Raw genomic sequence first — 144179 nt, 5'->3', positions numbered from 1 at the left:
GGGGCCCATTATGCATGGAGTATTATATGGGGCTTATTATCTATTGAACAATATATGGGGCTCATTATGTATGGAGTATTATATGGGGCTTATTATCTATTGAACAATATATGGGGCTCATTATGTATGGAGTAATATATGGGGCTCATTATCTATTGAACAATATATGGGGCCCATTATGCATGGAGTATTATATGGGGCTTATTATCTATTGAACAATATATGGGGCTCATTATGTATGGAGTATTATATGGGGCTTATTATCTATTGAACAATATAAGGGGCTCATTATGTATGGAGTATTATATGGGGCTCATTATCTATTGAACAATATATGGGGCCCATTATGTATGGAGTAATATATGGGGATCATTATGTATGGAGTAATATATGGGGATCATTATCTATTGAACAATATATGGGGCTCATTATGTATGGAGTATTATATGGGGCTTATTATCTACTGAACAATATATGGGGCTCATTATGTATGGAGTATTATATGGGGCTCATTATCTATTGAACAATATATGGGACTCATTATGTATGGAGTATTATATGGGGCTCATTATCTATTGAACAATATATGGGGCCCATTATGTATGGAGTATTATATAGGGCCCATTATCTATGGAGCATTATATGGGGCCTATTCTTTATGGAGCAATATATTGGGCCCACTATTTATGGAGCAATATATAGGGCCCATACTGTATGGAGCAATATATGGGGCCCATACTGTATGGAGCAATATTTGGGCTCCATTATTCTGTATGGAGCATTATATGGTACCCATTATGTATGGAGCAATATATAGGGCTCATTTTACTTTATGGAGTAATATATGGGGTCCATTATACTGAATGGAGCAATATATGGGGATCATACTGTATGGAGCATTATATGCGGTCCATTATTCTGTATGGAGCAATATATGGTGCCCATAGTACTGGATGCAGGACCATGTGGTGTCCATAATACTGTATGGAGGACCATGTGGTGTCCATAATACTGTATGGAGGACCATGTGGTGCCCATAATACTGTATGGAGGACCATGTGGTGCCCATAATACTGTATAGAGGACCATGTGGTGCCCATAATACTGTATGGAGGACCATGTGGTGCCCATAATACTGTGTGGAGGACCATGTGGTGCCCATAATACTGTATATGGAGGACCATGTGGTGCCCATAATACTGTATATGGAGGACCACGTGGTGCCCATAATACTGTATATGGAGGACCACGTGGTGCCCATAATACTGTATGGAGGACCACGTGGTGCCCATAATACTGTATAGAGGACCATGTGGTGCCCATAATACTGTATGGAGGACCATGTGGTGCCCATAATACTGTATGGAGGACCATGTGGTGCCCATAATACTGTATATGGAGGACCATGTGGTGCCCATAATACTGTATATGGAGGACCACGTGGTGCCCATAATACTGTATATGGAGGACCACGTGGTGCCCATAATACTGTATATGGAGGACTATGTGGGGCCCATAATACTGTATATGGAGGACCACGTGGGGCCCATAATACTGTATATGGAGGACCACGTGGTGCCCATAATATTGTATATGGAGGACCACGTGGGGCCCATAATACTGTATATGGAGGACTACGTGGGGCCCATAATACTGTATAGAGGACTATATTGTCTGGTCTGAACTGTGCGCTGGGAGGATTCGCCGGTTTCTGAGCTGTTGTAAACTTTACAATAGATATCACTCATGTAATGTGAGAAGTAAGTGAAATCTTTAGCATTGTACTATACCTATATTTCTGTGCATCATGAATCGTGGTAGGTGTGAAAGGGGCCCACTGAGACTTTTGCCCGGGGCCCATGAAATCCTGGAGCCGGCCCTGGTTGTGGCATCTATTTCTTTTTGTACTGTATGCATGAGTTTTAATGGCGAATTTCTTTCAAAAAACAGTGGGATAAACAGTCATGTGAACTTGTCCCTTAACTTACATTGGTCTGTGAGGTGATCTGAAAGCAGAAAATCCAATGCTGACTTCTAGAACATTTGGGGTAACTTTCCCGCATTGGTCTCTACATAATCTGTGAATTCAGGGAACTGCTAGATCTGCAGCAGATAAAAGAGGGATTATATCAAAATGCCATCATGCAGACCAGCAAGTGACACATCGCTGGCATAAGGTCCTCTGCCCCGACTTGTTGCTTTTAGATTACATAGCAAAAACCTGATGACAGTTTCCCTGTAATAAAATCCCAGAGCTTCTCCCATGGGAAATCCAGCGGGTGGCAGATACTGGCCTGGAATCCTGCAGATACACAGCACTGCCGTCGCCTATACACTGCATTGTGAAAGGATTTGGCCCCCTTGAACTTTTCTACCTTTTGCCACATTTCTGGCTTCAAACATAAAGATATAAAATTCTATTTTTTGGGGAAAGAATCAACAACAAGTGGGACACAATCGTGAAGTGGAATGAAATTTATTTGCTATTTTAAACTTTTTTAACAAATTAAAAACTGAAAAGTGGGGCGTGCAATATTATTCGGCCCCCTTGAGTTAATACTTTGTAGCGCCACCTTTTGCTGCGATTACAGCTGCAATCGCTTGGGGTATGTCTCTATCAGTTTTGCACATCGAGTGGCTGAAATTCTTGCCCATACTTCCTTGCAAAACAGCTCGAGCTCATTGGGGTTGGATGGAGGGCGTTTGTGAACAGCAGTTTTCAGCTCTTTCCACAGATTCTCGATTGGATTCAGGTCAGGACTTTGACTTGGCCATTCTAACACCTGCATATGTTTATTTTTGAACCATTCCATTGTAGATTTTGCTTTATGTTTGGGATCATTGTCTTGTTGGAAGATAAATCTCCGTCCCAGTCTCAGGTCTTTTGCAGACTCCAACAAGTTTTCTTCCAGAATGGTCCTGTATTTGGCTCCATCCATCTTCCCATCAATTTTAACCATCTTCTCTGTCCCTGCTGAAGAAAAGCAGGCCCAAACCATGATGCTGCCACCACCATGTTCGACAGTGAGGATGGTGTTTTGAGGGTGATAAGCTGTGTTGCTTTTACGCCAAACATATCGTTTTGCATTGTGGCCAAAAAGTTCGATTTTGGTTTCATCTGACCAGAGCACCTTATTCCACATGTTTGGTGTGTCTCCCAGATGGCTTGTGGCAAACTTCAAACGAGACTTTTTATGGATATCTTTGAGAAATGGCTTTCTTCTTGCCATTCTTCCGTAAAACCCAGATTTGTGCAGTGTACAACTGATTGTTGTCCTATGGACAGACTAACCCACCTCAGCTCTAGATCTCTGCAGTTCATTCAGAGTGATCATGGGCCTTTTAGCTGCATCTCTGATCAGTCTTCTCCTTGTTGGAGATGAAAGTTTAGAGCAGTGTTTCCCATACTCCAGTCCTCACAGACCCCACAGGTCATGTTTTCAGGATTTACATAGTATTGCACAGGTGAGAGAATTCCTGATGCCTTGATGATACTTCCATCACCTATGCAATACTAATGAAATCCTGAAAACACGACCTGTGGGGGTCCGTGAGGACTGGAGTTTGGGAAACACTGGTTTAGAGGGACGGCCGGGTCTTGGTAGATTTGCATTGGTCTGATACTCCTTCCATTTCAATATGATCGCTTGCACAGTGCTCCTTGAGATGTTTAAAACTTGGGAAATCTTTTTGTATCCAAATTCGGCTTTGAATTTCGCCACAACAGTATCTCGGACCTGCCTGGTGTGTTCCTTGGTCTTCATGGTGCTCTCTGCACTTGAAACAGAACCCTGAGACTATCACACAGCAGGTGCATTTATACAGAGACTTGATTACACACAGGTGGATTCTAGTTATCGTTACCAGTCATTTAGGACAACATTGGATCAGTGGATTCTAGTTATCGTTACCAGTCATTTAGGACAACATTGGATCATTCAGAGATCCTCACTGAACTTCTGGAGTGAGTTTGCTGCACTGAAAGTAAAGGGGCCGAATAATATTGCACGCCCCACTTTTCATTTTTTATTTTTAAGTTTAAAATATCCAATAAATTTCATTCCCACTTGTTGATTCTTCCCCAAAAAATGTGAATTTTATATCTTTATGTTTGAAGCCAGAAATGTGGCAAAAGGTGGAAAAGTTCAAGGGGGCCAAATCCTTTCACAATGCACTGTATCTACCACTCGCTGACCTCCCTCTGTGAGAAGCTGATGGTTATTAATGATGGAATACAATGTTTTATTATAGCGGTGAGTGCCGCATTCACTTCTTACACTCATTCATGTGGATTTGTCTGATTAGTGACCTGCACCAGCTTATTTCATGGGGCTGCTCAGAGTATAAAAATTTACCAAAAAGGTGTGTTCTGTTTATTTTCTTTTGGTTTCCATTTTTTTTTACTTTTCTTCTTTTTTTTCTTTACGTGGATCTGTAAAAAATAAATAAATAAAAAATAAAATATAGTCAACCTCTGGTATGCTCTACTACCATGAGATCCCCATAATAAAGGCAGAATTTAATAAAGGGTTACACATTTATCCAAGACATTGAAAGTTATGGTTAAAAAGGTAAAAAGACTTTTCTTTTTTTGCAGCAAAATTGGCTACAATTGCCCAGACAGGTTATATTTGCCCACAGCGTCGGACTGGGGAGACTGGGGCCCACCCTACAGCTAGATGCAGATACCTGTTAGCCGTTATCCCCGTTATAGTGGGACCTCGACTGTAAAACACAGGCGGCTCCTACACAGCTACTGTGCGCACAGCACAACTGGGATGGACAATTACGGTAGTTTGCATTAAAGGGCTTCTTTGGTGAAAACAAGTTATCACCGATCCATGGGCTCCTCAGGATTGGTGATAACTTAATGATCGTTTGGGTCCGACCATTGGAAACTGCACTGATCAGAATTGGGAAGTTTTATCCCTGACAGGACACTTTTATCCCCATTTTAAAATGCAGCGGCAGGTGGGATGTCTGACCGCAGATTCATTCATTCTCTTTGGGGCTTCCAGAAAAAAACAAGAGCAGCGCTCGCAGCCATTGAGGAAATCAATGGATCAGTGGTGAAGTCGTACATGCTGCTCCAGTCTAATGGGGAGAAAAGCTCCACATTCTACTAATCGGTGTGGGTCCCAGCAGTCAGACCCCCACCAATCAATACCTTATCACTTATCCTTTGGAAAGGTGATTACTTGTTTTCACAGTAGAATTCCTGTAAGTGCATCTTGTTCCAAGTATTTAATCACAAATCTAAATAAAGATTATTCTCCTAATATCAGAGAGAACAATTGACTGCTGTACACAACACACTCCACTTTTTCAAGACCAATAATACCACATTCAAGGGAGAACTAAAGTGACACTGTGACCAGACCACATATTACCAGCATAAAGCGACCGAATAATCCCACGTAGAAGGGAGAAATACAGCCACACCGTGACCAGACCACATATTACCACCACATAGTGACCGAATAATACCACATATTGTATAAGGGACAAATATTGCCACACCATGATCAGACCAGATTTTAGCAGCATATAGCGACCAAATTATTCCACATAGAAGGGAGAACTACCGTCACACCGTGAGCAGACCACATATGACCACCACATAGTGACCGAACAATACCACATATTGTATAAGGGACAAATATCGCCACACCATGACCAGACCAGATTTTAGCAGCATATAGCGACCAAATTATTCCACATAGAAGGGAGAACTACCGTCACACCGTGAGCAGACCACATATGACCACCACATAGTGACCGAACAATACCTCATACTGTAAAAGGGAGAAATATCGCCACACCATGACCAGACCAGATATTACCAACATATAGCGACCAAATAATTCCACATACAAAGGAGAAATACCACCACACCATGTCCACACCACATAGTGACCAAATAATAACACATACAGGGATAAATACCACACCATGACCGGACCAGATATTACAACATAGTGACCGAATATTACAATACTGATCATTAATGAAATGTCCTCGGATGCACATTCAGTTGAAACCAGTGGGCCCCCTCTACGTCCTGCTCAGGGTCCTGCCAAGGACCCTGGCCCACCGGATAATCGTCCAGTGTCCCGGTGCTCCAGTCAGACCCTGTTTGCCCACCAAACTCATCCATTTAAATGTCTGATTTTAGAGTTTGCATTGTGCTCCTTTTCTTAGCTTATAAAAACATAATAATTATAGTCTATGGACCTTTTCTGATGCTGATGGTTCACAAAAGAAATTTGAGACATGTTTGATTGTAATCTGATTTGCAGATAAAACTGGCCCATTCAAATGATTGGATTGCCAAAAAAAGATCCATTTGCATCCTTGTTCTGTATGTTTTTCACTGACTAATGTTAGAAGTTTGTAAATCTTCATCACTTTTTTTCTCTCATCAATAGGTGGCAGAAAATGTCATTTTACAACATGAGGAGAGAAAACTTCATTCCATCACTTTACCTGATGGGCCCATGCAGGTTCGGACTGGCCTGGTGTGATAAATTCCCGGGGGGCCCCGATGAGAGAGTGAGCGAATTGGTAGCGGGGGCTCTTAAAAAGTGCGGACCCTTTAAAAGCGCAGCCGAAGGAAATGTAGCGTCGCGTGCGGCGCTCCTACTATTCAGTGGTGACAGCGGGTGACGCGCATAGTCACATGACAGGAGGACGTGTTCTTGGTGGGCGGTGACACGCACCGCGCTCTGCTTTCCCGCTGGTGGCTGGCAGTTGTGTGGTGTCAGGTGACACGCTGACGTCACGCTCTCCTCTCCCTGCTCCCCTGCCGGTTTTTGATACGCCGACGCCGCGCTCTGCTCTCCAGTCCCGGCTCCTGCTCCCTTGGAATTGGCCTTGTAACACCGGCTCCCGTCCGGGTATGTAACACCGCACCAGCACCGCGCACCGCCCTCTTCTCTCCTGCTCTCTTGGCCTTTTAAGCCGGCTCCTGGGCTGAGTATGCGGTGACCTGCACTCTGCTCTCTCACCATCACCCTGGAAACAAGGCTGCCGGCCCCGGCTACAGCTCTCCCTGCTTCAACTTCAAGTCAAGTGCAATAGCCACATTTTTCTGGGTGAGTGTTCCCAGCATTGGTCATCATCCATATATGGAGGGGTCGCAGGCTGGTCACATGGGGACATGGATGGAGACATGGGGCTGAAGGGGGGGCTGGATGGACCCGTGGAGACATGTATGGAGACATGGGGCTAAAGGGGGGGGTCTGGCTGGACCCGTGGCGACATGGATGGAGACATGGGGCTGAAGGGGGGGCTGGTTGGACCCGTGGGGACATGGATGGAGACATGGGGCTGAAGGGGGGGCTGGTTGCACCCGTGGGGACATGGATGGAGACATGGGGCTGAAGGGGGGGCTGGCTGGACCCATGGGGACATGGGGCTGAAGGGGGGGCTGGCTGGACCCATGGGGACATGGGGCTGAAGGGGGGGCTGGCTGGACCCATGGGGACATGGGGCTGAAGGGGGGGCTGGCTGGACCCATGGGGACATGGGGCTGAAGGGGGGGCTGGCTGGACCCATGGGGACATGGGGCTGAAGGGGAGGCTGGCTGGACCCATGGGGACATGGGGCTGAAGGGGGGGCTGGCTGGACCCATGGGGACATGGGGCTGAAGGGGGGGCTGGCTGGACCCATGGGGACATGGGGCTGAAGGGGGGGCTGGCTGGACCCATGGGGACAGACATGGGGCTGAAGGGGGGGCTGGCTGGACCCATGGGGACATGGATGGAGACATGGGGCTGAAGGGGGGGCTGGCTGGACCCATGGGGACATGGATGGAGACATGGGGCTGAAGGGGGGGCTGGCTGGACCCATGGGGACATGGATGGAGACATGGGGCTGAAGGGGGGGCTGGCTGGAACCATGGGGACATGGATGGAGACATGGGGCTGAAGGGGGGGCTGGCTGGACCCATGGGGACATGGATGGAGACATGGGGCTGAAGGGGGGGCTGGCTGGACCCATGGGGACATGGATGGAGACATGGGGCTGAAGGGGGGGCTGGCTGGACCCATGGGGACATGGATGGAGACATGGGGCTGAAGGGGGGGCTGGCTGGACCCATGGGGACATGGATGGAGACATGGGGCTGAAGGGGGGGCTGGCTGGACCCATGGGGACATGGATGGAGACATGGGGCTGAAGGGGGGGCTGGCTGGACCCATGGGGACATGGATGGAGACATGGGGCTGAAGGGGGGGCTGGCTGGACCCATGGGGACATGGATGGAGACATGGGGCTGAAGGGGGGGCTGGCTGGACCCATGGGGACATGGATGGAGACATGGGGCTGAAGGGGGGGCTGGCTGGACCCATGGGGCCATGGATGGAGACATGGGGCTGAAGGGGGGGCTGGCTGGACCCATGGGGCCATGGATGGAGACATGGGGCTGAAGGGGGGGCTGGCTGGACCCATGGGGCCATGGATGGAGACATGGGGCTGAAGGGGGGGCTGGCTGGACCCATGGGGCCATGGATGGAGACATGGGGCTGAAGGGGGGGCTGGCTGGACCCATGGGGCCATGGATGGAGACATGGGGCTGAAGGGGGGGCTGGCTGGACCCATGGGGCCATGGATGGAGACATGGGGCTGAAGGGGGGGCTGGCTGGACCCATGGGGCCATGGATGGAGACATGGGGCTGAAGGGGGGGCTGGCTGGACCCATGGGGCCATGGATGGAGACATGGGGCTGAAGGGGGGGCTGGCTGGACCCATGGGGCCATGGATGGAGACATGGGGCTGAAGGGGGGGCTGGCTGGACCCATGGGGCCATGGATGGAGACATGGGGCTGAAGGGGGGGCTGGCTGGACCCGTGGGGCCATGGATGGAGACATGGGGCTGAAGGGGGGGCTGGCTGGACCCGTGGGGCCATGGATGGAGACATGGGGCTGAAGGGGGGGCTGGCTGGACCCGTGGGGCCATGGATGGAGACATGGGGCTGAAGGGGGGGCTGGCTGGACCCGTGGGGACATGGATGGAGACATGGGGCTGAAGGGGGGGCTGGCTGGACGCGTGGGGACATGGATGGAGACATGGGGCTGAAGGGGGGGCTGGCTGGACGCGTGGGGACATGGATGGAGGCACGGGGCTGAAGGGGGGGCTGGCTGGACGCATGGGGAGACTTATGGATGGAGGCACGGGGCTGAAGAGGGGGCTGGCTGGACGCATGGGGAGACACATGGAGGTGAAGGTGGCCAAGTTGGGGACCTGGATGGACACATGGAGGTGAAGGGCGGCAAGCTGGACACATGGGGACCTGGATAGATATATGGGGTGGGGTGGGATGCATATATGGGGGGGACAGGGTGGACACATGGAGGCCCGGATGGATATATGGGAGGGGCAGGCTGGACACATGGAGACCAGAATGGATATATGGGTGGGGGGGGGTCAGGATGGATAGATGGGTGGCCTCGCTGGACAAGGGACTTTATTACTGTTTAGTGGCCAGATTGAGGAACTTTATTAGTTTATGATGGCGAGTGGGGAACATTATTACTTTAAAGTCCAATTAGGGACATTATTACTTCTGTAATATAATTTACTTTTTAGGAAACTGTTTTCCATAAGAGGGGACAAAAGGGGGGTCCTGTTACTGTGCAGGGCGCCACTATGTCGCTTTATTTCTTCAACTGGTGTAGTGTAGAAGCCTGGGGAAAAGTGGGAATGTGCTCTAAAAGAGATCAGTTATTGATAACTGTGTGTTATTTTCTGCAGAGATGATTCCTCGCTGGAAGAAGTGATGGCGGACTGTGCCAGATGAAGAAAAGCGAAGATGAAGAACTTCACCTAGAGACATCACTGGTGAGTCAGTGTATTACTGTACACTTACACTATATAGTATATTCAGAGCTCCTGTGTATGTCACTGGTGACCAGTGTATTACCTATACACTATATACAGAGCTCCTGTGTATAATGTCATCGGTAATCACTGTATTACCTGTACACTATATACAGAGCTCCTGTGTATAATGTCACCGGTGATCACTGTATTACCTGTACACTATATACAGAGCTCCTGTGTATAATGTCACCGGTGATCACTGTATTACCTGTACACTGACACTATATACAGAGCTCATATGTATAGTGACAGTGTTGTTAGTATTGTGGTTTGTATTCCTGATCAGTATTGTAGTATTTGGTCACTATGTGGTGGTAATATGTGGTCTGGTCATGGTGTGGCGATATTTGTCCCTTTTGTATGTGGTATTATTGGTGTTATTATAGTGGATTATGTTGTGTATGGCGGTCATTTGTTCTCGCTGAGATTAACTAGGAAAAGATTTTTTTCCATGAGGCCACGGCTTCACTATCAGTATTTGGTCAGTATTGTTTCTCAGTAGTGAGAGGCAAAAGCAGGAGTGGGTGATAAATCCAGAATTGGTGACTTGTTTCTATTATTCTCTTTCTCTGATTGTTCCTCACCTGGTTTTGGCTCCCACTCCTGAGAATAATCCTGACTGAATACTGATAGTGTGGCTGTGGCCTTAGAGATGAAATACTTGGAGCAGAGCGTCAGAGATGCACTTACAGGGGTTCTCCGGTGAAAACAAGTCATCATCTCTCCACAGGATAAGTGATAACTTATTGATTGGTGGAGGTCTGACTACTGGGACCTGCACCGATCGGCAGAATGTGGAGCTTTTCTCCCCATTAGACTGGAGCTCATGTGCGACTCGACCACTGATCCATTCATTCCCTCAGAGGCTGCGAGCGCTGCTCTTGTTTTTTTCTGGAAGCCCCAAAGAGAATGAATGAATCTGCGGTCAGACATCCCACCTGCCGCTGCATTTTAAAATGGGGATAAAAGTGTCCTGTCAGGGATAAAACTTCCCAATTCTGATCAGTGCAGTTTCCAATGGTCGGACCCAAACGATCATTAAGTTATCACCAATCCTGAGGAGCCCATGGATCGGTGATAACTTGTTTTCACCAAAGAAGCCCTTTTTTGGAAGCCCCCAAGAGAACGAATGAGGCTGTGGTCATACGTCCCACCTGTCGCTGCATTGTAAAATGGGGATAAGTGTCCTGTCAGGGATAAAACTTCCCCATTCTTCCAATCAATAAGTGATCACCTATCCTGTGTAGCCCATGAATCTGTGATCACTTGTTTTAACCACAGAAGCTCTTTCATGCAAACTCCAGAAATTGTCCGTCCCTGTTCTAGTCTGTGCACAGTAGATGTGAGGAGCCGCCGGTCACTGCTCCACTATAACAGGGAGAGCAGAGAAAAGAGATCTGCATATTGCTGTAGGTGGCCCCTAGAGTCAATGTCCCCTGTGGCCCCAGACGCCCCAGTCCGACCCTGCTGACATCTGATTAAGGCCTAAGGCCCCGTTCACATGTCAGGTTTTAATCAGTGTTTTTTTTCTCATTTTCATCTGATTTTGGTCAGTGTGGCAGTTTTTCTCCTCAGTGGGGCATATTTTTTTATATGTAAAGTAAAAAGCTAAAGGTTTCCTAGCCTCGCTTGCCCGGCCTATAGACCCTGGAGAACAAGCAGTACAGGCAACATGGTTGGTTCTGGCCATTTTTCTGACAGACTCATTGACTTCAATAGATGATCTTTATCTACAAATCGGATGAAAATCGGACCGGTCTCAGTTCTGATTTACAGATCAATCGTCCACAAAAAATAGAGCTGTAAACCTGTCCCCGGTCTATAACGGAGCATATTCTACCTGTTAGAGAAATAACCAGACGTGAAAAGAGCCATGTGCTATTCTTACAGGGAAGGGGCCACCATTTTATGTTTTGTATTAATAATTATTGATTATGTAATCAATTATTTTTAATACAAAATTAAATGTCCGACTTTATTAGTTTTTTAGTTATTTATGCTGACATTGGCCACTGGGGGCTGCCATTTTTATTTGGGGGGGGGTGTAAAAAGTGCTCTTACACACCTCATTTACAGCAGCCCTGGCCATAAGAGACAGTAGTCTGTCACCGACCCCATCTCTAACATTAGAGGCCGCTCCTCCTGCCTCTAGCTGTGACCTGGGCACGCCCCCTTGGCTGTTCAGGTCGCAGCCGTGGGAGGAGATTGCAGCCATCTTTGTGGAGCCTGCAGTGTAAGCTGTACATTCCCCCTGTCGTCGCACGCACTGCTCAGTCAGAGCGTGCCATGACAGGAGCTGCCGGGGAGGAAATGCCTGGGAGTGGAGGCCCCGAGTGAGTATCTGCGGCGGCTCCGTGCGGTGATCTCAGCTTCTCTGCTGTTATCACTGCCGACATCTTCAGGCAACACAGACACAGCGCTGCGTGGGAACGTGGAAGGTGAGTAGAAGCGTTTATTGTTTTTTTTTTTTCTCCTTTGCATTGAATATATGGGGGCATAAACCCACCAGGATGGAGGAGGAGTCATAAACCCACCAGGATGGAGGAGGAGTCATAAACCCACCAGGATGGAGGAGGAATCATATACCCACCAGGATGGAGGGGGGGCATATATCCACCAGGATGGATGGAGGGGGGCATATACCCACCATGATGGATGTAGGGGGGGGGCACATACCCACTAGGATGGATGGAGGGGGGGCATATACCCACCAGTATGGAGGGGGGGATATACCCACCAGGATGGATGGATGGAGGGGGGCATATACTGACCGGGATGGATGGAGGGGCATATACACTTACCCAGGATGGATGGATGGAGGGGTATATACACCTACCCAGGATGGATGGATGGAGGGGCATATACACCTACCCAGGATGGATGGATGGAAGGGTATATACACCTACCCAGGATGGATGGATGGAGGGGCATTTACACCTACCCAGGATGGATGGATGGATGGAAAGGCATTTACACCTACCCAGGATGGATGGATGGGCATTTACACCTACCCAGGATGGATGGAGGGGCATATACACTTACCCAGGAAAGATGGAGGGGCAGATACTCCTACCCAGGATGGATGGAGGGGCATATACACCTATCCAGGATGGATGGATGGAGGGGCATTTACACCTACCCAGGATGGATGGAAGGAGGGGCATTTACACCTACCCAGGATGGATGGATGGAGGGGCATTTACACCTACCATGGATGGAAGGATGGAGGGGCATTTACACCTACCCAGGATGGATAGATGGATGGAGGGGCATTTACACCTACCCAGGAGGGATGGATGGATGGAGGGGCATTTACACCTAGCCAGGATGGATGGATGGAGGGGCATATACAGTATAGACCAAAAGTTTGGACACACCTTCTCATTTAAAGATTTTTCTGTATTTTCATGACTATGAAAATTGTACATTCACACTGAAGGCATCAAAACTATGAATTAACACATGTGGAATTATATACTTTACAAAAAAGTGTGAAACAACTGAAAATATGTCTTATATTCTAGGTTCTTCAAAGTAGCCACCTTTTGCTTTGATGACTGCTTTGCACACTCTTGGCATTCTCTTGATGAACTTCAAGAGGTAGTCACCAGAAATGGTCTTCACTTCACAGGTGTGCCCTGTCAGGTTTAATAAGTGGGATTTCCTGCCTTATAAATGGGGTTGGGACCATCAGTTGTGTTGTGCAGAAGTCAGGTGGATACACAGCTGACAGTCCTACTGAATAGACTGTTAGAATTTGTATTATGGCAAGAAAAAAGCAGCTATGTAAAGAAAAACGAGTGGCCATCATTACTTTAAGAACTGAAGGTCAGTCAGTCCAAAAAATTGGGCAAACTTTGAAAGTGTCCCCAAGTGCAGTTGCAAAAACCATCAAGCGCTACAAAGAAACTGGCTCACATGAGGACCGCCCAAGGAAAGGAAGACCAAGAGTCACCTCTGCTTCTGAGGATAAGTTTATCCCAGTCACCAGCCTCAGAAATCGCAGTTTAACAGCAGCTCAGATTAGAGACCAGGTCAATGCCACACAGAGTTCTAGCAGCAGACACATCTCTTCAACAACTGTTAAAAGGATACTTTGTGCAGCAGGCCTTCATGGTAAAATAGCTGCTAGGAAACCACTGCTAAGGACAGGAAACAAGCAGAAGAGACTTGTTTGGGCTAAAGAACACAAGGAATGGACATTAGACCAGTGGAAATCTGTGCTTTGGTCTGATGAGTCCAAATTTGAGATCTTTGGTTCCAACCACCGTGTCTTTGTGCGTCGCAGAAAAGGTGAACGGATGGACTCTACATGCCTGGTTCCCACCGTGAAGCATGGAAGAGGAGGTGTGATGGTGTGGGGGTGCTTTGCTGGTGAGACTGTTGGGCATTTATTCAAAATTGAAGGCATACTGAACCAGCATGGCTACCACAGCATCTGGCAGTGGCATGCTATTCCATCCGGTTTGCGTTTAGTTGGACCATCATTTATTTTTCAACAGGACAACAGGCTGTGTTAGGGCTATTTGACCAAGAAGGAGAGTGATGGGGTGCTACGCCAGATGACCTGGCCTCCACAGTCATCAGACCTGAACCCAATCCAGATTGTTTGGGGTGAGCTGGACCGCAGAGTGAAGGCAAAAGGGCCAACAAGTGCTAAGCATCTCTGGGAACTCCTTCAAGATTGTTGGAAGACCATTTCCGGTGACTACCTCTTGAAGCTCATCAATAGAATGCCAAGAGTGTGCAAAGCAGTCATCAAAGCAAAAGGTGGCTACTTTGAAGAACCTAGAATATAAGACATATTTTCAGTTGTTTCACACTTTTTTGTAAAGTATATAATTCCACATGTGTTAATTCATAGTTTTGATGCCTTCAGTATGAATGTACAATTTTCATAGTCATGAAAATACAGAAAAATCTTTAAATGAGAAGGTGTGTCCAAACTTTTGGTCTGTACTGTACACCTACCCAGGATTGATGGAGGGGCATCTACACCTGCCCAGGATGGATGGATGGAGAGGCATCTACGCCTACTCAGAATGGATGGATGGATGTAGGGGCATATACATCTACCCAGGATGGATGGATGGAGGGGCATATACATCTACCCAGGATGGATGGATGGAGGGGCATTTACACCTACCCAGGATGGATGGATGGAGGGGCATTTACACCTACCCAGGATGGATGGATGGAGGGGCATTTACACCTACCCAGGATGGATGGATGGAGGGGCATTTACACCTACCCAGGATGGATGGATGGAGGGGCATTTACAACTACCCAGGATGGATGGATGGGCATTTACACCTAGCCAGGATGGATGGATGAAGGGGCATATACATTTACCCAGGATGGATGGATGGAGGGGCATATACACCTACCCAGGATTGATGGAGGGGCATCTACACCTGCCCAGGATGGATGGATGGAGGGGCATCTACGCCTACTCAGAATGGATGGATCGATGGAGGGGCATATACATCTACCCAGGATGGATGGATGGGGGGGCATATAAACCTACCCAGCATGGATGGATGGAGGGGCAGATACTCCTACCCAGGATGGATGGATGGAGGGGCATATACACCTACCCAGGATGGATGGCGGGGCACATACACCTACCCAGGATGAATGGAGGGGCATATACACCTACCCAGGATGGATGGATGGAGGGGCATATACTTCTGCCCGGCATGGATGGAGGGGCATCAACACCTACCCAGGATAAATGGAGGGGCATATACACCTACCCACAATGGATGGAGAGGCATCTACACCTACCCAGGATGGATGGAGGGGCATCTACACCTGCCCAGGATGGATGGAGGGGCATCTACGCCTACCTAGAATGGATGGATCGATGGAGGGGCTTATACATCTACCCAGGATGGATGGATTGGGGGGCATATAAACCTACCCAGCATGCATGGATGGATGGAGGGGCATATACACCTACCCAGGATGGATGGAGGGGCATATGCACCTACCCAGGATGGATGGATGGAGGGGCATACACACCTACCCAGGAAAGATGGAGGGGCAGATACTCCTACCCAGGATGGATGGATGGAGGGGCATATACACCTACCCATGATGGATGACGGGGCACATACACCTATCCAGGATGAATGGAGGGGCATATACACCTACCCAGGATAGATGGAGGGGCATATACTTCTGCCCTGGATGGATGGAGGGGCATTAACAGTTACCCAGGATGAATGGAGGGGCATATACACCTACCCAGAATGGATGGAGAGGCATCTACACCTACCTAGGATGGATGAATGGAGGGGCATCTACACCTGCCCAGGATGGATGGATGGAGGGGCATCTACGCCTACCCAGAATGGATGGATCGATGGAGGGGCATATACATCTAGCCTGGATGGGTGGGCATATAAACCTACCCAGCATGGATGGATGGATGGAGGGGCATATACACCTACCCAGGATGGATGGATGGAAGGGCATATATACCTACCCAGAATGGATGGATGGAGGGGCATATACACCTAACCAGGATGGGGACCATATACCATATACGAAGATGTGGCCATATACAAGTATGGGGAGGGCATATACTGTGGGGCATATATGGGACCATTACGCTGTAGAGCACTATATGGGGCCATTACGCCTTTGGCTCACCATATGCGGCCATTACGCCTTTGGCTCACCATATGTGGCCATTACGCCTTTGGCTCACCATATGTGGCCATTACGCTGTGGCTCACCATATGGGGCCATTACGCTGTGGCTCACCATATAGGTCCATTACGCTGTGGGGCACCATATGGGGCCACTGAAGTTCTCCACCGAGGGGGTTAAAAACTCCTATTACAGTTACTGATGATTACTGCATGGCTCCTGTCACACAATTATGTTATAGCCTATTGACTTTGTACTTATATATAAAGATGATAATCATAGTGTCTTTTCAGCAGGGACAGATGTTACAGACTTTGCAGTAACTAATAAAAATGATGCCTTAAAACATTCTCTCATTATTCTGGCATTTAGCAAATATTAAAAATTATGGTAATCCTAATTGACCTAAAACGGGAAAGATTTATTCTGATTTCATGTCAGATATTGAGAAAAACATGCAGATGTGTCTATTTATACAGTGTATGGAAACTTCTGATTTCAACTCTGTGTGTGTGTGTATATATATATATATATATATATATATATATATATATATATATATATACATACTAGCTATTGAACCCGTTCTACGCCCGGGTGGTGAGCATTTTTATTGGTATATCGTCTCCCATGCTGGTATGTGCTGCCCCCATCCTGTACCCACCATCCAATCCCGGTATGCGTGGCACCCCTCACCCCCAATCCTGGTATGCATGGCACCCCTCACCCCCAATCCTGGTATGCGTGGCACCCCTCACCCCCAATCCTGGTATGTGTGGCACCCCTCATCCCTATCCTGGTGTGTATGATATCCCTCATCCTGGTATGCCTGGCACCCTATCCCTCACTCCCAATCCCGGTATGCGTGGCACCCCTCACCCCCAATCCCGGTATGCATGGCACCCCTCATCCCGGTATGCGTGGCACCCCTCACCCCCAATCCCGGTATGCGTGGCACCCTCACCCCCAATCCCGGTATGCGTGGCACCCCTCATCCTTATCCTGGTGTGTGTGGTATCCCTCATCCTGGTATGCATGGTACCCCATCCCTCATCCCTATCCCGGTGTGTATGGTATCCCTCATCCTGGTATGCATGGCACCCCATCCCTCATCCCCAATCCCGGTATGCGTGGCACCCCTCATCCCCAATCCCGGTATGCCTGGCACCCCTCACCCCCAGTCCCGGTATGCCTGGCACCCCTCACCCCCAGTCCCGGTATGCGTGGCACCCCTCACCCCCAGTCCCGGTATGCGTGGCACTCCTCACCCCCAGTCCCGGTATGCGTGGCACCCCTCATCCCCAATCCCATTAAGCTTGGCACCCCTCATCCCGGTATGCATGGCACCCCTCATCCCTATCCTGGTATGTTTGGCACCCCTCATCACTATCCTGGTGTGTATGGTATCCCTCATCCTGGTATGCATGGTGCCCCATCCCTCATCCCGGTATGCATGGCACTCCATCCCTCATCCCCAATCCCGGTATGCGTGGCACCCCTCATCCCCAATCCCGGTATGTGTGGTACCCCTCACCCCCAATCCCGGCATGCGTGGCACCCCTCACCCCCAATCCCGGTATGCGTGGCACTCCTCACCCCCAATCCCGGTATGCTTGGCACCCCTCACCATCAATCCTGGTATGCGTGTTACCCCTAACCCCCCAATCCTGGTATGCGTGTTACCCCTAACCCCCCAATCCTGGTATGCGTGTTACCCCTAACCCCCCAATCCTGTTATGCGTGGTACCCCTCACCCCCAATCCCGGTATGCGTGGCACTCCTCACCCCCAATCCCGGTATGCGTGACACTCCTCACCCCCAATCCCGGTATGCGTGGCACCCCTCACCCCCAATCCCGGTATGCGTGGCACCCCTCACCCCCAATCCCGTTATGCTTGGCACCCCTCATCCCGGTATGTGTGGCACCCCTCATCCCTATCCTGGTATGTATGGCACCCATCATCACTATCCTGGTGTGTATGGTATCCCTCATCCTGGTATGCATGGTACCCCATCCCTCATCCCGGTATGCATGGCATTCCATCCCTCATCCCCAATCCCGGTATGCGTGGCACCCCTCATCCCCAATCCCGGTATGCGTGGCACCCCTCATCCCCAATCCCGGCATGCGTGGCACCCCTCACCCCCAATACCGGCATGCGTGGCACCCCTCATCCCCAATCCTTGTATGCGTGGCAACCCTCATCCCCAATCCCGGTATGCGTGGCACCCCTCATCCCCAATCCCGGTATGCATGGCACCCCTCAATCCCGGTATGGGTGGCACCCCTCACCCTCAATCCTGGTATGCATGGTCCCCTCACCCCCCAATCCTGGTATGCGTGTTACCCCTCACCCCCCCCAATCCTGGTATGCGTGGTACCCCTCACCCCCCAATCCTGGTATGCGTGGTACCCCTCACCCCCCAATCCTGGTATGCGTGGTACCCCTCACCCCCCAATCCTGGTATGCGTGGTACCCCTCACCCCCCAATCCTGATATATACATGGTCCCCTCACCCCACAATCCTTTTATGTGTGGCCCCCTCATCCCTTTCACACTGTACACAAAAAAAAACAAAAAAAAAAAAGTTACACTCACCTTTGTAATAAAGGTAACCAAAAAATTAGAGAAATATTACAAAAATACTGGTACATACTGAGACAAGATCCCCTTCTACGGGATGTACTACCAGAGAGACCAGGCATCACCTTTAGAAGGGGTAAAACACTCAGAAACATTATAGCACCTAGTCGCTTGAAAAAATCTGTAGTGAAAAGCTCTGGAAAAAAACAAACGTCTCTCCAATCTAAAACTACTAATCCTATAATAAAAAAGACAACCAATACACTCAATGGCACTTTTAAATGCAACCAGAAAAAGTGCCAATGCTGCCAAACAATAACCCATGGCCATCAATCTATCACCTCCAATAGTACAGGAGAAACCTTTCCCATAAAACATCACCTGACTTGCACTAGCAGCTATGTTATATATGTAATTACATGTAGTTGCGGAATGCAATATGGTGGCCGGACGACACAGATGGTCAGATCACGTTTAAACGCACACCGACATAATGCAAAAATTGGGCTACTATCACATAGCCTATCGAGACATCTCTTACTAAATCATAATAAGAGCTTTGAGATAAGTTTGACTCCTGTCGAAGAAATTCCGCAGAATATATCAAACAGAATCCATCTACTGAACAAGAAAGAGGCTTTCTGGATGTACAGATTGCGCTCTCTACATCCGGACGGCCTCAATGATAGACTGGAGAACATATAGAACATCGAATTAGATCAGGGCAGCGTTGCTGACCAATAGAAATATATAGAAAGAATGGAATATATGGTAACCCAGGCTAGATATTTTTTATGATATATTCTTGGGTTTGCCCATAAACCCCTGACTAGTGAAGCCAGCATCATGAGGACATCCACAGCATAGAAGTAAATACCAATGAGAGAAACACAATAGACCCTGGAGTGTGGACTACACGAGTTCAATCCCAATAGAAAAAACTAACTTATCTAAAAAGTTCCCACAGCAATTAAAGATATAGAACTCACAATATGATTAGATTAATGTAATATGATTATTCTTTTTATTTTTTAATTATTTTTTTTTTGTGTTGTGTTTTCTCTCATAAGAAAAGTTTTTCTAGTAAAAGAAGTATAATATAATAGTCCTAATATGATCATTGAATATATGCTGTATGTGTGGATAATGCCATAGATTTACATTTTTTTATACATCCACTCATGCTGTACACTAGTGTTGAGCCACCCCCGTAGTGTTCGAGTTCGGTTCGGTTCGTCGAACACCCGTGTGTTCGTCGAACACCTTCGAACACCGTTAAAACCAATGGCAGGCAAACAAAAACACATAGAAACACATAGAAAACACCTTCAAAGGTGTCCAAAAGCTGACAAACTGCTCAGAAGACACAACTAACACATGGAAAAGTGACAAGTACATATAGTCATGTGAAAAGAAAAGAGGTGGAGGAGTAAAAGGAGGGGGAGACACAGATATAGGCATGTCATGCCCTTCTAAAATCCAAAAAGTGAGAAGCCGACACGGCCAGTCCGTTCCTGCCTGTGCCACCTCCGTGTCGCCGGGTTTGTGCCAGAGCCGCGGTGGACCCTGACGGCCAGCCCCCCTATCCCAATACTGGTGCCTGTCCGCCGGTGGGTCGAGGCCCCCCACGGTGGGGGGGGAGTAACATCTGCAGAAGAAAGACCATCTTCCAGCCAAACTAAGATGTCGACTTCTTTTCGTGGACAATGTGATACGATCCCATTCTTACGGACACGCCCATCGCTACAAATTCTAGATGAGGCACAAAAACAGCAGGTGCTTCAACGGATATCAAGTGCTCCTTCAAGTGGGCTCTCCATCACCTCAATTTCAACATCACAAATACTCCAGTCCTCAGAGGTGTCACCCCAATCGCACTTGCTTCCTCACAGCTCCCAAGTCTCCAGCTGCCCGTCTGAGTATGGGATAACACAGATGGCTGAGTCTGCCCAGCTGTTTACTCATACTATAGCCTGGGAAACGGAGGTCTGCTCCAGAGCTTCTGTTAATCCAGATGAGGAAATGATCTGATCCGATGCCCAGAATCTTTATAAGTTGGATCCAGGACCAGATGAAGAAGGTTCTGAGCATAATGTAGACCCTTGTTCCCAAACTGTAACTCCTGTTGGTGGAGACAATGATGAAGACGATGATGAGACTCAAATACCTGATTGGAGCGACAACTTGACTTTTCGGTCAGGGCAGGAAGAGGTTGGCTCTGAGGGCGACGGGTGTGATAACACACAGGGTGATGATGACGAGGTTGGAGATCCCACTTACTGTCAACCCACAGTCAGACAGTCGATGAGGTCAGCAGAGGAGGTGGAGGAGGATGTGACTAGCCCTGGGGATGGGGATGACTCGGTACCCGGACATTTGCCTGGCCTTGGGGATGTCGCGGTGGTCGGCTCCCTGGCCCGTACCCTGGGGTCTCTCTTTAAAAGGGTGGATAATTGTTAATTTTATAAGAGTTCATGACGCCACCTGTGGTATCTGGTGACAAGCACCAGCGCTGCAGCAGTCCACTGAGGCCGGTGACAAGGCAGCTCGATGGTATAGCTCCCCACAGGTGGAGCTAGGTCTCAGGGCAGCGTATGCAGGGGGAATGCAGGACAGGCGAGACCCAGCTGGATCAGAGCAAGAACGGGAACGGACACGGTAGTCACTTCAGTACCTTTTACTGGTGGAAATTCAGGCACATCCCGGAGCACTGTAGGGTGAAGGGTGCATATCAGGATCCTCCCCAATGAGCGGGTGTAGGGCCTCCTGTTTCTTGCCTCTGCGCAGTAAGTTTCTGACCTGCCTGGAGCTAGGCCTAACTTTGTCTCTGTCCTGCGCTGGCTGACCTTGTGGTAGGGCCTTCTCTTGGAGTTCACGCTCCCAGTATGCGGGGCCTAAGCGTCTCCTGGCTCTGTTACATATCAGCACCTTAGCGATCCTGGGACTTGTAGTTCTCCAGGGATTCCGGTTATGCCTTACTGGGTCATAGAGATACCGGTAAGCTCGGATCCTGTGTCCGGTAAATGCTTCGGGGTGAGCTGGTTAAGCTCCTCTGCCCCTTATGTACTAACTCGCCACTCGCCTTCGGCCTACTCGGGCCCTCACTAGGCTATACACACTAACGGCAGCTTGCCGCGCTTCATTGATCTTACGGCACCGGCACACCTTAAGCTCTATCTGGGCTCGCTGAATCTAGCAAGCAGGAGCTTCGTGCTCCACTGCTGAACTATTAACTGCGTTCTCTAGACTAGACTGAGCTCCACTGCAGACTGACCTCTCTTAGGCTTCTCTACTGCAGGAACTCTTCAGAGGAACTGAACTGCCTAGCTCCACCTTCCCTATTTATATCCCTAACGGGCTCCCTCTGCTGGACTGAGGTGGAAGGTGGAGATGTGTGAATGTGACTCGCCCCCTGGGCCGTGGGGCACGCGGATCCGGGCGATAGGGAGATGCTGGGAGTAGTAGTGGCGGCCCGGTCCCGCGGCTCAGGGTGGTCAGACCAATGGTAGTCTGCTACTGTACTTTAGATAATGTCCGACTACGCCACCCGTGGATTGCGGTTATTAGGAACCGCCGCTGCAAGGCAGTCCGCTGGGGCTGATGATGGGTGCAGCTGAGGTGATGTGACTCCCCACGGGAAGAGTGCAGCCCCAGGGCAGTGTAGTGGATGGTGGGAGTGATGGTAGTGCGAGTCCCGGTGCTGATAGTGCTGGAGGCGCGAAGGAGCACACAGACAACAAGTTAAAGTCCAGGGTCTTTACTCACAGTTCGTTTGTTCCGGGTCACTTCTGTCAGCAGTGACCGCCCGAGCCGTGCTGCGTCCACCAGGTGAGGGGCTCGGTCAACTCCCAGGCAGCTCAGGAGCATGGCACAGGACCCCCTTTAATCCTTTCTCTGGCCTGCCTTACCAGTGACCCACTTTTGTCCAGCTGCCGCGGACTTGTGCGGTTAAACGTGGGCCCCGTCCTCCGCTGTCCTATATGGTGCCTTCCTAGCAGGTTTGATGAGGTGTCGCACCAATAGATGATCACGACGACCGGTCTTTGGCTGAGGGTTGTTTCTCCTCCACCAACTTGGGATCCGGTACCCTTAATCTGCCTGACCCTGCACCCTGGATTCTCGTGGGTTCTTAGGGTCCCTTCCACCTTCTTGTTCCTGAGCCCTTCTGTTTCTCTGTCTCTCCTTCTTTGCAGTTCCTGTTCTGTTCCTTTCTGTTCCTTTCTCTTGGAGCTGAGATGAGCCAGAATCTCAGCTCCCCTTCACCTCCTCCTCGGCCTCTCACTAGGCCCTCCTGGAGTAGAGCTCCTACAGAGCCTCTACTCCCTGTCTTCTCCTCTGGCTGAACTGACCCAGAACTAAGATGGTGCCCACCTTTTATACCTCCCTCTAGCCATGAGCCCAGGTGACCAGCAACCAATGGGCTCCTTCCTACACTCAGGAACCGCCCCCTATCTGCCCCTACAGTACTGGGTGTTCCACCCCTCCCTCCCCACTCCAGCAGGGACATGGTCGGTCGTGCCTGCACTTATGTCTAGTGGGAGCACCGTTGAGCTGTCCCTCGGAAATGGGGTGTGTGTGCTGCATGCAGCTAACTGAGCCCTGGTCCACACTCCATCCTTACCCGGGAGTGGAATACCACACCTCTGGCAGAGGTGCAATACCCCTGTAGCGGCCGAGCCCTCGGGGCGCTACATTCCCCCCCGGTAAACCACAGCACGTCCTCGGGCTGGAAAAGAGCAAAAACAGATAATTACAGGACATGCAAAAACTTTTTCAATAACTTTTCACATCAGAAAACAGGTAACATGGTTCAATTCCCTTTATGGGAAACACTCCTCTTCTCTTGCCACTACCACAAAACACTTTGCTAATGCCTCTGGAACTCTTTTGTCACTTATCATATAAAACGGTCTCAAAATTATGTAAAACATTTTCTAGCAGCATATAAAACTTTCTCATGTAACACATTTTTAAGTAAAGCACATTCTTGGATTCTTGGCTGCGGTGCAACTTGCAACCAGGTAAAGGTGCAACAGTCCAGTAAATCTTGAGGTAGACATTGCGGTTTTTGTATAAAACCAGTAGGGGGCGCTTTAGGAAGCGCAACTATATACAAAGGGTTGACCGCTCTCAGTCCTCGGCCAGTTTTGGGAAGGGAATGGCTGCTCACAGTCCTCAGCCTGATAGGGGATGAGGGGCACACAGGTAGCAGTTCAATATTTGTCCCAACGGGGACCACACTTTCAAGACGGGAACAGTCCCAAAAACAGTTCTGATACCCTGACGGGTAACTATGTACACGGGTACTTTGCTACTTACTAGTAGCGGTGTCCTCCATATGCTCCTTCTTCCTCCTCATATGGTTCTTCAGACCCGTCCGGGTCCTCTTGGCTCTCCTCATAGCCGCGGTATTGTAGCTCCTCCTCGGTGAGCCGATGAACATGTAGGGCGTATGGTCCTTTTGCACCCACGTGGCGGGTAAAGGCGACCACATCACCAGGGTACAGGTCACGGCCACGATGCCCCTCAGGTAGATGACTCTCCACGTCCCTGCGGGTCACAAAGACCATCGCCTGCGGTTTCTGGGCCCCTGATGAAGCCCCAGCCGTTCTCCATGTGGAACTTGACTACGGTCCCGGTGATTCGGGGACCACGGGCTGCTTGGGGGTCTTGGCGGGCCTTGCGCTTTTGTTCAGCACTCTGGACTTGGAGCCGTTCCTCCCTGACGCGCCTCTCTCGTTGCTCCCGCTCAAAGGTCGCCAGTTGCTGGTGACAGGCCTCCAGACGACGGACCGCGTCTGTCCGGGTCTCTTGAGAGAACCCCATCAAGTTCTCGCCGGTGGAGTCCCACGCAAATTGGACGTCTTCTAGTGGGGGTAGGGTGACCTCGACGGGTTCAGGAGCCGGTATCAGAGGCTCGCGCGGGGGCTGGGCCTTCCATGGATGATTGCCGGTCACTTCAGCCAGCCACTCCAGCGGCAGTCCATCCGGACCGGTGTGATGGGCAAACAGGTCCACGCCCAGCGATGGTATAGTGGGGGGACCTGATCTGGGAGCAGCGCCCGGGGGCACTCGGCCTTGCGACCAGGCCGGGGGTCTTGTGGCTGCGCTAGGTGGCAGTCCCATCCGGGACAGGGGCGCAGACTTGGCGATGGCGCCCGGGTCATAAAATGTGGGCACCACATTTTAAAAAAGACATAGACAAACTGGAGCAAGTTCAGAGAAGAGCGACCAGAATGGTGACTGGTCTGCAAACCATGTCCTATGAGGAACGGTTGCAGGATTTGGGAATGTTTAGCTTGCAAAAAAGAAGACTGAGAGGAGACTTAATAGCTGTCTACAAATATGTCAAGGGCTGTCACATTGTAGAAGGATCATCTTTATTCTCATTTGCACAAGGAAAGACTAGAAGCAATGGGATGAAACTAAATGGGAGGAGACACAGATTAGATATTAGAAAAAACTTTTTGACAGTGAGGGTGATCAATGAGTGGAACAGGCTACCACGAGAGGTGGTGAGTTCCCCTTCAATGGACGTCTTCAAACAGAGGCTGGACAGACATCTGTTTGAGATGATTTAGTGAATCCTGCTTTGAGCAGGGGGTTGGACCAGATGACCCAGGAGGTCCCTTCCAACTCTACATTCTATGATTCTATGATCCAGGCCTTGCGACCGGGCCGATGATGCTTCCTGCTTTACGGCACCCGGGGTCAAGGGGCATGGCGCTGGGCGGGGCGTGGCCGCGGCGCTCGCCGCTTGAGGCCTAGCCGGGAGCAGTGGCGGCGCGGCAACAGGTGCGGTGAGTGGGGCCTCTGGTGCTGCGACGGGAGGCTGGGGCAGGCTTGCGGGTGCTGGGCTTGGGGTGGTGACGTCCCCTTCACTTGCCTCAGTCCTCGTGGCTCCCTCTGCGGCGTCGCCTCCGGTCCTCTCTCCTCCTGCGCCGTCCTCCGAGGCAGGCAAACCGCGGGGTGCGGCTGAAGCCTGTCGCTGGTGGGTCTCGGCCTGCCGGGCCAGTTCCTCTCTCCACTCGGTGAGTGCACTCCGCTGCGCCCGGACCATCCTCCGCTCTAGGTCCTCCAGTGCAGCTTGCGCACGCTCCGGATCTCTGGGGAGCTGCGCCAGGACTTCTGCTAGGCTGCAGAACGGTTCGGCCTGCAGCAGGCTTCGGGCCAGGAGGCTGGTGCTGCTCAGGGCGTCCATTCCCGGGTGCGGTCTGTCTGGACTGATCCAGACCACTCCCTGCCCCGCAGTTTTCTTTCCTATCCGCCCCCATGGGGGGTGGTCCTGGGGCATTCTGCTGACAATCACTCTCAGGGGCAGCCCCCCCACGTTGACGGACATTTCCACAGCAGTGCTCATGGTTGTTGGGGGCGGGCTTCCTCTTTGGCGCCATTCTGGGACCCGGCCCACGATGGGAGGCGGCCTCCTGTGGTCTTTTGGCGCGCACATTATGGCGCTCGTTCTTCTGGGGCGGGCGCCATCTTTAGTACCGTGAAACAATCTCTTTTCAGGCGCGCAGTACCCGTGGTTAGCGGGCACGAAATCCTGCCGACTACGCCAAAGCTGACTCGCCCCCTGGGCCGTGGGGCACGCGGATCCGGGCGATAGGGAGATGCTGGGAGTAGTAGTGGCGGCCCAGTCCCGCGGCTCAGGGTGGTCAGACCAATGGTAGTCTGCTACTGTACTTTAGATAATGTCCGACTACGCCACCCGTGGATTGCGGTTATTAGGAACCGCCACTGCAAGGCAGTCCGCTGGGGCTGATGATGGGTGCAGCTGAGGTGATGTGACTCCCCACGGGAAGAGTGCAGCCCCAGGGCAGTGTAGTGGATGGTGGGAGTGATGGTAGTGCGAGTCCCGGTGCTGATAGTGCTGGAGGCGCGAAGGAGCACACAGACAACAAGTTACAGTCCAGGGTCTTTACTCACAGTTCGTTTGTTCCGGGTCACTTCTGTCAGCAGTGACCGCCCGAGCCGTGCTGCGTCCACCAGGTGAGGGGCTTGGTCAACTCCCAGGCAGCTCAGGAGCATGGCACAGGACCCCCTTTAATCCTTTCTCTGGCCTGCCTCACCAGTGACCCACTTTTGTCCAGCTGCCGCGGACTTGTGCGGTTAAACGTGGGCCCCGTCCTCCGCTGTCCTATATGGTGCCTTCCTAGCAGGTTTGATGAGGTGTCGCACCAATAGATGATCACGACGACCGGTCTTTGGCTGAGGGTTGTTTCTCCTCCACCAACTTGGGATCCGGTACCCTTAATCTGCCTGACCCTGCACCCTGGATTCTCGTGGGTTCTTAGGGTCCCTTCCACCTTCTTGTTCCTGAGCCCTTCTGTTTCTCTGTCTCTCCTTCTTTGCAGTTCCTGTTCTGTTCCTTTCTGTTCCTTTCTCTTGGAGCTGAGATGAGCCAGAATCTCAGCTCCCCTTCACCTCCTCCTCGGCCTCTCACTAGGCCCTCCTGGAGTAGAGCTCCTACAGAGCCTCTACTCCCTGTCTTCTCCTCTGGCTGAACTGACCCAGAACTAAGATGGTGCCCACCTTTTATACCTCCCTCTAGCCATGAGCCCAGGTGACCAGCAACCAATGGGCTCCTTCCTACACTCAGGAACCGCCTACTATCTGCCCCTACAGCACTGGGTGTTCCACCCCTCCCTCCCCACTCCAGCAGGGACATGGTCGGTCGTGCCTGCACTTATGTCTAGTGGGAGCACCGTTGAGCTGTCCCTCGGAAATGGGGTGTGTGTGCTGCATGCAGCTAACTGAGCCCTGGTCCACACTCCATCCTTACCCGGGAGTGGAATACCACACCTCTGGCAGAGGTGCAATACCCCTGTAGCGGCCGAGCCCTCGGGGCTCTACAAATGTTTATGGGGGCCTCATGTGGAGGATTCCATCAATGCACTCTTGTAGGATCTGTGATACCAAGCGCAGCGGGGCATCACAGATGCTATTGACGACGAGGTTAGGTTGCGCCTTCCTGAACAGAGACGGAGTACTGGAAGCACGTCAACAACTGCATCCTCAACCACAACTCTGCCTCTGACCACAAGTCGTAGTGGCTCTTCAGGTCACATGGGCTCTAAGCCTTGCATAGCCTGGGCATTTATTCAGATCGATAAGGATGACCCAACTCGTGTTATCTGTAATATTTGTCAGCAAAAGCTAAGTAGAGGCCAAAAAATCCATAGTTTGAGTACTTCATGCATGTACCGTCACATGGATATGAAGCATAAGTTGCAGTGGGAAGCTCACTGTGCTACAATGCGGCCTAGCCGGCTGGGCCAACCACCGTCTGCCCCATCTTGTGCATCCGCAGCCTCTTCATCCTCTGTGACTGGGGGGACAGCAGTCACACATGTTTTTGGACGCAGACCTGCCACCTCTTTACCCGCAACAGCCAGTGTGATTGGCAGGTCGTCAGTTCATTGGGAAGTGGAAACACCTGCTAGTGTTGAGCGCTCTCCGACATCGAGAGCACCACCTTTGGATCAAGGCAACCTAACATGTCCGCCTGCATCTTCCTCACAGATCGGCAGTTGCCGGGGACACCCTACTCAACACCGTCTAAGCACAACAGCCAGCCCTCGGTCCCTCAGATGTGGAAAAGTAAAAGACCATTTCCTCCTAGCCATGAGAAAGCTAAGAGGTTGAATTTCACCATCTGCAAGCTGTTGGCTACAGAAATGCTGCCTTTCCACCTGGAGGACACAGAGGATTTTCAAGACCTTATGTCCGTCACAGTGCCCCAGTACCAGATGCCCAGTCGGCACTACTTCTCAAAGAAAGGTGTGCCTGCACTCCACTAGCATGTCGCACACAACATCACCGCTTCTTTGAGAAACTCTGTGTGTGACAGGGTGCACTTCACCACAGACACTTGGACGAGAAGGCATGGACAGGGGCGTTACATGTCGCTGACTGGGCACTGGGTAACTATGGTGACAGCAGGACAAGGGGCTGCTGTCCAAGTCTTACCGTCCCCACGAGTTGTGTGTTAATCCTCTTTATCTCGAACTTCCTCCACTGCTTCTGCCTCCTCAACCTCCTCTCGGTCCTCCACCTGCACCCAAAGCCTGTCTGGTAATGCCACCTGCTTTCTAACTGCGCAGAAGGAATCCTGCACACCTCCTTACTATGCTGGCAGCTGGGCTCAACGCATCAGTGTTTACTTTGAAATGTCTGGGAAATGTGAGTCACACAGCTGAGGAGTTTTGGTCAGCTCTGGAGACCCAGTTTCATGAAAGGTTGTCTCCACTGGACCTGCAACCAGGGAAGGCCATGTGCGACAATGCTGCAAACCTGGGTGCGGCCCTTCGCAGGGGCAATGTCACACACGTGCCTTGTATGGCTCACGTGTTGAACCTGGTTGTCCAGCAATTTTTAGCCCATTATCCCGGACTAGATGGCCTTCTGCAGAGTGCACGGTCGCTGTGTGCTCACTTCCGCCGTTCGCATCCCGCAGTTCAACGACTTACATCTCTACAGAAGTCGTTGGGCCTGCCAGTTCACCGGCTGAAATGCGATGTGCCGACACGGTGGAATTCAACTCTGCACATGTTGCAGCGACTGTGGCAGCACCGACAAGCCCTGGTGCAATACGTTCTGACGTATAGCCTGGGCCAACGAGATCCAGAGGTGGGGCAAATCACGCTGGAGGAGTGGTCTCAGATCAGGGACCTATGCACCCTTCTGCACAGTCTTGAAATGGCGACGAAGATGTTTAGTGCTGACGATGCCATTATCAGCATGACTATTACGGTGATTTACATGCTGGAGCACATGTTAAACAGAATTCGGAGTCAGGTGGTGGGACAAGAGGAGGTGGAGGAAGTAGAGGAGGAGTCGTATGCGGAAGGGATAACATCTCCAAGGTCCAGACGGTTGGCAGCACCAAGGCGGCAGGCATGGGAGGGTGGGGGAGAGGGATTAACCAGGGCGCATGGTAGCAGCCAAACTGTTGAGGAAGGTGCAGGAGCCGAGGAAGAAGTGGAGGACGAACTGGCAATGGGCATGGAAGACTCATCAGATGAGGGAGACCTTGATCACATTTCTGTTGTGCGAGGTTGGAGGGAGAGGGCAGAGGAAGGAAGCATGATTCTTACCTCGCTACCAACACAACAAGGACTTGGTCCTTCTGGGTGCGCAAGACACATGAGTGCCTTCTTGCTGCACTACCTGCAACATGACCCCCGGATTGTCAGAATTCGAAGTAATCCCGACTACTGGGTTGCCACACTCTTAGATCCCCGGTACAAAAGTATATTTGCCGAAATAATTCCTGCCATAAAAAGGTATTGACGAATGCAGGAGTATCTGTTGCAGAATCTTACATGTGCTTTTCCACAAAACACCAGTGGTGCACGTAGTGAATCTCACAGTTCTAACTTGCCAACGGTGGGACTGTCGAGTCTTCATCACTCAAACAGTAACAGTAACACAGTATCTGCTGGTAACAGCAATTTTGTGGAATCGTTTCACCACTTTTTTAGACCATCCTTTGCAAGGCCACAGGAGACAAGAAGTCTGACACATAGTCAATGCCTAGAGAGGATGGTACAGGAGAATCTCCAAGTGAACATCGAAGCCATGACTGTGTCACTGGACCCTTGCTCATTTTGGTATTCCAATCTTGAAAAATCGCCGGAGCTCGCCACTCACGCCTTGGAGATCTTGTCATGCCATGCAGCCAGCGTTCTCTCTGAACGTGTGTTCAGCGCTGCTGGTGGTGTGCTGACAGATAAGCGCACGCGGCTGTCCACTGAGAATGTAGACAGACTCACGTTCATAAAGATGATCAAATCATGGATTCGCAAGGACATTTCTACCCCTGTGTCATCCTTGGGAGACTAAAAGCTTGGGGATTTGGTAAAATCACCTCACCAACCGTTTTAAGCAACAGTGGGGCAATTGATGCCACTTAACCCTAGAACGCATGACCATAAAAATCTACACTTTCACATACCTGGGGCCCTTTAGGCCCGTGTGCAAATAACATGGAATAACTCAAACTCAAATGACAAACAACTATATACATGAAGAATACCTAGAGTTTCAAAATTCTAACTAAAGCAATCTTGCAGAAAATAGAAAACAATTAACTGGGCGGGCCTGCAAGGCCACAGGTATGCGTTCTAGGGTTAAGTGGTGTCTGTGCCACAATTTTGGGAGTCCCCTTGCTGTGTCTTACGTGACGTTGGCATCGTCAATTCCAGGTGGGTTGGGTCGCACCCCCCCTTTTAACTGTAAGAAACTACATACACTATGGCTTGGGGTAACACAGATGGTTGAGTCTGAAGAGCTGTTTACTCAGAGGTCTGCTCCAAATCTTCAGTGTCTGCTAGTCAGCGTAGAATTTTTAACTGTATCTAGCCTAGGCAATACTTTGGGCATAGTAGCCCAGCTGCGAAGCAAGCTGCACCGCCTGTGTATCTAATAAGAATTTTTAAATTAATCTAGCCTAGGCAGACTGTGGGGACCCCCAACCAAACCCAGATGCTCAGCCCCCCTACCGCCCCCCTTTTATGGACAACCCAATAATGTAACTCTTACAACTGGATAGGTGAGGATCGGTCACAGCTTTATTAACTCTTTATACTCATTCCATTAGAAAGGCATTTTATTTCTAAAATAATTCAGCTTGTTGCAGCATGCCCTGGGTCCCCACTCCGGCAAGTTGGCCAACAAGTGTAACTCTCCAACATGTCCTTTCTATTTCCAGGCCACGGAGGATCCAGCGTACTCGTATGCAGGACTCTGACCCCCACCCATCACTCTTAACGCTTGTTCCACTCTGTCCTGGAGTCCTGACAGGAATATGTCCAGTCCAATATCTATTAAGTGAACACCGTCGGGCCGTATGAGGCCTGCTTTATCTCCTTCCAGTTGTCGGTGTCGTATCACTACACCGCCTCTGTCTCTTCTAAATTTTGCCATCCGAATATTTATTACCCGCCTTGTCCATTCGATGGCCGTGATGTCTCGCGCACCTTGCCATACCGCTATCGGCACAATCTCTGACCATACTATAGCTAATTTTGTGAAAAATTCTCTGAAGCGCTCAGTGTCTAGTTTCATTATTGCCATTAGTTATGCGCTCTTGTGATGACCTAGGTTGTTTCCCCCGGCCTGTATAACTAAGATGACCGGACCTCTTGCCTCTCTCCCTACCTTGATTACCTCCATTAGTACCTGTGGCCATAGCAGGCCTCTAATACCTCTCCAGTTGAAATATGTGTTATGAAACTCTAATTTCCTCCCGCCTGGGCGGACTTTCGCCCTTTTTTGTGCCCAATATATATACGAGTGGCCTATCACTCACACTGTTGGCTTATCGTCACCTGTAAAAGAAACAAACCACGTTAGGATAACAAGTCCGGTCTTATGTATCTCGCCAAACACGTGGATCGCCATCTCCCTATCCTCTGAACTTCCGTTTCTGACAGTCCTGCTCTTGCTGCTTCCGTGGCCGCACCTATGCGGAATGAGTGTGTCCCGTAATCTTTGGGGTGGTTCCCTGCCGATGTTATGCATTTATTAAATATAGCTTGGAACAGGTATCTTGATAATGGCGTTCCATCAATGTGTGATACGAAGAAATTACTTTGTGATCTGATGGTTAGATATGTTTTTACTATTGTTACCCGACTCAGTGTACCGTTTGTGGGTTGTAGAAGTACCCAAGTACCCCTGCCCGCTGGAACCGTTTTCGATTGGTGTATGCGTACACGTATTGCATTATTGGCTATGACTACTTCCTGGTGTAATAAGCGTCCACTGGTGGTAATTTTGGATTGAGGGACTAATTCGCTTATACATAGCGCCCCGAAGAAGGCGATCACAAATGCAGTAGACATTAGTGTTGCTTCAAATTGTGAGTGTCATGTTAATGGTGTTAGGGATAAGATGTGAGAAATCAGTTTTAGTGACACGGGACGGGACGTCTACATTCCTGACTTGGCTGACCCGTTTTCCACCCTTTTATGGATTGTCTGATGATGAATCTTTGTCACATCTCCCCAATTCAGTAGTTGGAAGTGAAATGCTACTCCGGTCCGCCACCGCTGCGCTGACGCCCCTGATATGCCCCTCATCATTAGCTGGTGGAGAAATTCTATGGTGACTTGTGATCTGGCTTGTTCACATTGGTCAACCCGTCTGCCTGCTACTAGTCGTGTCCACTCTTCCCATGCCTTACCGTATGCTTGCCACGTTGACGGGGCAACTGACGCTCTGATTAATGGCATCAACTATTCGCCACTAGATCCCATAGGGAGGGTGGGCAACTGTTGCCCGATGGGTGGGCGTTGTGGAAGAGCTCTGTGAAAATCTGCCAATTGAATTGTTATAAAGCGTTAGCAGCAGCTTTATACCCCTCAACATAGTGGCTAGCGCGGACCCATACATTGTGTTTTAGGCACAGGAATACTAGCCTGCGTAGTAGGCCTAGCACTGGGAGAGACGATGATGCCATCTTATTAATGCAGTGCGCTAGGCTGGTGTTTTGTGTTATTAAGCGTATATTTTTGTTAGCCAGGCGCGCGCCCCATATTTCTATTGCTACCACTATTGGGAAAAATTATTTTCAGGGCTAGATGCAGCTAAAAATTATTATTAATTTCAAAGCTGGTGGAGCTTGGTATAGATGGCCTAATACAATGAGACCCACACACTGCTAGAAGGCCAAATATTTTTTCAGAGGTAGATGCAGATAAAAATTATTTTTAATTTGCAACCTGATGGAGGTCAGTATAGATGGACTAATAGAACAAGTCCCACACACTGCTAGAAGGCCAAATATTTTTTCAGAGCTAGATGCAGATAAAAATTATATTCAATTTGCAACCTGATGGAGGTCAGTATAGATGGACTAATAGAACAAGTCCCACACACAGCTAGAAGCCCAAATATTTTTTCAGAGCTAGATGCAGATAAAAATTATATTCAATTTGCAACCTGATGGAGGTCAGTATAGATGGACTAATAGAACAAGTCCCACACACAGCTAGAAGCCCAAATATTTTTTCAGAGGTAGATGCAGATAAAAATTATTTTTAATTTGCAACCTGATGGAGGTCAGTATAGATGGACTAATAGAATGATGCTATGCCCAAAAGATTTTACTTCACTAGGTGCAGTAAAAAAATTGGTATTCTATTCACAGGTGGTATATCTTGCAACACAGATAGGCTACTCCACTGACTAACACACTCTGCAATAGGCCAAAAAGGATTAGCTTTGCTAGATTCAGCCAAATGCTGTGAAAAAAACTTGCACAGCACTGGCACAGACCTGCCTGGCAAAAACTGATAGGAACTGATGTAACCTAGTCCTGAAAAGGACTGCAATTACAATTAGTCTTTACTCCCACAATCTATCTATTTAAGAGCACAGACCTGCCTGATAAAAGTCGTAGGAAATGCTGTAACCTAGTCCTTAAAAGGACTGCAATCACAACTATTCCCTACTCCCAAGCTATCTGTAGATTTGTGCGAAAATTGGCTTGAAATTAACAAGGTATAGCGCACACAGCAACAGCGGTGCCGTCTAACACGCAGCTGCAGCAGTGAGAAAATGGTGGCGACGGGGAAAATGGCTTGGTCTTATAGGGCAAGGACATGTGACATACACTGCCAATCACACATGCCCTTGCTTGTGTGAAAAAAAGCACTTCGCTCCGTGTGTGCGCTGCTGATAGGCTGACAGATTGCACCTCCCCACTGTAAATGCGGGAAAGAGAAAAAAAAATGGAGATCTTCATTGTTCCTGCAGAGATCCATCCCCTGCCCCTCCCCCCACCCCGCTGTACACTCAAACTGCGTATTAACATTAATTTTCATCATTACTGAGAAAAAATCCAGTTATGATTTTGGTGCACGAACAGTTATCGAACATAACCTCGAACAGCCGAATTTTTCTCAAATTGTTCGTGTTCGCCGAACGGCTCGAACACCGCCCAAAACAGCTCGAATTTGAGATTGGCGAACAGTTCGAGTAGAACACCGCTCATCTCTACTGTACACACGCAAATCAATGTTTGTAATGTTTTTCATGTGTGTGTGTTTTTCACCATATATTTTATCATGTACTGCAAATATACCTGTAACAACAAAAGAAACAAGCATACTGAAAACCACCAAGCAGCAATTAAGCTAATGAAGAACCACCAGGTCTTGACCATTTAACCTAATTAATTTATTCAAGTGAACCTATATAGACTATATAACTCTAACAGACTGTAAAGCAATATCTTACCTGAGGAAGGCTATTCTGTACCAATATATAGCCGAAACGCGTTGTTCTATGTATCGTTTTTTTATGATGATTTTTATCTAAGTAAATTTCTGAAGACTTTTAATACCTCCGCCTGGTGCCTGTCTCCTGGGAGCGCTGAACAGACTAGATGAATCCTTTCATTTTCTCCTGACCTTCTCAAGAACAGAGGAATTTTAATTTCATATTTTTTTTAATCAAATCATTCTGAACTTCAATTCCCATAACCCACCCTAAACCCAAATCCCAACACTCCAGAGAACCATTTTCAGAGCAGTTCTAGAATAACGGACTACAGCATTCGTAGAAGGGGAAGAAGATAAAAAAGTGACTAACAAAGGGGTAGCAGCGTTTTAATGTTATCATTTACAGCTTGATGCCTGAGCCGGGGAGTGCACACTTGAAAACTGTTGCAGGCTGCTGTAATCACAGGACACAAGCAAACCGCATGGCATTTCCTATCAGCAGGGAGGAAGTAAAGGGCGACAGCAATGAAAGTCTCCTCCTACTCCGCTCCATATTGAAATGAATAGTGTGCATCCTACAAATGAGATGCATACAGCAAACAATTGATTTTCCATACATAGGTTTTGAGTTGACCACTGGATATACACATGTGTATCACTAATTACCAGAACTGGAAATCGAAAAAAAAGACGAGCAAGTTTGGGGTGAATCCTGCCTTCATTACTGCACAGCCGCTCATAGAGGGATCGGTGCTAGGAACAGCAGGAGTGCCGGCGATGTTCACAGATTTACCTGCTGCGGGACTGAAGGAGTCTGATCACGCTCGGCTCGAAGCTTTTTACCTGGTTTACGATAGGAATAATTGAAAGCTGTGCTTCAAAGGCCAGGAAGAAGTTTGCCACAGTCTGCGCTTGAATACCCTTAAGGGGGGAAAAAAAAGATATATACAAATACTGAAACATCTAAATGCATTAGAACATCAAACCTGGTGAAGCGGTAAATGACTTGTCCTCCAGGGATACAGGCTACTGTCATTCAGTAATTATTTAATAGGAATTTTACATTTTATGTGATCACCACGCTAGAATGTAAATGGAGAAAAACACAACACAACTCCTCATCATATGAAGATATTTTGTGTTATAGAACAGGATTTCTGTGGCACAACAAGACTGATTTACTATGTATGTGTGTCACCCTGGCCTGGATGCCACAAGTGTAATTAAAGCTGTGTCTGAGAGCAAGGGGGAGGTTCTCTAGTCAGGGGAACATTAGCATGCAATGCCTCCTGTCTCAGGCCAGTAGGGGGAGCTGGCTGCCCCTATAAAAGCTGGTACTGGGGGCAGGGTTAGAGAGAATGGATGGCCTGTCTCAGCACTGAGACGTGTCCCAGAGTGGAGCAGGGACAGAAAGTTGATTGCACCTAAGAGGAAGTGTGGCAGTAGGAGAGCCACCAGCCAGAGACGAGAGGCGAAGAGAGCCTGTCTTGGCAAATCAGAGACTGACCTTACCAGACTTTGGTGTCTGAGGCTGGAAGGATTCCACATCCCCCAGCAGAGAACCAGTCCGCAAGGGACTGTATATTCCTTGGCCTAAGAAGCCTGGAGGCCCTGCCACAACCGAAGGGACCAGTAAAGCCGTACAAGGCTGGGAGCAGAAAGGAACCCACGTCGCAGGCCATACAGGCGAGAATACACGGAAAGCTCGGAAACGTGGGCTGTTACCCTATCAGGAGGAGATAGCCAGAAGGAGCGCAGAAAGCACGGTAGGCCTACACCCTCACCCTGACCAGGGCCAATTTCCCCGTTACTCTCAGACATCCAGGTCCCCCTCCTAGCCGGGACTGTTTATGGGTCAATTTACCTGTTCTAGTAAAGACCCTGGACTGCAACCTGTTGTCTGTGTGCTCCTTGCTTCTCCAGCACTATCAGCACTGGGACCCTCACTACCATCACTCCCACCATCCACTATACTGCCCTGGGGCCGCACTCTTCCCGTGGGGAGTCACACTACCCTAGCTGCACACCTCATCAGCCCCAGCGGTCTGCATGCAGCGGCGGTTCCTAATAACCGCAAATCCACGGGTGGCGTAGTCGGACATAAACATCAGCACATAACGGACTACCACTGGCCTGACCACCCTGAGCCACGGAACCGAGTTGCCACTACTACTCCCATCGTTCCCCTACTGCCCGGATCCGAGTGCCCCACGGCCCAGGGGGCGAGTCATATGCACCATAGCCTTCATTTGATGTCACTTACTTAGCACCAACACCTTGCCCCAACTCTGCAATCCCCAATATCAGTCCATGACCTCAATGGGGTCACTATAAAATTATAAAGAGGACTGGTCATGTCTTTATTAGAAAATAGACAAACTTAGGATAGAAACAATATGAACATATACCCTGCTATAAGTAAGTAAAAAGCAATAGGAAATATATATAATATAGGGTACTTAGTAAACATGTTGTTTGATTAAAAAAAAAGCCATCCCACCAGCACCAAGGTGTACCCAGTCAGTTATGTGAAGTATATAATAAAATACACTTTAGTACAATATTAGTATCTTGTCCCTTTAAATGTGCAGCTACTTCTGTCACCATGGTAACTGCATTCATACTCAGCCAATAGGATTGCTCGGTTTGAATTTGAAGAAAAAAAAAAAGTCCTATATCGTCAGTTTGTTCCATCTCATCTGAGTGTGAAGACAGACACCTGCGATCAGCGAGATTATAGGTATAAGACGTGATATAATATAACGGACGGAGCCACATCCCATCACACGCACTCAGCGACCACAACTGACAGGAATCAGCACATTTATCAGAGGAGAAGTCATTATTCCCCAACACATGATAAGTGACAACTTCTAGATCTGCTGGGAACCCAACTAATCCCTGCTAGTACCTCCCCGGACCACCGCTCCATTCATTCTCTATGCAGGAGAAAGCTGAGTACAGCGCCCCCCATAGAGAATGAACGGACCGGCGGCTGAACATTTGCACTTCGCTCACTTCTATCTATAAGTGCTGTTCTGCTGATTGGGTCATAGCGGCCAAACCCACCGATCTAAGAGTCATCACCTATCCAGAGATCAGTGAGAACTTGTTCCAACTAGACATCCCCTTTAATTGAAGAGATCACATATCTAACAGCCAATCCTATTCATTCCCAATCTTCCCTGTGCCCAGTAATGCCCCTGGGTATATCGCCAATATGAGCCAATCACCAAACCCTCTGCTGACTGTTCCCCATGTTTTATAGATTTTGGATCCGTTTCTACAAGAGAAGATATCAGCGGCCTCCATGGGGATGGGTTACTCTGCCAGCGATGGAGCAGGTAGTATCCACCAGCCTGTGATATCTCACCTTCCTCCATATTCTGCTGTTACATGCGTTTCTTCAGCTTTACCCCTTCCCAACAGAACCAATTGATGGTTTTTTCTGTTTTTTCCTTGGCTTTTTCCAAGGGCTATAACTTTTAATGTCTGTCCACATAGTGTGAGGTCTTGTTATTTTGTAGGATGAGCGGTACTTATAAATCCCACCATTCATTTACCACATAGTACTAGAAAACGGGAAAAAAAGTCCAAGTGCAGTAAAAGTGCGAAAAAAAAAGCCTGACCTTGTTTTTCTGGGAAGGATTTTAACGGCGCACATAGTGTGGTGAAAATGACCTGGTAATAGGATCCTACTCCTCAGTGTGATTACAGCAAGACCAAACTTCTCCAAGAGTTTTTCTGAGACCCGTAACATTTTCGTTTTTCGGGTTGATGGAGCTGTGTGGGGGCTTATTTTTTGAAGGGCAAGAGGACTTTATTGATAACATTTTGGGACACATATGACATGGTCATCGCTTCTTACAGGGTTTTCTGTAGTATTGTGGCGAACGAAAAAAATGCAATTTTGTCTTTTTGAATTTTTTTCTGTGTTCACTGATCGTTTGTTTTTTATATTTGGATAGATTGTATTTCTCTGAAAGAGACCATACCACAAATGTGTATATTTTTATTATCTTTATTTTTAGTGGGAGGTGAGTTGAACGTGTGGGGTTTTAATATTTTAGACTTTTTTTTTTTTTTTTAAATTTTCACTGCATTTGTATACATTATCTGATTGCTTGTGCTATATACAGCGATACCACAGTAATGCTCCATATAGCAAAATCACTTTCTTCTTTACAGCCCAAATGAAGCTTTATGATGACAGGCATGGAGGCTTCAGCAGACCCCCGGATGTCATAGCAGTCCGTGTGTGCCCTGTGATCGCGTCACAGGAGCGCCGGTGGGCGCATGGAACGATGCGTCCCAATGTCGGCGCGCTGTTAATGCTGCTGTTAGAGATTGACAGCAGCACTGAACAGGTTAACAGTGGTGGGCAGATCTTCGCTCCACTCGCAGCTCTTAGAGGCAGGTCCTGGTTGTTTGTCACAGCCATTATCTGCCATGTACGGGGCGAGCTGACTCTGCTCCATGCACCCGCTACTGACTTATACCATACACGTACGGCAGATGTTGGTAAGGAGTTAAATCGGTTGTCCTGCTTTGCGGCCATTTGTTTTTTTTACTTTAATGCAAGTATTTGGGGCTAAAATTGATTTCCGTTATTGAGTTTCATTAAAAATGTTGCGTTCTGTAGCATCTGTGCTGCACTGTCTATTCCTGGCTGCAAAATTAGCTAACTGAGAATCTATCAGTGAGCTCCTTCTGACAGTCTTAAGGGAGAGTTTGTAGATCTTTCATCTGTTTTTTTTTCCTGAGTGCCTTTTAGCTGATCTATGCCCAAAGAAAACATGAAACTTGAATGTGCAGGGAAGCAATAAGTCTGTAATAACCAGTGAAAAATGAAATCTAAATGTAAAAAATTACTTTTAGTAGTAAATACATGGACATAAGAAAATACACACTGCAATGTCCTGCATTAGGAGGAACTCAGGGCCCACTGCACCAGCATATTGTCTCACAAGGGGCCTGAGGATCTCATCTCGGTACCTAATGGCAGTCAGGCTACCTCTGGCGAGCACATGGAGGACTGTGCGGCCCTTCAAAGAAATGCCACCCCACACCATTACTGACCCACTGCCAAACCGGTCGTGCTGAAGGATGTTGCAGGCAGCAGATCGCTCTCCACGGCGTCTCCAGACTCTGTCACGTCTGTCACATGTGCTCAGTGTGACCCTGCTTTCATCTGTGAAGAGCACAGGGAGCCAGTGGCGAGTTTGCCAATCCTGGTGTTCTGTGGCAAATGCCAAGCGTCCTGCACAGTGTTGGGCTGTGAGCACAACCCCCATGTGTGGACGTCGGGCCCTCATACCACCCTCATGGAGTCAGTTCTAACAGTTTGTGCAGACACATGCACATTTGTGGCCTGCTGGAGGTCATTTTGCAGGGCTCTGGAAGTGCTCCTCCTGTTGCTTCTTGCACAAAGGCGGAGGTAGCGGTCCTGCTGCTGGGTTGTTTCCCTCCTACGGCCCCCTCCACGTCTCCTGGTGTACTGGCCTGTCTCCTGGTAGTGTCTCCAGCCTCTGGACACTACGCTGACAGATGCAGCAAACCTTCTTGCCACAGCTCTCACTGATGTGCCATCCTGGATGAGCTGCACTACCTGAGCAACTTCTGTGGGTTGTAGAGTCCGTCTCATGCTACCACGTGTGTGAAAGCACAACCAACATTGAAAAGTGACCAAAACATCAGCCAGAAAGCACTGGTACTGAGATGTGGTCTGTGGTCCCCACCTGCAGAACCACTCCTTTATTGAGGGTGTCTTGATAATTGCCAATAATTTCCATCTATTGTCTATTCCATTTGCACAACAGCATGTGAATCATAGAATCATAGAATAGTAGAGTTGGAAGGGACCTCCTGGGTCATCTGGTCCAACCCCCTGCTCAAAGCAGGATTCACTAGATCATCTCAGACAGATGTCTGTCCAGCCTCTGTTTGAAGACGTCCATTGAAGGGGAACTCACCACCTCTCGTGGCAGCCTGTTCCACTCATTGATCATCCTCACTGTCAAAAAGTTTTTTCTAATATCTAATCTGTGTCTCCTCCCATTTAGTTTCATCCCATTGCTTCTAGTCTTTCCTTGTGCAAATGAGAATAAAGATGATCCTTCTACAATGTGACAGCCCTTGACATATTTGTAGACAGCTATTAAGTCTCCTCTCAGTCTTCTTTTTTGCAAGCTAAACATTCCCAAATCCTGCAACCGTTCCTCATAGGACATGGTTTGCAGACCAGTCACCATTCTGGTCGCTCTTCTCTGAACTTGCTCCAGTTTGTCGATGTCTTTTTTAAAATGTGGTGCCCAAAACTGTACACAGTATTCCAGATGAGGTCTGACCAAAGAGGAGTAAAGACCGATAATGACTTCACGTGATCTAGACTGTATGCTTCTGTTAAGAACACCAGAATTGGCACCGAAGAGGAGACCCCACCGAAGAGGAGACCCACCGAAGAGGAGACCCAAGAGGAGACCCACCAAAGAGGAGACCCCACCGAAGAGGAGACCCCACCGAAGAGGAGACCCAAGAGGAGACCCCACCGAAGAGGAGACCCACCGAAGAGGAGACCCAAGAGGAGACCCACCGAAGAGGAGACCCACCAAAGAGGAGACCCCACCGAAGAGGAGACCCAAGAGGAGGCCCACCAAAGAGGAGACCCAAGAGGAGACCCCACCGAAGAGGAGACCCCACCGAAGAGGAGACCCCACCGAAGAGGAGACCCCACCGAAGAGGGGTCTTATTAAACATTGACCTGTCTTTAGATGAAAAGGGAGCTTTTTTTTTTCTTTCTTTCTTTTATTGTATTCCTACTTCTTCCCTGAACATGATTTTTTATTTTTTTTTAAATCTGCCATACTGTTCCAGAGATATGGGCCTTTTTACTTACTGCTAAATTTTATGATCTATATCAAAGGGGGCGTGGCTCACAGGATCCTCAGGGGCGTGTCTTTAGGCTGCTCTGCATAATTATCCTGTGGGCCACGCCCCCTTATAAAGATTACACACAATCAACACTAAATAAAAAGGCCCATATCTCTGCAACCGTATGGTGGATTTAAAAAAATGAAAAAGTGTAATACTCGGGGGAGCAGCGGGAATAAAGTAAGGGCAAACACTGGTCACTTCTGACTTGGTGACATGTCCTCTTTAAAGTAGAATTTTTGTTCTTCTTCAATTCTGGTTATTGTATGTGATAAATTGGGAACATGTCATTTACTTACAGGATTGTGCTGGCGTTATCCTTTACTCTGCTGAATCTGCTACCCAAGTGGCCCTCGATGGTATTCAGTGTCTAGGTAAGGAGAGTCTAACCTGTGCCTTTTGGCCAACACCTAAATCCACCAGCACTACTGATACATATTTATTCTTCAGTTTTGCCCTCGATGTTTCCAGCAGTCCACAACACAAAGCGATCACCATTACGGCTGTGGGGGTTTTTTTTGGGTTTTTTTTGCCTAATGTTTTCAGCCGATTCATCAATTGAGCAAACTCTGTGCCCGAAAAATATAACCTCCATAATTGATTTTATATGATACATTTCTCGCACAAAATTTTGCGCTGTGTTAGAGGAGCATCCAATTTTTTTTTCATTAAAGTCACAAAAAAAAAAAGATTAAAGACGAAAATAAAGAATTCATTGTACTGTGTGCGCCATTTTGAAGAATTATTTTGGTGCAAAAAAAACCCCATCAAGTAATGATCCAAGATGTAAAAAAAAAAAAAAAATGAGAAAATGACTTTAAATTTTAACTGCAAATGAAACTTGCCCTATGTGTCTTCACCTGTATGAAAAGACTGGGATGGCTCTGGGAGCAAGCGCACCACCACCGCTGTGTTTTCATATATAGGCATCTCCAATGTTTAGGAATTCAGTGTTGACAAGCGTTGCGATTTGTGCAAGTAAAGGTGTCAGGTTTAGATTGTTGCCTGTATTCACTTTAAGGGAATCTTTAAGTAGGTTTTTGTTATATAATCGGAGAGCAGCATGGTGGAGGGGCAGAGACCCTGATTCCAGCGATGTGTCATTTTTGATACAAAAACAGTTTTCTCTGCTGCAGAGCTCTAAATGCTTAGCCCTGTATAACCCCTCCCACACCACTGATTGGCAGCTGTGTATAACACCCGCCCACACTACTGATTGGCAGCTGTGTATAACCCCCGCCCACACTACTGATTGGCAGCTGTGTATAACCCCTGCCCACACCACTGATTGGCAGCTGTGTATAACCCCCGCCCACACTACTGATTGGCAGCTGTGTATAACCCCCGCCCACACTACTGATTGGCAGCTGTGTATAACCCCCGCCCACACTACTGATTGGCAGCTGTGTATAACCCCCGCCCACACTACTGATTGGCAGCTGTGTATAACCCCCGCCCACACTACTGATTGGCAGCTGTGTATAACCCCCGCCCACACCACTGATTGGCAGCTGTGTATAACACCCGCCCACACTACTGATTGGCAGCTGTGTATAACCCCCGCCCACACTACTGATTGGCAGCTGTGTATAACCCCCGCCCACACCACTGATTGGCAGCTGTGTATAATCCCCGCCCACACCACTGATTGGCAGCTGTGTATAACCCCCGCCCACACCACTGATTGGCAGCTGTGTATAACCCCCGCCCACACCACTGATTGGCAGCTGTGTATAACCCCTGCCCACACCACTGATTGGCAGCTGTGTATAACCCCCGCCCACACCACTGATTGGCAGCTGTGTATAACCCCCGCCCACACCACTGATTGGCAGCTGTGTATAACCCCCGCCCACACCACTGATTGGCAGCTGTGTATAACCCCTGCCCACACCACTGATTGGCAGCTGTGTATAACCCCCGCCCACACCACTGATTGGCAGCTGTGTATAACCCCTGCCCACACCACTGATTGGCAGCTGTGTATAACCCCCGCCCACACTACTGATTGGCAGCTGTGTATAACCCCCGCCCACACCACTGATTGGCAGCTGTGTATAACCCCCGCCCACACCACTGATTGGCAGCTGTGTATAACCCCCGCCCACACCACTGATTGGCAGCTGTGTATAACCCCCGCCCACAACACTGATTGGCAGCTGTGTATAACCCCCGCCCACAGCACTGATTGGCAGCTGTGTATAACCCCTGCCCACACCACTGATTGGCAGCTGTGTATAACCCCCGCCCACACCACTGATTGGCAGCTGTGTATAACCCCTGCCCACACCACTGATTGGCAGCTGTGTATAACCCCTGCCCACACCACTGATTGGCAGCTGTGTATAACCCCTGCCCACACCACTGATTGGCAGCTGTGTATAACCCCTGCCCACACCACTGATTGGCAGCTGTGTATAACCCCTGCCCACACCACTGATTGGCAGCTGTGTATAACCCCCGCCCACACCACTGATTGGCAGCTGTGTATAACCCCCGCCCACACCACTGATTGGCAGCTGTGTATAACCCCCGCCCACACCACTGATTGGCAGCTGTGTATAACCCCCGCCCACACCACTGATTGGCAGCTGTGTATAACCCCTGCCCACACCACTGATTGGCAGCTGTGTATAACCCCCGCCCACACCACTGATTGGCAGCTGTGTATAACCCCTGCCCACACCACTGATTGGCAGCTGTGTATAACCCCCGCCCACACCACTGATTGGCAGCTGTGTATAACCCCCGCCCACACCACTGATTGGCAGCTGTGTATAACCCCCGCCCACACCACTGATTGGCAGCTGTGTATAACCCCCGCCCACACCACTGATTGGCAGCTGTGTATAACCCCCGCCCACACCACTGATTGGCAGCTGTGTATAACCCCCGCCCACACCACTGATTGGCAGCTGTGTATAACCCCCGCCCACACCACTGATTGGCAGCTGTGTATAACCCCCGCCCACACCACTGATTGGCAGCTGTGTATAACCCCCGCCCACACCACTGATTGGCAGCTGTGTATAACCCCCGCCCACAGCACTGATTGGCAGCTGTGTATAACCCCCGCCCACAGCACTGATTGGCAGCTGTGTATAACCCCCGCCCACACCACTGATTGGCAGCTGTGTATAACCCCCGCCCACAGCACTGATTGGCACCTTCCTGTGTATAACCCCCGCCCACACCACTGATTGGCAGCTGTGTATAACCCCTGCCCACAGCACTGATTGGCAGCTGTGTATAACCCCCGCCCACAGCACTGATTGGCAGCTGTGTATAACCCCCGCCCACAGCACTGATTGGCAGCTGTGTATAACCCCCGCCCACACCACTGATTGGCAGCTGTGTATAACCCCCGCCCACAGCACTGATTGGCACCTTCCTGTGTATAACCCCCGCCCACACCACTGATTGGCAGCTGTGTATAACCCCTGCCCACAGCACTGATTGGCAGCTGTGTATAACCCCCGCCCACAGCACTGATTGGCAGCTGTGTATAACCCCCGCCCACACCACTGATTGGCAGCTGTGTATAACCCCCGCCCACAGCACTGATTGGCAGCTGTGTATAACCCCTGCCCACACCACTGATTGGCAGCTGTGTATAACCCCCGCCCACACCACTGATTGGCAGCTGTGTATAACCCCTGCCCACACCACTGATTGGCAGCTGTGTATAACCCCTGCCCACACCACTGATTGGCAGCTGTGTATAACCCCTGCCCACACCACTGATTGGCAGCTGTGTATAACCCCTGCCCACACCACTGATTGGCAGCTGTGTATAACCCCTGCCCACACCACTGATTGGCAGCTGTGTATAACCCCCGCCCACACCACTGATTGGCAGCTGTGTATAACCCCCGCCCACACCACTGATTGGCAGCTGTGTATAACCCCTGCCCACACCACTGATTGGCAGCTGTGTATAACCCCCGCCCACACCACTGATTGGCAGCTGTGTATAACCCCTGCCCACACCACTGATTGGCAGCTGTGTATAACCCCTGCCCACACCACTGATTGGCAGCTGTGTATAACCCCCGCCCACACCACTGATTGGCAGCTGTGTATAACCCCCGCCCACACCACTGATTGGCAGCTGTGTATAACCCCCGCCCACACCACTGATTGGCAGCTGTGTATAACCCCCGCCCACACCACTGATTGGCAGCTGTGTATAACCCCCGCCCACACCACTGATTGGCAGCTGTGTATAACCCCCGCCCACACCACTGATTGGCAGCTGTGTATAACCCCCGCCCACACCACTGATTGGCAGCTGTGTATAACCCCCGCCCACACCACTGATTGGCAGCTGTGTATAACCCCCGCCCACAGCACTGATTGGCAGCTGTGTATAACCCCCGCCCACAGCACTGATTGGCAGCTGTGTATAACCCCCGCCCACACCACTGATTGGCAGCTGTGTATAACCCCCGCCCACAGCACTGATTGGCACCTTCCTGTGTATAACCCCCGCCCACACCACTGATTGGCAGCTGTGTATAACCCCTGCCCACAGCACTGATTGGCAGCTGTGTATAACCCCCGCCCACAGCACTGATTGGCAGCTGTGTATAACCCCTGCCCACACCACTGATTGGCAGCTGTGTATAACCCCCGCCCACAGCACTGATTGGCAGCTGTGTATAACCCCCGCCCACACCACTGATTGGCAGCTGTGTATAACCCCCGCCCACACCACTGATTGGCACCTTCCTGTGTATAACCCCCGCCCACACCACTGATTGGCAGCTGTGTATAACCCCTGCCCACAGCACTGATTGGCAGCTGTGTATAACCCCCGCCCACAGCACTGATTGGCAGCTGTGTATAACCCCACCCACACTACTGATTGGCACCTTCCTGTGTACACTATATATTGATAGAAAGCTGCTGATCAGACACCTAGTGCTGTAATGATAATATCCTGCTGATTTAAGACTGATTTTATTGATACAGCAGCACACAGCCCTGTAGTAACACATTGCTGGAATCTGGCCGGACATTATTCTGATCTCAGATTACATAGACAATCCTGCTGACAGATTCCCATTAAAAGGTTCTTCCCGTCCTCTGCTCCCCATCCTCTGGCTTCCTGCTTGCTCCTGATGATTGACAGTTCGGACCAGAGGTGCCACCCGTCCTGTGCGCTCTCCAGTGCTGCAATCAGAAGCAGCCTTCCCTCCTGGAGAATCAGAGGACAGAGGCATAATGAAGCCGGCCGGATCCAGAGCGGACAGCACTCCTTCCCTAGGAGACCGACCACCTCTGACAGACTGGCAGAGGTGGCTGGTGACCTAAAAATATCTCTCTTCTCTAGGTCTGAGAGGATTTTTAATAAGAAGTAAATTGAAAAGTTTTTACCGTATTTTGCAATTTTACCCATGAAGACTGAGACCACCCCATGTTCACTGTTCTTTTATAAATGTTTATTTCTCCACAGAGGGCAATGGCTATATAAACGACTACCCGATGGGCCGCTTCCTTCGTGATGCCAAGCTTTATGAAATAGGGGCTGGTACTACCGAGGTTCGGAGACTGGTCATAGGAAGAGCCTTCAATGCTCTGTACAAGTAACCTGCCGACCTTGGAGATCACCGATCATGGCTCTAACTCCGAACTCAATCCGCAAAAATCTCTCTGCACCCGGGTGGATGAGGAGCGATGGGCACTCACTGCCTAAAACACTTACCTCGTAGCTGCGAGCCTCGTGGCCGCACAGACTGGACTGTTAGGAGACCGGACCGGTCCAGTGCTCTGTCTACCGACTCTTTATCAAGTGAATGTGAAGATTCTTATACCGGGGACATGAAACCATGAACCGTATAGTTATATCCAAGAGATGGGGGGCTCTGATCACCCCCACTGATCACTGTTTATGGAGTCTGTGTATTGCTCCAGGAACAAATAAAGCATACGTCAATCATCTGTCATTATTTTCCCCAGTGCTGTCTATAGTGATATCTACAGCCTGTTAAAGGAGTTGTCTGGGACTTAAACATTTAACATTGATGACTTATCCTTAGTATAGGTCATCAATGTCTGATCGGTGGGGGTGCGACACTCTGCACCCCCGCCAATCTGCTGTTCCTGGTGTCAGCGGCCAGGACTGATCAGTTACAGAGCTGCACAGTGGGTGCGACCGGGCACTGCACTCCACCGGGCACTGCACTCCACCTGCTATTGATTTGAATAGGGGGCGGATGTGCAGTACCGGCCGCGGCCACTATACAGGCGCTGTGCAGATCCATAACTGAGCAGTTTTGTGACGCCGCCGACATCAGGAACAGCTGACTGGTGGGAGTCCCGGGTGTCTCACCCCCACCAATCATACATTAGTGACCTGTCACCAATGTAAGTCTTAAAGGGGTTGTCTAAGTGTAACCCACCCTGTAAGAGCAGAGATGCATTACAGAAAGTGGATGCTTCATCTCTTCATTCCTGTCCTGTCTGTCATCCTGCATAGTCCAGTGAAGGCAATGGCAGGAGAAATGCATGCTGGGAGGTGAAAGGAAGTCAGTTCCAGCTCCTATAGTGCTGATGAAATACTGCACATTCAGAGTATGAGAGTTTTTGGACATATTAGACTATATCAGCACCAGTGGCGGTTTTAGCTTATTGTGGTGTATGTGGTCGGCTTCACTCTGCTTTTCTACAGGATTTATGTGAAGGGCTTTAAGAAAATATAAGCTCTTAAGAAAAATTATAGAAAATTTCAGTTAAATTACTTGTAAAAATCACTGATTCTTCTGTGGCAGAATCAGGGGGAGATCTGGAATTTTTACAAAGAATATAACTCAATTTTTTGTTTTTAAGCAAGCGACAGGTTCTCTTTAGCAGTAGTCCTAAATAAAATACACATGGAATAAATGGGGAAAGAGTTGATACGAGGAGTAAAATAATAGAAATATATCCCCCCGGTGGAGGTTTAGTAGATTGCAGGCAGGTGTCACAATGTACTTTAGTGACCCCTGCTGGTAGTGGTGGGGATTTGTTTTCAATTGTATTTTAATTCTATTCTTGCTGCATCTCACAATAAATACTAAGGAGGGAAATTTCCTAAGACAGGCGAGTCACAGTCCAGTCTGATTTGTGCTGGATTTATGAAGAGGGGAACACCATGTAATAAATAAGGTAAAGATTTAGCCGTTCTTGAAGCAAATTGAAATCTCCATCTGCTGTGAGCAGCCATAGAGCTGCTTTATGTGCTGAATTCTGGTATATTATAGAAAGTCTATCAGATGTATAGGCCGCCCCTCAGGCCTAATCACAGACACTTTATAAAAAGAAACAATTGCAAGTTTTAGCACAAGACAGATTTCTAAATAAAACATTTAATAGATCGCCCCTATGGGCATATTATTAAAATCTAAAAGAAAGTTATTCTATCCATTAGCACATATGCTCCTAACATGGGAAATAATCACCACAGAATTGTTTAATATGCAGTAAATGAATAACCTGCCAGACACCCGACGGACTGACCGCGGCAGGGGCAGAAATCACACTTAGGCCACGGCCCCACTATCAGTATTCGGTTAGTATCTTTCCTCTGGAGTGGGAGCCAAAACCAGATGAGGAACAATCAGAGAAAAGGTATAATAGAAACAAGTCACCAATTCTGGATTTATCACCCACTCCTGGTTTTGTCTCCCACTCCTGAGAAAAAATACTGACTGAATACTGATAGTGGGGTCGTGGCCTTAAAAGGGTTATTCCCAAATGGGTATTGTTGGATAGTTCTTGTAAATACAAGTGATTTTTGCAATTTACTGCTTATTAAAATTGTCAGTCGTTCTTGAAATATTAACACTTTATTCTTTTAGTTACAGCTCATTGCTTTGGAGACCGACCACTGCTGCTGGACAGCAGAACATAAGCAGTGCTTACATGCTCTTTTCCATTGAGCTTGTAAGCGCTGTATTGAACCTGTCCCGAAACGCTGAAGCGCACCACAACTTCCTAACCAGTTTCAGCACAAGGTAGACCACAGCGGTGGTCGGTCTCCAAGGCAACAAGCTGTAAACAAAAGAAAAGCGTTAACTCAAGAACGACTGAAAAGTTTAATAAGCAATGAAATGCAAAAGTGCTTGTTTTTACCAACACTATCTGACAGTGCCCATCTATGAAGATGAGGAAAAACCCTTTTAAAGGCCACTGACAAAGGAACAATATTTGCAGCCTGTTTTAATATTTCTCATCTGGAGCCTCCCTCACAGCAGTATATGCCGAATTTGGGGGTCTGTACGTCCATTTCACTGTTGCCTTCACTAGCTCGCAGGTATCTGCACCGAGGTCTCTTCTATAGCGGCCATGTAGTGGTAGATACCAGTTATTTTTCCCTATTACTGTACGTGCTCCTCTCCGTGAGTCACATAGTATTCATGTCCCCGTTGTGCCCTATAGTTGGTAAAATTGCCTTCTAGAAACATGAATGCTACCTGTGGATTCATTGGAAAGTTATCATACCCTGAGTGTCCCTATAGTGTAATAATGCCCTTTAGGTGTCCACTGAACTGCTAATAATGCCCCCCTGAGGATTCCTTTTACAGTTATATTGACACTGTCGCCCACAAAAAATAGGGCCCAAAAATGTAAAATAATTATATATTCACCATAAACCGGATCCTGAGTGATCTGCGTCCTACAACGCAGGCTGCCGTGAGCACTTCTGCCTATCAATGGGTACTGATTGTACAGAAACTCCTCCGTACTCCAGTAGATGTATGTAACATCAAAATCAGATTTAGGCTATGTGCCCACGATGCAGAATAGATGCAGATTTTTCCTGAGCGTTTCTGCCTCTCCCTGGCAGAAAAAAAAACACATGCAGATTTTACATGCGTTTTTTTCTGCCAGGGAGAAGCGTTTTTTAAGCATTTTTGCATGCATTTCCGCATGTAAAAAACGGGTCATGCAACCGCCGACATCAGCGGTCGTGTGACCATCACATGACTAAATGACGTCAGCGCAGGTCCTTTTAGAACACGGCAGGACGCCAATTACAGAGGACACCGCGGAAGAGGTAAGTATAATGTTTTTTTTTTTTTTTACGTTTTAATTCTTTTTTTTTTTACTAATGGTACCCGGGTCGGATGAGAGTCTCCTCTGCTCCAGACCCGGGTACCATCCACGCATTGAACCGCATAACATTCGCATGCATACATGCGGATGTTATGCAGTTCAATGCAAGTCAATGGCGGCAATTACGCACAAGAAATGGACGTGCTGTCGATTTTTCCGCAATGATAATACGCAGCGGAAATTTCTGCAGCATGTGCACAGCACATGCAGATTACCAAGCGTTTTTAATGCACTTTCGTGGTGGAAATGCATTAAATCCGCATCGTGGGCACGCAGCCTAAAACACTTTATGCAATAAAATGAAATTGAATTAAAAAAATAGTTTACTACCTGTTTGCAAATGACAAACTGCACTTTTACTATTTCTAGACGATTTATGAAAAAAATCACGGCCAGACGATATTTATTACGGACACATTGGAAAACCATAATAAATGCTTGTGATTATAAGTGATAAATGTCCACAGCCCATAATCCTGATGTGTAACGTCAGCTGCAGTCACTGTCATCTGTAACATGATGAGAATTACTCACAATAATCTGCAGAAGTTTCTTCAGCTTCAGAAAATGTAATTGTTTCTCCAGAGCGGGCGATAAAGTGCCGTATTGTTCTGTGCTGGAGTTTGTGGTGGGCCGGCGACCCTGGTGCTGGTTATAAGCCCGGTCTATGGACCTCAGCGTTACAGGTCACCTAAACACCTCTACATGGAGCCTGTAACCTGTATTCTCAGGCCGTGTAAGGGACGCCATAATGATAAGGCGCCTGCCTGGTAACAAGTGCAGATTAATGGCCGCTACAGTGAAGAGAATGGCCTGTGGTGAAAGGGTTAATACTGGGGCCCTGCATCAGTAATAGCCCCTGTAGTCACCATGACAACTGTTATGAGGTCATAAACACATGTCATAAAGAAGATTCCGTGAGAGAAGGCCGCGCTGCCACGATCAGCGCCATTACTGATGGACCGAGGACCTGGAGCGCGGCCCCCCACGTAATGTACCCACCTGGGTGTAATATGGAGGTTCTAGCAGGGGGAGGGGTTGTCCGCTTTAGACGCCCCCAGGGTGTATGAAGATAATAGATGGGGGTCCGCAGCAGAGGATAGAGAGACCCTCTACATACAGCCCCTCTCCTCAGGGTGAACATGGATAGACCTATGAATTTCATGGGTGCTGTGGGGAGATGGGTAGAGGGGAGGGGGGATTTATCCTATTAGGGGTCATCCATAACCAACAACCCCTGTAACCAAGTGTCCAACTTCTTGTGACTTGGACCTGGATCTGTAAGGGAGAGTTATAATAATTTCTGTAATGAGTATATCATGTCATCCATGTTGTATATATATATTCACTGTGTCCATTAGTGGAGATTTGAATCCTTAGTTATGTTCTCTATAGTCAGCAGCAAGAATTAATTGTAACTGACTATTATCTGATTCTGCATTGTCTGTATAACCTTGATCACAATGTATTAGGGTCAGACAGCCGCTCAGCTTGTTTGTCTCCTTGTTAACAGGTAAACAGAGTTTTACTTCAGAATTCAGGTGTCGTCTTATCCTCTTGGTAAAAGGTGAAATTCTCCTGTCATCTTGGTCCTTCGAGCCGGAATTCATCATCTCCTCCAACATGAGGTAAGTGCTGATACCGCGCACGAGGAGGGATGGAAATACCCTCTGTGGAACAAGTCCTCCGCCTGAATTGGCGTCAAAAGAGGCCAAGGAGAATTGAGAGTCGACCACATCTGAATTTGGGTAAGAAAAATGGTATTATTATTATTAATTAGGTAATATTATTAGTCCAGTATTAATGGTATTTATAAGTTGCTGCAATTGGGGTTCGTGTGACCCCTGGAAATTGCTGCAATTGGGGTTTGTTTGACCCCTGTAATTGTTGCTATTGGGGTTGTGTGACCCCTGTAAGTTGCTGCAATTGGGGTTTGTGTGACCACTGGAAGTTTGACCCCTGGAAGTTGCTGCAATTGGGGTTTGTGTGACCCATGTAAGTTGCTGCAATTGGGGTTTCTGTGACCCCTGTAAGTTGCTGCAATTGGGGTTTCTGTGACCCCTGTAAATTGCTGCAATTGGGGTTTGTTTGACCCCCTGGAAGTTGCAAATAGTCCATAGTCTATGTGAGAAGACTACAGGAATAAATAACTCTGTGTGCCCATTAAACGATCTACATGGTGAGGGTCTAGGACCAGGGGGCATTGTTAATAATCCGCTGGGCTAACTTGCAATAATACTGATGGTTGTGTGTGTGTATGTATGTATGTATGTATGTATGTATATATATATATATATATATATATATATATATATATATATATATATATATATATATATATACATATATATATATATATATACATATACACATATATATATATACACACATATATATATATATATATATATATATATATATATATATATATATATATAATATAGAAAAAAAGAAAAGAAAAAGAGCAGCACAAGCAAACAACCAACTTGTAAATGGGTGGGTGCCCATCCTCCAGGTAAATAGCAAACCTCCTTACATATAAAAAAAAAAAAATAGCTCCACAGTCACCATCAGGGCGGCGTCAGCACCCGACGCACCCGGGCAAATGCCGGGGCCCTGAGCAGGTAGAGGGGCCCACTGGCGGTCGCGCACCCCGCCGGGCTATGGGCGGAGGAGAGCTGTGCCAGCGCCCGCCCTTCTCCGCCGCTTGCTCAGCGCCCCGGCAGCCGGATACTTACCTCTCCCCGTGCCTCCGCAGATCTGCTGTCTTCCTGCTCTATGCTCTCTGTGACGTCTCAGGTCAGAGGGTGCGGTGACGTCTTTACACCGTGCCCTCCCCTGAGCCGTCACAGGCCGCGCAGAGCGGGAATATACCGGCGAGTCGGCGACGCTGGAGTCCGGAGCTGAGGCATGGGACATTATATGGGGGGGGGGTGACATCCTGCATGGAGCATTATAAAGAGAGGGGGGGGGTGACATCCTGCATGGGGCATTATAAAGAGTGGGGGGTGACATCTTGCATGGGGCATTATACAGAGGGGGGGTGACATCCTGCATGGGGCATTATACAGAGGGGGGGTGACATCCTGCATGGGGCATTATACAGAGGGGGGGTGACATCCTGCATGGGGCATTATAAAGAGGGGAGTGACATCCTGCATGGGACATTATAAAGAGGGGGGTGACATCCTGCATGGGGCATTATAAAGAGAGGGGGGTGACATCCGGCATGGAACATTATAAAGAGAGGGGGGTGACATCTTGTATGGGGCATTATACAGAGGGGGGGTGACATCCTGCATGGGGCATTATACAGAGGGGGGGGTGACATCCTGCATGGGGCATTATACAGAGGGGGGGGTGACATCCTGCATGGGGCATTATAAAGAGGGGGTGACATCCTGCATGGGGCATTATAAAGAGGGGGGTGACATCCTGCATGGGGCATTATAAAGAGAGGGGGGGACAGCCTGCATGGGGCATTATACAGAGGGGGGGGGTGACATCCTGCATGGGGCATTATAAAGAGAGGGGGTGACATCCTGCATGGGGCCTTATACAGAGGGGGGGTGACATCCTGCATGGGGCCTTATAAAGAGGGGGGTACATCCTGCATGGGGCATTATAAAGAGGAGGGGTGACAGCCTGCATGGGGCATTATAAGGGGGGGGGGAACAGCCTGCATGGGGCATTATAAGGGGGGGGGGACAGCCTGCATAGTGCATTATGTGGGGGGAACTGCCTGCATGGAGCATTATAAGGGGGGGGACAGCCTGCATGGAGCATTATTTGGGGGTCAGTATCTTGTATGGAGCGTTATAAGGGGACCAGTATCCTGTATGGAGCGTTTTATGGGGGCCAGTATCCTGTATGGAGCGTTATATGGGGGCCCGTATCCTGTATGGAGCTTTATAAGGGGACCAGTATCCTGTATGGAGCGTTATAAGGGGACCAGTATCCTGTATGGAGCGTTATATGGGGGCCAGTATTCCGTATGAAGCGTTATATGGGGGCCAGTATTCCGTATGGAGCGTTATATGGGGGCCAGTATTCCGTATGGAGCGTTATATGGGGGCCAGTATTCTGTATGGAGCCTTATATGGGGGCCAGTATTCCGTATGGAGCCTTATATGGGGGCCAGTATTCCGTATGGAGCCTTATATGGGGGCCAGTATTCCGTATGGAGCCTTATATGGGGGCCAGTATTCCGTATGGAGCCTTATATGGGGGCCAGTATTCCGTATGGAGCCTTATATGGGGGCCAGTATTCCGTATGGAGCCTTATATGGGGGCCAGTATTCTGTATGGAGCCTTATATGGGGGCCAGTATTCCGTATGGAGCCTTATATGGGGGTCAGTATTCCGTATGGAGCCTTATATGGGGGCCAGTATCCCGTATGGAGCGTTATATGGGCGCCAGTATTCTGTATGGAGCGTTATATGGGGGCCAGTATCCTGTATGGGGCATTTTATGGCGGCCAGTATTCTGTATGGAGCGTTATATGGGGGCCAGTATTCCGTATGGAGCGTTATATGGGGGCCAGTATTCCATATGGGGCCTTATATGGGGGCCAGTATTCCGTATGGAGCCTTATATGGGGGCCAGTATTCCATATGGAGCCTTATATGGGGGCCAGTATTCCGTATGAAGCGTTATATGGGGGCCAGTATTCCGTATGGAGCCTTATATGGGGGCCAGTATTCCGTATGGAGCCTTATATGGGGGCCAGTATTCCGTATGGAGCCTTATATGGGGGCCAGTATTCCGTATGGGGCCTTATATGGGGGCCAGTATTCCGTATGGGGCCTTATATGGGGGCCAGTATTCTGTATGGAGCGTTATATGGGGGCCAGTATTCCGTATGGGGCCTTATATGGGGGCCAGTATTCTGTGTGGAGCGTTATATGGGGGCCAGTATTCCGTATGGGGCCTTATATGGGGGCCAGTATTCTGTATGGAGCGTTATATGGGGGCCAGTATTCCGTATGGGGCCTTATATGGGGGCCAGTATTCCGTATGGGGCCTTATATGGGGGCCAGTATTCTGTATGGAGCGTTATATGGGGGCCAGTATTCCGTATGGGGCCTTATATGGGGGACAGTATTCTGTGTGGAGCGATTCGCCGGTTTCTGAGCTATTGTGGAATTTACAATAGATATCGCTCATGTAATGTAAGAAGTGAAATCTTTGGCATTGTACTATATCTATATTTCTCTGCTGTATCTCTGCATCATGAATCGTGGTATGTGTTAAAGGGGCCACTGAGACTCTTTCGCCCGGGGCCCAGAAAAACATATATATATGCCGGTATTTTGTTGTTATATATTTATGTATTTATGTATACGCCGGTATTTTGTTGTTATATATTTATGTATATATGTATACGCCGGTATTTTGTTGTTATATATTTATGTATATATGTATACGCCGGTATTTTGTTGTTATATATTTATGTATATATGTATACGCTGGTATTTTGTTGTTATATATTTATGTATATATGTATACGCCGGTATTTTGTTGTTATATATTTATGTATATATGTATACGCCGGTATTTTGTTGTTATATATTTATGTATATATGTATACGCCGGTATTTTGTTGTTATATATTTATGTATATATGTATACGCCGGTATTTTGTTGTTATATATTTATGTATTTATGTATACGCCGGTATTTTGTTGTTATATATTTATGTATATATGTATACGCCGGTATTTTGTTGTTATATATTTATGTATATATGCATACGCCGGTATTTTGTTGTTATATATTTATGTATATATGCATACGCCGGTATTTTGTTGTTATATATTTATGTATACGCCGGTATTTTGTTGTTATATATTTATGTATATATGTATATGCCGGTATTTTGTTGTTATATATTTATGTATATATGTATACGCCAGTATTTTGTTGTTATATATATATGTATATATGTATACGCCAGTATTTTGTTGTTATATATTTATGTTTATATGATATGCCAGTATGTTGTTGTTATATATTTATGTATATATGTATACGCCGGTATTTTGTTGTTATATATTTATGTATATATGTATACGCCGGTATTTTGTTGTTATATATATATGTATATATGTATACGCCAGTATTTTGTTGTTATATATTTATGTTTATATGATATGCCAGTATGTTGTTGTTATATATTTATGTATATATGTATACGCCGGTATTTTGTTGTTATATATTTATGTATATATGTATACGCCGGTATTTTGTTGTTATATATTTATGTATATATGTATACGCCGGTATTTTGTTGTTATATATTTATGTATATATGTATACGCCGGTATTTTGTTGTTATATATTTATGTATATATGTATACGCCGGTATTTTGTTGTTATATATTTATGTATATATGTATATGCCGGTATTTTGTTGTTATATATTTATGTACATATGTATATGCCGGTATTTTGTTGTTATATATTTATGTATATATGTATACGCCGGTATTTTGTTGTTATATATTTATGTATATATGTATACGCCGGTATTTTGTTGTTATATATTTATGTATATATGTATATGCCGGTATTTTGTTGTTATATATTTATGTACATATGTATATGCCGGTATTTTGTTGTTATATATTTATGTATATATGTATACGCCGGTATTTTGTTGTTATATATTTATGTATATATGTATACGCTGGTATTTTGTTGTTATATATTTATGTATATATGTATACGCCGGTATTTTGTTGTTATATATTTATGTATATATGTATACGCCGGTATTTTGTTGTTATATATTTATGTATATATGTATATGCCGGTATTTTGTTGTTATATATTTATGTATATGCCGGTATTTTGTTGTTATATATTTATGTATATGCCGGTATTTTGTTGAATTTTGTCTTTTGTCAATCGTGTCATTGTCATTTGTCTTTTAATATCGTAAAATCAAAGACATAAAATGTATGTTTTCTGTAGACACATGAGGCTCCTTGAATGATCTCTAGAGTGAATGTATGAGGATTAGATATAAAATCCTGAGTGTATAAGGGAGTCCAGTTAGGTGCGGTTGACGGTCATTTGTGGACTGAAGACAATTGATAGGTTATTATAACTGTGTAAACACCAAGGTACACGGCACCTGATCCCATGGATGATATTTCTTGTCGTCTTACAGAATACAATCTGTATTGTTCTATGTATACTTCTTATAATAACACAGAGTGACTGAAACCTCCACGTTTCAAAAGTGAACGCAGGGTTAAACCTGTGGCGGTTGAGCGAGACCTCGTCACGATCACTGTGGAGTTAGTAGAGTCCGCGACGGTGGTGTTCTGAATACCTGATTTTAAGAACGGGAACGTCTCTGGATATAAAGAGACGGTGTCGATAGACTTTATCTCAGCACTTCAGGTCTAGGAATACGAGGGAACTTTTGTCTATTGTCTTATCGTTTCTCTTGTCTTAATTCTGTGGGTCACATGTCTTCATGTGCGTGGTTGTCCAAACGCTGATTGTGAAAGTTGTTGTGAATTGTGTGTTTGTATTGTTATCCTCGTCAATTACACTGTGCTGCCATATTCCTCCTTTACAGGCCTTCATTGGACAAAGGTGGGAACACATAGAATATCCAGTAAATAAGCAGAGATCTCCTTCCTGGATTCAGGTGTTGTCCGATCTCACTTGTAGGTGAAATTCTCCTGTCAGAGAGATGGTCGATCCACCTGCGCAATCAGATCAACCAAATTCGTTCTAGCAATCAATATGGTGGAAGATATCGCAGCTGGATCTCTCCAACATCCACTTTATCACATTTATCATCTACATTTGTTATGTCGTTCTCTGTAAATCTGGATAAATGTACAAATTGTAAAACTCTGCAGTTCCACCTGTTATATATCGGCACTAACTCTCTAAGCCCAAGGGAAGGGCAGCCCTCCAGCCATGGTTCCCTAGAGGTTTCCTCCACAGGGGGTTTTCCTCTCCTGAGTGCTGGAGGGTGACTCTTCGTGAGTCGGGGGTTGTGCCATTTTCGGTGCCATGTAAATTTAAATAAAATTCTGACTATTTGACACCTAATTGCAATGCTTTGTGTATTTATTTTGTGTGCTTCTGTCTGATTCATTTTATTTGGGGGTTGGGGTCCATCACATACGGCTGGACATCTGCCGGCCGCACAGGACGTAGTAAGCATATTATGCCCCGGGGGTCGCCCCTGCTCTGATGATGATGATGGAGAAGAGGAGACAAGCATTACAGCACAACTCCTGAACGTGTGCTCTCATCATTGGAATAAAGAATTGTATTACAACATTATTAAAAAGCAGATTACTTGTCTATTCCTGTAGCTCACATTGTTTTCAAAGGAGAAAGCTGCATGCAAGATGGTCTGTGGGAACAGGGGCTACACAAAATCTTCTTTATCCTGATGGGTCATCCCTGCCACCAGATGGGAGCTGCACCCCCGACCTAAGGGGCAGCCTCAAAATAATGCTTCCTTAAAGGGAAACTTTTATGTCTGATAACGCTATAAACCTGAACATATAGGGTTAATCTGCAGGTTAATAGCTTTAGGAAGGTGCCCAACCGCTGGACAGTAAGTGTGGCACCCGAGAGAAAATTAACTTTATTTATCCTAGGAGACGCCATCTTTCAGTCATTCAGACATGGCCCAGAGCAATTATTGTCACCGCTCACAGGACTTGAGAGCAGCAGCTGTAAGCATGCCCCGGCACTGACTGACAGCCGGCTATGCAGTGCAGTCAGTGCCAGGCCGTGCTCACAACCGCCACTCTCAGCAATGTGAGTGATGGCTGTAATGTTGTTTTAGTACCAAATTTGTAATTTTCACAGGGGATAATAGGAGAACACGGACCCCATAATTTGTTACACAATTTCTCCCGAACGTAATGATGACCCCTGTGCGGTCAAAAACTGCAGTGGGAGCAGACGACCGGGCTGGGAGAGGAAAGAGCGCTATTGGATTTTGGACTGGAATAGATTGTGAATGCTGTCTCACATGTGAAGACCCCCTGACATGCCAAAACAGCAGAAACAACCCACAAGTGACGCCATTTTGGAAACTAGACCCCGGAAGGAATTCTTCTAGCTGTGCGCTGAGTATTTTTAACCCACAGATGATTCACAAAACTTTATAACAATTAGATGTGAAAACAAAAAATAAATATTTTCCACTGAAATACTGTGTTAGCCCAAGTTTGCAATTTCCACAAGGGATAATAGGATGAAATGGATCCATATATTGTTATGTAATTCCTCCGAATGCAGTGATCCCCAGGGCCGTATTCACAGGTCATGCTGCCCCAGGCACTGGTCATAAATGCCCCCTGATTACAGGCCATTTATAACAATTATCCGTATGGGAAGGTCATGTCTAGTCAGGCGCAATGCTAATCAGTCAGTAATAACAAAGGAGAACCTGAATAATAAAACTATTGTCTATAACTGATCACTAGTTATAATAATGTAATAATAATTGGCACCAGTTGTACAATTTCCAGAAGTCTGATCCCCCCAGCGAGCAGCCTGGTCCTGGTGGTCAGTGGTGGGGATTGTGTCCTAATCATCTGGTCTTCTGGAGCACATAGTAATAAATGCTGAGACTAAATATTATTCCTATACAGAGACAGAATAATACCGCTATATCACTTCCTAATAACAGCACCACACACCCATACAATGAGTATATAGTCCCATCATATCACCGCCACCTTGCTGGGATTGGAGAACCATCATACATAGACTGAATAATACCACTATGCTGTGACTGAATAACAAGACCAAAGACTGAATAATACCGCCATATTGTTACCAAATAAAAACAATCCTATGGGAATCCATACAATGCAGAAAATGTAACTGAGGGCTCTGTGCACACAACATCTTCTCAGGCGGATTCCTCTGCAGAAACTGCCTGGAAAACCTCCCAACCAATGTCCAAAAGAAAGAACATCTTCATCTCCATGTAAAGCCACTTGCTTTGCTCATGTTCCGACTTCTGAACGTCTTTTAACCACTTCAAATTCCTAAAAACGCCAAGAGACTAAAAGAAGCGACCTGAGCGCTGTCTGGAGTTTGCTGCTGGGAAGACGCTGTTACGTTACAATACAAGTCAGTGTTAGAGCTGAGATTGTGGACTTTCCTCTCTTCCTCCAGACTCTGGATCTTGATTTCCAAATGAAATGCAAAATTTACTTTCATCTGAAAACAACACCTTGGACCAGCGCTGCCATCGGGGCTTTAGTGCCCTTACTAGATTCCTCTTTCATTGCCCCATGCCCCCTTAAAGTATGATGCCAACAAAAGTGCCCCCCAAACACAGTATGATACCCCCATGGTGAATTCCTCCACATACACAGTATAATGATCCCTACTGGACCCCTACCGTACCCCACCAACTCCCAAGTCAAAGTATGGTGACCCCCAACACAGCATGATCCCCCAACTGTGACCACCACACAGCCCCCCATGCTGTATAATGGGCCTATATACATTATAATGACCCCACACCTCTCCACACTCCACATAGTATAATGCACTTGTCATGGTCCTCCACACAGTATAACGCACTCGCCATGGTCCTCCACACAGTATAATGCACTCGCCATGGTCCTCCACACAGTATAATGCACTCGCCATGGTCCTCCACACAGTATAATGCACTCACCATGGTCCTCCACAAAGTATAAGACACTCGTTATGGTCCTGTACACAGTATAATGCAGCCCCCCATAGGGTAAAATGCAGCCCCCAGTCCTCCAGTATTATCAGTACACACTGATTTATAAATAAATACATACTTACCGCTCCTCGCTCCCCGCTGCTTCAGTCTCTGCAGCGCGTCTGTCATCACCTCCGCAGCTGCCAGCTCCACTGTCTGACAGAGCGTGGAGCGTCATCATGCCGCTGCGTCAGACGCAGAGGAGGAATGATGGGAGAGGGAGTGTCACATGACGCTCCATCATTGCTTTCCAACCAGGGCCGGCTCCAGGTTTTCGTGGGGCCCAGGAGAAAGAGTCTCAGTGGCCCTTTTAACACATACCACCATTCAGGATGCACAGATACGGCAGAGAAAAAAAATGTTATATATATATATATATATATATATATATATATATATATATATATATATATTAAAAAATAATGCAGCATGGCTCCATATGGCCAAGATACGTCTTAACAATGAAAATATTGGATCTAGACTGTTTTTTGCTCAGGAACAAGTACTTACAAAAAAACAAAGGTTTTTAGCGCATAAATTGGCTCATATTGTTATAAGGGGGTGTAACTGCCTCTTGCTGATTCTGCACTCCTCCCAGTAACCAGCTGGTGATGTATAAACAGTTCTACTTGCCCTCTAAATGTAGATGTATTTAGCCCAGAAAAAGACGATTGTCCGTTTAGTTGTAGGCTTGTAGCCCGAAAGTGGCATGTAAGGCAGAGTAGTTACCCATCAGGGGGAGGTTACCTTGCCATGGTTGATGGGCACACATGAATTGGCCAATTTATGAGCTAAAAACCTTTATTTTTTGTAAGTACTTGTTAGTGAGCAAAAAAACAGTCTAGATCCAATATTTTCATTGTTAAGACATATCTTGGCCATATGGAGCGCTGCTGCATTATTTTTTAATATATTTTATAGTTAGAGGAGCTGGCACCAGTTCACACTAGGAGGTGCTGGTCAGGTTTATCTGGTTCATAAATATATATATACACTACCGTTCAAAAGTTTGGGGTCATTTAGAAATTTCATTATTTTTGAAAGAAAAGCACATTTTTTTCAATGAAGCTAACATTAAATGAATCAGAAATACACTCTATACATTGTTAATGTGGTAAATGACTATTCTAGCTGCAAACGTCTTGTTTTTATTGCAAGATCTACATAGGTGTATTGAGGCCCATTTCCAACAACCACCACTCCAGTGTTTTAATGGTACATTGTGTTTGCTAACTGTGTAAGAAGGCTAATGGATGTTTAGAAAACCCTAGAAAACCCTTGCAGAAGTATGTTAGCCCAGCTGAAAATGGTTTGGCTGATTTGAGAAGCTATAAAATTGACCTTCCTTTGAGCTAGTTGAGAATCTGGAGCATTACATTTGTTTGTTCTATGAAACTCTCAAAGTGGCCAGAAAAAGAGAACTTTCATGTGAAACTCAACAGTCTATTCTTGTTCTTAGAAATGAAGGCTATTCCATGCGAGAACTTGCCAAGAAACTGAAGATTTCCTACAACAGTGTGTACTACTCCCTTCAGAGGAGAGCACAAACAGGCTCTAACCAGAGTAGAAAGAGTAATGTGAGGCCCCGCTGCACAACTGAGCAACAAGACAAGTACATTAGAGTCTCTAGTTTGAGAAATCGACGCCTCACAGCTCCTCAACTGGCAGCTTCATTAAATAGTACACGCAAAACGCCAGTGTCAACGTCTACAGTGAAGAGGCCACTCCGGGATGCTGGCCTTCAGGGCAAAGTGGCAAAGAAAAAGCCATATCTGAGACTGGCTAATAAAAGGAAAATATTTTTATGGGCAAAAGAACACAGACATTGGACAGAGGAAGATTGGAAAAAAGTTTTATGGACAGACGAATCAAAGTTTGAGGTGTTTGGATCACACAGAAGAACATTTGTGAGAAGCAGAACTACTGAAAAGATGCTGGAAGAGTGCCTGACGCCATCTGTCAAGCATGGTGGAGGTAATGTGATGGTCTGGGGTTGCTGGTAAAGTGGGAGATTTGTACAAGGTAAATGGGATTTTGAGAAAGGAAGGCTATCACTTCATTTTGCAACGCCATGCCATACCCTGTGGACAGCGCTTGATTGGAGCCAATTTCATCCTACAACAGGACAATGACCCAAAGCACACCTCCAAATTATGCATGCAGGGAAGAAGCAGGCAGCTGGTATTCTGTCTGTAATGGAGTGGCCAGCGCAGTCACCAGATCTCAACCCCATTGAGCTGTTGTGGGAGCAGTTTGACCGTATGGTACGCAAAAAGTGCCCATCAAGCCAATCCAACTTGTGGAGGGGCTTCAGGAAGCATGGGGGGAAATTTCTCAAGATTACCTCAGCAAATTAACAGCTAGAATGCCAAAGGTCAGCAATGCTGTAATTGCTGCAAAGGAGCATTCTGTGACGAAAGCAAAGTTTGAAGGAGAAAATTATTCTTTATAATAAAAATCATTATTTCTAACCTTGTCAATGTCTGGACTATATTTTCTAATCATTTTGCAACTCATTTGATAAATTAAAGTATGAGTTTTCATGGAAAACACAACATTGTCTGGGTGACCCCAAACTTTTGGACGGTAGTGTATATATATATATATATCTATAATATAACCGGGGATGCGGGTCTCTGTCCGAAGCCTCGATAGACTGCGCATGCGTGACGCGCAGTCTGGCTCCAGGCAGAAGACCGCATCCAGCCGTTACAGGTAAGAGGAGGTGTATGGCGTCGGAGATCGCTGTATGCGTAGGCACTGAACGCACACTGCGATCTCCGGCGCCATACTTACTTACCTGACCGGGAAGAGCGTTGCCGCGGCGCCTCTCTTCAGCGGAGACCGGGGGCGGAGTGAGACGTCGGATCGGCGCGTGCGCATAGCGCTATCCGGCGCCATTTTACTGAAGACACATTTACAGTGTGTCTTCAGCAAAATGGCGCCGGACAGCGCGGAGCTCTGTCGCCGCACTCCTCCCCCGGCCTCCGGCAGAACAGGACAATTTAACACCATATTTTAGACTTCAGTGCAAGAGGAGACCCAAGAGGAGACCCACCGAAGAGGAGACCCCACCGAAGAGGAGACCCCACCGAAGAGGAGACCCAAGAGGAGACCCACCGAAGAGGAGACCCAAGAGGAGACCCACCGAAGAGGAGACCCCACCGAAGAGGAGACCCACCGAAGAGGAGACCCACCGAAGAGGAGACCCAAGAGGAGACCCACCGAAGAGGAGACCGAAGAGGAGGCCCACCGAAGAGGAGACCCACCGAAGAGGAGGCCCACCGAAGAGGAGACCCACCGAAGAGGAGACCCAAGAGGAGACCCACCGAAGAGGAGACCCACCGAAGAGGAGCCCCACCGAAGAGGAGACCCACCGAAGAGGAGACCCCACCGAAGAGGAGACCCCACCGAAGAGGAGACCCAAGAGGAGACCTACCGAAGAGGAGACCCACCGAAGAGGAGACCCAAGAGGAGACCCACCGAAGAGGAGCCCCACCGAAGAGGAGACCCACCGAAGAGGAGACCGAAGGGGAGACCCACTGAAGAGGAAACCGAAGAGGAGACCGAAGAGGACAGAACTGCACCTTAAGATCCCTAGGGGGAAAGGGATGGCCAAAGGCCAGAAAAGACAACAATCGATCCTACAACAAAAAGGAAGAAGCAGAACCAGAACAAAGTCCGCCATTACATCAACCGGTATTTGAGAGGAAAGAGGAACATCATGTGGACCATCCTGCTGGGACCTCTCTGCCGATAACATCATACGGCAATACCGGCTGGTAAGTATAAATCCACCAAAGTAATAATAGCAGGATAGTAGTAATATAGTGGCAGTATATCAGTATTAGTGTAATTTGAGTAATAATACTAGTGATAATAGTAAGAAAGTAATAAAATAACAGTAGTAATAGTAGTAGGTAGAATAGCAGTGTGATCCAGGGTTCTAGGACTGATCGCCTTTTCTCGGGGTCAAGAAGGAATTTTTCCGCTGTGACACAAATTGGCTGAAGGTGTCCTGAGGTTTTTGCCTTCTTTTGGATCAACACTCTAGGAATAGGGTAGTATTAGTAGCAATAGGAAAGAAGAATAATACCGTAATAAGATAGCGGGTTATTATTATTATTAATAATAAATATAAACTAGTTATATCTATAGAAAGAACAAAGAGTAAATAAAAATAATTATAGACGTAGTTTAATCAATACAGTAATATTAAATAGTTATAGAAAAGTTAGAGTAGTACTTTAATAAGAAAGCAGGACATAAGACAAAATATATAAAAAAAAATATATTAAAAACAACTATAGTAGTACATTTAGTACAGTAATAGTAATTACATAACTAGTAACATAATTAGGTTTGATCCAGGGTTCTAGGACTGATCGCCTTTTCTCGGGGTCAAGAAGGAATTTTTTCCCTGTGACACAAATTGGCTGAAGGTGTCCTGGGGTTTTTGCCTTCTTCTGGATCAACACTGTAGGTATAGGGCAGTATTAGTAGTGATAGGAAAGAAGAGTAATACTATAATAAGATAGCACAATGTTAATAATAACCATATCAAATAGTTAGATTTATAAAAACAAATTAAAATAACTCCAGTAGTACAATAATTAGTGTAATATTTAACTTGTAATAACATTATTAGGTTTGATCCAGGGTCCTAGGACTGATCGCCTTTTCCCGGGGTCAAGAAGGAATTTTTCCCGTGACACAAATTGGCGTTAGGTGTCCTGGGGTTTTTGCCTTCTTCTGGATCAACAGCTTTAGGCATAGGGATTTTAGTAATACCATTATTAGAATCACAAGATTAATAAAAAAAAATAGAATTTAATTTTTTTAATTAGTTTTATAACAGTTACAATTAATTGGATTAATGCAATAATAATAAATAGTAAAAATGGTGGTAATAATAAAAAAACTAGTCCCAGTTACTAAGTTAGTGTAGTGTTAGTGTAGGGACCCATCTGAAGAGGTCGCCTTGACGTTGGCAGATGGGCTCGCACAATTTGCTCAAAATGTGCGCTAAGAACCTCATATTTCTATGTACAGGAGATCTAGCAGTAATTCCATTCAGGAGATAGATATCTGTGTACACACACACTTTGTTATATACTTTTGTGCAGCACACAGGGCAGGTATACAGGTACAGGGTGAGAGTGTTACAGTGATATTATAACTTGGCCTTAAGGATAAAATGCTGACAACTACAGATCCTGGAAACACATCTGAAACTAGACCTTGTTAGTAACTGGTTCCCAGCTAGTGGTGAATATGTACAGGGCAGTCCGGTACCAGGACCCGCTCTATAGGACACATTATCATCAGGCAGGTCCTGTCAGGGCTCTTACAAGATCTGCGGCAGAAGTGTGGCTGTATAACACATTCCTGCTCCTGCCTCAGCCACCGACAGTGGAGCCAACCCTGACCCTGGCAATTTAATCCACTGTATGACACAGTAGGGGGCTTCCACAGCATTTAGGCACTTTAGACAGGAGAGGGAGGCGCGATCATGGTGCCGATGAGTTTCTATGGCAGCCGAGATCTAACAATGGACCCCATGACGGCCATCTAACTGCTCCTATTAGACCCCGGCTGAGCAAAGGTCTATGAGGACGCCGGTGAGACTTTTGTCGCCTGCTCTGCACATATTAGAAATGCCTAGAGCTGATTAGTTTGCCATTTGTAAATCTGATCCAGCAGTGCTGGGCTACCACTGACGTGATCAGGGCTATTGAGCTCCTAGATTGGGCAGAGGAGCTCAGTCTTCAGCAGGAGCTGGCCGAGGAGAGCGGAGCAACTTGCATGGGGCTGCTGCACAAGAAGTAACTCAAAAGGTGGAGATTTACCCAGAGACGTGGTGCCCGGGCTGTGATCTGCTGTGCAGGCTGCATAGACGATGCCTCCTAGGACCCGAACTTCACCCCTAACAGGCACAGCAGAGCTCGGACGGCTGCAAGTGAACGGAGAGCGGCTGATTAGTAACTGCTGCGTCTCCTGCAGCTCAGGTAAGAGCCGTACAGAGCGGGGGCTCAGTAATGATGAATACGGGAAGTGTCCGCCCCTCACATGTCCTATATGCGGCCTCCAGAGGTAAAGTCTCCCCTGTAACCAGCGCCTTCTCCCACCTTCTCTGCTGCCATGCTCCATTGCTTAAAGGGGATGTCTGAAGAAAACAAGTTATCACTTATCCACAGGCTCGGTAATCACTTACTGATTGTGGGGTCTGACCGCTGCGAACCATTGTCTGATCGGGAAGGAGTGGAAAGTCAGGGATCAACTGCAGCTCCATTCATTCTCTATGGGGCTCCAGAAAAGCCGAGCTCAGGGCTTGAATGCCACATAGGGAAGGAATGGAGCGGATCCTGGAGTAATAACATGTCCTCCTCTCCTCAGCTTTCTGTCTGTGTAAGTGGCTCAGCCCTTGTCTCCCCTTCTGCACCGGCTTCTGTACTGGTCCCTGTAGACTTTCTTCTATGAGGAAGAGGAAACCCCTCTGCCCTTCTGCTCTCAGACCTCTGCGGCTTTTCCCCATCGCTCAGTGCAGCCATTATATGTAATAAGGATCATTCTTGTCCGGCTTTCATTCCGCCCAGCTGACAAGATAATAAACATGTGAGGTGGAAGGTTCACAATTATTAGATGTGTTGTGAAAAGTCTCCACAGCAAATTCAGAGAAAACTGCAGGGTGACCGCTTGTGAAACCAGCACAAAATCCAGCGGACAGCGCCTCCCTGCCCCCCGCCGGTCTCTGTATCCTGGCATTCAGCTATTCCATTTGGTGCTTATTCAGGGAGGAAAACAAAAATGTGATGTTCTTACACAGACGCCTGAAGACGCGACGTTCGCTGCTGTGACGCCCAGCTGCGCTTGGTATCACAGATCCTATAAGTGTGCATTGATGGATTCCTCCACAAGACGCCCTCATAAGCATTCACACACCTCCACCTTCCACCTCAGACCACCAGAGGCAGCCCGTTAGGGATATATAAAGGGAAGGTGGAGCCAGGCAGCCCAGAAAGTGATTCAGCAGTTTCCTGCTCAGACACAGAAGGACTCAGTGCAGTCGAGCCAGAGCCTAGCAGTTCCTGCAGAAAGAGTTCAGTACAGTCTGTAGAGTGATTCCAGACTAGAACTCAGCTCAGGATAGAGAGCTAGGAGTGTGCCGACGCTCTGAGAGCGGCGAAGAAGAGCAGTGTCCCGGCTGCAGTGTGTGTTGCCTAGTGAGGGCCCGAGCGGGACCAAAGGTGAGTGGAGAGTGAATACATAGGGGGCAGAGGAGCTTAATTAGCTCACCCCGAAGAATTTACCGGACACCAGGTCTGAAGCTTAGCGGGATCTCTACGACCCAGTAAGACATAACCGGAATCCCTGGAGAACTACAGGTCCCAGGATCGTTAGAGTGCTGATACGTAACAGAGCCGGGAGACACATAGGCCCCGCAAGCTGAGGAGCGTGTACTCCAAGAAACGGCCCTACCACAAGGTCAGCCAGCGCAGGACAGAGACAAAGTTAGGCCTAGCTCCAGGCAGGTCAGAAACTTACTATGCAGAGGCAAGAAACAGGAGGCCCTACACCCGCTCATTGGGGAGGATCCTGATATGCACCCTTCACCCTACAGTGCTCCGGGATGTGCCTGACTTTCCATCAGTAAAAGGTACTGAAGTGACTACCGTGTCCGTCCCCGTTCTTGCTCTGACCCGGCTGGGTCTCGCCTGTCCTGCATTCCCCTTGCATACGCTGCCCAGAGGCCTAGCTCCGCCTGTGGGGAGCTATACCATCGAGCAACCTTATCACCGGCCTCAGTGGACTGCCGCAGCGCTGGTGATTATCATCAGAAACCACAGGTGGCGTCATTAACGTTCATAAAATTAACAAACAACCACCCTTTTAAAGAGTGACCCCAGGGTACGGGCCCGGGAGCCGACCACCGCGACATCCCCAAGGCCAGGCAAAGGCCCGGGTACCGAGTCATCCCCATCCCCTGGGCTGGTCACTGCTTTTCATCATCCATGTTGGGCTGTTGTACGACGTGTGGACTACTCTGCTTGTTGGATTCTTGCATTACCACAAACACTGCCTTTATTTTGTGATTTCTGTGCCGCTTCCCATTTCTATTGGCAGCGTGATATACCAGCACGTGAGGGCTGCCACAATCATGTGTCAATAGGTTATTGATGGAGGCCGTGATACAGAGACTGTCCTGGACCAGGGAGGAGTTGGTACAGAAGCACCTAGAGAGGGGGGTACAGGGGCTTCATTTCAATTTTAAAACTTAGCTGGATTGTGTTTAGGTACAAGAATGGAAAGAAAAATAGAAAAAAAAAATTAAGAGTTTATTATTTGGCAAAATCGTTCATCAGAGGTTTGGCCACTACCAAAAAGTTTTTGATGAACTTACAGTAGCAGCTGGCAAAACCCAAAAAACTTTGTAACACCTTTAAGTCCTGAATATAATAACAATCCAGTACCGTCCGGACTTTTGCCAGATCCATGCAAAAACAGTGAATGATAAGAAATAACCCAAAAAAGGGACCTCTTGATGGAGAACATAAATTATTTGTCAAACCAGAGAAATGTATTATCTTTGAGTATCTGTAAGACCTGCCTGACATGTACCTGATGTGATACGAGGTGAATAAATTAGACTGTGGGGACCCCCAACCAAACCCCGACGCTCAGGCCCCCTACCGCCACCCCTTCCTTAACAATACAATAATGTAACTCTTACAACTGGATGGGTGAGGATAGGTCACAGCTTTATTAACTCTTTAACTCATTCCATTAGAAAGGCATTTTATTTCCAAAAATAATTCCGCTTGTTGCAGCATGCCCTGTGTCTCCACACCGGCAAGTTGGCCAACAAGAGTAACTTTCCAACATGTCCTTTCTATTTCAGGCCAAGGAGGATCCTGCGTACTCGTATGCAGGACTCCGACCCCCACCCATCATCATTAACGCTTGCTCCACTCCGTCCTGGAGTCCTGACAGGAATATGTCCAGTCCAATATCCGTAAAATGAACACCGTCGGGCCGTATGAGGCCAGCTTTATCTCCTTCCAGTTCTCGGTGTCTTATCACTACACCACCTCTTTCCTTTACAAATTTTGCCATCCGAATATTTATTAGCCGCCTTGTCCGTTCGATGGCTGCACTGTCTCGCGCACCTCGCCATACCGTTCTCGGCACAATCTCTAACCATATTATAGTTAGTTTACTAAAAAATGCTCTGAAGCGCTCAGTGTCTAGCTTCATTATTGCCATTAGTTATGCGCTCTTGTAATGACCGAAGTCGTTCCCCCCGGCGTGTATAACTAAGATAACCGGACCTGTTGCTTCTCTCCCTATGTTGATTACCTCCATTAGTACCTGTGGCCATCGCAGGCCTCTAATACCTCTCCAGTTGAAATATGTGTCATGAAACCCCATATTCCTCCCGCCTGGGCGGACTGTCGCCCTTTTTTCTGCCCAGTATATGTACGAGTGTCCTATCACCCACACTGTTGGCTTATCGTCACCTGTAAAAGAAACAAACCACGTTAGGATAACAAGTCCGGTCTTATGTATCTCGCAAAACACACGGATCGCCATCTGCCTATCCTCTGCACTTCCAGACAGTCCTGCTCTAGCTGCTTCCGTGGCCGTGCCTATGCGGAATGAGTGTGTCCCGTAATCTTTGGGGTGGTTCCCTGCTGATGTTAGGCATTTATTAAATATAAATTGGAACTGGTATCTTGATAATGGCGTTCCATCAATGTGTGATAGGAAGAAATTACTTTGTGGCCTGATGGCTGCATATGTTTTTTCTATTGTTACCGGACACAGTGTACTGTTTGTGGGTTTTAGAAGCACCCAAGTGCCCTTGCCCGTTGGGTCTGTTTTGGATTTGCGTATGCGTAGGCGTATTGCATTATTGGCTATGACTACGTCCTGGTGTAATAAGCCTCCACTGGTGGTGATTTTGGATCGAGGGACTAATTCGCTTATGCGTAGTGCCCCGAAAAAGGCGATCACAAATGCAGTAGACAGTAGTGTTGCTTCAAATTGTGAGTGGCATGTTAATGGTGTTAGGGATATGATTTTTGAGAGCAGATTTAGTGACACGGGATGTCTGCACTCCTGACTTGTCTGACCTCTTTTCCACCCTTTTAAGGCTTGACTGATGATGAATCTTTTTGTCACATCTCCCCAATTCAGTAGTTGGAAATGAAATGCTACTCCGGTCCGCCACCGCTGCGCTGACGCCCCTGATATTCCCCTCATTATTAGCTGGTGGAGAAATTCTATGGTTACATCTAGTCTGGCTTGTTCACATTGGTCAACCAGTCTGCCTGCTACTAGTCGTGTCCAGTCTTCCCATGCCTTACCGTATGCTTTCCACATTGACGGGGCGACTGACGCTCTGATTAATGGCATCAGCTGTTCGCCACTAGATCCCATGGGGAGGGTGGGCAACTGGTGCCCGACGGGTGGGCTTTGGGGAGGCGCTCTCTGAAAACCTGCCAATTGAATTGTGATAAAGCGTTAGCAGCAGCGTTAGATCCCCCCTCCACATTGTGGCTAGCGCGGACCCATACATTGTGTTTTAGGCACAGGAATGCTAGCCGGCGTAGTAGGCCTAGCACTGGGAGAAACGATGATGCCATCTTATTAATGCAGTGCGCTAGGCTGGTGTTATTTGTTATGAAGCGTATATTTTTGTTCGCTAGGTACGTGCCCGATATTTCTATGGCTACCACTATTGGGAAAAGTTCCAGGAGTGTCTGTTTTTTTGTTAACCCTTGTTCAGACCAATACGGAGGCCATAAGCCTGTGCACCACTGGTTATCTAGTATCGCTGCATATCCGCCCACTTCTGCTGCCCCGGTGAATAATGTTAGTTCAATGTTGGACTGTTCTGCTGACATAAATAACGTGTGACCATTGAATGATTGTAAGTATGTTTTCCACACCTCTAAGTCCGCCCGAAGCTGCCTGCTGATTCTGATTCTATGACTCGGTTTTAATGCACGTTTTGTTGCAAGGTATAAACGACGAGAAAAAACCCTTCCGACTGGCATCACCTGGCTCGCGAACACGAGGAGGCCTAGTAACACTTGCATCTGTTGTAGTGTTACTTTCCGTACTGTGCAAAATCACTCGAGGTGTAGTGTTTTTTGTATTTTTTCTGTTGGGAGGTGGAATAACCTTGCTGTGGTGTCGATTTCGATGCCTAAGAACGATAGCTTTGTTGTGGGGCCTATGGTTTTTGTAGGGCATAATGGGACTCCGAACCGTCGAGAGATGTTTGTGAATTCGTTAAGAAATGATTGGCATTGATATGAGTCTTTGGGTGCGACGAATAGGAAGTCATCTAGGTAATGTGTGACGGACCTATTGCCGGTTTCATACCTCAACACCCATTCTAGGAAGGAACTGAATAGTTCGATGTAATAACAAGATATTGAACAACCCATTGGGAGGCAAGTGTCGTAGAAGTATTCATCGTCCACTTGGCATCCCAGCAGGTGGTAGCAATCTGGGTGCACCGGTAGTAGGCGAAAGGCGGATTCTATGTCGGATTTAGCGAGCAGCGCTCCGGGCCCCGCATCGCGTACTAACATTACTGCTCTGTCGAACGACGCGTAGGAGACCGAGGCGTCTTCAGACGAAATACCGTCATTTACAGACTCTCCTTTTGGGTAAGATAAATGATGGATAAGCCGGAATGAACCTGGCTCTTTTTTGGGGATTATTCCCAGAGGGGAAACTCTTAGGTTACTGAATGGTGGTGTTGGGAAAGGGCCCGCCACTCTGCCTAGAGCTACTTCTTTTTGTATTTTTTGCCTAAGTATTTCAGGGTGCTCTTTTGCAGATTTAAGGTTATTTGCAAAGGTGGGCGATTTATTAAGTTTGAAAGGGATGAAAAATACCGTATGTGAAACCAAAACGTAACTGTCCCGCTGCGTCTTTCTTAGGATATTGGTCTAGCCAGGGGCCCATCGCGTTTACGCTCACCGGGGTCCTTGGATTCTGACTGTGGGAGTTTAATTGATAATTTGCTTGTGGGACGAGAACATCTTGCCGCGGGGTGGGCTGCACCGCAGGCTGAGCATTCATGTTTGTATCTGCATAAGGCGTAGAAACGACAGTGTCCCTCATTGTACTGCCAGCTGGCCCCTGGTCTACGTACTACCACTGAATTTTGGCCTGCTGTTGTCTGTTGTCCAGTAGCCGTTGTTGGAAAGGGATGGTGTTTCTGTGACAGCATTCATCGCAACCATACGTCTGTAGCTTTTACCCCCCAGCCTAACTGTGGTTGCAGGGCCAACCACCTCCGGAACTCTTCATCGTAGCGCCACCATGCTGAACCGCCGTGGGCTTTGTACGAGTTATACACCCTATCCTGGTATATGAATAGTTCCGAGCAGCGTTCCGGATGCTTTTGGCCCATGATGAACCCAGCACAGAAAACGCCTGTAACCAGTTACTCATCGTCATTGCAACCTTTTGTCTGTTTCTGTCGAATGGTCTGTCGGCTATCCTTTTCTCTTTGTCTATAGTATGTTGGTCAGCGGTTACAAGTGACCAAATGTCGATGCAGTCATTATTCCATATTTTAATTCTGGTTTCCTCGTCTATGTGTGAGCCCAATGGGCTTTTCCCGCAAAAGAATGTGTCCTTGTGTATGCTGGCTAATGGTGGAGTTCTTTTAGTAGAATTATGTATAGCGCCTGGTGGCGCGGATAGTTGTTCGACTATGGCCTTAAGGGCCGCTATTAAGTTGGTGTTACTATTTCCCATTTCAGTTATACTTATATTGCACGCACCCATTCCTGCGGCTGGAGGAGGGACTCCGATGTGTGGAGGGACTCTGACACCTGTCTCGCTCGGGGTGAGCGGCGTGCCTGTGCTCGTAGACCTGCGTGAAATCGTTGTATCGTGCAGACTGTAAGCTCTGGAGGGTGCTATTGTATAGTTTCTGTCCCCGGGAGGACGGGATCGGTGCAAGCGGCTGTTGGGGCTCGACGATGCGCTCGACATCTCTGATGCAGAGGATGGTGAGCGCCACCTTGAGGACTGCGACCTGTGACCCCTCCTGTGGGATGCCGATCTCCGCTTTGCTTGAGATGTCCGCTTCCTTCGCCGGTGACTTGTGTGCGATGGCATAGATCTGTCGTCGGAGGAACTACAGCGAGTTCGCCTAGAGTGAGTACGCCTGGAGTCTCTGTGTCCCTGAGGGTGTATGGGGGGTTCTGCGCAGTTTACATGTGTCCCACCGGGACATGTCGGTGCTATTTGTGGCCAGGGCAATGCTATAGCGGTGTCAAGCGCGTGCGTCGCTGCGCTATTATAGGGGTATATGGGGGAGGCGAGGATGGTCGCTGAAGTGTTTAGGCTCCGTATCGTGTCCATCAGTGGGGTATTGATACTGTGACTGGGCGCTGGATGGGCTGCGGTGATTACAGGGCCGCAATGTCCCCTGGATGTGTAGTGTCACGTGTTCTGTTTTGGGAACTTTTTCTTTTATTTTTAATAGGAGTTTTTCTGTGGGGGATTGTTTGGGGGGGAGGCAGAGCACAGCCCCCGGCAGAGGATTCCTGTCTGGAGCTCTGCTCTGCCACAGCCCCTGCTGTGTGTTGAGGGGGCGGGGAATGGTTACTAAGTGGCCCGCAGCTTCTTCTGTGAGGCTGCGGGGTGCTGTGCCTAAAGCGCTCTGGAGGACGGGAGTGCCTGCTGGACCTCCGCCCTCCAGGGCGCTCCTCGGCAGGATGCGGGACGGGAGTGTTAACAGGGGTGGGGAACAACAGGCTCTATGCTGTCTCCAGCGCCGGCGGCAGGCAGGAGACCTGAATCCCCTCTGTGCCCGCCGCCGACATGGAAGACAGCCCGCACTCATTTATTAGTGCAGTGGAGCCCTGCGCCCGCTGTGAGTGAGGCGCAGGGTCCACTGCCGCACTAGCTTCAGCTTCCTGCTCCGCCCCGCAGCTTTCTGGACTGGGGGGCGTGACCTGCGGGGTCACGTGAGGCGGACATGCGCCCCGCACATGCGCATCGAGCGCTTCCTGCCCTCCAGCTCCGCCTCCCCCAACATGCCTCTTCGGCCTAGTGGAGTCGCGCGCCCGCTTCCGGACCGCCACGTCTGCCCGCTTCCCCGAGTCAGCGCGCGCCTGCAGCACTACCGCAGCCACCTGCCGTCCCGTGCCGGGTTGAGTGGCCCGATGAACACTGTAAAGTTGTGCGGATGCGGCGGTCAGGTGAGGATGGGGATCGGGACCAGGCCGCGGAAGTAATGCAGCCCCCCGTTCCAGATGACCCGACCGCCGTGGAGGGGACCGTTGTATCGTGGGCAATTGGAGTGAGTAGGCCCAAGTGGTGAGGGGACTGGGGAATATGATGTTCCCATAAGGGGTTGAGGGCCAGGGGCAGGGTGATCTGGGGATTTAGAGCTTGGGGCCAGGGGGATGAGCGCTGAGCCCCGACATGAGAGCCTGTAACCAGCGCTCGCCCCCCTGTGCAAACCCAGCCTGGAGGGCCTCAGCAATCTGACCTGATCCTGAAATCTCCATGACATTCGACTCCGGGACCAGCAAAGAAAGGAAGTAACGTGGGATGTCCCGGTGTTTATGTATCCAGGGGACGGCTTGCAGCAGCCGTCCCTTTCGCTTCATTGGATCCTTCCGGGGGCTTCAGGATCACTGGTCAGTAAGGGGCAGAGAAGGGGGGGTCACCAATCGCCACGGCCCAGGGAGGGGCCACCACAGTCAGTGACTCCCTCCTTATTTAGTATGGAGTCTACCATTATGTCATCAAGATGGGTTTGTTGTGATCTACCTGCCAGATGAGTAAAAATGGGAGCATTAGTCAACCCAAATGCCATCACAAGGTTTTCATAGTGCCCCTCAGGAGTATTGAAGGCCGTCTTCCACTCATCTCCTCAATGTGAATGAGATTATAAGCCACCCTGAGGTCTAGTTTAATCAAATTGTAGGAGCCAAATGGTTTTCTAAAGAGGTCTGGGATGAGAGGGAGAGGATATGCATCCCAGACCTTAATCTGATTAAACTCGCAAAAATCAAGGCAGGGGCACAACCCCTAGTTTGTTTGTTTTTTGACAAAGAAAAACCCCACTGCAACGGGAGATGAAGAAAGTCTTATGGCCCTTTGGTAGACTTTCAGTGATCTAGTTTTTCATGGCCTGCCTCTCTGAACCAGAGATATTATATAACCTGTTTTTTTGGTAGCTTGGCCCCAGGAATAATATTGCCGACGCAATCATAAGGATGATGGGGAGGAAGTTCTTGACTCCCCTGTTCAGAAAACACATTCCTAAAATCAGACCCACCGTGGCTATCCGAGTGACCAAGCAGTGTTCTTGGCAATACTCGCTCCATTTTACCACCTCCCGAGTCTGCCAGTCTACGGCTAAGTGCCCACGATGCAGAAATGCTCTGGATTTTTCCTGAGCGTTTCTGCATCTCCCTGGCAGAAAAAAATGCATGCGGATTTTACATGTGTTTTTCCTGCCAGGGACAAGTGTAAGTGAAGTGTTTTTTCACATGCATTTCCGCATGCGGGTTGTCAAGCGCTTTCCAAGCGATTTTAGCATCACTTGGAAAGTGCTTGACAACTTGGTCACACTATATAAATACGTGCAACCAGCATGGATTTATATAGTGTGACCAAGTTAATAGTTGAAGAAAAAAGATTAAAAATGGTAAAAAAAACAAAAAACAAAAACATTTTACTTACCTTGTGATGGCCCCTGGTCTCTTGTACGGCTCACGGTGGTGTGAAAGGACCTTCCATGACGTCATTTAGTCATGTGACAGATCACGCGACCGCTGACGAGCCGTACAAGAGACTGGGCGCAGCGGAGAAAAGACAGGGGGCCATCAGAAGGTAAGAATAATGTATTTTTTTCTTTTCTTTTTTTTTTTTTTTACTACAGGTACCATGGTACCCGGGTCTTGAGGAGAGTCTCTTCTTCTCCAGACCCGGGTACCATCCACACGTTGAATCGCTTAATATCCGCATGTGCACATGTAGTCATGCGGATATTAAGCCATTCAATGGAGGCGAAAACGTTGCGATTACGCAAAATAATTGGTAGTGCTGCGGATTTTTCCGCACTGATAATGCGCAGCGGAAATTTCCGCAGCATGTGCACAGCACATGGGGATTATCATTGGGGAACATTGCAGACCTTCTACCAAGCGTTTAAGCGTTTCTGCAATGGAATTGCCGCTGCGGAAACGCTTAAAAGACGCATAGTGGGCACACAACCTACCACAGGATTGTGCAGCGTAAACCAAGGTAGTCCAAGGACCACAGGAGAGGGCAAGCCCTCTAGCACATAACAGTCAATAAATTTAGAGTGCAAGGCCCCTACCTGCAGATGTAGCACACGAGCGACAAGAGTAAAATACCCCTAGCTCAAGGGTGCAGAGTCAATGGCGATTATGGGTGTTGAGCCAGAAAATTTATGAGGTTTGAGGTCCTGATCGAACCTAGCGTCGATCAAAATAAACCCCGCCCCAATGTCCAGAAAGGCAGAAATTACCACCATACTTTTGCCAAGATGGATCTTGGACGGTAAAAAAAAAAATTGTGACCTACCCACAGAGGAAATAAGTACACCCCCGAGTTGCCAATTCACCCCGCAACTCGCGGGCGCCTTAGTTTTCCGGTGGGTGTTTAGGAATTTAGGAAAGACACACACACACACGTGCAACATCCCCCCAGAATACCCAGAACATGCCCCCACCAGCCCCACAGACCACCCAAAGCAAGCAGCATCCCCCAGAGCCCAGCACTGACCTCCTCCTGAAGCTTCACCGTATCACTTTCTGCATGAATCTCTGGCGTCTGGTGCTAAACTAGAACACGCCCATAATGCAGTCAGGACACGCCCCCGCAAACTACGTCATACCTGGAAGGAGCCCATACATTCTAACGTTTACCAGGGAGGAGGCTGCAGAGCGAGTTGTGGGTGGTGAGGCTGCTGAGTATTGGGGAGACATGGCGGATGACTGCGCACCTCACACTGAGCTCCCGGGGGGGGCAGTCTCAGTCCGGGGGGGGGGCACCCTGGCTTCCTGTGGATGTGGTTAGTCCCCTGCAGCAATGGTCGGTGACGGGTCAGAGCCGGGGATTACAGGGGGCCGCAGCCTCTCACCTGTCAGCAGTTGGACTATAAACCAGGTTTCCAGTCACTGACAGTATGGCTGGAGCTGCGCCCATTATGCACTGTTAGAACTTGGCGATGTCTGCCATGTTTGGAGGTTCCTGGATTCTGTATTTTTCTGCACAGGGTTTGTCCATGAGAAAAAGGAACACAGAGCGCCAGTCCTGGCCCCAGGTTGTGTCTGGTACTACAGCTCCGGTCTAGTGACGTGACAGGTGCTGAGCTGTAATGCCACACACAGCCTGTACCTAGGGGTGGCGCTGTAATCCAACAGCTCTGGCTTTCTACTCTGGGACAACTTCTGTAAGGCTGAATTCACACATCTGTGCTCCACGGAGCGAGCTCAGATCTGACAACCGCTGGGTCACCAGTGCTGATCTGTGATTACCTCCTAGGAATAGATGTGGCACTGATCAGGTCCGGAGAGCCGGGCCGGGTCCTCGGATCCCACCACGGATGTGTGAATTCCTCCTTAAGTTAATATCTTAGTGTTAGAGTTCTCCTTTAGAATTTGTGTTCACATGAGAGTAATTTATTATAGTTTATTGTGTAACTTTCGAAAAACGTATCGATTACTAATCCTGAGTTACAGCCAGTGATAGTCTAGAGCTGCGTTCAGAGATCTGCAGGCTTCTGAGCTGAAATCTCCCAGCAGTCCTTGCTGAGATTACTATTGTTAGCGTTGCAATGTTAAGGCAGGTGCAGATAGCAGTGTTTTCGGTCGGAGTGCGATCTGACAAAACATTGAATCGCACTGTGACCAGTGTTTGTCCAAGGAGAAAAATCGCACATGTGCACGGCCCCATAGACAGTCTGTCCGAGGACAAAAATCACTATGCTTGAGTTTCATCTAATATTCGGATCACGTTCGGCCATGCAAGTTAATGAGTCCTTCGAAAAGATCGCACTGCACTCAGATGACATCTGAGTGCAGTCCCATTTTTCACGGATTGACGGAACGAAGAAGATGGAGAATTTTTTTTGACCTATGTCTTGTATCTTGTTTTGTGTCACTTTATGTACAGTTCTGGCCAAAAGTCTTGTGACTGATACAAATTTTGGTGTTCACTTCAGTGTTTTTAGATCTTTTAGTCAGATGTTTCTGTGGTTACTGTAGTACAATTATCAGCATTTTATAAGTTTTACACTTTTATTGACAAATACATCAAGTTTATGGAAAGATTCAATATTCAGTGTTGACCCTTATTTTTCAAGACTCGTTCCCTTCGCCTTGGCAGCTGGATATCGGCTGCTGGGCCAAATCCTGACTGACGACGGACAATTTTTGTCTAATCAGTGCTAGGAGCTCACTACATACATTTCTGTTTGTCCACCCGCTTTTTGAGGAGTGACCACAATCGAATTGAGATCTGGAGAGTTTACTGGCCATGAACCCAAAATGTCAATGTTACCCAGACACTTAGTTGTCACTTTTGCCTTGTGACATATTCTCCGTCATGCTCATATATGCATTGTTAATCACCAAAAATGCTCCTGCAGTGTTCTTAGGCAAAATTGTGAGTGAGCCCACTCCCTTTTGATGATGGATAACTCCACACATGACTCGTCTCGGGTGCTTTACTGTTGGCATAACACAGGACTCAAAGTAGCACTCAGCTTTTCTTCTCCGGACATTCATTCTTCCATATGTCCCTAACAGTTTGAAGGGGGCCTTCATCAGGGAAATAACTTTACCCCAGTCCTCTGTAATCCAATCACTGTAGTTTACTGCATTTTATAATCCTGTTCTTCATCTTTTTCATGGAGAAAAGTGGTTTCTTTGCTGCCCTACTTGACACCAGCACAGCCTCCAAAATCCTTCTCCTCACGGTGTGTACAGATGCACTGACGCCCGCCTGCTGCCATTCTTGAGCAAGCTCTGCACTGGTGTTGAACCAATTCCATAGCTGAATCCTATGTAGGAAGTGATACAGGGACTTGCTGGACTTTTTTCGGAGTCCTGAAGTCTCCACAGCAAATTAACCTCCCCCTATTAAGTTATTATTTTTTATAGTGCCATTTATTACATGGAGCTTTACATGTGAAAAGGGATATACATAGCAAAAAACAAGTACAATAATCTTGAACAAAAACGAATCACCGACTGGTACAGGAGGAGCGAGGACCCTGCCCGCGAGGGCTTACAGTCTACAATGAATGGGTGAGGATACAGTAGGTGAGGGTAGAGCTGGTCGTGCAGTGGTATGATGGAGCGGTGGTTACTGCAGATTGTAGGCTTGTCAGAAGAAGTGGATCTTCAGCTTCCTTTTGAAGGTTTCCACGGTTGGCAACAGTCTGATATATTGGGGTAGAGAGTTCTAGAGTAGGGGGATGCATGGGAGAAATCTTGCGTGCGATTGTGGGAAGAGGAGATAAGAGGGGAGTAGAGAAGGAGATCTTGTGAGGATTGGAGGTTGCGTGCAGGTAAGTACCAGGACACTAAGTCACAGTTATATGGAGGAGACAGGTTGTGGATGGCTTGGTATGTCATGGTTAGGGTTTTCATCTGGAGTCTCTGGATAATGGGGAGCCAGTGAAGGGATTGACAGAGGGGAGAGGCCAGGGAATAGTGGGGGGGACAGGTGGATTAGTCGGGCAGCAGAGTACAGTTATCTGACAGGAGAAAACAAACTCCTTTGCCATGCTTGCCGATGGGGCGAGGGGTGTGGGAAAGGTGGAATCCAACGTATGAAAGTGCAGCTGGAGAGGCCATGTCAGAGGGGGTGAGTCAGGTACCATTGATGCCAAGGAAGGAAAGTTTGTTAGTAATGAAAAGTTTGTTGCAGACGGAGAGAGCATTCCATAGAGCTCCTGTTAGTGGGATTGGGGAAGCTGGGGATGGGCAATGGGTATAGGGTTAGAAATGTTGCGGAAATTTGATAGATTGTGGATGAGAGGTAGAAGTGACTGTGGGGATGTGGTGAGGAGGGCCATGATTTGGAGAGATATCGCCAGCAGTGAGGAGCAGAAGGAGCGAGCGTGAGGTGGCTGTCTGTGTTTAGAGACAGAGGATTGTATGTTGAGGAACAGATCTGAGGAGGAGGTGAGATGGAGGGAGAGATGACCAGTTCATTACTAGGTGTAGGGATTAGAAGGGTTAGTAGAACGTGTAGGACTATAGGGGTGAGAGTGAAAACAAAGAGAAACATTTTTTACTCTGGCTGTGCAGTTACCTTCAGGTATCTTCTGGTTCATTTCTGGTCTAACTCAGTGCAGCACACTGTAAGGTGGCTGCCAGACAGGTCGTGGATGGGAGGTATGTGTCCCCGAAGTACCAAACTTCGGTGATGTAGGACATGGAGAAGCAGGCTCCAGAACACATAGTGCTGGGAGGGAGTTAATGGGCCCGGATTAAAGGGCCGGGTTTTAAGAGCAGCTGAAAGAGTTGGGGGGAAATAGCTGCTCACTTACCTCCAGTCCAGGTCTTGGAAGGCCTGATTTAAGACAGCTGCGCCTGTCTCAGTGGTGCTGTGTGTTGTGCAAGGTGAGCAAACCTTGCATGTGCTGCTCAGTCTGCTGGAGGCCGAGAAAAGCACTACATTTAAACGGCTGATGCCGTGCTGTATGGACTGGTTATTTTTAGTTTTGTTCTGTTATAGCAGTGTTTCCCAAACCTCATCCTTACGGACCCCCATAGGTCATGTTTTCAGAATCTCCTTAGTATTACACAGGTGAGAGAATTCCTGATGCCTTGATGATACTTCAGTCACCTGTGTAATACTAAGGAGATCCTGAAAATATGACCTGTGGGGTCTGTGAGGATGGGGTTTGGGAAACACTGCGTTATACCTTTTGTGTATCTATTGTATGGTGGCAGAAGGTGCCAAGCCCCCCCCCTGCTTTGGGCAGAGGGGGGGTATGTAAGGTTGCTGCCGGACAGGTCGTGGACGGGAGGTATGTGTCCCCGAAGTGCCAAGCTTTGGTGATGTAGGACCCGGAGAAGCAGGCTACAGCACACATAGTGTAGTGATAGGGTTTTGTGGTTAAGTAATTTCTTTGGGAAAAAATTAATATGCATTTTTTTTTTTTTTAACAATTCATCTGATCATTCTTCATAACAATCTACAGTTAATGCAAATTGACACTATAAAAACTGAAGCAGCAAACTTTATGAAAGCCAGAATGTGTTTCAGTCTCCAAACTTGCCGACTGTGTATTATTGTGTTACCTCTTTTGTATATTATTGTGTCACCTCTTATCTTGTGTATCGCTTCTCTTTTCAGTTTGTTAGCCACATGCTGCCAGGCGAGAGCTTGTGGGCACAATCATGCGGCTGGTGATTCTTGATGACTATGCCCTGGCCAGCGAATGGGCAGCAAAATACCTAAGTAATCGCATCGCCCAGTTCAATCCTGGACCTGACAATTACTTCACACTTGGGCTACCCACAGGTAATGTGCCTTTTATCTATCTTTATCCAGTTTTCCACGAGTTGGTTCCAGCGTTTTAGTTGTGGATTGAACTATTTTTGCACATGTGAATTACGAGAAATCCTCACGAGTAAGTCAGATGTGTACGGCAAAGCTTCATAGAGGAGGGAGACTCCAAGTTCACTGCTGAACATCTGCTCTCTCCATGTTTCGTTGCGATCTACCAGTGTCTCCGTAAGATTTGGCCATTCTCTACTGTTATATGCAAGAGTGTGCCAATTTTCCAAAGAAACAAGGAGACTGAGTAGCTCAACAGCCTCTTGCCACTGATCGGCAAACAAATTTGGAGAAAATAATTGGACAAAGCCTGAAGGACGCGGTAATGCAGGGTTGTGTTCTGGGGGATCGATGAAGACATAAGAAGCATGATCTGTGCTGAACAGTATGGATGGTAATCCAAAGCCTCCATAACCAAGCTTGGCGTGGAAGGCACTCGGGAAATAGGAGTGTGAGTTGGGGGTCTCCCAGTGGTAATACAGTTGGAATCACTGCCTTATTAATACAACGGGGAACTGTTTTTATTTCAATTAACAATTTAAAGGGGTTGTCCGCACCCTACACTGATTTAATCCTAAATCTCTATTTAATTTAATAATCTACCGTATTTTTCAGACTATAAGACGCACTTTTTTCCTCCAAAATTTTGGTGGAAAATGGGGGGTGCATCTTATAGTCCGAATGTTGGGGGGGGGTGTGTATATATATATATATATATATGTGGGGTGTGGGGGTAGCGGTGGAGGAGCGGGGCACAGGAGGCAGCGGCCGCCCGCTGCAGCCTACACTGTCCCCGCTGCTACAGCAAATTAATATTCACTGCTCCCCACGCCCATGGGGCATGGGGAGCACTGAATATTCATGCTCCTTAATAGCAGCACACAGTGTAGCCGCGCTGCGGCTCCTGCTGCTGCCGGAATCGCCTGTGCCCGCTATTAAAGGGCTTGAATATTCAACCTCTCTCCACGCCCATGGGCGTGGGGAGGGGGTGAATATTCATGTCCTTTAATAAGCGGGCACACGCTATAGCCCGGCAGCAGCAGGAGCCGCAGCACGGCTAAGCTGTGTGCCGGCTATGAAGGAGAGTGAAGTCACTGCTCCCCGCACACACAGACCCGGCATGGGAGTGACTTCCGGGAGCTGATCTTTCCATGTCAGCCGCGCATGGCAGTGACGTCATGCGCGGCTGTAAAATAATACTCTTTCTGTATTATTTTTTCTACTGAGGACTTCTCAAAGTATCAATATCACGATATTCTTATAAAAAAATGTATCTATTTATTCTTGGATTGTCCATTAAAAAGAATCAGATTGCAGCAGGTACATACAATAATTAGTTATAAAGTAATTGTCCATTTGTCCATAATTAGCTTAATTGTTGAGATTCACCCATCTTTCCTTGGATCCTGGCTGGTAAATCATGTCTTTATCCAGCACGTGTCCAGGCCTACATGTCAGATACTTCTCAGCATGAAGATTCTGTGTCTTGTGGGGTGGGAAGAGCAAGAGAGCCCCCCCTTTCTATACCATGGGCTTTTATAGCCAGTCGTATGGACACCTGTTCTACATATGGTGGTGAACCAAAAATACACACACAAATAGCGCATGTCAACTAGACACGATGGCTGATGCATAGAACTCAGATTTAAGAAAAATGATTATCGATTATTAATTATTTAACATTCCCCCCTTTTTGAGGATAAAAAGGACTGAAAAATCCTCAAAAGAAGACAGGTTTATCATTAGGATAACAATCATTTTTTCTTTCCTTCTTCCTTGGCAATATCATTAAATTTCCATAATAATAATAATAATAATATCAATATCTGATTATTGTTATATAATGATGTGAATTCATGTTATGGTAAGCCGTGACTAATATTCATTTAATATGTATAATTATACTTCCCTATATCTAAATTGAAGTAATCGCGGGTCCAATCGTCATCATCTGATGTCATCGGGTCTTCGTCTCATCTTCTTCTTGGTTCTTTTATAACACAGTCTTTAGATGAAAACTCCTTTGAAATAAATGACAGCGTGTAGATATTGTACAGTCCATAATTGTATTCATCATTGTGCAGTCCATAAACTGTACACTTTATTAGAAAGATCATGTGTGTCAACTGATAAGAAAACAAAGTCTATGGATGAAATGTAGCTTTAATATCTGTGTGATGTCACCTGGACTGACGTTGGATATTCTGGAATCTTCCCCGTGTCATCTGCACTGGTCTCATGTCACTTTTGGAACAGATGTGACGTCTTTGGTCAGTAAAGCAAGGGTTAACTTGACACTTCCCTGCTTTATATAGCCCCATAACCAGTACTCAGTCCTTTATATACAGGACACATATGCCAGGTATTACCTGTTCACCAGCTTTCATTGAAGCGTTGCAGGTGATAAGAAACCACTGGAACGTGATGAAACTTGAACACAACACAGTTCATATAGGATCATCGTCCTCTGCCGTCCTGGTGATCAGTGGTGTGAATTGTATCTGACACAGTCTATTATCACTCAGCATTCACACCTGTTACCTTCTGAGACTTCCGGATATCGGTTGCGTGTTCTTGTAACCTCTGAGAGTCTCTTTGATTTATAAATATGAAAAGTCATTATTAAGATAGAATTCATAATTGCGATGTCTTGATTGAAGTCTTCATTCCCTAATCTGATACCAAATCTGGCAACTTTCCTAACCTATAATATCACAGCGTACCATAGCAATCAATAATATCCAATTATTATCAAAATATTAAAATAAATTATGTTTGGAATAATAAACAATAATAGATAATAATTCATTATTAATCAAGTTCTTCATGTGATAGAACATTTTTATGTCATAGGTGTAATTGCCTTTTCCAACCCATAGGTGTCAGTGTGTTTTGAAACAACAAGTGTTTATATCTTTATTAAACCAATAATACCAAAGAATGTATACTGCTGAACTAAAATGAATAAATATATGAATGTAAGAATGAATGAATGAATTGTTGTGTTTACTCAGAAAATGTAAACATTTTTCTTATATTAATTCATATCATCATTATATTTAATGAAGCAATATTCTTTGTACTAGACATTACCCCATTAAATATTAATGTGTTTTCTCAGTTGAAATATTGAACTGAATTAAAATCAAAAATTGAAAATTAAAACTGAAAAATGGAAAAATAAGAAAATAAGTAAGAATAAAAATGTAAAAATGAAAATAAAAATAAGGCCTTCATATGTTAATGACAAATGAAGAGTAATTATATTCTCCATAAAAAATACCTTTATATTTCCATTATCTGGATGATTTCATATTTGTCATAACCTTGTATCACCAAAAAATTATTAAACTATGCAACTTTGCATGTAATACCCTTCTTAATTATACCATTGTACCTTATAACTTTTTGACAGTTAGGGTGATTAATGAGTGGAACAGGCTGCCACGAGAGGTGGTGAGTTCCCCTTCAATGGACGTCTTCAAACAGAGGCTGGACAGACATTTGTCTGAGATGATCTAGTGAATCCTGCTTTGAGCAGGGGGTTGGACCAGATGACCCAGGAGGTCCCTTCCAACTCTACCATTCTATGATTCTATGATTCTATTATTGTTTCTTCTTTATTAAAATGTGTGAAAAAATAAGTATTGATCAAAAGTGATTATGTAATCAGGATCAAAAACACATTTTCCCCTTTAATACCAAAAAATATTATTTTATAAAATTTATGTATATATCAGAACCAAATTAAAAATAATTATTCTTCTATGAACATTTTGCATAAATTTCATATCGATGAGTAGCATAGATTTGTCTACAGAGAGGTGTGTACCTATTTAGGTAACCATTAAAAATAATATCATAGTTATTCAAGAATATTATCATGTGGAAAATTATTCTAAATATAAATTTGCTTTGTAAACCATTTTGATGTGTGGTTGCCCTTATCCACTATTAGTTAAATCAAGAAATAATAATTATTAAAGAAATATAGAAGTATATATATATGTAGATAATACCTAATTATGTATTATAATTTTTTTTCAGAATTAAATATATTTTTGTACCTTCACATAAAGAAACATTTTTTTTTTCCAAACATACAAACGTACGAGGCCTCTGTCACATCAATCACACTTAGCAGCTGCTGATTTACTCATCTGTCACCTTCACTCTGACATTCACAGATCTGTTCAACTCAAACATTCCACATATGAAGTTTTAGATATATATATATTTAACCCAAAATTGTTGTATCCCAATTTATTAATGCGCATTGTCATATCAATTAAATATCTTAATATTCTTTGAATATTCCCCAAGTACATATTATATAATATGAGAGTAAGTTGCTGAAATTTCAGATACTTGAAAAAAAAACCTCTTGTTTGGCTATGTGCACACGATGCAGAAATGAAGCAGAACATTTCTGCATCATTTCTCCATCTCCCTGGCAGAAAAAACGCATGCAGAAATGCGTTTTTCCTGCAGAATACATGCGGATCCACATGCAGATTCACATGCGTTTCCGCATGCAGATTGACAAGCGCTTTACTGGTGATTTTAGCATCTCTTGGAAAGTGCTTGACAACTAGGTCACACTATATAAATCCATGCAAACAGCATGGATTTATACAGTGTGACCCTAGAGAGTGTATATACTTACCTCCGATGGCCCGCGCTGTCCTGCTCACTCCGTTCTCCCGGCTGCCGGCAACTTTGAATTGAAAGACCTGCCGACGTCAGCGTCACGTGACCCGTCACATGACTCTGACGTCACCGCAGGTCCTACAACTCACTGCAAGTGCCGGGAAGCAAGCAGGAGCGCTGCGCGGGCCGACAGATGGTAAGTATATATATATTTTTTATTTTATTCTTGTTTTTACAGCTTTTTTAATGGTACCTGGGTGTGGATGAGACTCTCCTCTCCTCCACACCCGGGTACCATCCGCATATTAGAACGCACCAATTACGCAAGTACAGATGCAGTCTTGCGGAATTGGCGCGTTCTAATGCAAGTCAATGGCGGCGAAAACGCCGCGTTTCCGCAAAATTAAATGACATGCTGCGGATTTTTGAGCGCAGCGTTTACGCTGCGGAAAAATCCGCATCATGGGCACAGTACATGCGGATTTCAATTGGGGAACATTGCTTCCCTTCTACCATGCGTTTTTCATGCGTTTCCGCGGCGTTTACGCAACTGCAAAAACGCTGCGGAAACACATGAAATACGCATCGTGTGAACTCAGCCTTATAGATTCTTTTTTCACTGGCTGCCCGGTCTTAAGTTACATCAGCTGAAAATAGAATGAATAGGATCTATACTATTAGCTCAAAGTTCAAAGGCCGCAGCTGTCACACGTCATGCTGTAAAGCTACTTTAATTTGCACGAACACTTCATGCACAGAAAATATTAATTAATTAATGTTACACATAAATCATGCAATTTTCAGCTTCCTGTGTGAATAAAGAAATAAATCCATTTTAGAGTTGTTTGATCAAATCCTGCTTTGGAATGAAAACTCTAAGGAAATATAAGAAAATAAAATTAAATATCAAATTCATACAGAAACAGAATTATTTAAATATCTTATACATATATTGGTTGGTTCTAATGTAATTCAAAATATTGTTACTTAAATTTATATATGAAGTTCTAATTTATTAATTAATATATATATATATTTTATAAACATATATATAAATACAATTATACACAATCTCTACTTAGACAAGTGTATATATATATACATACATGAACTACTACCGTGTTTCCCCGAAAGTAAGGCCCTGTCTTACATTAATTTTACCCCCAAAAGTCCCACCCTGCCTTACTTTCAGGGGAGGCCTTACATTGGGAAAAAAAATGACGACAATTTTTTTTAACAATAAAATTAACATTTATTAACAGTCCGGCAACCCTCCCCATCCTCCCCCCTGCAGCATCCCCATACAGTGGTTCTGCCCCCCACTCTGCCACCACACATACTGACACATACGGTACCGGTACAGCCCCACACGGCACCCACACACATATCGTACCGGTACCGTACACACACTGACACATACAGCCCCATACGGCACCCATACACATACCGTACACATACCGTACACACACACACACACACACAGACACACACACACACACACACAGAGAGAGTTTCGGAACTTACCGTTACTTTCCTTCTGTTTCGATCTCCTCTGCGGTGCCGGGCTGACGATTCGGATGCCGGGGAAGCTGGACCAATCGGAGCGAGCCTGTAGGCGGTGACGTCGCAGCTGATTCGGCCAATCAGCTGCGAGCCGGCTGACTGGCCAATCACAGCTCGGGCTGGTGGCCAGCAGGGACTACGGTACGGAGCCTGTGACGAACAGGCTGATCGGCCAATCAGCCTTACATTCCCCGCCCCCCCCGCCGCTACCCTGCCTTACAATCGGGGGGTGCCCTACATTGGCGGACCCCCCGAAACCCCCCACCCTGCCTTACTTTCGGGGGGGCCTTACTTTCGGGGAAACACGGTAGAAACTATGTAACTACAATTTTACTGTATAAGATTATAAATAAATATTGAGACATTGTAACACTTCTATGCTACATTATAATTACAGTTTTTCCTTAGCCACTCCCTAAACCAAATCTTCTGTCTCTCTCAAATATCTCCAGGAACGCCCTATTTAGGAAAGACATTTTTCTATCCTTCAAAACCTCAGAGAACTGCCTGTCCTTCTGTCCACATTCCATGACGTCACTGTGAGCCGGTCGTCTCACCTGACTCTGTCCATCAGTTTCGGCCATTTTCCTTTTTAGAGAATCACAGTTCTGACTGAGAATTAACTCATTCTGTGAAGAGATGGACCTTTGCACTGGCTGATATGGCTTATAACAGATATGAAATCTCCTGCGTATTTGATAGAGTTCACTATGGGGATGACTCAGTCTAGGAGAGTTTGATATTGGCTTTTGATAAGATTTTACCTTTCCTGGTTTTATAAAATTAACTTGATTTTTTTCCTTTTCACGATTCTCATGTTTCCTAACAGAATCCAGCAACTGCACACATTTGAATAGGGATTCTTTTTGTGACGCTATAACTCTAGATACTGGATCTAGGAATTTGAATTTTTGTACAAAACTTTTTATCATATGTTGTACTTTTCCATTTTTGATGAGAGCTTTGTACAACCGTTCAAATATGGACATGAATGTATATGTACATTCCTTCCTACCAATCCTTAGTTTCTGCAGATCTTCTATGTTGGGAAAATCCTTTGTGACACAATAAATCAAATATCTTAATCTGTCCGAATCATTTTCCCATCCATTAGGAGAGTCATTTTCACAGGGCATTAAATGTAAACGTCTGGACAATGTCACAGGAATCCATATTTTAAATAATTGATTCCTCTCCTCATTGGATAAATCAAACTTATCAGAGAAGCTCTCAAATGTCTCTGAATTTCTACAGGCATGGATTTTGACATCATATTTTGGCATGATTTTGTATAATTTCAGCAAATTTTTCCTCATTTTAATTTGCAGTTGAGCCTGGGTAATTCCTGAATTCTCTGATATTTTTAGTGGCTCTTGTACGTCCGCTCCTCCTACGTCACTCACGTCTCCTCCCACATCACCTAGTATGTCGGTTTCTCGTATGTCAGTCATGTCTCCTCCCATGTCAGGTTTCTGTATGTCCATCTCTTGGTCAGACCCAAGGTCACCTTCAGTTACAGACACGTGTCTTATTTCTTGTTTATTTTCCACATTACAGTCAGAATCAGTATCACCATCTGACATTTCTACACTATTTTTCTGCTTAGAAATCTCTAACACAAGACTATGAAAAAAATCTACCAAATGTAGAATATTTCTCAATTTCTGTTTGTCTCTATTTACCAATTTAGAAGTGAACTGTAAATTCTGCAATTCACATTCTTTGTATAAACTGAGCCACAAAACTTCTATATCATCTCCTACATTAACTTTGAAATTAATATTACTTTGTTTAGCAAAAGAAGAAATTATATCCATATTTTGCTTACCTTAAGATTCCTTAGCTTCTCTTTATCAGCACATCCTGTCTTCAGTTCGTCTGATTCTTTTCCTGTGTGATTCTGTTCCTTGTTAGTACCTCAGTCTATAGATCCTTTCTGCTTCTCGTGACAAATTAGTGAATTTACTGACACGTGAACAACAGCTGTTCAGCTCGTCAGGACTTCCCCCCTTGTTCACGGAAGAAATTCACTTAATTAAAAAAAAAACGAAAAACAGGACTGGCTGGCTCACCATTGTAAAATAATACTATTCTCTGTATTATTTTTCCTACTGAGGACTTCTCAAAGTATCAATATCACGATATTCTTATAAAAAAATGTATCGATTTATTCTTGGATTGTCCATTAAAAAGAATCAGATTGCAGCAGGTACATACAATAATTAGTTATAAAGTAATTGTCCATTTGTCCATAATTAGCTTAATGGTTGAGATTCACCCATCTTTCCTTGGATCCTGGCTGGTAAATCATGTCTTTGTCCAGCACGTGTCCAAGCCTACATGTCATCTGCTTCTCAGCATGAAGATTCTTCTTGTGGGGTGGGCAGAGCAAGAGAGCCCCCCTTTCTGTACCATGGGCTTTTATAGCCAGTCGTATGGCACACCTGTTCTACATATGGTAGTGAACTAAAAATACACACACAAATAGCGCATGTCAACTAGACACGATGGCTGAGGCATAGAACTCAGATTTAAGAAAAATGATTATCGATTATTAATTATTTAACATTCCAAATGAATTTCCATAATTAACCATTTAACAATGATAGGGCAGCTTCAGATGGAATGGCTCCCCACAGGTGGAGCAGGCCTCAGGGCAGTGTAGAATAAATGGAGGTGCGCTGGGCGTTGTAGTGCAGGGAGGCAAATGGCACCGGCGAAAGAAAGGAGCGGAGGCAGCTCAGTGCAGTCATCCAAGATTTACTCACAGTTCTTAGACAGTCCACAGGTGCACTGTACTGGTGCAAGCCTCCCGCGTCGCGCCGCGTTCACCGGGCAGGGGTTCCATCTTTCCTCAGGCAGTTTGGGTGTACCTGGCAGAACCCCACTTTCTTATGTACCTCTCTAGACTGACTTCACGCTGGGTCTTACTCCCTCCTGCCCTGCGCTTCCCACTGTGAATCCTGTTCGGGTGGCTGCGAGGTCCGCCCTGTCCGTCGGAGTTGCACAGACCTGCTTGACCTTACTCGGATTGAAGTGGGGGTTTGGCTCCTGGCTATAGAAGTCAGAAGCCTCAGGTTTTTCCAGCCGAGGCCTGAAGCTGCATGACTGGGCCAGGGGCCGGTCCCCTTCTTGCAGCCTAGATCCTCCTGACACTTGGCAGGTTCGGGGTGTACGGGTGGCGCCTGCACTCGCCGTACTCCCCTAGGATCCCTTCTACAGAACAGAGCTTACTCCCTGCTCCCCTCCTGGGCCTCAGTCCTGGGCCCTTGAAGTGGAGCGGAGCTCCTACAGAGACTCTGCTCCCAGACTGTTCCTCTGAACCACACTCCTCAACTTCCTGCTCTTGTTAAGATGTCTACCTTTTTATATATCTACTGTATGAGTGCTCCCATAAACTACTTCCTTCACCCACACCCACTACTGGTTCCCCCTAACTTTGGGTTCCCCCCACCCCAGCCAGGGTCAGGGCTCAGCAGAAAACTACATTGCGTCTTGCCCCTCCTGCTGGCCTGGGGTAGTGTAGTGTTGGATGTAGGTGTTGGGGTTCCATGCAGCACTCCCTCCTTACCTGAGAGAAGGGAGACACCACACCTCTGGGTGAGGAGCAGTACCTCTGTGGCGACCAAACCCTCAGGGGCGCCACACTACTACATGGATGACTATGGAGATGCATTATACTTTATGGATGACTATGGGGCTGCATTATAGTACATGGATGATTATGGGCTGTGCATTATAATTTATGGATGACTATAGGGTGCATTATGTTTTATGGATGACTATGGGGTGCATTATATTTTATGGATGACTATGGGGGTGCATTATAGTACATGGATGACTATGGGCTGTGCATTATACGTTATGAATGACTATGGATTGTGCAATATCCTTATTGAAAAAAAACACCATCCTTATTGAAAAAATGACCAAGTATGCAATGGACCAGGCAACTGTTAGGTGGATTCATAACTGGCTTAGTGATCGGACTCAAAGGGTGGTTGTAAATGGCTTCACATCCAGCTGGATGAATGTCTCAAGTGGGGTACCACAGGGCTCCGTCCTGGGACCTGTATTGTTCAACATCTTTATCAATGATTTAGATGAAGGAATTGAGGGTAAACTGATTAAATTTGCTGATGACACAAAGCTAGGAGGGATAGCTAATACTAGAGAAGAGAGAGGGAAGATTCAAAAAGACCTAAATAAATTGGAGCAGTGGGCAGCAACCAACAGAATGGTTTTTAACAGGGAAAAATACAAAGTACTACATCTGGGCAATAAAAATGAAAAAAGCATATACAGAATGGGAGGAATAGAGCTAAGCAACAGTACATGTGAAAAAGACTTAGGTATACTAATAGATCATAGACTGAACATGAGTCAACAGTGTGATGCAGCAGCAAAAAAGGCAAATACAATTCTGGGATGTATTAACAGAAGCATACAGTCTAGATCACGTGAAGTCATTATCGGTCTTTACTCCTCTTTGGTCAGACCTCATCTGGAATACTGTGTACAGTTTTGGGCACCACATTTTAAAAAAGACATAGACAAACTGGAGCAAGTTCAGAGAAGAGCGACCAGAATGGTGACTGGTCTGCAAACCATGTCCTATGAGGAACGGTTGCAGGATTTGGGAATGTTTAGCTTGCAAAAAAGAAGACTGAGAGGAGACTTAATAGCTGTCTACAAATATGTCAAGGGCTGTCACATTGTAGAAGGATCATCTTTATTCTCATTTGCACAAGGAAAGACTAGAAGCAATGGGATGAAACTAAATGGGAGGAGACACAGATTAGATATTAGAAAAAACTTTTTGACAGTTAGGGTGATTAATGAGTGGAACAGGCTGCCAGGAGAGGTGTTGAGTTCCCCTTCAATGGACGTCTTCAAACAGAGGCTGGACAGAAATCTGTCTGAGATGATTTAGTGAATCCTGCTTTGAGCAGGGGGTTGGACCAGATGACCCAGGAGGTCCCCTCCAACTCTACCATTCTATGATTCTATGATTCTATATAATTTATGGATGACTATGGGGTGCACTATACTACATGGATGACTATGGGCTGTACATTATACTTTATGGAGGACTAATGGCTGTGTATTATATTATATGAAGGATATGGGCTGTGTATTATACTAATATGGATGACTATGGGCTGTGCAGTGTATTATATGGAGGACTATGGGATGTATTATACAATATAAAGGACTATGAGATGTCCATTATACTTCTTCTTTGGAGCCCCGTGACTTTTATGTACGCCCCTGATGAGCATAGTTTATTTTCTTCTATACATTAAAGAACAGTAGCAGAATGGGGAAAATGTACCAGGATGAGGGATATACTGTATATACCAGAATGGGCCCGGGATAAGGGACATATACCAGAATGGGCGATATAAATACCAGGATGGGGCCAGGATGAGGGACATATATACCAGGATGAGTGATATACAGTATATACCAGGATGGAGGACGCGCATATATATATATATATATATATATATATAATATAATATAATATAATAATTTATTCAAGATAGAAGGGGGACCCGGTCCAGATCTTGCACTTGGGCCCATACGACTCTAGTTACGCCACTGCATGCAGCTATAACCAGTCAGTCAAATGGGTACATACAGTACTGTGCAATATTTTTAAACAGGTATGGAAAACTGCTGCAAAACAACATCAAAGCATCAGGTACACTTGCATACAGTTTTGTGAAGGACCTCAACAAGGAGACTGTTCCCAATATCTTGGCTCACTAAAAAATAACCACAGATCTTCTGTGGATGTAGGCTTGGACAAAAATACTTCTGTCTCTCTATGTAATCCAAGACTGACTTGATGATTTTGAGATCAGTGTTCTGTGGGGGCCATATCATCACTTCCAGGTTCGTTGTTCTTTTTTATACTGTAGATAGTACTTAGTCACATTGGCTTTATGTTTGGAGTCATTGTCCTACTTGTTAGGAATTGTGGTTCTGTGCTCCCACCTGAGAATGGATCAAGTCCAGTGCTACGCTACTCCGGTTTGCAGGGGCCACCATTGTCCTGACTCTGCAGGCGAAGCTACTACGCATGCAGGAAAACCGCCTCAATCTTATGGAGCATCGCGCTCTGGAGTAGTAGGATTTGTGAGGACGCGGGATGCCGTATCTCCCGCTGATATAATGCCCGGTTAACATGGGATGCTGTGTTCCCCTGATTGCCAGGCAACACACGATACTGCGGTGTCTGGCACTAGGCAGTGGTGGGATTGGGTCCAAGCTGCTGTGCAAGTTAGCAGGGAGTGGTTGTCTTGGGATGATTGAGAGGTATTCAACACCTGATCATTAGGCGGGCTATTTAAACCTGTTCCCTGCTCAGTCCTTTGCTGTTTATTACAGTTTCAATGTGCTGTGGTGGTGAGGGGTGCTATCATTATTAGCTGTTATCTTTCCAGTGTTTTGTCTTAGGAGTCCTCTCTTTCCCTTTTAATTTTTACTAGGTGTTCTTATAGAGGTACCCACCTGGTTCTTGACTAGGCACCGGCCGTGTCACCAGACCCCAGCTGGCTGGCGACAGTGGGCCTGGGAAGGCTCTGCCAAAGTCCCCCTTCCATCACTGGGAGCTGAGTGAAAAGTGTTCCCGGTCCTAAAGAGCTCACCTAGCTGGGCAGCTTGCGCCAAGTGCGTCTGTCCCTGCGGATTTGCTGGTTTGGTGCCAGTCTTCCTGGGTCTTTCTGCGTTAGCGCATAACACTGCTGAATAATAAATTTAGAGCCAGTCAGACGCTTAACTGATGGTATTGCATGATGGATAATTATTAGTGTTGAGCGAGTATGTTCTGTTAACCCTTTCGGCGAGTATGCTTGGGCCGAGCACCGAGTAGTTACAGCTGCTCGGTGTTATGTTTAAATCACTCCCGTGTGCATAATTTGCGACTGTTTGACAGCTTTAGTACATGTAAGGAATGTCTATTTATTACACATTCCTCACATGTATTAAAGTTGTCATACTCGCCAAAAGTGTTAACAGGACATACTCGCTCAACACTAATAATTATCTGCTATATTTCTCTGCATTGAAGACACCATTCATGATGACCAAATCCCCAACTCCATTTGTTGAACTGGAGTTCCAAATATGCTAGGTCCCTCTGTAATGGTGTAGAACAGGGGTCCTCAAGCTACGGCCCGCGGGCCACATGCGGCCCGCGGAGGACTTTTATCCGGCCCGCCGGGCTGTGGGCAGAGGAGAGCGGTGTCAGCGCCCGCCCTTCCTCCCGCTTGCTCAGAGCCCCGGCAGCCCGATACTTACCTCTCCCCGTGCCTCCGCAGATCCGCTGTCTTCCTGGTCTGCGCTCCCTGTGACGTCTCAGGTCAGAGGGTGCGGTGACGTCTTTACACCGCGCCCTCCCCTGAGCCGTCACAGGGAGCGCAGTGCGGGACGTCACTGCCGCGACACTGGAGTCCGGACCTGAGCAGCGGCAGCAGGCAAGGAGGGAGGTGAGTATTGGATTTTTTTTTTTAATGTATGGAGGCATGGGACATAATATTAGGGGTGACATCCTGCCTGTGGCATTATATGGGGGGGTGACATCCTGCCTGTGGCATTATATGGGGGGGGGTGACATCCTGAACGGGGCATTATATGGGGGGGGTGACATCCTGAACGGGGCATTATATGGGGGGGGGTGACATGCTGCATGGGGCATTATATGGGGGGGTGACATGCTGCATGGGGCATTATATGGGGGGGTGACATCCTGAATGGGGCATTATATGGGGGGGTGACATCCTGAATGGGGCATTATATGGGGGGGTGACATGCTGCATGGGGCATTATATGGGGGGTGACATCCAGCATGGGGCATTATATGGGGGAGTGACATCCTGAATGGGGCATTATAAAGACAGGGGGGTGATATCTTGCACGGGGCATTATATGGTGGGAGAAAGGGAAATCCTGCATGGGGCATAATAAGGGGGGAACAGCCTGCATAGGGCATTATAAGGGGGAAACAGCCTGCCTATTGAGGACCTATGCTGCCTATTGGGGACATTTACCTGCCTATTGGGGACCTATGCTGCCTATTTGGGACATTTACCTGCCTATTTGGGACATTTACCTGCCTATTGGGGACCTATGTTGCCTATTGGAAACATTTACCTGCCTATTTGGGACATTTACCTGCCTATTGGGGACCTATGCTGGCTATTGGGAACATTTACCTGCCTATTGGGGACCTATGCTGCCTATTGGGTACATTTACCTGCATGTTTGGGACATTTACCTGCCTATTGGGGACCTATGCTGGCTATTGGGAACATTTACCTGCCTATTGGGGACATTTACCTGCCTATTGGGGACCTATGCTGCCTATTGGGTACATTTACCTGCCTGTTTGGGACATTTACCTGCCTATTGGGGACCTATGCTGCCTATTGGAATCATTTACCTGCCTATTTGGGACATTTACCTGCCTATTGGGGACCTATGCTGCCTATTGGGAACATTTACCTGCCTATTGGGGACATTTACCTGCCTATTGGGGACCTATGCTGGCTATTGGGTACATTTACCTGCCTATTGGGGACCTATGCTGCCTATTGGGGATATTTACCTGCCTATTGGGGATATTTACCTGCCTATTGAGGACCTATGCTGCCTATTGGGGACATTTACCTGCCTATTGGGGACCTATGCTGCTTATTGGGGATATTTACCTGCCTATTGGGGACCTATGCTGCCTATTGGGGACATTTACCTGCCTATTGGGGACCTATGCTGCTTATTGGGGATATTTACCTGCCTATTGAGGACCTATGCTGCCTATTGGGGACATTTACATGCCTATTGAGGACCTATGCTGCCTATTGGGCACAGTTACCTACCTATTGAAATACCGGTTGATTTAACTTTACTTGTTCTTCATTTAAATATTGTATTTGTTCCTGTATTGTTTTTTAACTACAAAATAAGATATGTGCAGTGTGCATAGTAATTTGTTCATAGTTTTTTTTAAAACTATATTCCGGCCCTCCAATGGTCTGAGGGACCGTGAACTGGCCCCCTGTTTAAAAAGTTTGAGGACCCCTGGTGTAAAAGATGTCTGAACACCCTCTCTGAAGACTCCTGACTGTATAGTTAGTGTGACCTGTGGTTTTATGTGTTTTATCCTTATGTAGGCTCCAGTTTTCCTCTGTACAGGGGTGGACATGGTTAACTGTAGGGCCAGCCCATAGTTTGGGGAGGAGTAAGTGGGCACCAGGAGTTAGTTCCTGTTTTAATAGAGAGTCTGAGTAGAGCTGCAGAGAAGAAAGGACAACTTCAATCGGATCTAGCCATAATTTTGCGTTTGCGAAGAGCAAATGTGACACCCCAGGGGTCTGGTTGCCACAGTGATAGAGATATTACGTCTGAGAGCAGGTGGGAGGTCTCTTGGTCAGGGATCCTATGCATGCCACACCTCCTGCCCAGTCCTGGGAGGGGAAGAACTTCCCCTATATAAACCTGGGGCTGAGGCAGGGTTAGTGAGTAGAGAAGAAGCAGAGAAAAGAAGCAAATATAGGAAGAAACAACAGGAGCTCTGTGGGAGCAGTGTACAAGGAGTCAGGGGCTGGCAGCTGCAGAGCTCGCCCTGACCGAGAAGATTTCTTACCGGACCCGGAGTCCGAGGCTGTGGGGACTAACTCCTGCCCAGCAGCAGAATCCGTCAGGCAGGGGATTCCAGGTCCTCTGGCCAAGAAACCTGAAGGCACGGTCACACGCATGGGACCAGCACCGCCATCGTGGAGCGGAAGCTACTAGAAGGCCCCGAGTCACCGGCCATACGGGTGAGCACCACACGGCACACTCAGGGACGTGGGCTACTTTTACCCGCCTCTAGCAAGGTAGCCAGAAGAGTACAGTTAGTTTGGGAGGCCTACAACTCCGCCTGGCCAGGGGAGATTCCATCTGCTCAAGGACTGACCAGGCCCCAATCGCTAGCCAGTACTCCAGGAGGGTCTATCTTTGTCACCAGTAAAGACCCTGAACTACACAGTACCGTCTCCGAGTGGTTCCTGCTACCCCCATCATCCACGTCGGCTGCCCTGAGGCCATACCCCTCCCGTTGGGGGTTATACTATCACGCTGCACAATCCTACCACCGGCCTCAGCGGTCTGCCCTGCAGCAGCAGCTCCCTGGCTGCACTCAACGGGTGGCGTAGTCATCTAACATCTACTGCTAAAACATCGCCGCTTAGTCTGACTCCCTGGGCACGGACCGGATCACCGCCACGAGACTACAACCCTCAACAGATCCGGCTCCGGGTAAGCTCCCGCGTGCGCAACGCTGCGCGACACAGGCCCAGGGGCGCGTCAACTTTGGCGTAGTCGGCAGGATCTCGTGCCCGCAACCACCGGGTACTGCGTGCCTGAAAAAGAGACTTTTCAAACTTACCTTCCGGCGCCATCTTCAGCCTTCTTCCCGCCATCGGTGAAGTTTCCCGCCATCCGGCGCCATCTTCTGCCTTCTTCCCGCCATCCGTGGAGTTTTCCCGCCATTGGACGCCATCTTGAGGACGCCGCGCGGGAAGAAGAGGGGGCGTGGACTCCGAAAGCGCGCGAGAACTGAAGCCCCGCCTCACGTCCGGACGTTGCGTAAGGTCCTGGAAGGAGCCCAGCAGACGCCGACGTCACAAGAGCGCGACGGAAGGTCCTCAACCCTGACGATCCACTGCGGAGCCGCGGCCTACGGAAGAGGATCATCGCAAGGTAGGCCACGGTCCACTAGGGGGGAGGAAGATGTCGGATACGGAGGAGAGCTTCACTGCCTCAACCCCTGCCAGCGCTACCGCTGCTGCAGTTATGCCCTTCACCATGCCCTATATCCCGGGAGCAGCTTGGCTACCCCAGTACTCAGGGGAGTCACATACCCTGCATGACTTTAGAGAAAAGCTGGATAGCCTCTTCCAGGTGTACCCCCTCACAGAAGAGCAAAAAGTGAGCATCCTGGTGGCCCAACTAACCGGGGCAGCCAAAAGGGAAGTAAAATCCTGGCCACCTGGGAGGAATACTGTCGCAGGGATACTAACCCGGCTGAAGGACACCTTTGATACCCGCACCTCAGCCGAGATTAAGCTTAGATTCTACGGGTGCAAGCAGCGAGCGCATGAGAGTATAAGGGACTATGCACTAAACCTACAAGAGGCCCTGAGGGCCATTAAGCAGACCGACCCTGATGGAGTGGGAAACGAGGACAGGCTGTTGACCGAACAGTTTATAGAGGGACTATATTGTAATACCCACCGAACCCAGTTGCGGGCAATGGCCTTACAGGATCCCCATCTGGGCTTTGCACAGTTCAAGGACAGAGCCATCCGGGTGCTCCGAGAACCGGCACCGGGTGGCGTTGTGACCCACAGGCGCCCTGCTATCACTTACCACCAGGAGGCGGCGCCCTTGTCGGCGGGGCCTGTGGGAGCTGATGCGCAGGCTTTGGACAATGACCCGGCTCCAGACCTACACCATCAGGTCCAAGAGCTAGCTAAGAGCGTTGCTGCGCTAACCCGAACTGTGCAGTCTTTACAGGCTTCCACCCCAGGGAAGATCCAGCTGGCATCCGGACCGGAGGACATCCCGTGGCGTCGACCAAGGAGGACCCCACCGGCCAGAGGAAGACCCAGTGACCGATACAGCGAGGACGGACGACCCATCTGCCGCTGCTGCAATCAACCCGGACATATGGCAAGGTACTGTTCTTTAAACGGGCACAACCTGGGGTAGAGGGCCAACCCCCAGGAAAAAGATCACCAGGCCCATCGAACTGGCGCGACAGATATGTGGGAGGACGTCCAGTCTTGCCTGTGGTACTGGATGGCATTCCCATGAGTGCCCTACTGGACACCGGGTCACAGGTCACCACCATCCCGTACGTGCTCTTTAAGCAGTACTGGAATGACTCGGATATTACCCGCTACCCTGACGACGACTTGAGTATCATCGCCAGCAATGGCCAGCCCGTGCCACAGATCGGATTTAAAGAGGTGACCATCAAAATCGGAAGAGTCGAACTGGCAGCACAGGGACTGATCATTGTAGATATTGACAAACATGAGAGTCACCCAAAAATAACTCTGGGAACTAATGTAATTGAAAATTGTCTTGCAGAGGTGATTTTCCTTCTACAGCAGGTTGCCAAGAACGCCAGCGCCGGCGAGCAGCGGGTGCTCCAGAAAGAGATCCGGGCACTGATGCGACGGCAACAGGTGGAACTCTCCGGCGGTGAGATTGGTAGTGTAAGAATGTGTGACCCTTTTCCTATTGCCATGCCCCCAAAAAGTGAAATGATGATTTGGTGCCGGGCAGCTATTGGTCTGAGAGGTAGGGATTACCAGGCAATGGTAGAACCAGTTTACTCAGACAGTAGGCCCACCATTTTGACAGCCCGGGGGGTGGTTGATGTACGCCATGGGAGGGTGCCCGTTCGCATAATAAATATCGGGGAGAGGGAAGTGTACCTGCCCCGGTATGCCACGCTAGCCAAATTATATACCATTAACCAAAATTCTATACAATCTGTGGAACCCTTGCCTCCATCTCACCCGGAGGAAGGTAACGGCTCTAAGAAAAACATGGAGGACTGGTGTCAGCAACTACATCTAGGTACTGACTCCACTCCCTCACACCAGAAACAAGGAGTCTATCGGGTGGTTCAAGAGTACGAGAGAGTGTTCAGTAAACACCCGTTAGACTTCGGGCGAGTCAAGGGGGTAGAACACCACATCCCCACGGGAGACCATCCTCCTATAAAAGAGAGGTATCGACCCGTACCCCCTGCCCACTACCAACACGCTAAGGGGATGCTTAGAGACATGAAGGAGGCTGGGGTGATCAGGGATAGCTGTAGCCCCTGGGCAGCTCCACTAGTCTTAGTCCGAAAGAAAGACAACACCATGAGGATGTGTGTAGATTACCGGAAAATCAACCGTATCACACACAAGGATGCGTACCCCTTACCAAGGATAGAGGAGTCATTGGCTGCTTTAAGATCTGCTAACTTCTTCTCTACCTTGGATCTCACTAGCGGGTACTGGCAGGTTCCTGTAGCAGAGGCGGACCGGGAGAAGACTGCATTCACCACCCCGATGGGACTTAGTGAGTTCACCTGCATGCCGTTCGGACTCTGCAACGCACCAGGAACCTTCCAACGATTAATGGAGTGCTGTCTGGGCCACAGAAACTTCGAGACGGTCCTGTTGTACCTGGACGATGTCATCGTATATTCTAAGACTTATGAGGACCACCTGAAACACCTGGCGGAGGTGTTCGAAGCTCTGGCGAGTTACGGCCTAAAGGTGAAACCCTCCAAGTGTCACCTCCTGAAACCAAAGGTGCAGTACCTGGGACACGTGGTGAGCGCTGACGGAGTGGCTCCCGACCCTGATAAGATTACCGCAATTAAGGAATGGCCAAGCCCCTCCAGCGTAAAAGAAGTGCGGCAGTTCCTCGGGTTGGTAGGCTACTACCGAAGGTTTATTCCCGGTTTCACCAGAAAGGCAGCACCTATGCAGGACCTCCTGATAGGCCAGTCCCGGAAGGCCAAGAACCAGAAGCCGCCCTTCAAATGGGAGGAGCTGGAAGAAGAGTCCTTCCGCCAGCTGAAGATGGCCCTCACGGGGGATGAAATCCTGGCGTACCCGGATTATAGCCAGCCCTTTATCCTCTACACCGACGCCAGTAACATCGGGCTAGGAGCCGTACTGCCCCAGATTCAGCAGGGGAAAGAACGAGTAATCGCCTACGCCAGCCGAAAACTGCGACCCACCGAAAGGAACCCCGAGAATTACAGCTCATTTAAGCTAGAGTTCCTGGCCGTGGTATGGGCAGTCACCGAGCGCTTTAAGCATTACCTCGCTTCTTCCCGGTTCACCGTGTACACGGATAACAACCCGTTGACACACCTGGACACGGCAAGACTCGGTGCCCTGGAGCAGAGGTGGATGGCCCGTCTGTCCAACTACGAGTTCACAATCAAATACCGGGCAGGACGCTCCAATACCAACACGGACGCCCTGTCCAGGATGCCCAACCTGCCGGACGGAGGAGAAGATCCGGAGGGACTGGAAGAAGTTGAACTCCCTGCGTTCCACCGTCATGGGACTATCCAGTATTCCCACCGGGTAAGGAGTAAGCAGGCTGCTACGTTGAACCCCTTACCCCACTACAACTGGGCAGAAACGCAAGACAGCGACCCTGCCGTCCGACTGGTGAAGGAGATGCTGACTCGGCCGGAGGCTCGCCTTGAATCAGACGCTCCGGAGGAAGCCAAACAACTATGGGCAGAGAAGAGTCGACTGTTCCTTTACAAAGGGAAGTTGTGCCGCAGAATGGTTAACTCCCGGACGCATGAATTACTCTGGCAAGTAGTGGTGCCACGAAGAGACGCAGCCATGGTGATGGAGGCATACCACGACGGAGCTGGACACTTCGGGTGGAAGAAGCTGGAGTTCCTGCTGCGCGAGCGGTTCCACTGGGTAGGCATGAGGGGAACCATCGAGAAGTGGTGCAGAGACTGTGGCCCGTGCAACCTGAGAAGGAAGGACCGTGCCAGCCAGAAGACTCCCCTGCAGTCCATCGTCACCCGGCAACCGTTGGAACTGGTAGCCTTGGATCATGTAAAGCTGACCCCAAGCAGAAGTGGCTACGTCTACGCGTTAACCATCGTGGATCATTACTCCCGGTTCTTGGTTGTCGTCCCCGTCAAGGACTTAACGGCTCAAACAGCAGCTAGAGCCTTCCAGCAGCACTTCTGCCGTCCACACGGGTACCCGGACCAAGTGCTGACGGACCAGGGACCTGCCTTTGAAGCGGAGGTCTTCCAGGAATTTTGCAATCTGTATGGCTGCCGGAAGATAAGGACGACACCCTACCATCCGCAAACTAATGGACTTTGTGAAAAAATGAACCAGGTGGTAATGGATCTTCTAAAAACGTTGCCTCTGGAAGAACGCAGTCTGTGGCCTGAGAAGTTGCCCGATCTGGTGGACCTATACAACCACATCCCGGTAGGTTCCACCAACTGTACCCCGGCTTACCTAATGAGGGCGAGACCTGGTAAGTTACCTGTTGACCTGGAAATGGGAGTCCTGACACCCGAGGACACTTCACCAGAACCGGAAAGTACAGGAGAGCGTGGAGCGAAGTCTCTGTCAGGCTAGGGAAAGACAAGAGAAAACTTACAACCAATATGCTCCCGCCGTTCCCCTGGTACCCGGAGAGCAGGTCTTAAAGAGGAAAAGACGGCTCCACAAGTTGGACGACCAGTGGGAGAAGGACCCGTACACCGTACTGCCCTCAAGCCACGATAACCCGAAGGTCTGTACCATCAGTAAAGACGGAGGGGAAACCACAGCCATTGTATCCCGGGACCACCTGAAGAAGTGTCCCGAACAACTGAGGAACCCTGAAGAGGAACAAGAAGACCATCGACCCGTAGAGGAAAGGGAAGATATGGTTAGTACTGTGCTCGGGGACTTCCCTCGGTCTTGGACTCAAGTCAATGGTGCAGTTGTGGTACCCGTACTCACCTTCCTCCAACCGTCATCCCAAGCACCTACGGAGCAACGGGTAGAGCTGGAAGAACAGCCGGTCCAGGAGGCAGAAGACCCCACACCCGCAGACCAGGAGGATCAATCCTCTGCTTGCAGTGAGCCTGCCATATCCCTAGTGAGCCAGGGAACTCGTAGACAGCTGCCCAGTTTACCCTTGACAGCTCCTACACCCTGTAGTTCGGGGCCAGACAGTCAGCTCCGTAGGTCCACCAGAGCCACTAGAGGCCAGTTACCCGCACGCTGGAGGATTTAAAGTGTATAAATTGTTTTATTTATGTTTACCTGTGTATTGTTGCTTGTGTATAATTTTGTGTTTCTAGTTATTTTTAGGAGTCCTTGGTGGATCTTCCGGGAATCCTTGTACAATTAGTTGGAGCGTAACCCAGGATGGACTAGAGACTGTTAAGGACTCGGGGCAAGACAGACCCCTACCTGGTTACGTCTCCCTGTTTTGGTGAAATGGACACCTTTGTTTTCTTCAAAACTGCACCCGGTTGCGGACACGCCGTAACCATCTTTATGTGTTTTTCTTATTGTATTATTATTGTTTATACCTTGTTATGTTTTTCTAAAAATATGTTTAGTCCCGGAGTACTAAATTTCACTAGGGGGGAATGTGACACCCCAGGGGTCTGGTTGCCACAGTGATAGAGATATTACGTCTGAGAGCAGGTGGGAGGTCTCTTGGTCAGGGATCCTATGCATGCCACACCTCCTGCCCAGTCCTGGGAGGGGAAGAACTTCCCCTATATAAACCTGGGGCTGAGGCAGGGTTAGTGAGTAGAGAAGAAGCAGAGAAAAGAAGCAAATATAGGAAGAAACAACAGGAGCTCTGTGGGAGCAGTGTACAAGGAGTCAGGGGCTGGCAGCTGCAGAGCTCGCCCTGACTGAGAAGATTTCTTACCGGACCCGGAGTCCGAGGCTGTGGGGACTAACTCCTGCCCAGCAGCAGAATCCGTCAGGCAGGGGATTCCAGGTCCTCTGGCCAAGAAACCTGAAGGCACGGTCACACGCATGGGACCAGCACCGCCATCGTGGAGCGGAAGCTACTAGAAGGCCCCGAGTCACCGGCCATACGGGTGAGCACCACACGGCACACTCAGGGACGTGGGCTACTTTTACCCGCCTCTAGCAAGGTAGCCAGAAGAGTACAGTTAGTTTGGGAGGCCTACAACTCCGCCTGGCCAGGGGAGATCCCATCTGCTCAAGGACTGACCAGGCCCCAATCGCTAGCCAGTACTCCGGGAGGGTCTATCTTTGTCACCAGTAAAGACCCTGAACTACACAGTACCGTCTCCGAGTGGTTCCTGCTACCCCCATCATCCACGTCGGCTGCCCTGAGGCCATACCCCTCCCGTTGGGGGTTATACTATCACGCTGCACAATCCTACCATCGGCCTCAGCGGTCTGCCCTGCAGCAGCAGCTCCCTGGCTGCACTCAACGGGTGGCGTAGTCATCTAACATCTACTGCTAAAACATCGCCGCTTAGTCTGACTCCCTGGGCACGGACCGGATCACCGCCACGAGACTACAACCCTCAACAGATCCGGCTCCGGGTAAGCTCCCGCGTGCGCAACGCTGCGCGACACAGGCCCAGGGGCGCGTCACAGACATACTAGGGAATACATTTCAGCATTCAAGTAACAGTGGCAGCAGTACTCCATACCAAAGGCAAGTTGGGGCACCCACTGAAAAATAAATCATTTTAAAGCTAGTCTCAGTGTTAGCCAGACCTGGAGTTCTTTGTGAAGAAATATGGGATCAGTCAGGCTGGTACAATGGTCACAGCGCAATACATCGACCCATGTAGCCCTGTACTGGGAATATGAAGGCCCTCGGTGGAGCTTGTTGTTCATTTGCAAAGTTCTACACAAGTATTGCGCCACCGTCCTCAACCATCAAATGTGAACCTCTGTCATACTATACAGATGAAAGTTTAAAGCATTATTCCTGCTACCCATTGTACATTTTTTCCAGACCTAGTAAATGAGAGTTTATTTTCGGAAACATGTCTGTCTTCTTCTTTGCGGAGTTAAAGAGTCCCAGTGACTCACCAACTGTGGCAGAACATAGTCTGAAGGTGCCATCAGCTGAATCCGTAATATGTGCACACAACGAGGAACCCCTTGTCTCGTCCCTTACACCTTCACCATACTTCATTGTTGCTTGCAGACCCTCTATATTGTTCCACTCTCCAGCCCTTTGACAAACTAACTGTCTTCTGTGAACGGCAAATATTTCACATTTTTGCTCATTAGTCCATAGCCAAGGCTGACATTTTTCGGCACCCTTGTTTCTATGACTAAGATATTGTTTTTGATTACAATTCTTCCTTGAAGACCACTTCTGGCCAGAACTTTGGATGGGATGGGAGCATTTTTGTGCCAGCTCTGTGCTCAGGCTTGGACTGGCCGACAGGAGAATCCTCCAGTGGACCCCTGTGCAGAGTGGCCACCACCCTTTTATATGAGCAGTACTTGGCACAATAAACTTTACTCACTATGTGCAGACAAAGGTAGCATCTTATTCATTTACCAATCTACCCAGTTCATGGTTATATAAATTTGTGATTGAGGATAATGTCACATTTGCATGTAGTTGAGAAGTGGGGCCCTAAAGTTGGACAGTGGGGGTCTCTGGCACCAGTCAGACACTGCTTGTGTCTCTTGTATTCGGTGTCTCTGTGTCCCGGTCTTCAGTCTTCAAGCAGGTAGTTTGTTGTGTAGGACATACACTATTTTAGTGCCCTTCCCCCATCACAGAGATTGGTCTCCATAAGGATGTGTGCCCACGATGCATTTTTAAACTTTTCCGCAGCAGCAAAAACGCTGCAGAAACGCTTAAAAAACGCATGGTAGAAGGCCTGCCATGGTCCCCAATGATAATCCGCATGTGCTGTGCACATGCTGCGGAAATTTCCACTGCGGATTATCATTGCGGAAAAAAACGCAGCACTACCAATTATTTTGCGGAAGTGCTGCGTTTTCGCCGCCATTTACTTGCATTAGATCGCATGGATTACGCATCACTGTATATGTAGATGCGCATTCCATGCGTTCTAATGTGTGGATCGTACCCAGGTCTAGAGAAGAGGAGACTCTCCTCCGGACCCTTGTACCATAGAAAATTGTAAAAAAAAATGAATAAAATAAGTATATATTTATTTTTTACCTTCTGGCGGCCCCCGATGAGCTCCTCCTCTCATGCCGGCAGTTCGATGGACTGAAGGAATTGCGCTGACGTCATAGTCATGTGACGGGTCACGCGACACTGACGTCGGCAGGTCCTTCAGTGTAACATGATCTGCCGGCAGCCGGGACGGTGAAGCTAGACACCGGGGGCCATCAGAAGGTAAGTAAATATTTATTTTTTGACATTCTCTTGGGTTACACTATATAAATCCATGCTGGTTGCATGGATTTATATAGTGTGACCAAGTTGTCAAGCACTTTCCAAGTGATGCTAAAATCGCTTGGAAAGCACTTGTCAAACCGCATGCGGAAATGCATGTGAAGAACGCTTCACATCCGCATGTCCCTGGCAGGAAAAACGCATGTACAATCCGCATGTACAATCCGCATGTACAATCCGCACGTACAATCCACATGCGTTTTTTCTGCCAGGGGAGATGCAGAAACGCTCAGGAAAAATCCGGAGCATTTCTGCATCGTGGGCACATTGTTAGAACCCTCCTGTTAGTTTTTGCTATCTTGTGTTTTGCAGTCACGTGACGATCTACCTATATATTCCAGCTCCTCCCTTCTGGCTTTGCTGGACTTCAGTGTTGTTTGACTGTTTTGCTAGCCTGGTGCTTCTGTGCCTTTCTCTGTTTGCTTGGTCCTCTTGGACCTCTAGTACTTTTTGTCAGTTTGTCTTTTGTGTTCTACAACAATTTCTGTTTAGGAGGTGTCCCATTTTTGTCCCAGTCCTTAGTTCTTTAGGGACCCCTACCTTAATTCTATAGGTCTTCGTTCAGACTAGCCGAGGACGAAGGTGGGTCTGTTCACTAGGAACAGGCAGCCCGCTACATCGTAGGGATTCAGCTTAGTCTTACTGTAGGGACAGCTTTCCCCTATCTTTCCTTAGTTCTTCTTGCAGATCACAACAGTAAGTCCAGCCCAAAAAAAAAACTAAAAGGAAAGAAATTCAGGGATCAGTATGGTTTCCGTCCAGGAGTTGGCTCAACGCGTGCAAGGATTGTCTCTGGAGGTGGCCGAGCTTCAGCAACACGTGAGTAGCTGTCCTGGAGCGCATTTTGTGGAACCAAAGGTAGGACTGCCTGATGTTTTTTATGGTAAACAGCAAGATTTTTTTCCTTTAAAAATGCTTATTTGTTATATTTTCGTTTGAGACCAAGTTCCTCTGGGAATGAATCACAGCGCATTGGTTTTATTATGTCACTTTTGCGCAAAGAACCACAGGGTTGGGCCTTTTCCCTCCAGCCTAATGATCCGTGTTTAAATTCTGTTGAAGAATTTTTTTCTGCTATGGGGCTATTATATGACGATCCTGATCGAATCTCATCTGCTGAATCAGAACTTAGACGTTTGAATCAGGGGTCTGATGATGTTGAAAATTATTTCACACACATCAGGAGATGGGCTTCAGAAGTTAAGTGGAATGATTCGGCGCTTAGATGTTTATTTCTTGCTGGTCTGAGTGAAAGGGTTAAGGATTTGCTAATTGCATTCCCTGCACCTGAGACTCTGCAGGAGGCTATGCAGTTAGCTGTTCGTATAGACAGGAGACTGAGGTGCAGGCTCAATGACGTAAAGACTCCTGTAATGTCAGGTCCTAGTCCCCAGAAAATCTGCACTGACGGCGGGGAACCGATGGAGGTTGGGGAGATGTCACTCCACTCTCAGGAAAAAGACTGGAGATTCGCTGAGGGATTGTGTCTTTATTGTGGTAAAGGTGACCATTTGATTAAGTATTGTGAGCGTCATTTAAGTAAAGAAAAAAAAAGGTCAGTTACGCCCGTATAGCTTGTTTATGCTCTGCAAGAGTATTTCTTTCTGGGAGTACTACTCTGCAGGGAGATTTGATTGAATTTCAGGTATTTGTGGATTGTGGTTCAGCACTTAATGTGATTGATAAAGGGTTTTTGGAAAACCTTAAATTGAAATCCAAACCTTTGTCATCACTTATTTCTGTGGTTGCAATTGATAACACTCCTTTGAACTGTATTACTCACAAGGTTGCAGTATTTTCTCGCACTATCAATGGAGTTCACCAAGAAATTTTGGACTTGGTTGTTTTGGATAATTTACCCTCTCCAGTTGTTCTAGGATTGCCTTGGTTAAAACTGCACAATCCTTTATTGGACTGGTCTACTAATGTGATTAAGTTTTGGAGTCCGAAGTGCTATGATAAATGTTGTAATGGTCGCTCTGCGGCTGTGGAAAAAGTGGAATTACCTGTACCTATTCAAGATTTTTGGAGGGTTTTTTTGGAGGAGTCGCAAGTTTTACCTCCTCATAGGGATTATGATTGCGCCATTGAGTTTGTTCTGGGTGCTACTCTTCCCAAAAGTCGCTTGTTTAAACTGACTATCCCTGAAAGAAAGGCCTTGGAGGAGTACAAAGAGACTAGCCTGGTTGCTAGTCACATTAGACCTTCTAAGTCGCCTGTGGCAGTCGGATTCTTCTTTGTTAAAAAAAAGGACGGCGGTTTATGTCCATGTCTGGATTTTCGTGAAATAAGATTACCGTACGCAATTCCTACCCGTTACCGTTAATTCCTGACTTGTTTAACCAGTTAGTGGGAGACAAGTGGTTCTCCAAAATTGATCTCCGGGGGGCATACAATTTGTTACGTGTGAAGGAGGGTGATGAATGGAAAACTGCTTTTAACACTCCGGTAGGTCATTTTGAAAATCTGGTGATGCCTTTTGGTCTTACCAATGCACCTGCATTTTTTCAGAACCCTATTAATGACATCCTGAGACCTCTGATTGGTAAGAATGTGGTTGTGTATTTGGATGACATTTTGATTTATTCACCAGATCTGGAGTCCCATTGGCAGAGTGTACGTGAAGTTTTGCAGTTATTGGGTGATATTTCACTCTTTGCTAATCTGGAGAAATGTGAGTTTGCTGTGCAGAAAATTTGTTTTTTGGGCTACATTGTCTCCAGCGATTGCTTTGAGATGGACCCTGTGAAGGTTCAGGCTGTGCAGGAATGGCCTAGGCCTATTGGTTTGAAATCTATACAGAGATTTTTGGGTTTTGCCAATTATTACAGGAAATTCATTAAGAATTTTTCTGTAATTGTTAAACCTCTAACCGATCTCACCAGGAAAGGTGCGAATACGGCCCAGTGGACTACTGAGGCCATTGAAGTTTTTGAGTATCTCAAAGAGAGGTTCAGTTCTGCCCCTATCCTTATGCAGCCTGATGAGACCAAGCCTTTTTTGGTCGAGGTCGATGCTTCATCGGTGGGGGTCGGAGCAGTTTTGTCTCAGGAGAACAAGGGTGGAGTACATCCTTGTGCCTTCTTTTCGAAAATTTTTTCGGAAACCGAACTGAATTATGATGTTGGAAATCGGGAGCTGCTGGCTATTAAACTCGCGTTTGAACATTGGCGTCATTTTTTGGAAGGCACTAGATTTCCTATTCAGGTTTTCACAGATCATAAGAATTTGATTTATCTGGATGCTGCCAAGCGCTTGAATGCCCGTCAAGCTAGGTGGGCACTTTTTTTTTCTCGGTTTCATTTTTCTGTTACCTATTTCCCTGGTACTAAGAATGTTAAAGCCAATGCTTTATCTCGCAGCTTCTCTCCTACGGTCGGTGCCGAGGAGGAGGAGAGCATTTTACAGAAAGGAGTTGTGGTGGCGGCTTTGGACTCTGTTTTGGAGAATGGGATTCTGAAAGCTCAAGATGATGCTCCATCTAACACTCCCCATGGGAGGTTGTTCGTGCCTGGAGCCTTTAGGAGAGATTTGTTTGTGGAGTGTCATGAGTCTCTGTTGGCAGGTCATCCAGGAATTTCGGAGACTAAGAGACTGATCAGTCGCAGTTTTTGGTGGCCTGGATGGCAGAAGGAAGTCATCAAGTGAGTGTGTCAGTGTACTGTGTGCGCTAGGTCAAAGGCTTCACATACTCCTGCTGCGGGGTTGCTTTGCCTTCTGGATGTTCCTAGTGCGCCTTGGACGCATCTCACTATGGATTTTATTACTGATCTTCCTGTGTCCGAGGGTTTTACTGTCATCTGGGTGGTCGTGGACCGTTTTAGTAAGATGTGTCATTTGGTTCCATTCATTAAGTTGCCCTGCGCCAAGACACTCGCTAAGGCATTTGTTAAGGAGATTGTCAAGCTCCATGGTGTTCCCACGGATATTGTTTCTGATAGAGGACCTCAGTTTGTGGCTTGCTTTTGGCGTGCTTTTTGTGCAGGTTGGGAGTCCATTTGTCATTTTCGTCTGGTTATCATCCTGAGTCTAATGGACAGACTGAAAGAAAGAACCAGGATGTTGAGCAGTTTTTGCGTTGCTTTGTGGCGGACAATCAAGAGGTGTGGTCGGAGTTTCTGCTTCTCGCAGAATTTGCTCTTAACAGTCATACATCCTCCTCTGCTGGGTGTTCTCCTTTTTTTTTGTTGTACTGGGAGACATCCGTCTTTTGGTTCTTTCTCCAAATTGGGGTCGGCGGTGCCGGAGGAGGAGAATTTTTCCGGTGATTTAGAGAGAGTTTGGACTAATGTACGTTGTAACCTTCAAGAGGCTAACAAAAAGTCCAAGAAGTATTTTGACAGGAAACGTAAAGAGGTTTTGTTTACTGTGGGTGACATGGTTTGGTTGTCCTTGAAGAACCTGCGTTTGAGGATTCCCTCTAAAAAACTGGGTCCTAAGTTTGTGGGTCCATTTAAAGTGCTTCAGGTTGTTAACCCACCTGCTGTTAGGTTGGATGTCCCTACTTCCTGGAAGATTAATCCTGTATTTCATGTTTCCTTCTTGAAAAAGGCTGACGTATCTAATAGGGACGCCACTGTCACAGTTCCTCCTGTGGTGGAAGACGGCGAATATGAAATTTCTCGTATTTTGAATTCTAGATGGCATAGAGGGAAATTACAGTATCTTGTCTCCTGGAAGGGTTTCGGTCCCGAAGACTACTCCTGGGTAAGGACGGATGATGTCTCTGCTCCTAGGCTAGTTAAAGCTTTCCACAGGAGGTTTCCTCAAAGGCCTGGGCCTGGAGGATCAGGAGGATCCTCATAGAAGAGGGGGTTCTGTTAGAACCCTCCTGTTAGTTTTTGCTATCTTGTGTTTTGTGGCCACGTGACCACCTGCCTATATATTCCAGCTCTGCCCTTCTGGCTTTGCTGGACTTCAGTGTTGTTTGACTGTTTTGCTAGCCTGGTGCTTCGGTGCCTAGCTCTGTCAGTTTGCTTGGTCCTCTTGGACCTCTAGTACTTTTTGTCAATTTGTCTTTTGTGTTCTACAACAATTTCTGTTTAGGAAGTGTCCCATTTTTGTCCCAGTCCTTAGTTCTTTAGGAGCCCTTCCTTAATTCTATAGGTCTTCGTTCAGACTAGCCGAAGAAAAAAGTGGGTCTGTTGACTAGGAACAGGCAGCCCGCTACATCGTAGGGATTCAGCTTAGTCTTACTGTAGGGGCAGCTTTCCCCTATCTTTCCTTATTTCTTCTTGCAGATCATAACACACATAGCCTTACTTTGTTATTTAGATAGACAGATAGATAGAGGGCTGCCACCAGGAATTTCAGGGCCCAATATTGGCAACATTTTCAAGCTCCCTTGAGACTCCGCCCAGGCTCCACCCCAGCTCCACCTCCACCCCTCGAAACTTCCACAGTCCCACCACCAAATATTGGAAAAACTCCACTTCTGCACCACGCCCTCACCAATCACAGATTTACAGTTCCCACTCAACCATATATCACATACATAGCCAGCAACTTTTGTTTTGGCCAAAAGATTTTTTTAATCAACCACCACGACAAGTTAGACTCTTTTGGCTGGGCCCTACTTTACTCTAACCTATTAAACCTTTCTTAAAATATCCAATACTCTTTTTAGGTATATTTTTATTTCTTTTTCTTTAAAGGAATGTGTCACATACATTTTTTAAAATGACTAATAATATCACATTCAAGGAACAAAAACCATCACACCATAGCCGGACCACAATTTACCATCACATAGTCACCAAATAATACCACATACAAGGTATACTGCCACACCATGACCAGACCACATATTACCACCACATAGTGATCAAATAATAGCACATACAAGGAAAAAATACCGCCACACCATGGCCAGACCACATATTACCACCACATAGTGATCAAATAATACCACATACAAGGAAAAAATACCGCCACACCATGGCCAGACCACATATTACCACCAAATGGTCACCAAATAATACCACATATACACTGTGTGCAGAATTATTAGGCAAATAAGTATTTTGATCACATGATAATTTTTATACATGTTGTCCTACTCCAAGCTGCATAGGCTTGAGAGCCAACTACCAATTAAGTAAATCTGGTGATGTGCATCTCTGTAATGAGGAGAGGTGTTGACTAATGACATCAACACCCTATATAAGGTGTGCTTAATTATTAGGCAACTTCCTTTCCTTTGGCAAAATGGGTCAGAAGAGAGATTTGACGGGCTCTGAAAAGTCCAAAATTGTGAGATGTCTTGCAGAGGGATGCAGCAATCTTGAAATTTCCATACTTTTGAAGCGTGATCACCGAACAATCAAGCGTTTCATGGCAAATAGCCAACAGGGTCGCAAGAAGCGTGTTGGCCAAAAAAGGCGCAAAATAACTGCCCATGAATTGACGAAAATCAAGCGTGAAGCTGCCAAGATGCCATTCGCCACCAGCTTTGCCATATTTCAGAGCTGCAACGTTACTGGAGTATCAAAAAGCACAAGGTGTGCGATACTCAGGGACATGGCCAAGGTAAGGAAGGCTGAAAAACGACCACCTTTGAACAAGAAACATAAGATAAAATGTCAAGAATGGGCCAAGAAATATCTTAAGACTGATTTTTCAAAGGTTTTATGGACTGATGAAATGAGAGTGACTCTTGATGGGCCAGATGGATGGGCCAGAGGCTGGATCAGTAAAGGGCAGAGAGCTCCACTTCGACTCAGACGCCAGCAAGGTGGAGGTGGGGTACTGGTATGGGCTGATATAATCAAAGATGAACTTATGGGACCTTTTCGGGTTGAGGATGGAGTGAAGCTCAACTCTCAGACCTACTGCCACTTTCTGGAAGACAACTTCTTCAAGCAGTGGTACAGGAAGAAGTCGGTATCGTTCAAAAAAAACATGATTTAAATGCAGGACAATGCTCCCTCACATGCATCCAACTACTCCACAGCGTGGCTGGCCAGTAAAGGTCTAAAAGAAGAAAAAATAATGACATGGCCCCCTTGTTCATCTGATCTGAACCCCATAGAGAACCTGTGGTCCATCATAAAATGTGAGATCTACAGGGAGTGAAAACAGTACACCTCTCGGAACAGTGTCTGGGAGGCTGTGGTGGCTGCTGCACGCAATGTTGATCGAAAACATATCAAGCAACAGACAGAATCTATGGATGGAAGGCTGTTGAGTGTCATCATAAAGAAAGGTGGCTATAATGATCACTAATTTTTTTGGTTTTTGTTTTTGCATGTCAGAAATGTTTATTTCTAAATTTTGTGCACTGATATTGGTTTACCTGGTGAAAATAAACAACTGACATAGGATTATATTTGGTTTTTATTAAGTTGCCTAATAATTCTGCACAGTAATAGTTACCTGCACACACAGATATCCTCCTAAGATAGCCAAATCTAAAAAAAAAACACTCCAACTTCCAAAAATATTAAGCTTGGATATTTATGAGTCTTTTGGGTTGATTGAGAACATAGTTGTTGATCAATAATAAAAATAATCCTCTAAAATACAACTTGCCTAATAATTCTGCACACAGTGTAAGGGACAAATACCGCCACACCATGACCGGACCACATATTACCACCACATAGTGACCAAATAATACAATACTGATCATTAATAAAAAAAAAAAAAAATACTAATATTACCATAAGTGCCATTATACACAGGAGCTCTCTACATAGTAGACGGTGTACAGTGATCACCAGTGACATTATACACAGGAGCTCTGTATATAGTGTCAGTGTACAGGTAATACAGTGATCACCAGTGACATTATACATAGGAGCTGTGTATATAGTGTACAGGTAATACAGTGATCACCAGTGACATTATACACAGGAGCTCTGTATATAGTGTCAGTGTACAGGTAATACAGTGATCACCAGTGACATTATACATAGGAGCTGTGTATATAGTGTACAGGTAATACAGTGATCACCAGTGACATTATGCACAGGAGCTCTCCATATAGTGTATAGTGTACAGGTAATACAGTGATCACCAGTGACATACACAGGAGCTCTGCACATTAGTATATAGTGTCATTGTACAGAGAACACACTGACTCACAAGTGACGTCTCTAGTTGAAGTCCTTCATCTTCGCTTTTTTTCACTTTCATCCAGCGCAGACCGACCTCACTTCTTCCAGCCAGGACTCGTCTCTGCATAAAATAGCACACAGTTATCTAGAGCACATTCCCCAATTTCTACATTACGCAGCTGAATACAGATGTGCACCCACCATTAATATATAATTAGTTATTATGCAACCCACCATTCCAAATACAAATTGTAATCCACCACGGCCCCCCCCACTAACTGTAAATAGCCACTTTCTCCACCCAATAAATATATAAATTAAATAGCACCTGTACTCTTTCCCAATTCATTACCAGTCACACTCCTGCATCCTCAACACCCCCCACTCTGTACCTTCCGCTCCCCCAATTCATTATATTTACATGAACCCCTCCACTCCAATTCATTATGTCATGTTCATGCTCTCTCCCAACCTGTATTCATAATCATTTATTCTCCCCCACTCCCAATTCATCATTTGCTCTCCCCCACTCCCAATTCATTATTTGCTCTCCCCCACTCCCAATTCACCATTAGCTCTCCCCACCCCCCATTCAACATTTGCTCTCCCCACTCCAAATTCACCATTAGCTCTCCCCACTCCAAATTCACCACTAGCTCTCCCCACCCCCCACTCCCAATTCACCATTTGCTCCCCCCATCCCCACTCCCCATTCACCATTTGCTCTCCCCACTCCCAACTCATCATTTGCTCTCCCCACTCCCAATTCACCATTTGTTCTCCCCACCCTCCACTCCCAATTCACCATTTGCTCACCCCACCCTCCACTCCCAATTCACCATTTGCTCTCCCCACCCGCACTCCTAATTCACCATCTGCTCTCTACCCCCACTTCCAATTCAACGTTTGCTCTCCCCACCCCCCACTCACTATTTGCTCCATTCACCATTAGTTCTCCCCACCCCCTATTCCCAATTCACCATTTGCTCTTCCCACCCCCAATTCATCATGTGCACTCCACACTCCCAATTCACCATTAGCTCTCACTACCGCTCCCTCCCAATTGACCATTTTCTCTCCCCACTCCCAATTTACCATTAGCTCTCCCCACCCCCACTCCCAATGCACCATTTGCTCTCCCCACCCACCACTCCCAATTCACCGTTTGCTCTCCCCACCCCCAATTCACCATTTGCTCTCCCCACCCCCACTTCATCATTTGCTCTCCCCACCCCCAATTCACCATGTGCTCTCCACACTCCCAATTCACAATTTGCTCTCCCCACTCACCTCTCTCAATTAATCATTTGCTCTCCCCAACCACTCCCAATTCATCATTTGCTCTCCTCACCCCCCCATTCAGCATATGCTCTCCCCACCCCCCACTTCCAATTCACCATGTACTCTCCCCACCCCCCAGATCATTATCTGCTCTCCCCACCCCCAATTCACCATGTGCTCTCCCCATCCCCCACTCGCAATTCACCATTTGCTCTCTCCACCCCCCACCTTCAATTCATAATTTGCTCTCCCCACCCACCATGTGCTCTCCCCACCCCCAATTAATAATGTGCTCTATCCACTCCTCACTCCCAATTCACCATGTGCTCTCCCCACCCCCCACTCCCAGTTCACCATGTGCTCTCCCCACCCCTTAATTCCAGTTCACCTTGTGCTCTCCTCACCCCCCACTTCCAATTCTCCATGTGCTCTCCCCACCCCGACTCTCAGTTCATCATGAGCTCTCCCCACCCCCACTCCAAAATCATCATTTGCTCTCCCCACCCCCAATTCACCATGTGCTCTCTCCCCCCCCACTCCCAATTCATCATGTGCTCTCCCCTTCCCCCACTCCCTATTCTCCAAGTGCTTTCCCCAACCTCCACTCCCAGTTCATCATGAGCTCTCCCCCAAGACCATTTAATTAATTCTATTAAAAATAAATAAATTGATACTTACCTCTCATATAATCCCCTGCAGCTGCACTTCTGTACTGGCATCTTGGCCCTCTATGCAGACGCGTACGCGATGATGTCATTGCGTACGCACCTTCACCAGCACGTCCCATAAGAGGCGGAGGGACTGCACGGCCGTTCAGGTTTTATGGCGGTGAGAGCTCCAAGGGTCCCGGCACACGATACCCCAGTGTCGGCATATAAGTAAGCAAAAAAGATGGTAGCACTTAATAGAAAATTACATAAAAAATGGTGTATTTATTGGCCCGTGTGAACAGGTGCCAATGTTTCGGCTCAAAAGCAAGTGGATTTTTAATGCAACCAAACAAGCCTCATCAGGTCTAAGAAATGTATTTATTTTAATAAAATAAACAGTTTGTATTGTGGAGTCTGCTCCACTTCAGAGTTATTACATATATTGGGAATAACTCTTTAACCCCTTCCCACTTAAGGTACTTTTTACTTTCCTGACCAAGCCAAATTTTTTAAACTAATATGTGCCATTTTATGTGGTAATAATTTTTTTCTTGACACATTGTAGTTTACATTCGTGGTAAATTTAGGTCAATATGATAGACATTTATATAAAAAATATCGGAAATTTGATAAATATTTAGAAAAAGTCTCATTTTTGTACTTTGAATTTTGTATGCCAATGAAATGTCCCATCCCTCAGTTTTTCAGGACCATCTACACATTTGAAAAGATTTTGAGGGATCTATATGTCACGTATACACCTCAAAATATTCAAAACCGTATTCAGAAATTTTGTATAACCCATAGGGCTTCATGCAAAGTTAAATGAAAAATTACTTTTTATTATTATTAGCATGTGAAGGTATTTGCAAAGGGGGGTAGCAGAGGAATAGTGAGGCGAGAGATGAACTAGTCGAGCAGCAGAGTTGAGGATGGACTGGAGGGGTGCGAGAGTGTTAGCAGGTAGGCCACAGAGGAGGGTGCTGCAGTAGTCGAGGCGGGAGATGATGAGGGCATGAACAAGCAGTTTAATAGATTGAGGGTTGAGGAAAGGATGGATTCTGGGAATACTTTTGAGCTGGAGGCCACAGGAGGTGGCAAGAGCTTGGATGTGGGGTTTGAAGGACAGGGCAGAGTCAAGGGTTACTCCGGGGACAGGGGAAAGTGTGATGTCATTTATTGTGATAGAAAGATCAGGTGGGGAAGATATGCGAGATGAAGGAAAGATGATGAGTTCAGTGTGCGGAAACAGTTGGCTTATACTCGAGTATATACGGTATATACTTTAAACTGTAAAGTGTTAGTAACAAGGCAAATCAACAGTAGAACTAATATCAGTAAGCTTGGGATAGCAGAGAAAGTCTTTCACTATTTAACGTTAATGTTCTCTTCACAAAGGTGGTGTGCCCAGTCGTGTGAGTTTCCATGTAAGTTCTCTATGAAGCTCTGGCCCTAGCAGGGATCACTGGGTTTTCCGGCTAGGCCGCAAGTCTCTCTCTGATGTTCACTACTAGGACCAACCCTTCTCAATCACTATGTTTCCACAAAGTAAAATAATAGGAGCTATACTCACCTCCGGTGCTGGCACCATTCCAGCTGGATCACTGAGGGGCTCCCGCAGGAACTGGGAAGTCAATGTCTGTGATCCTAGCTGTTATCTTTAATTAACGCCTTTGATGCAGCAACCTATAGTATCAGTGGCATCTAGGTTGTCAAATAAAGGTAGGGGGCTCTTTTAGTCAACCAACTCACACAATGGCCCCCACAGCTGTAATTGTAAATCATGCCTCGCAGCATCGTGCAATAAAGCTCAACCAGGTTCACGTTCTGTAAAGGGACTAAAGTAAAAAAAGTAAAAAACAAAACGGTTTATAGAAACAAATAACAAATCCCAGGTCCCGTTCTTTGATGTGGACTTGGGAACTAAGCCGACAAATGATGGCTGCATTATTCAGCCATCATCTGCCTCTAACAGATGCGAGTGGACGGAAGCGGCCGTTAACCTGTTATATGCCGCTAACAATCTGTGATGGCAGAATTTACAGCGACTGGTCCAGGTGGGGCACACTGTTCTAACTGTCCCTGCATCATGATTGTGGGGTGCCAAAGGGTTGTCATGACAGCTTGAGGTTTTCTGAACACCCCAGTGCTTGTCATGACAATACTCTGTAGTATCGGTGTCTCTGCGCCTTGACAGGCAGAGACGCCGTCCCTCTTACCGCCGCGCTCCCCTCCCGGCGTCCTCCGTCGCTCCTGCTTCTGCCGGCGCGCAACTTCCCGGGCATTGTGCTTAGGGCGCGCGCGCGCTCCCTCCCTCTTAAAGGGGCCGCGCACGCCGTCCTAAAGAGTCCCCGGCCAATGACCGGAGGACCTCTCATATAAAAGGCACCTCCTCCAAGATGGAGGTGCCCATGCAAGGTTGTAGCTTTGTGTGTTAAACTCTGCTTCAGCCCTCAGGTCCCGCTGCCAGCCTGACTACAAGTCCAGCCCACCAGCCTGACTACAAGTCCAGCCCGCCAGCCTGACTACAAGTCCAGCCCGCCAGCCTGACTACAAGTCCAGCCCGCCAGCCTGACTACTAGTCCAGTCTGCCAGCTTGTCTACTCTGCAGCCCGCCAGTCTGTCTACAGTCAAGTCCGCCAGTCTGTCTATGGGCCTTGCCCGCCTGCTTACCTGGAAGCACCTGCCTGTTACCTGCCGTGCCTACCAGCCAGCCTATCTGGAGGCTCCTGCTTGTTACCTGCTGTGTCTGCCAGTCCGCTTACCCGGATCACCCGTCAGCCTGCCTGCCGTGCTCATCTGCTGTACCGGTCAGTCCCTGCCTTCTGACCCGTGGGAGTCACCTGCTCTCATACAAGGTCGGTCCCAGAGTAGCACCTGGTCCCTCTGCTCGGTCCTTCCCTGGTCACGGAGTCGATTGAGCCGCCGTATGACCTTGGTCAGTCCGAGTTGACAGCTACTTACGCCCCTCTGGTCCCTCCTTGCACCGCAGCGCAGAGGTTCCACCACCCGGATCCGTAACATACTCCTTTGAACACATGCCTGTGGAGAGTAGGAGACTGTGATTTTTGCTACATACTGAAGCAGGGCTGCCACCAGGAATTTCAGCACCCCATACTGGCAACATTTCCGGGCACCCTTGAGACTCCACACCAGCCCCGCCTCCACCCCTCAAACTTTCCACCGTCCCACCTCCCACTCTTGGAAAAACTCTGCTTGTGCACCTCGGTTTCACCAATCACACATAAACAGTTCCCATCGAACACCATATCACATACACAGCCATCAGCTTTTGTTTTGGCCAAAAGATTTTTTAAGCCTGCCACCACGACAAGGTAGACTCTTTTGGCAGGGCCCTACTCTACTCTAACCTATTAAACATTTCTTAAACTATCCAATATTCTTTTTAGGTATATTTTGCTTATTTTTCTTTAAGGGAATGAGTGACGTACATTTTTGAAACTAATTGAAACCAGATTGTGATAATTTTTTTATAATCTGTATTTCTGACTTCAGATTATTGTATCCTGTTTTCTGTACATTTATGGAAATCTGCTGTCTTGCCTGTTTGGAGATATGAACAATAGACATATGGATGTATATATATCACAAGACAAAACAGGGGACTCTAATTCCTAGGGAGAGTTTTCTATACATGTTCTCATGTTTAGTGACATGCAGATGTCATTGTGCAGGAAAGGGGAAGAGGTGAGCTGTGACACGACCTAATGTGAATGGTGGATTCTGTTATCTCTCATTGTAATCCTGCTGGCTATGATAATGAGGTGACTGCTGAAAAGGAATCTCTTCTGGACGTGTTATTCTATTAGAAAAGCAATTTCTGTTTATTTATTATTTATGATATAAGGGGTGACAAACTTTAAAGTAAATTCTTCCAAAAAGTTAAACTATGATTAAAAGGATTGCCAATTTTCTGGTTATTCTTTACCAATGTGTTTGAGATGATGATAAGGCACTTAGTATTATGGTCTTTCTTGAACTTCGGCACTAAATACGAAATATGGGAAATAGACTATATTTCTATGTTGAATTTCTGCATTAAGGGCCTTTTATTCATCTCACACACACATTGGTTAAGAATAACCAGAGCATGGTCAATGCCCTTAACATAAAAGTTTTGTAAAACATTCCCACTAAACATTTCACTAATTAAATCTATTTTTCATAAGAGTCATTTAGTTAAATCCTTTGGTCAATTGTGTAAAGTGCAAAATTATAATGTAACAAAACAAAGACAAAACGTATAACCAATTAATACAATGAAAATAAGGTCATTTTGTGATGTCAGAAAACATATTAAAACAACGATCTAAGGAAATGAACCATAATAATAAAGACGTATTTCCATAAATTCAAGAACAACAAACAATAGTGCGCTCTATCCTAAAAACTGAGCCCTAATATTAAATGGGTATTCCCATCTGGGGTACGGATAGTGCATCGCAGGGTCAGTCAGGTGCAGGTCTCAGAACTGAAACATCACTATCCGATCTGTTACATCTGTCTAATGCTAGGACTTTGGGTCAGTAATCCCGCAGTCAGGCTAGGACACTCATCCATAATACAGGGGAACATACATGGCAATAACACACTAATGTAAAACTGGCTGCAATGTAGAAGATGTGAAGATGCAAATTTACATGTATGGAACAGGCAGTCGTTTTACCTGCTGGTTAGAAAAATCCTTAATCAGGTCTTTAAAATTCAGGTGTCTGGCGAGCTCATGCTCAATTGACAGAAGGGCTCGGCTGTTTAACCGTTGTTCCGTCATTGTAGAATGCAGATAGTTCTTGAGAGTTTGCTAATGCTATCTCTCCTTCTGCTACTCAAAGTGGTTGGGTGATAAAAATTCTTACAATACACACCTCTCCAAATCTTGAAGCTCGAATTTGTAGATGGCGTTTAGTAAAGCCAGTGGACCCATGTTTTCTGTAAATGTAGCTTCATAAACTTTCCGAAGACGTTGCTACTCAGAAAGTAACGGTGATGTGAGATCTACCTGCCTTCCCATGGGTTGTTCCATCTCTTGCTATTATTTTGAATTATTTGGTTCTTTCCTAGAATGGGTGGTTAAGTATGAAACAGGTTCCTCCGCTATAATCCATTATCTTGACGATTTTCTTTTTGTGGGACCACCAGATTCCAGGTCCTGTCAATTTTTGCTGGACAATTTTATTTTTTTCGCGTCGTATTTTGGCGTTTCCTTATCCAGTGGAAAAACTTTTGCTACTACTTCGCTATCCTTTTTAGGAATTGAGATTGATTCCGTTGCCATGGTTTTTCACCTTCCCTCAGAAAAAAATTCAAAATTGCTGTCCCAGATTGAAGGATTTTGTTCTGTCCTCAAAGTAACACTATGTCAAATGCAGTCCATGCTAGGCCTCCTTAACTTTGCTTGCACAGTAATGCCTATGGGGAGAATTTTTCCAGACGTTTATCCCTCTCGACCAAAAGCATCAAGCTTCCCCATCATAGAATTCGGATAAAACCTCCTTTGAAAGCAGACTTGCTGGTTGGGAAGGAGTTCCTCTTGTCCTATAATGGATATACATGCTTTTAGTCATCGGAATTGACTAATGAGGATCTCTCCCTTTTTTCCGATGCCGCTGGATCTACTGGTTTCAGTGTCATTTTTGGAGACCAATGGTGTGCCGAACCTTGGCCGGAATCTTGGCGCACTGAGGGCTGGGTTAAAAACCTTACTTGGTTAGAGTTATTTCCTATCATCACAGCCATTTCTTTATGGGGCCCATCCCTCAGGGATAAACGGATCTGTTATTGGACTGACAATATGAGTATTGTACACGCCATAAATCACTTGTCGTCCTCATCTCCCCAGGTTATCAAATTACTCAGATTCCTGGTATTAAAATGCTTACGTTTAAACATCTGGTTTTAAGCCCGCCATGTTCCGGGTACAAATAATGTCATTGCTGATTCTCTTTCTCGTTTCGATTGGCAGAAATTCCGGGAATGTTTCCCCGCGGCCAAACCAGAGGGGCATCCATGCCCATCCCTCATGTGGGAGGTGGTAGAGAAAGATTGATGGAGTTGGTGAGATCTTCAGTGGCCTCGTCTACATGGCGTTCTTACGGTAAGGCATGGAATGAGTGGCATAACTTATTTGGGGATAGATCAGCAGCAGCATCCGACGCTGCCCGTCTGGAGGTCACAATCGAATATTTACTTTACTTGCGCAGCATGGGTGTTTCAGGAGCCGTAGCACAGAACCGCCTATCTGATCTCGGTGTTTATTTTAACCTCTTAGGTTGGATCGATGTTACTAAGGTTTTCATCATTCGGCAGGCTATTATGGGTTGGAGGAGGGAGCACACTCGTCAGGGGAACAGACGGCCCATTTCTTTCAGTTTACTTACCCGCCTAATCAACCCACTCCCGCTGTCCGCTCTTCTCCTTTCAAGTCTGCTCTACTCTCTGCCGCTTTTTGACTCGCGTTTTTTGGATTGGTGCTTTGCGCATTAGTGAATTGGTGTCCCCATCCAAGCGCACTTCAGGAGGACTCCAGTATGATGGTGTCACTCCCTGTGACCGAGGTCTCCGTATCCACTTTCGGAAATCGAAAATTGACCCGTCCGGTATTTGTTCATGGGTTCCCCTTCTTACCATCCCCGGTCCTATTTGTCCTTTAACGCTTGTTAATAATTACTTATCGTTCTGGCGATCTGGTGACTCCTTTTTCTCACATGAGGATGGTTCTCCTCTTACGGTTTTTCAATTTCAATCCCTTTTTTGGAAATGTTTAGCTTTCGTAGGCCTTCCTCTCAAGGTATTTGGTACGTACTCCTTTAGGATAGCAGCTGCTACCGAAGCAGCCCGTGCTGGTTTGCCTAACTCCGAGATCCAGCGCATTGGTAGATGGCGTTCCTCCTGTTTTGCAAGATACATCAGACCGAATTTATTGCTTCACTAACTTTATTATCTCTTCATAGTTGGTGTAAAACACACAGTATGGATACTGGGCCACTCTTACATCTTCTGGGCATCCCAAAGAGCAGAACGTCGACCAGGTGGCAGAGGTCTTGGGTTCCACGGCATCAACGTTTTTTGGAGAGGAATAAGAGGCTTGACCTGGCCTCAGGTTCTTCCCGAGGTGGTGCGGATAGCTGAGACTGCTTCCTCTCCCTTAATTCTAGTCCTGCATGCGGGCGGGAATGATCTCTGTTCCTTTCACCTAGCGGAGCTCCTCACAATCATGCGCTCCGACGTGGATAAATTCCACAGACTTTTTCCAGAGCTTACTCTGATTTGGTCAGAGGTCATGTCACGTGTTGCATGGCAGGGCGCGAGAGATGCGGCGGCAGTTGAACGTTCTGTGCGCACGCTTAATGCCCGCTTGTCCCGCTTTATCCGTTTTAAGGCCGGAGTGGTCATGAGGCATCACCAACTTGAGGGAGACAATTCCAGTCTTATGCTACCCGATGGAGTCCATCTGACGGAAATAGGGCTGGATACTTTTCTCTCCGGTCTCCAGGATAGCATAGAACAAGCTTTTTACCAAATGGGTGGGGGGCGGAGCGCAGTATAAATACTCCGCTCCTCCTTAGCGGTCATTTGCTCCATCTTGATGTTTTTTTCCGGTACGAAGTCTGACTTGCGCTGGGAGTCCAGCTGTGGCATATGGATTTGCACCCATTTCAGCTGGCTAATAGTGCCTTAACTGAGTTTTATACCAGTTACGTACTGAGCACGTCCTTTTTGGCTGTGACCGACTTCTACCCATTAAAAGGAGTTTTGGTTAAGATCTGTGTGTTGTCGTTATTCCATGGGACTTTTTGAGGAAATATTGTTGTTGGGTCTCAGCAGTCTGCAGGGCACGTCAATCTTTAATTGAATGCCCCTTGACTGCTGTGCCCTGCTGAAGGGGTTAAATTGTGTGTCCCATGTTCTTTTTCTCCTCTCCTCCTGGCTTTCACCCAATAATCCTCTTCTTCCTGCCTCTTCCCCTCTTTATAAGTCCAGACCCTGTGTGAAGCCCAGCTGTGCTTGGTATCACAGATCCTAGAAGGGTGTATTGACGGATTCCTCCACAAGAGGCCCCCATAACCATTCACACATCTCCACCTTCCACCTCAGACGACCAGAGGGAGCCGTTAGGGATATATAAAGAAGGGAAGGTGGAGCCAGGCAGTCAGTTCCTGCAGAGTGAGACACAGAAACTGGTCAGTCTGCAGTGGAGCTCAGTGACTCAGCAATTCCTCTGGAGAGTTCAGTTAGTGCAAGCCTGAATACAGAGTTGAGCCCGGTTGAGTCGTAGCTCAGAATAGTGAGCTTAGGTGTGCCGGCGCCATAAGATCGGTGAAGCGCGGAAAGCTGCCATTAGTGTGAGTAGCCTATTGAGGGCCCGAGTAGGCCGAAGGCGAGTAGAGAGAGTTAGTACATAGGGGGCAGAGGAGCTTAACTAGCTCACCCCGAAGAAGAATTTACCGGACACCGGGTCCGAAGCTTACCGGGATATCCACGACCCAGTAAGATATAACCGGAATCCCTGGAGAACTACAAGTCCCAGGATAGCTAAAGTGCTGATACCTACCAGAGCCAGGAGACACATAGGCCCCGTAGGTTGGGAGCATGCACTCCAAGAGAAGGCCCTACCACAAGGTCAGCCAGCGCAGGACAGAGACAAAGTTAGGCCTAGCTCCAGGCAGGTCAGAAACTTACTACGTAGAGGCAAGGAACAGGAGGCCCAAAACCCGCTCATTGGGGAGGATCCGGACATACACCCTTCACCCTACAGTGCTCCGGGACGTGCCTGAATTTCCATCAGTAAAAGGTACTGAAGTGACTATTGTGTCTGTCCCTGTTCTGGCTCTGACGCGGCTGAGTCTCTCTGTCCTGCATACCCCGTCATACACTGCCCTGAGGCCTAGCTCCACCTGTGGGGAGCTATACCATCCAGCTGCCTTATCATCGGCCTCAGTGGACTGCGCAGCGCTGGTGATCCTCACCAGAAGCCACAGATGGCGTCACGAACTTTTATAAACTTAACCTCTATCAACGCCTTTTTAAAGAGAGACCCCAGAGTACGGGCCCGGGAGCCGACCACCGCGACCTCCTTAAGGCTAAAGGCCCAGGTAACCGAGTCTTCCCCCATCCCCTGGGCTAGTCACCTGCCTCTTCCAGCCTCTCTCCACACAAGCATGGGACCCGCAGTCTGCGTTTCCCACCACCCCTCCCCTTTTTTCCCATGTACAGTGTGTTTTGTTGGTATTATTTGGTTGTTCTGTATTTAAGTCACAGCAGCAGTCATTTGCTCTATCTTGATGTTTTTCTCCAGTACGAAGTATGATATGCGCCGGGAGTCCGGCAGTGGAATATGGATTTGTACCCGTTTCAGCTGGCCAATAGTGCCTTAACCGGGTTTTATACCAGTTACGCGCTGAGCACGTCCTTTTTGGCTGTGACCGACCTCTAACCATTAAAAGGAGTTTTGGTTAAATTCTGTATGTTGTCGTTATTACATGGGACTTTTTGGGGAAATTTTGTTGCTGGGTCTCAGGAGTCATCTTACTACTGTTACTGGTAAAAATGATCATAGACATGTGCAATGTTAGTTAAAAAAAAATCTGGCCTCCTCCTCCCCTTAATAGCCGGCCATCGCACACCATGTTATTTCTTCTTAGCCCAAGACAGCACCAAAGACTGGAGCTGTTATGAGCAAGAGGAAATCCAATTACCGGTTAGTGTAAAATGTTCTGCACATGCCTATGAGTATAGTGAAGCGCAGATGTTGTGGCGCTTATACTTACTGCCAGCGTATGAGTAGATCTGCTGGCATCTCTGTCTTTGGTGTCATATATTGGGATCCTCTGTCATTGCTATGCTTATCTTCATTATTAACTGCTAATTTAAAAAAAAAAAATCCGGCCTCCTTCCTCCCCTTAATAGCCGGCCATCACACACCTCTTCCCGACACCCATGACAGCACTTTCATGAGTGTGAGGAAATCTTACTACCGGTAATGGTAAAAATGATCATAGACATGTGCAATGTTAGTTAAAAAAAAAATCCGGCCTCCTTCCTCCCCTTAATAGCCGGCCATCGCACACCATGTTATTTCTTCTTACCCAAGACAGCACCGAAAGATGGAGCTGTCATGAGCAAGAGGAAATCCAATTACCGGTTAGTGTAAAAAGTTCTGCACATGTCTATGAGTATAGTGAAGCGCAGATGTTGTGGCGCTTATACTTACTGCCAGCGCATGATTACATTGGCTTCTTCATCTTTGGGGTCTGTGTTTTAGGTCCCTCAGTGTCGTATCCATGGTCATCTTCATTCCAGCAGTGCTTTCAGATGATCATCAAAGTGATGTCCAATCTTCAGTTCTTCAAGGTCTACTGGAGGCTGAGGAAGACAGCTGGCTCTGATGACTATGGAGCTGGTGTCTTGTCAAGGGTTTCCACGTTGTCAAAAGAAAATCCCTTGAACATGGCCTGGTCCTTTGCTGATAGAGGTGACTTTTTGGCCTCTGCTGCTTCTAATTTCTCCAGATGGTGTGGTCGAGAACTGTGATGAGCTTTAGATGGCTATAAAACAAACAAAAAAATAATTATTACCAAAATCTCAAACGTTCTGGAGAAGGATGATCTGAAATGATCTGGACCATCAGACCAGGACCAGCAGCTCTGGATGATGTTGATTTTCCAATGTTAGGCTGTGTGCCCACGATGCGTTTTTAATGTGTTTCTGCAGGTTTTTTGCAGCTGCGGAAACGCATTAAAAACGCATGGTAGAAGGGCAGCAATGTTCCCCAATGATAATCCGCTGTGCACATGCTGCGGAAATTTCCGCTGCAGATTATCATTGCGGAAAAAAACGCAGCACTACCAATTATTTTGCGGAAATGCTGCGTTTATCGCCGCCATTGACTTGCATTAGAACGCGCCAATTCTGCAAGACTGCATCTGTACTTGCGTAATTGGTGCGTTCTAATGTGCGGATGGTACCCAGGACTAGAGGAGAGGAGACTCTCCTCCGGACTCAGGTACCATTAAAAAATCTGTCAAAAAAGAATAAAATAAAAAACAAATGTATACTTACCTTCCGGCGGCCCGCGCAGCGCTCCTACTTGCTTCCCGGCACTTTGCAGTGGATTGAAGGACCTGTGCTGACATCAGAGTCATGTGACGGGTCACGCGACGTTGACGTCGGCAGGTCTTTCAATCCACTGCAAAGTGCCGGCACCGAGCGAAGCAAGCCAGCGCGGGCCATCGGAGAGTAAGTATACATTTGTTTTTTTTATTTTTAACCACTCTCTCGGGTCACACTATATAAATCCATGCAGTTTGCATGGATTTATATAGTGTGACCTAGTTGTCACAAGCACTTTCCAAGTGATGCTAAAATCGCTTGGAAAGCGCTTGTCAATCCGCATGCGGAAATGTCAGTGAAGAACGCTCCATTTCCGCATGTCCCTGGCAGGAAAAACGCATTTACAATCCGAATGTACAATCCGCATGTACGATCCGCATGTACGATCCGCATGTACGATCCGCATGTACAATCCACATGTACGATCCGCATGTACAATCCACATGTACAATCCGAATGTACAATCCACATGTACAATCCGCATGTACAATCCGCATGTACAATCCGCATGTACGATCCGCATGTACAATCCACATGTACGATCCGCATGTACAATCCACATGTACAATCCGAATGTACAATCCACATGTACAATCCGCATGTACAATCCGCATGTACAATCCGCATGTACGATCCACATGTACAATCTGCATGCGTTTTTTTCTGCCAGGGAGATGCAGAAACGCTCAGGAAAAAAATCCTGAGCATTTCTGCATCGTGGGCACATAGCCTAAGTGTCAGCGCTAACTGATACTTAACAGAGGTGCAATGTGATCTGGTCATATACTTACTACAGGGATGTGAGGTGGAGGCACTTTCAGGGCTTCCACAGAGACCCAATCAATACACTGGAAAAACACGTGCTCTCGGATGTTACCATGGACTCCTAAGCGTCTGGCAGGATCTTTCTGTAGGAGCTAAAAACAATAAAGTAAAACCCATGAAGGTAAGCGGTAGAGGCAATAAAACATTCTCACAACTTCACCATTTAAATGAATATTGTACAACCCCTAGTACTAATAACCTGGAACTATACTGACCTGTTTAATGATGTCATCAATGCCGGAGGATGCCTCATCGAGTGTCAGATGGAACGTACACTCACTGGTAACCATATCTTTTAAGATGACACCAAGAGAATACCAGTCTACTCCGGCGTTATACTCCTCGCCAGCAAAAATCTATCATGGAAGTAAGAACAAAAAGGTCAAAATGTTAACATTCCCATGGACTGTAATTTTAGTGAAAACTAAATAGGAAAGCACTATTATCCCACCTCAGGAGCCATGTAACCGGCAGTCCCAGCGTATTCGGTGGCTGTTCGGTCTCCATGCATGTTGTCAATTGCGAGACCGAAATCTGTGATCTTAATATGGCCCGTTTCAGCCACCAAGATGTTTTCGGGCTTGAGGTCTCTGTGGATGACGCCCTTGGAGTGGAGGTACTGGATTCCACAGACCAGTTCAGCGGCATAGAATCTGACAGAAAGACATGAATGAGTGTAGCTTCCCGAGGAGAAACAAGAAACACAAAGATATTGCTTCCAGCCAATATTATCTACATTGACTAGACGATTAGAACAAGATGACCATATGCAGAACATACAACAAATCCTGCCAGATCCCACTGAAGAATAATGAGGCCACTCAGATTTCTGTCAATGTTCTGGTTAATTTCGCTGCAATCTACAATATTTTTTATATTAAAAACACCAGAAGAACCCAAAGGCAGATAATACAGCAGGGAAGTGAACGGATCAATGCTAGACATTTCTATACAGTTATGATCAGGATTGTAGGTAACATAAAATGTACCTTGCACTGGGGATGTCAAGCCGCCCCTTCTCCAGAAGGAAGGTGTTAAAGTCCCCGCAGCTCACGTATTCCAGACCAAGCAGCACACAGAGCTGGAGCACAGAAATACAGAAGTAGATTTGTATGCAGGTAAAGTGGCCAAAAGATCACAATATCTACACACCTACTACAGAATAGCTCCGTATAACTATAGGCGGCAGGATAAATGGAAGGTGGTCTACATGTCCCATGTAAGAAGGATTACATTTCACATGTCCCATCATTTGTTTCAATGTTCTAGCTGATGACCATGAGACCCCTGTAATGACACCTTAGGGTTCATAATGATGCTCCTGTGGAGGGTCACTTAAATATGCGGATATGTAGAATGATTTTCTTCAGGGGCATACAGAGATAGAAAGAATTGCTGTACATTTTGTTCGGTTAATGTTCAATGTCCTTTTATGTCAGATATTTATAGGGGTGTCCTGTGATTACTGATACACAGGGCAGGCATGGTGCCAGTATCTCTTCCCCCGCAGCATCTAGCAGATTTATTATAAAATGATTCTGGTTTATGGTAAAAACACGAGGTCAGACCTTGTACAACACTTTAATAAGTAAAAAATGGAGGCATGTTTTCATGAAACTAGCTTCACGTGGCGAGACTCCTTAGATATGGTGCTCGGATTGAATCATGTTTTTCAAAGCATTTAACTCAGACAAAAGAATGAAATCTTTGTGCCCGGAGGTCTCACTAGTTGTATCAGCAGAATAATATATCATACAGAAAATACTTACACATATCTTACTGACCAACAGTCAGGGAGGCCCGACTGGACTGGACGAGTGTAGACTGCAGTGCACAAAGCATGGTTGTTGTATACCCTAATCCAAGCTACAATAATACCAGGCCATAAAAGTGGTGGTCTGAACGACATGATGCTCCATCTGTTAACCGGTTCAGGAACGCCCACTGTACATAAACGTCAGCGCTGCCTGGGCTCTGTGCAGCGCCGACGTTTAAAAACGGTGGGTGGTCCAGCAGCGCTCAGGACCCCCAGGGTCCTGCAAGCGCTGCGGTTCCGGTGCAGAGCGATAGCTCTGACATGTGAGATCATGGGGACCTGATTGGATCAGGTCCCCATGATGTTAACCTGTTCCTATCTTCTAGATGAAGCGATCCATAGCGATCGCGGCATTTAAAAGATAGTGACACCGGTGGTCGGTGATCCAGACCCCGACATACCTTAGCAGCGAGGGGATCCTGATGCTGTGACCTCTGACCTCATTGAGACCTGATTGGCTCAGGTCTCGATGATGTCAGCATCACACCAGCCAATCAGAGAGGGCGATCTGCCTGATAAATACACTGTTTCCCCTCCGATCTCAGTGAGAGAGCAGAGGAGAAACAGTGTGACAAGAGCTGTGTCAGCCTTGCCACTGTGAAAGTAGAAAAAAAGAAAGTAAGAGTTAGGTTAGGGTTAGTCAGTCCTGTCAGTCAGTCAGTCCGTCCTCTCAGGTCAGGTCAGTCAGTCCTGTCAGGTCAGTCCAGTCCAGTCAGTCCGGTCCGGTCAGTCCAGTCCCGTCCGGTCAGTCCAGTCCAGTCAGTCCAGTCCAGTCCAGTTCCGTCCGGTCAGTCCAGTCCAGTCAGTCCAGTTCAGTCAGTCCAGTCCAGTCAGTCCAGTCCGGTCAGTCCAGTCCAGTCAGTCCGGTCAGTCCAGTCCAGTCAGTCCGGTCAGTCCAGTCCAGTTCGGTCAGTCCAGTCCGGTCAGTCCAGTCCAGTCAGGTCAGTCCAGTCCAGTCAAAAAATATAAAAACAAATAAAATGGCCCGTCAGACTTATACCGCAGAGGAGGTGTATGCCCTGCTATGTTCTGACACTGATGACAGCGCAATCTCAGATGGAGATGTGGATTTTGAGGGCTTTAGTAGCGGCGACACTGAGAGCTCAGAAATGAGCAGTGATTCTGGTCCATCCTCAAGCCCAAGGACCAGTACAACAATAGGGGCAAATAGCGCTACTGGAGAAACGTCTCCAAATCAGGGAACACTGCCCAGTACAAGCGCTGTCCCTGCTACTAGTGAATTGGCGCATGCCAGTGTACAAGGGGCTTTGCCACATGATATAGCATTTCCCAGATGGGAGGCTTCGGATTCGGCTGCTCCATTCAGCCCTGATTTCAACGCCATTCCTGGTATAAATGTGGAGGTGGAAGATTTTGGACCAATTCATTTTTTTAATTTGTTTTTTACAGACAGCTTGCTAGAGCATATTGTCGTGCAAACAAATTTATACGCATCATAATTCATAAGCCAGAATCCCCGATGTTACTATGCTAGGGCAAATTTATGGACACCAACTAATGTCCCGGAAATCAAAAAAAATTTAGGACTTACATTTGCCATGGGGCTTGTTAAAAAACCGAGCATTCGATCCTACTGGTCCAACCACCCTGTTCAAGCCACCCCTATGTTTTCAGTCGTTCTTCCTAGGACCCGTTATGAAATGCTCATGCGGTTTTGGCATTTTAACGACAATAGTCAATGCATGCCCAGAAATGCCCCAGAACATGACAGGTTATATAAAATTAGACCCATCATTGAAAATTTGTCAGAAAAAATCTGAAGCCTCTACACCCCAACACAAAATATTTCTATAGATGAGTCCCTTGTAAAAATTCAAAGGAAGACTGCACCTCAAGCAATTTATCCCATCTAAAAGGGCAAGGTTTGGAATAAAGCTCTATAAAATGTGCGAAAGTTCAACCGGATACACATCCGCTTTTCACATATATGAGGGGAAAGATAGCCAACTAAACCCACCAGGATGCCCCACTTATCTGGGGACATCTGGAAAAATTGTTTGGGAGCTGATAAGTCCATTTTTTCAAAAAGGCTACAATCTATATGTGGACAATTATTACACCAGCATACCCCTATTTAAAAGTCTGGTTGAACACAACATCGGAGCTTGTGGGACCATTCGTAAAAACCGTCAGGGGTTTCCACAACCATTGGTCAACCAAAAGTTCCAAAAGGGGCAGTCAGGGGCTGTACGCAACGGAGAGCTGCTTGCCCTGAAGTATAGGGATAAGAGGGATATTTTTGTCCTCAGCTCGATCCACACAGATGCCACAAGGGCCACTGTAGAACTAGGATCCACCACTCCGAAGCAAAAACCTGTGTCAGTCATTGACTACAACAAACACAAGGGGGGTGTGGACCTTGCAGACCAGGTTCTACAGCCATACCAGGTATCAAGAAAGTCCTATACCTGGTATAAAAAGTTGGTTATTTATTTGTTTCAGGTGGCCACATACAATTCTTTTGTGTTGTACAAAAAAGCAGGAAATTCAGATCCTTTTCTTGATTATCAAGAAAAGGTAATTGAAAATCTTGTTTTTGAAAGTGTTAGCCCCGCTCATCCATTAGAATCTGAGGATGTGAAAAGACTCACTGAGCGACATTTTATTGCACTTATTCCAGCAACGGAAACGAGAAGGAACCCCCAGAAAAGATGTCGTGTACGTACTAAGAGAGGAATGAGGCGTGATACCCGCTACTATTGCCCACAATGCCCATCATTGCCAGCCTTATGCGTCACTGACTGCTTTAAAATCTTCCACACAGAACCACGTTTTTAAACTGTAAAAATGTATCCCATTTTGTCATTCAAACATTTGGTTCATTTAGTGAATGACACATTCGAGTAGAGCTCACTTAATTTCCAGGGGTGGGGGGGTTCTCCAGAATCTAAACCTTCAATTGTGTGCTTGTTTCTGGAAATCATCCATTGAGTTAAAATGGTCACTAAACCCATAGATGAATTCCCAGACGGGTGTCATTTCCAAAATGGGGTCACTTCAGGGGGGATTCTTTAGTTATGGTACTTAGCGCCTCTGAAAAGTGCCAGAACAGCAGAATCCCCCATGAAGTGACCCCATTTTGGAAATGACACCTCTCTGGGAATTCATCTATGGGTTTAGTGACCATTTACCTATCTACTTATTTTCCCACCACTAGATTAATTTATACAGAGGAGTAGATTGTAAAATTCGGTCACTTGTTGGGGGTTTCCTCTGTTTAGGCACCTCAGGGGCTCTCCAAATGCAACATGGCGTCCGCTATCGATTCCAGCCAAATTTCCAATCCAAAAAGTCAAATGGCGCTCCTTACCTTCCGAGCCATGCCGTGCGCCCAAACAGTGGTTTTGCACCACATATGGGGTATCAGCGTGCTCAGGAGAAATTCCACAACACATTTTGGAGTCCATTTTTACCTGTTACCCTTGCGAAAATTAAAAAATATTGGCTCTAAGGTAATTTTTTGTGAAAAAAAGTTAAATGTTCATTATTTTCTTCCACATTCCAAAAATTCCCGTGAACCACCTGAAGGGTTAATAAACTTCTTGAATGTGGTTTTGAGCACCTTGAGGGGTGCAGTTTTTAGAATGGTGTCACTTTTGGGTATTTTCTGTCATAAAGGCCCCTCAAAGTGACTTCAAATAAGATGTGGTCCCTAAAAAAATGTTTTTGTAAAGTTTGTTGTAAAAATGAGAAATCGCTGGTCAACTTTTAACCCTTATAGCTTCCTAACAAAAAAAAAATTTGGTTCCAAAATTGTGCTGATGTGAAGTAGACATGTGGGAAATGTTATTTATTAACTATTTTGTGTGACATATCTCTCTGATTTAAGGGCATGAAAATTCAAAGTTTGAAAATTGCAAAATTTCCAAAATTTTCCGATTTTTTCACAAATAAACGCAAGTGATGTCGAAGAAATGTTACCACTATCATGAAGTACAATATGTCACGAAAAAACAATCTCAGAATCAGGGGAATCCGTTGAAGCGTTCCAGAGTAATTACTTCATAAAGTGACAGTGGTCAGAATTGAAAAAATTGGCTTGGTCACGAAGGCAAAAACAGGCTCTGGCGCGAAGTGGTTAACGTAGCATCTCAGGTTCTCATACAAGAAGTATTAGAAAAGCAGCTTTTCAAGAGGTTTCAGTAGACTTTGGCTGTGCCCGGGACATTTGCTTACTTGTCTGGGAGATCTCTTTTTTTCTGGAAGCCGACCATAAATTTTAACACGATTGTCTAGAATTATATATGTGTGTATATGTTGCGCCCCTGTGGGTTAAGTCACCACAGAGGTACTGCATCTCACCCAGAGGTGTGGTATCTCACTCTCAGGTAAGGATAGAGCGCTGCCCGGGACCCTAACACCTGCATCCAACACTACACTACTCCAGACCAGCAGGAGGGGCAAGATGCGTCGCTTCCCTTCTGAGCCCTGTCCCTGGCTGGAGTGGGGGGAACCAAAATAGGTGGAACCATGTAGTGGGTGTGGGTGGAGAAAGTAAATCAGGGGAGCTCAGTAAGAAGTGCTATAAAAAGAAGGTGGAACAATCTAGAAGGGTTCTTCAGTGAGAGGAAGAGTTGGGAGCAGGAGCTCTGTAGGAGCTCTGCTCAGGAGGATGGCCTAGCCAGAGAGGCCCAAGACTGAAGAGAGAGAGAGAGGAGCAGGAGAAAGGCTCCAGGAGCGTGGAAGGGATCCCAGGGGTACGGGCAGTGCTGGAGGCCACCTGTATGCCCGAACCTGCCAGGCGGTGGAGGGATCAAGCCGCAGAGGGGACCGGCCCCTAACTAGTGAGAATTACAAAGTTCAACTAGGAACCGGAGGCTTCTGTACTTTCAGGGTGCAGTTGCCACATCCGCACTCAAGTCGCCAAAAAGGTAACCACATAGGATCCAGGGAACTCCAGGTTGCCCAGAAAGATCCGAGGATACCGACTAGGGACATTGTTTGGCGAGGCACAGGGCAAGAAGGGTGAGGGCCAGCGCAGAAAGACGGCTGAGAAGGTCATATAGAACGGGGTCCTGTCAGGCACTCTTGAAACACCTGGGAGTTTGCTGCACCCCTGCCTGGTGAAAGCAGCGCGATGTGGGAGGTCGTAGTCCAGAAAGTGTAACCTGAGGAACTAAACAACTGTGAGTAAACCCTGAAGACTGCACCACACTGTCTCTGTGAATTATTCTGTCCGCGCCATCACCCCCTGCACTACAACTGCAACAGCAACATCCATAACATCTCAGCACAGCCCTGGAGCTAAGCTCTACCTGTGGAGGGGTAAACCAACTCTGCTGCATTTACACCAGCTCCAGAGGACCTGCTCCGCAGCGGCGGTTCCATATAGCCGCATACCACAGATGGCGTCACGAACTGTATATAAAAACTATATATCCCCTGTAAATATCTCCTTTTATTGACCGCCCTGGGTCACGGACCGGGTCACCGCCACTGTGACATCTCCCCTGCACCGACCGGCCCTGCACCGAGTACAACACGGCGCAGGGAGCGCGTCATATATTATAGCTATATAGATTGATGACTGTCAATCTTCCTTAATCTGGGGCTCCATGCAAGATCTCGCCTTATGAGATAATTCTGAGAAAGGTCAAGAATGGGTCTTTCAGCAGGACAATGACCCGAAATATACAGCCAAGGCAACTAAGGTGTGGCTCCGTAAGAAGCATTTCAAGGTCCTGGAGTGGCCTAGCCAGTCTCCAGACCTGAACCCAATAGAAAATCTTTGGAGGGAGCTGTAACTCAATGCTGCCCAGTGACAGCCCCGAAACCTGAAAGATCTGGAGAAGATCTGTATGGAGGAGTGGGCCAAAATCCCTGCTGCAGTGTGTGCAAACCTGGTCAAGAACTACAGGAATCGTCTGACCTCTGTAATTGCAAACAAAAGTTTCTGTACCAAATATTAAGTTCTGTTTTTCTATTGCATAAAAATACTTATTTCATGCAATAATATACAAATGAATTAAGTAAAAATCATACAAAGTAATTTTCTGGATTACTTTTAGATTCTGTCTCTCACAAGTGAAGTGACCTACGATAAAAATTACAGACCTCTCCATTCTTTGTAGGTGGGAAAATTTGCAAAATCGGCAAAGTATCAAATACTTATTTTCCCCACTGTAGAAATGAGCACATACAGTACAGACCAAAAGTTTGGACACACCTTCTCATTTAAAGATTGTTCTGTATTTTCATGACTATGAAAATTGTACATTCAAACTGAAGGCATCAAAACTATGAATTAACACATGTGGAATTATATACTTAACAAAAAAGTGTGAAACAACTGAAAATATGTCTTATATTCTAGGTCCTTCAAAGTAGCCACCTTTTGCTTTGATGACTGCTTTGCACACTCTTGGCATTCTCTTGATGAGCTTCAAGAGGTAGTCACCGGAAATGGTTTTCACTTCACAGGTGTGCCCTGTCAGGTTTAATAAGTGGGATTTCTTGCCTTATAAATGGAGTTGGGACCATCAGTTGTGTTGTGCAGAAGTCTGGTGGATAGACAGCTGATAATCCTACTGAATAGACTGTTAGAATTTGTATTATGGCAAGAAAAAAGCAGCTAAGTAAAGAAAAATGAGTGGCCATCATTATTTTAAGAAATGAAGGTCAGTCAGTCCGAAAAATTGGGCAAACTTTGAATGTGTCCCCAAGTGCAGTTGCAAAAACCATCAAGCGCTACAAAGAAACTGGCTCACATGAGGACCGCCCCAGGAAAGGAAGACCAAGAGTCACCTCTGCTTCTGAGGATAAGTTTATCCGAGTCACCAGCCTCAGAAATCGCAGGTAACAGCAGCTCAGATTAGAGACCAGGTCAACGCCACACAGAGTTCTAGCAGCAGACACATCTCTACAACAACTGTTAAGAGGAGACTTTGTGCAGCAGGCCTTCATGGTAAAATAACTGCTAGGAAACCACTGCTAAGGACAGGCAACAAGCAGAAGAGACTTGTTTGGGCTAAAGAACACAAAGAATGGACATTAGACCAGTGGAAATCTGTGCTTTGGTCTGATGAGTTCAAATTTGAGATCTTTGGTTCCAACCACCGTGTCTTTGTGTGACACAGAAAAGGTGAACGGATGGACTCTACATGCCTGGTTCCCACCGTGAAGCATGGAGGAGGAGGTGTGCTGATGTGGGGGTGCTTTGCTGGTGACACTGTTCGGGATTTATTCAAAATTGAAGGCATAATGAACCAGCATGGCTACCACAGCATCTTGCAGCGGCATGCTATTCCATCTGGTTTGCGTTTAGTTGGACCATCATTTATTTTTCAACAGGACAATGACCCCAAACACACCTCCAGGCTGTGTAAGGGCTATTTGACCAAGATGGAGAGTGATGGGGTGATACGCCAGATGACCTGGCCTCCACAGTCACCAGACCTGAACCCAATCGAGATGGTTTGGGGTGAGCTGGACCGCAGAGTGAAGGCAAAAGGGCCAACAAGTGCTAAGCATCTCTGGGAACTCCTTCAAGATTGTTGGAAGACCATTTCCGGTGACTACCTCTTGAAGCTCATCAAGAGAATGCCAAGAGTGTGCAAAGCAGTCATCAAAGCAAAAGGTGGCTACTTTGAAGAACCTAGAATATAAGACATATTTTCAGTTGTTTCACACTTTTTTTTGTTAAGTATATAATTCCACACGTGTTAATTCATAGTTTTGAAGCCTGCAATGTGAATGCACAATTTTCATAGTCATGAAAATACAGAAAATCTTTAAATGAGAAGGTGTGTCCAAACTTTTGGTCTGTACTGTATATATATATTATATATATATTTATAATATGGTTGCCAAAAATAAAAAATCCTAATGATTGCACAGATACGTAGCACAATGTGAATGTTAATCTATATAATTGACATTAACTAAGAGGAAATGTAAGCGTCTGTAGAACTACTAAAAGGATATCTTCATAGTGTGACAAAGTCTCTGGTAGTGTGTCAGAAGGGAGGTATGTGTCGCTGAGACTCTTAGACTGTGAAAACATACAAGTTCTCATGCACAAGTAGGTGCAGAGAGAGTTAATAGAACGATATTTACAAGGGAATGTTTTCAGTGGATAATGAAAGTGTAGGGTGGAACGTTATCCACCATCCTTCCAATCAGGGGAGTGTCTGGGCTTTAAATAGTCAGCCCTGACACTCAGGTGTGTTCAGTACCTGGGGAAACTTTGTTCTAGGAAGGAGCTAGCACATGCTGTGATCAACCTGTGTGTAGCTAATTGTGAGTGGCCAGACCTTGGCCGAGATAAGGACTCTGCTGAAAGTTCTGAAAGTTTTGCATTTTGTTTTGTCTCTTTAGCTGAATGGGCTGTGTTTTTATTTATGGACTCACGGGTAGTTTATGACTGCTAAATAAACTAACCTGAGAATTTAAAGAGACAGTATCTTGTGTTTTACCTACGCATTCAGCCGAGCTTGTCGCTATACCACAATAGACTCACAAGCCCAAGTGGGTACACATATATAGTATATAATATTAAGCTCTATAAGGAATCTCCTATAAAATAAAACATCCAAAATGGATGTTTTGGGGGCCCCTGATGAAGCAAGGACGAAAGGTACATTGGTGCACATAGGACCACATCCCACATTTACTCACTTGGACATTTAAGTTGCCTTGTAACTACTGCTCCTCCATTTTGAATGTATTATTTTATAGGAGATTCTTTACAGAGTTTAATATTATATACTATATATGTGTACTCACTTGGGCTTGTGAGTGTAAGAAGCTATCTTCTTAGTAGTTCTAAAAACACTTACATTTCCCCTTTGTTATTGTCAACTATATATAGACTAGATGGTGGCCCGATTCTAACGCATCGGGTATTCTAGAATATGTATGCGGCCGACCGGGCGCAATTAGCAAAGCGGTGTTTAAATTTGGCGGCAATATCGGAGATTGGTCACGAGCGGAGGCCGCGACCAATCAGCAAAGCGGTGTTTAAATTTGGCGGCAATATCGGAGATTGGTCACGAGCGGAGGCCGCGACCAATCAGCAAAGCGGTGTTTAAATTTGGCGGCAATATCGGAGATTGGTCACGGGCGGCGGCCGCGACCAATCAGTGAACCGTGTTAGTGAGAACTGGAGAGCGTGTTTAAATTTGGCACCAAAATCGCTGATTAGTCGCGACCAATCAGCAGAGCGGTTTTTAAATTTGGCGCCAATACTGCTGATTGGTCGCGGTCGGGACCAATCAGCAGAGCGTTGTTTAAATTTGGCGCCAAAATCGCTGATTGGTCGCGGATGGCGGCCGCGACCAATCAGCAAAGCGGTGTTTAAATTTTGGGCCAAAAGCGCTGATTGGTCGCGGGCGGCGGTCGCGACCAATCGGCGAACCGTGGTAGTGAGGACTGGAGAGCGTGTTTAAATTTGGCACCAAAATCGCTGATTAGTCGCGACCGCGACCAATCAGCAAAGAGGTGTTTAAATTTGGCGACAATACTGCTGATTGGTCGCGGCCAGCGACCTCGACCAATCAGCAGAGCGATGCAGAGCGGGGTTGAAATTTGGCGCCAAAATCGCTGATTAGTCGCGACCGCGACCAATCAGCAAAGAGGTGTTTAAATTTGGCCCCAATACTGCTAATTGGTCGCGGCAAGCGACCGCGACCAATCAGCAGAGCGTTGTTTAAATTTGGCACAAAAAACGAAGATTGGTAGCAACCACTGGCCGCGACCAATCAGCAGAGTGAGGTTTAAATTTGGCGCCAATACTGCTGACTGGTCACGGCCGACAACCGCGACCAATCAGCAGAGCGGTGTTTAAATTTTGCGCCAATACTGCTGATTGATCTCGGCCAGCGACCGCGATCAATCAGCAGAGCGTTGATTAAATTTGGCGCCAATCTCGTTGATTGGTCGCGGCTGGACTCCGCGACCAATCAGCAGAGCGTTGTTTAAATTTGGCGCCAATCTCGCTGATTGGACGCGTCCGGCATCCGCAACCAATCAGCAGAGCGTTGTTTAAATTTGGCGCCAAGGTCGCTGATTGGTTGCGGCTGGCGTCCGCGACCAATTAGCACAGCAGTGTTTAATTTAAATGTGGTGCCCAAATCGGTGATTGGTCGCGGGCACTATTTAAATGTGGCGCCCAAATCGGTGATTGGTCGCGGGCAGCAGCCGCGACCAATCAGCAGAGCGGTGTTTAACTTTAGCGCCAAGATCACTGATTGGTCGCGCTCTCCGCACGCGACCAATCAGCTAATCGTATTGGTGAGGAGCGGGGAGTGGAATTGTATTAGTGAGGACTGGGGAGCGCCGCAGCCTGTGCGGGTACTTCCGCTGCGAGAACCCGGGACATGAGCGACTGCTCGCAGCAGAAGTATCCCGACCCGCAGCGCCGCTCCCCGGTCCTCCCTTCACACCCTAGCCGCTGATGTCACCACAGTATCCGCATGGTGTTACAAAGGTCCGGACATTTGTGTTAAAAATCGCTGATTGGTCGCTGGCGCTGCCCGCGACCAATCACCGATTTTGGCGCCACATTTAAATAGCGTCCGCGACCAATCAGCACCGTAGTGTTTAACTTTTGCGGCAAGATCCGTGATTGGTCGCGGGCCAAGACAGCGACCAATCACAGAATTGTGCGGCACTTTTAAATAGCGGCCGCGACCAATTGGATGTCAGCGCCGCTCCCCGGTCCTCCCTTCACACCCTAGCCGCATGGATGTCAGCGGCGCTGTCTGTGCGGATACTTCCGCTACGAGAACCCGGGACATGAGCGGGCACTCGCAGCAGAAGTATCCCGACCCGCAGCGCCGCTCCCCGGTCCTCCCTTCACACCCTAGCCGCTGATATCCCCACAGTATCCGCATGGTGTTACAAAGATCCGGACATTTGTGTTAAAAATCGCTGATTGGTCGCTGGCGCTGCCCGCGACCAATCACCGATTTGGGCGCCAAATTTAAATATCGTCCGCGACCAATCACCGATTTTGGCTCCACATTTAAACACCGCTGTTCTGATTGGTCACGGCCGATATTTAAATTTGGCGCCCAAATCGGTGATTGGTCGCGGGCAGCGCCTGCGACCAATCAGCGATTTTTAACACAAATGTCCGGACCTTTGTAACACCATGCGGATACTGTGGGGACATCAGCGGCTAGGGTGTGAAGGGAGGACCAGGGAGCGGCGCTGACATCCAATTGGTCGCGGCCCCTATTTAGATCTGCCGCACAAATCGGTGATTGGTCGCTGTCTTGGCCCGCGACCAATCACTGATCTTGGCGCCAAAGTTAAACACTATTGTGCTGATTGGTCGCGGATGCTGACCGAGACCAATCACCGATTTGGGCGCCAAATTTAAATATCGGCCGCGACCAATCACCGATCTTGGCTCCACATTTAAACACCGCTGTGCTGATTGGTCGCGGCCGATATTTAAATTTGGCGCCCAAATCGGTGATTGGTCGCGGGCAGCGTCGGCGACCAATCAGCGATTTTTAACACAA

General features: G+C 47.1%; 2 long non-coding RNA genes across 2 annotated transcripts; both read left to right on the top strand.

Moving 5' to 3' along the window:
- Positions 1-6792: 6792 nt before the first annotated feature.
- Positions 6793-42662, top strand: LOC141192506 (uncharacterized). Its single transcript, XR_012265890.1, has 3 exons — positions 6793-7094; positions 9755-9841; positions 42589-42662. It is a non-coding gene; the product is annotated as an uncharacterized lncRNA (long non-coding RNA).
- A 33476-nt stretch (positions 42663-76138) lies between these two features.
- Positions 76139-124996, top strand: LOC141192505 (uncharacterized). The gene is made up of 3 exons (XR_012265889.1): positions 76139-76362; positions 83516-83683; positions 124903-124996. It is a non-coding gene; the product is annotated as an uncharacterized lncRNA (long non-coding RNA).
- The last annotated feature ends 19183 nt before the right edge of the window (positions 124997-144179 follow it).

The sequence above is a fragment of the Phyllobates terribilis genome, unplaced genomic scaffold, assembly GCF_046119375.1.
Source record: "Phyllobates terribilis strain yellow unplaced genomic scaffold, ASM4611937v1 Scaffold_63__1_contigs__length_7903474, whole genome shotgun sequence".
Classification (NCBI taxonomy): domain Eukaryota; kingdom Metazoa; phylum Chordata; class Amphibia; order Anura; family Dendrobatidae; genus Phyllobates; species Phyllobates terribilis.
This window is presented reverse-complemented; position numbering and strand designations above follow the sequence as displayed.